The sequence below is a fragment of the Lutra lutra genome, chromosome 4 (assembly GCF_902655055.1).
Source record: "Lutra lutra chromosome 4, mLutLut1.2, whole genome shotgun sequence".
Lineage (NCBI taxonomy): Eukaryota > Metazoa > Chordata > Mammalia > Carnivora > Mustelidae > Lutra > Lutra lutra.
This window is the reverse complement of record NC_062281.1, coordinates 84,212,001-84,356,179: the sequence shown is the minus strand read 5'-3', so window position 1 is coordinate 84,356,179 and position 144,179 is coordinate 84,212,001. Positions and strand designations below refer to the sequence as shown.

The window sequence follows — 144,179 nt, the reverse complement described above, 5'->3', positions numbered from 1 at the left end:
GAAAACCTGAAAATCTATAGATCTGAGTAAACAGGCTGGGGAACCTAAGGTTGAAATTTAAATAAGAGTCTTCAGGAAAAAAAAATCTTTGATGACTTCTCTGAAAGCTCTTTATACCTTATTGAGAAATTCATTTCTTTAAGTCACTAAGGTAAACTTGTTCAAAGCTCTTCATAACTTTTCCAGGCAAGAAAATTGCTTTAATAGATATGGAGGGAAGCTCACATAAAGGGCTCTGATTTGGAGAGCATCAGAAAAGGATTACACAGCATGGATCTAGGGCTTTGGTTAAATGGCAGAATCCACAGGGAATCCTGATTTATCCCATGTGCTCACTTTGGTCTATGTACCTATCATCCATCTGTGTGTGTGCACTATTTTGTTTGCTTGATATTATTTTTCATTACTCCACATGGCTATGGCAAGTGCTGAGAAGGACTTAACAACCATTACTGTATGTAATTGTTCAGAGGATCCTAACAAGCTGGCTGCTTATATATATTACATTAAATATCACTTCTTGAATCTTGTAGGACTGGACTTTTGGCTGAAGCCACAACCTAATGAAGTCAATGACAATGACTAGAAGTGGAGGTGCATCTCAGCACCCAAAGAAGAAATAGAACTCCCAATAACTGTTCAGGTTTACCCCTGTTTCCCACCCACAGAGCCACTGAACACAGGCGGAGAAAGTGTCATCAGATGTTTACTTTATCCCCAATAGGTTTCCTTCTCATTGTGGATTTAATTTAGGGGAATTATATGTACAAGTTTCATGAGATAGTTAATTATATAATATGTCATATAAATAGTAACTTCTCTTTTGTTGAAGTTCTTGTATCTCTTATCTAGACTTTCATTGAAAATCTTATGCTATATAACAATTACTTTTTAAGAATCTACAGATAATGTATCTATGAGTATATAGTTATATATGTTTATATGTGCATATGTCATTAACAGAGGGGAAAAACTTTCTAATTACATTTGTAAATTGAAGGCAATAAAAGAGAGTCATTTAGCTAAGTTGTTAAAGAGTGCCTGGCTCACAATATAAAGACCACTTAAGAAGTATTTATTGAGAGAATAAATATAATAATTGGTGGGGATGAAACTAAATATAAGCATTTCTGTTCTCAATTAAAATTATTATATATGTTATTTGATAATGTAGGAAGGCTTTTATACTAGAATAAACATTTGAGGAGTATACTTGCAGAGAGAAAAAAAAATTCTGCTTATTAAAGTGATTCTCAAGGATCTGGAATTTCAGAGTATCTCCCAGGATAAAACACACAGAGACTATCTATTTCTCAAGAAATATGGCCAATACTCCTTAAGTTACACATTTGCTGAAGAGTTTCTTTTTTTCTTTTTTTAAAAGATTTTATTTATTTATTTGACAGAGAGAGAGAGAGAGAGAGATCACAAGTAGGCAAGGAGGCAGGCAGAGAGAGAGGGGAAAGCAGGCTTCCCCCTGAAAGGAGAGCCTGATATGAGGTTTGATCCCAGGACTCTGAGACCATGACCTGAGCCGAAGCCAGAGGCTTTAACCCACTGAGCCACCCAGGTGCCCCTGAAGAGTTTCTTTTTGATGCTCAAACAAAGCAAAAAACACTTCTAATAAAAGAAGGCTGAAAAGCAAGCAAACAGAACAAACAAACAAACAAAAAACCCCAAACAACAACAAACAAACAAACGAACAAAACCCTGATCTATTACTTAAAGTACTTCTGTGCACTCATTTTAGGGCACTTCCACTTAGGTTAGACTGCATACAACAAAAAAAAACTAGAAGTAGGAGATTTAACCGCCTCCCTGGTGTAACTTTTACAAATGTGCTATTTTTATTGGAATCTAAAGATTTTGCATAAAAAAAGAATCTAAAATGTGAACTAAAAGTTTTGACATTGGATCCATGTCTGGCGAAGTACTTAGTGTCTTCAGGCATGAATTAAGTATTTCCCAGGTGAATGAATGAAGGAATAATCACTGCTCTGCTTTCATTCCATTCATAAAATCCAGGACAAGCTGCTGCCAAATAGCACCTTATTGTGGGTCGTGCTGTTCATTCGTGCATACTTCCAAACCCAGCAGTCATCTTTGACACCTTCTGTGTCCTTAGCTCTTTTCCCACCATGCCACCTCTTAAATTCCTCCAGCATCCTGCTTTCTTCCAATCACCTACCCTGGGTTAGGAGCACCTATTATGCTTGTTTTTCCTTTATATCACAGATCTTATTTGTAATGATATACTGATTTTGAAGTTATTTGAATAAATGCCATTTTCCTAAACTGTAGGTTCCATGAAAGCAGATGTGCTTTGCTCTGTATTGTATCTGAGCACTTAGCATAGTGCTAAGGAATATATACTGTGTTAAATGTGTATTTTCAAATGAATAAATGAATGAGATTATTGTGACATAATGGTTAAATTACAGTGGTCCTTGGGTCTTACCTCCTTAGGCCCCTTACAAAGCAGACTCACCTTTAAGGACTGCCTGGCAGGGCTCCTGCACCCTCCAGTAGGCACAGAAAACCCTGCCCCCATTCCTTCTTTGTGTTGGGTGCCTGACATGTCCCTTCTCCAAGGCTGTAGGAGGGCACCAAAGCCTTTCACTATTTGCAGGCTGCATGGTGAAAAGGCAAGCCTGATGTCAAGTACATTGCTTCCTGATGCCCTTGAAGCTGCAGATACTCACCAAGGGCTCCCTCTCCCCACTCTGTGCAGGATCTGTGCCTGCTTGTGCCCAGAAACCAGCCTCATCACAAACAATTTCTTCCCTGGTTAAATATCAACCCCAAACCACAGTCCTTCTCATTTCCTTCAATCGCCGTTATTAAGACAAAATGATTAGAGTAAAATGCCCTCATCCTACTGTGACAAACCCCAAATCGCATCATTTATGTCACTGCATACAAGCAGACCTCCGAAGAGCTAGCCCTTCCCTCACACCAGTTCTGTATCTCATGCTGAATCTCCAAGTGGACTGTGCTGCAGCACCCTGTTCACACCATCAAGACAGCAGAAATCCCACTGCCATCTTCAGTGTCAACCCAGCTCCTCCCACATCTCCCCACCAAGTACACTCATTCAACTGAATGATGGAGCTGAAACCAAGCATTGGCTGAAGAGGCTCTGTATGGTGCTCCATTTACTACATGGTGAGCACCATTAATATAGCTCCTCTATCTATATTGTGATTTATTTCAAGCCTAATCCTGAGTGCTTCTTGTACAAGCAATGCAGTAAAGGGGAAGCGTGCTAAACTTAGACTTGTTTCTGCTGGAATCCCAACACCGTCACTTTTTAGTATTGACACATTGGAAATGCTACTTAGAACACATTATCCTCCGTTACTTTCTAAGTGGTTAAGTTGATAACCATATGCTCAGTTTATTGTGAGGATAAGTCCTATTGCACATGTCAAGCACATGGCACCTAGTATGCCCCCAATAATCCACGATGATCAGTGATCAGCCTTTTTGTCCTGAATTAATATTTTGGAAAACTTTAGGCAGCTTTTTCCCCAATCCTGTTTGAGTTTTGTGCCTTCCTTTCTGTTTTATTCATATGATCACCTTAAATATCATTCATCATTTCCAAGTCATATTAGGAAACTTAACTTACTGTATGGGAGAAAAGCTATACTCTGGGAGCCTTAAGTTATATGCGTCTATATGTCATGACATTGTACATGTAATAGGTATAGACAGTATTAGATAAGTACTGCATTATATATTCAAAATAGTCTGCTTTTAAAATTCAGGACCTCCTTTCAAGGCCAGTGTAAGTATACTCCTGAGGGTTGAAGTTAGCCCTACCATTGTCTCATCCCATAAACCAGCTCACATTAGGGCAGACCTTAGGAGAAAGCCTAGAGACTCTGGGAAAAGTCATATTTCTGAAGAGTTGTCTCCATCTTGGCCAGCCTCAACCATTCCCTAGCATAAGGATTGTTGAGATGCCAAGATAGAATGGTATCATTTTGGGCAAGAGAGGACACATAGACTTATTTAAAGGGTGGTTTATTCTAGAGGACAAACAAGCATTTAGTGGCTTATGGAGTGACCTGCACTTACTTCACTTTAAAAGATAGTGTGAAAATGAGCACTCAGAGCCTATCTCTTGATAACTTGTTCTTGTGATCTAGAATCATGGGGAAATTTCTTGATTTACCTCATAAAAGGTAATCTGATACCACACTTTTTGAGAGCCTAAGCATTTGGGAGTATGATAATTACCTTCATAGAGAAGTTGTTACAATACTAACACGTTGAATTTTCAAATTATTCAGTTGGAATGATTTTTTGCTAATATTTTCATTACTGCTAATTTTCAGAAACCCTACAAATAGTCTACAATTGGGCATTCTATGTATGTTAATAGGGAAAAGAAAATTATAGAAGTGTCCCTCTGGAGCATAGGTGGAATCATGCTAAACAAAATATTAGAAAGTTGGATCCAGCAATATACAAACAGGATAGTACATTATGACCAAGCAGAGTTTATCCTAGAAATGCAAAGTTGCACTTCATATTTAAATATTAAAATGTTTATTTAAATATTAATAAGCTTAATTAACAGAATAAATGAAAATATTTGTATAGTGATGTCTATAGATATAGAGCAAGCACTTATTAAAATGTACACCCATTCATGATAAAAACTTGCATTACAGAAGGAATAAAGAAGAACTTCCTTATCTGTAAAGAACATGGATTAAAAAAAAATCATACTACAGGGCGCCTGGGTGGCTCAGTGGGTTAAAGCCTATGCCTTCGGCTCAGGTCATGATCTCAGGGTCCGGGATTGAGCCCCGCATTGGGCTCTCTGCTCAGCGGGGAGCCTGCTTCCCTCTCTCTCTCTCTCTGCCTGCCTCTCTACATACTTGTGATCTCTGTCAAATGAATAAATTAAAAAAAAATCTTAAAAAAAATCATACTACAGCTAACACCAAACTTCATGGTGAAATACTAGAACCTTCCCCCAAAACCAACATGAGGATATGCACCCTCATTACTTCTATTCAACATATTACTGGAGGTTCTAGCCTTGCAATAAGGTAATAGACAGATATAAAATGTGTAATAATTAGAAATGATTGGGAATTACTTGTAAATGATGTGATAGCTTACATAGATATGCTAAGGCATCTCCAAAGCAATTGTTAAAACCTATACTGAATTCAGCAAGGTCATGGTTGAGATTCAGACACCAATTATATTTCCATATACTAGTAGCAAAGACTTGAGAGAGCAAAACAAATATGTTCCATCACATACACAAAATAAAATACTGAATAATAAGTTTAAGAAAGTACATGTAAGACTATTGCACTGGAAACTACAAAATACTGCTCAGAGAGACTTCAGAAGCCCTAAATAAATGGAGAATAATAACCATATTCATGGATTGGAGGATATATTATTGTTAACATATTAATTTTCCTAAATGATCTATTGATTCAACACAATCCCAATCAAAATCCCTGTGAGTTTCTCACAGGGATACAGTCCACCAATCATCAGCTGCTAATAGTGCTTAGAGTCCTGAGATAATAAGGAATCTGAGCACCATTTAAACAGTCTTCTGCTGTCCTTTCTTCCCAACCAGAGACTTGTGCATGTGTGGAATGACACCACCACCCACAACTGTAGCTTTGATGAGAGAGTCTGATTCTTCATCTCCATGAAGAGCAAGTTGCAAGTGATGAGGGGTAATAAGCTTTACCTTTACGTCTTTTGATGCATTTCCTGCCAATTAAAGTAAAACAATTCTGCTTTTTTGTAATTCTATTTGAACAAGTTGGAAATTTAATTAGCTTTCCAACCAACAAAATTTCTGCCTTTGAGTTTTAACCATATTTAAATATTACTGTGGCTTCAAAGAAGCTATTAATTTTCAAGTAGTGGGTTTTGATTGAGTTGACTGTTTAAAAAATAACTGTTTGGATTTTAATTGTGATGCAGAAGTTATAGTAACCAACATTTGGTTTTGTACAGACATTTTCACTCCAGTGGATAAGCTTAATAGAGGTCATATCCAACCCCTTGAACCCGCCCCTCTACCAATCCAACCACACCTCCAAAAAAAAAAGAAAAAAAAAAAATCCCCAGTGGACACTGTTTAAAAGAAATAGAGCAGCTAATTCTAAAACATATTTGGGAATGCAAAGCACTAAAGAAAACTAATACCATGCAGAGAAAAAAGGTTGGAAGGATTAAACTACCAGATGTGAATTTATATTTTGACAGTTTAGAGAATACTGGTCACGCATTTTACAGGCTATTCCTACATCAGGATGTGTCTGATGTTTTCTCATGATTATATGGGATTATGTCTTTTGAGGAGGAAGCCCACAGAGGTTCCATTTTTATCACATGGTATCAAAGTTACTTGCTATCAACTCTTCATGTTAACCTTGATTACCTAGCTAAGGTGGAGCTTGTCAGATTTTTCCATTATCAACCTACTCTTTTTCCCCCCCCACCCCCAAACCCTACTCTTTGGGAAGAAGTCACTATGCAAAACCCACGGTTCAGGAGTGGGAAGGTATGCTCCATTTCCTTGAGGGTGGACTAACTACAGTGATGATTCAGAAATCTGTATGGGAGATTTGTCTTTACCCTCCTGCTTCTCTGCCATTTATTTTATTTATTTACAGTTCTTTATTCATATCAATATGGACTCATAGATATTTATATTTTGAGTCTGATATGAATTTTTTTCTATAAATCTACATTAATCATAATAGTGTGCTATTGGTTTAAGAATAGGCAGATCAATAGAAGAGAACACAGACTTTGAAAATAGACCATCCATATACTGTTGATTTATTTTTTGTTTTGCAAATATTTAGAAAATCATTAAAAATTTTTTTCTCACATATGAATTTAAACAATTGGATAAATGGAGATCTAGTAATAATCCCTCTCCTTTTCTTTCAACTCTATTTCTTTCCTTCCTTTTTGTTTTTGAGTCTGGTTTTGTTTTGTTTCCTTTTTTTTTTAATTTTCCAGTTTTACTGACATATAATTGACATACAACACTGTATATGTTTAAAGTATATAGTGTAATGACTTGACTTACATATATTTTAGAACGAGCACCTATTGACTTTAGTTAACATCATCACCTCACAGGTATAGAATAACAAAAACAAACAAAACAATTTTCTCCTTGTGATGAAAACTCTTAGGATTTACCCTCTTGACAACTTCCCTGTATACCACAGAGCAGTGTTAGTTATAGTGAGCATGTTGTAGGTTTTATACCTAGTACTTATTTATCTTATAACTAGAAGTTTGTACCTTTTGACCACCCTTCCTCAATGCCCTGTCCCTCCCTCTCTGCCTCTGGTATCTACAAATCTGATGTCTTTATGAGTTTGTTTTTGTTTTTTAAGATACATATATTTATACGAGATTATACAGTATTTATCTTTCTCTGTCTGTCTGACTTATTTCACTTGGTGTATAATGTCTTCAAGGTCCATCTGTATTATTACAAATGGCTGGACCTTCTTCTTCTTTTTGTTTTTTTTATGGCCAAATATTATTCCATTACATTAGATTCTATATCTTTCTTATCCACTCATCTGTGAATAGACATTTAGGTTGTTGCTATGTCTTGGCTACCATAAAGATGCTGCAGTGAACACGGGGGTGCAGGTATTTCTTGGACATAGTGTTTTCATTTCCTTTGGATATATTCCCAGAAGTAGAATTGCTGGATCGTATATTAGTTCTATTTTTAATTTTTTTCATTTTTTGACAGAGGTATCAAGGCTATTAAATGGGGGGGAAAGAAAGTCTTGTCATTGGAATATGCAAAACATCTGTTCTGCTCTATAAATATGTGGAAAAAATGACTCTCAGCCTTTGTAATTCATAAACACTCCCAAATTAATCTGTGACATATCATAGACTTAATCATAAAAATAAAGAGTTTACAACTTACAAAAGATAGCAAAGGAGAATATCTTTGCAACTTTGAAGTAGGCAAATATTGCTTAGGGAGGACAGAAAAGTTCTAAACATAAAGGAAAAAAGTGGTAAATCAGGCTTCATCAAAATTAAGAACATGCTAACATAAGTCACAGACTGGAAGCGGACTGCAATACATGTTTCTGAAAGAAGACTTCTATCTATCATCCATCTATCTATCTATCTATCTATCTATCATCCAGCTAGCTAGCTAGTCACCTATCATCTGTAAAAATAACAATCCATTCAAATGGGCAAAATGTTTGAACAGAAACATCACTAAAAGCATAGGATGGCCAAGAAGCATGTGAAAAAAAATGCTCAGGATCATAGAGAAATGCAAACTGAAACCACAACGAAATATACTTCTATTTTCATTAGCATACTTGAATTGGAACAACTGGCAGCACTGAATGTCAGCAAGGATATTCAGTAACTGGAACTCTCGTGGATTGGGAATGTAAAATGGTGCGACTACTTTGGAAAACACTTTGGCAACTTCTTACGAAGTTAAACACACACTTGTTTCATGACCCAGCCATTTTATTCCCAGTATTTACCCAAGAGAACTGAAAACATAGGTCTATAAAAAGACTGCAGTAAGAATATTTATAATAGCTTTATCCATTAAAGCAAAAAAAAAAAAAAAAAAAAAAAAAAAAAGGAAACAAACCAAATGTCTACCAAAAGAGAATGGATAAAGGACTTGTGTGACCATACAATGGACTATTACTTAGAATTAAAAAGAAACAGTCTATTGTCAAATGAAACACTGTGGATGAATGTCAAAAACATCATGCTGAGGGAGAGAAGCCAACCCCTAGAGGATATTTATGTTCTGATTCCATTATATGAAGTTGAAGAACAGGCAGAATTAATATATGGTTATATAAGTCAGAAAAGTGGTTACCTCTGCATGGGTAGTGTTCTCTGGAAAGGGGTTTGAGAGAGTTTTCTGGGCTGATAACATCTGTCTCAATTAGACTGGTGGTTTCTCATGTGTATGTATTTATCAAAATGTCAAATTGTATTCTTATAACCTGTGCATTTTTCTGTGTGTACATTTTACCTCAATAAAATAAAAATGTCATATTAAAAGTTTAAACTTATTTAATTGATCTCCAGTGTTCACTTTATTAGAAGTCAGAAAGAGCTAAGAATTCTCTGACAAACCTGAGAAAACCAACACCAGGGGGCAAGTGGTTTGTCATTGGGAAAGGGTGCTCTCCAGGAGGACAGGGCACTATTTTTTCTATTTTCCCCAATACACTCTTCCCTGCCTCTAACGACTCATTCTGCTTGTCTGACCTATTCATGAGGTTCATATCAGAGGTAAATCACCGTTAAAGGAGGCAAATTGAAAAATCAGTCTAATTTCCTTTATTTCTCCTTTCTATTTTGGTGACTAGGGAAAGGTCTGGAAATGTTGATAACCATTTTAACAGGATCAAAAACAGAGGCCAGGCCAGACCAAGATGTTACTACTTTTTTTTTTTTTTTTCAATTTTTTTCTCTCTAAAATTCATAAGATCCTGAAACATCTTGATTTTATATTTTGCCTATCTGGATTGTATGTGTACATCAATGTGCTTTCATGACCCCATTCCTTTTGCTCAGAATTCCTTATCCTGTTTTCCCTTAATTTAAAAAAATTTTTTTTGTTGTTGTTCTAAATGCAACTCAAAATATCATGTTTCTCAAGTCCACTCAATCTGAAAGTAATTATTTGTATGTTTTATTCACTCCTTTGTCCCTGTTACCTAGAACAAAGCTCACCATGGAAGGCAATCTATTCCTCCCTCATTTACTCATTAATTTCATACTCATTCATTCATTCATTAATAAATCTTCACGATATACTCTGTGTGGGATGAGCAATATCCATAACCACCTGGTCCTCATTTCCAAGACAGAGTTTGTTGTTCCTCCCATTATATTCACACAGCATAGTTATTACTGGGTTCCCTGTACATGTGTGCTCTCTCTTTGTTGAGCCTAAGCTTTCTGAGAGTAGTCTGAGATGTGATAGTTTTTTGTTGGAAAAGCACAATGCCTGGCACAGTGCACTCAAATATTCATTGAAGAAAAGAAGAAAAGAAGGAAGTAAACTATATTCATCAGAAGCCAATAACAGTAACTTTTTAGAAAAGTTCTAATGTCTTGTCCTATGTATAAGAAGGTGTGTATGTATGTTTTGGTGGGGGGAGTGGTAGTCCCTCTTTTGCATCCTTCAAAGATAGCACCTTACTCTTGAGAAGATGGGGGTTTACCAGCATACAGCACTTTTACCTAAGAAAATGACACTGGACTCTCTCCCAGGGGAGCAGGTTCACTCTGCTCAGTGCAGGGAACAAGGGGGTTGACAGAGTGGGTGCTCAGCAGGAGGGTGGCCTCCACCTCATACAGTAGGTCTGCTGTGGCTTTGGCCATTCTCCTCATGAGGTGCAGGGCCAGTTCCAGGGTTCCCCTGGGGACAGTGGCAGACTCTGTGGTAACCCTTCAGCCTAGTATGATGTGAATTTTGCCCAGAAGTCAATGCCAGCTGCTTGTGTAGACTTGAAACCAGCTTGGCATCTTGTGGGTGAAGAGCAAGGCAATGCTGACCACCAGGCACCTTCTGGGCAGCACAGGGACCAGCCAGGGAGGACTGCTAGGGAAGTAGGTAAGAAGGTAGCAGGCACATAGTAACAGGTTAACATCTTATGAGATGCCAAGGAAGCCTTTTGGAAAAAGAAACACACACACACACACACACACACACACACACACACACACACACACACATTAACAATATCTGAAGAAACTTTGACTACTCTTTCATTCAGTACATTAAATTGAACTATGTAAAATGAGGGTATTTGCCCATTTTTGACTTACCAAAATAGTAATTCCATATACCTCACTCTAAGCTTTACTGTTCAGCATTAAAACAGCTCAGGAAATACCTGTTCTGTTGTAAGGTTTAAAATGTGTTAAGTGTCTCGACCCTTACAAAGAAAGAAAGAAAATTGTAAAAACAAAAGTGAGGGATTTTCTTTTCTTTCTTCCTTCCTTCCTTCCTTCCTTCCTTCCTTCCTTTCTTTCTTTCCTTTCTTTATTCCCTTCCTTTCTCCATTCCTTCCTTTCTTTCTGTTTTTCTTTCTTTCTTTTGTTTGTATTGCTTGTCTGAATATGATTTGGAGAGAGTTATAAGCATGAAGTAGGGAATAGTGACAGTGGATAACTTAAAACATAGGCTCTAAGATTTCTGAGTGCATGTGGTTCTCCTCCCCTTTTTCTCACTCTCCTTTCTGGCACTTGAGCAGTCCCCTCTTTATATCTAAATTGTTTCTATTCTGTTTCCAAATTGTTTCATTGAGTCTCAATGATCACCATGGCACAGAATCTGGGAGTGGTCAGAAGTGAGAGACCCAGCCAGGAAAAGTCTTAGTCACTGTGTGGTGGATGAAGCCTGGAGTGTGCCCGGCGTGTTCACTTGACTGATTTCCAAGGCAAAGGTAGACAGCTGTCTGACAGACAGGCCTGGTCACAGCAGGTTACAATGAACTGTGTCATCCAGGCACACCAGGCAATTTCCTTTTTGAGTCACTTCTCAGCTCAGAGTGAATCATACTCTACCCTCCTCTTTTTCAGCCTTTATGCTTTCAGGCTCTGTGCCCAAGTAGAAGGGACACCATTTTCTCCCTGGCAGCAGCATTTCAGCAAAGAGCCTCCTGAAAAGGTCCTGTCTGCCTCAGTGGGCAGTGATAGGACTCCAGAAGCAGCAGTGGTCACCTGAGATCCTGCCAGCTCTCAGGGTTTGGAAATGTGATGTGTGGAAAATGAGAGCCCCAGCAAATTCATTTGTTAGTGGAGAAACACACTTTTCTTTCCCATTTCAATTTTTCTCCTGAATAAAAAAATCAGAAGCTGTCCCCTGAGCTTTTGTGAGAGGAGAGATTTTGGGGTCACAGTGACACTTGTAAAGGATTTAGCTTTGAGTTTTGGCTGTTTTTAGCTTTCTTTCTTTTTTTTTTTTTTCATTTTTAACCTATGTACACTGGATAAAAATAAAGTAACTATTTGTACGATGTAATTAAAGACAAGAATGTAAGCAATGGGTCTTGGAACACAGTGTTCTCTGTGGGATCCCTGTTCTTGTGAAGGAAGGGGACGTGAGGTGGCTGCAACAAGTTGAGGCCACTGTCTTTACTCATCCTGCACTGAGCTCCTAGACCTGCAGAGCTCTGGCGTCCACGGAGGCATCCTCAGCTCTGCTCTTGCAGCTGGCCTTCCAGAACTGTGCCTCATCGGGGGCAGAAAAGTTGAACCCTCAAGCTTGAGAAAAGGATATGACTAACCATTGGATTTAAAAACTGGTGTCTGTACTTTAATTTTAGGCCAGTTCAAGAGCTTTGGGTTTTCCCTGAGAAGAGTAAGTACTAAAAAGGAAGTATTTTTGAGCTTTATCCTCCTTTGCTTTCCCCTCAAAGTCACTTTGCATCTCAGCCCAGAGAGAGGCAAGCCTTCTGTGCAGTTTCCCTCTGCTGACTTCTGTAGGGAGCGGGCAGGGCAGCAGGTAACAAGGTCTTGGGTGCTAACACTCATCCTTCTTCTCACTGTGGTGACATGCTTTGGGGTCTTGAAGTATTTTCATTTCTTAAGAATCTTCATTTTAAAGTGTGATTTTTCGAAAGGATTAATACCTTACTTCAGGAAGGGTTATATGGGTTAGGTTGGAAAAGCTAAAGCCATAGAGGGGTAAGGGAGCAAGTGGGGTGACGTGGAGGTGGAGAAGCCCAGTGGCAAAATATCCCAGTTTTCATGACTTCTGTCTGCTTACCTCTCTGCCAACTCTAGCTTCCATGCATCATGCAGAATTAGCTTGAGAATGTCACTTCCTTGTTCAGACTTCTTCAGTGACTTGCAATTGCTGCAAGAACAAAGTCCAAACTCATTAGATTGGTGGCCAAGGTATCCATGGTCTTCCTTCATTCTGCTCTTACAAACTATGGGCAGCCTTACCTCTCACCCCCAGTGTGCCTGGGCTCTAACCTACTCTTTGCTGGGTCCAGGACACAGCCTGTAATTCCTCACCTCTTTTCCTTTGCTGACTTTGTTCTCTTAGCCTATACATTTCTTTCCAGTTACTTCCATTCCTCCTCTCTTTTTATCAATTGTTGAGAACCTAACATTTTTCAAAGATTACCTACTTCACAAAACTGTCCCCAGTTGCTTAAGTCAATCAATGGAAATCTCATATTTATTTATTTTCTGCAGTACCTGGTTTTGCCATGCTTATAGCATCTTACACTTGCCCCCCATTCACAGTTATTTGAGGGCATGCTCTGATGTATTAACCTTTGCATACTCTATTGCACTGAGTATAGTGCCTGAAACATTAAAAGAATTCAGTAAATGAGCATTAAGATGTTGGTTCAGATTCCAACATTCCCAAGGCCTTACCTTAAGGAAAGACCAAATTTTATTGCTTGAATAAGTAGCCCAGAGGCAAAAAGGACCTGAGGGCACTAATAGAGAGGATCCAATGTGGCATGTGGCTGCATAACAACACTTTCCTTCCAGTTACAGGTAAGTGGCTTGGCACCAGGAAAACAAAAGAACTCAGAGGTGGGTCCATATGTGAATGTCCTTCACTGCTTTGCAGAAAATGAAGAAGATGCAACCTTCATTCAGACGGTATTCAGTCCATCAGCATTGGACCAAACCTGCTTAGCGACCTAATGCATGGGCTCAGGGATGCCATTTAGCTAATTCAGCACTTGCTTGGTTTTAGGGCTTTAGAATACCAGAAACTTAGAGTTGGGGCTGTACTGTGGAGATCATCTTGTTGACATTACTAATGAATGTAAGGATATCTTCATCCCATTTGCTCCTCAGGGGTCCATGCTGTGGCCTTTGCAGTCATGTGTATTCTAGGGAGGGGCCCATGTGCCTTGGAGACCACAGGACTGTACCCCTTGCTCATCCCCAGAAGCCATTGCGCACTGGGGCCTTGCAGGAAATGTGAGGGGATTTTTCACAGGTGGACACTTGGGAAAGATATGTGGAGGGTTAGACAACTTGGTAGAAACACCTTGACATCGTGCTGTGCCAATGAGCATAGCTGTCCTATAGCAAGGAGTAAAATGATGGGATCCCACCCTTAAAACTCAAAAACGACTGAAAAAGAAAAGCAATCTTAATGGCAAATTTCTGTAGTCATTCTTAAGGAAAACTTGGATCTTACACAGTAAGTAATTAAGAATTTTCAAAGACAAACGGATCATGTCACAAAGGGAGATACTTTCAATATGCCAGTTTACAGAGCAATGTTAAGTACACATGATTTGGGCATTTAGTATTTTTGTAAATCTGACAAAGATTCACTTCAATGAAAAAAAAAGAAAAAAAAAGAAAAACTTGGATCTTGCAATCTGCTTATAAGGAGCCATGGATTTATCATTTTCAATCAGATGAAAGTTTAGTATGTACTGTTAAGCATACTGTTAAGCGTCGGTAATTGTTTATGCAAATACAAGGACATTTAGAATATAAAGAACTAAGTCATGAGGATTTCATGTCTATGGAGACGTTTTTCACACAGAGGAGGGTCAATAGAGAAATTTTACACTGCTGAATGAAGCCAGTTAAACCTAACTCTATTCGTCTATTGACTTCAAAAAAGTGATCTAACACTCATCTGTAAATAATGATAATAAAAATAGTGACCTTTTAAAAAATTATAGTCATATTCTTTGGAGGTAAATATATATACTGAGTAGGTGTTATGAATGACGATTTCAGAAAATTGATTACTCTTTGATATTTCGGCATTGGATGAGTTTATTGTTAATAAATAAGGGCTATTCTTTGATCTAAACTTAAGGAGATTAATTTATATTTTAATGTTTGGTAATAAATGAATAATTTTGAATTATTGCTACCGTATTATTTAAGTGTCGATTCAGAGAATTTAAATGAGACATTTTTCACATTTTTCCATCTTAGGAGGCCTGAGCACTGTTCATAATTCAGAAGGGAGATTGCTGGGATTAACATTTGGACTATGGAATCCTTGTTCTATCTTTCCTATATCCTAGACCAGACATCAGAGCAGACACTTTCCATCTGTGACTTCTTACAGAGTTCTTCGTTAGAGCCCTTGAGCCTGGCTGTTAACTTCCACTTCAACCAGGTTGCAAAGAATTCTCAGGATAAAGTTCGAGATAAAAAAGGAAACATCAAAGCTACTCACTCCAAACCACAAGGCATAAATACACACAAGCACAAGCACACTCTTGAGTGTGCACAGGACTATGGAGCTTCCTTGATTGATTCTGAAATGTGGCAGGCAGAGGGGCATTTGTATAGGGAGATGCAAATGTTGAGCTGAGCAACACCTGCTGTGATCTGTGATACGCCATTTGTCTTGAAAGGGCCGAGAAAGATAGAGGCCTGAGTCCCTGAACTTTTGGAGGAATCCAAACAACAGAAGCACCCTGGTGGAACAAAGGGCCATCAACATATGTGAGGGCTGCGTTTTGTCAAGTAGGTATCATGTTCTGGCCGCAGCATGACAGACAAATGCCAGGCCAGATGAGGAGATATAATCTGCTTGACCCGATGCATCTGTACCTAGATCGTGTGATGGGGGCAGATGCTGATTCAATATGGATGCAGGTGCAGAAAAAAAGGAGAAAGAACCTAGACACTGAAGCGAAGTGCTACGAAAGTCCAGAGGCTCCAGGGGAGGCTCAGTTTTCCAAGTTATTGATCTGAACTTTTATGTGTGGTATAAGTGGTTGTCTATGTGGTGCTGTGTTGAGGCTTTCTCACAATGGAAGCCCGAGAGGATCTTTGACATCTGGAAACTAAAGTCTTCTTAGGAACACTAGTTTTTCTATTATCATGTCATAGATCTACAGTTTCTCCCTGCCATGTCTACCCTTGGTGATGGATGCTCTTGGTACTGCTAGCTCTATCTGGATGGATCATTAAGATGAGACTGCCTCAGTTACACAGGGTTGATGAGCTTGTTACACCTTGTCCAACTCACTAGCACAGGAAACCCGATTTTGCTTATTAAGGTAAACCATGTTTGTGTCACACAAGAGGCTTAGTGCTCTGCTCTCATCCTTGAGAATGCCCAATATCAAGTACACTGAACAGTTCTTAAGATCAGAGCTCAACATTTCCTGATTGTTTCTCTGGTTGCTTTTATTAAAAATATATATATTTACAATCTTTTATCTGTTAGTCAGTGTGCCATATGCTTAGATGAAATGGCCTGCACTTGCATAAAAAAGAAATATTAATACAATTGTTGAAAATAAAGAAGCTCTCGCTCCCAGGTAAAAATTGGCCTCCATCCTGGAAAATAGAATATGCTGGTAGCTCTCCAAAGGGAGTATTTCCAGTTTCTAAAACATGTTGACATCTGGTTGCTAATGGGAGCACGACTATTTCCCCCTCCACATTTCCTTGTCTATCTCCCCTTTCTCCTTCTTTCTTTTTGTTACTTTTAGTGTTGTTGTTACTTTGCTCCTCCCCTTTTGGATATTTTTTGGTTCACTTAAAGATTGTGTTCAGAAGCATGAAATCACTCAAAGTTTTTTCTTCCTTCCTGTTCCTTGTTTTTTAATGTTAAAAAAAAATTTTTTTTTAAGATTTTAGTTATTTTCGTGAGAGAGAGAGAGTGGGCATGAGTGGAGGAACATTGGGAGAAGAAGAAGCAGACACCTCACTGAGCAAGGAGCCAGATGTGGGGCTCCCAGGACCCTGAGATCATGACCCTTGCGGAAGGCAGATGCTTAACCAAATGTGCTACCCATGTGCCCTGTGCTGCTCAATTTTTTAAATTTAAACTTTTATTGAGATTATTATAGATTACATGTGGCTGTATTCTTTACCCAACTTCTCACAATTGTAACACTTTGCAAACTATAGTTATAAAGGATAATGACATTCATGCAATCCATCCTTATTAAAATTTCTCCAGTTTTACTTGTACTAGCATGTATGTGTGTGTGTGTGTATTTAGTGAAATACAATTTTATCACACACATAAGTTTGTGTATCCATCATCAACATAAAAATACTGAGTGCTTCCTTACTACAAGGATCCTTCTTGCTGCCCCTCTTTTTTTATTTTTTTATTTTTATTTTTTATTTTTTTTAAAAGATTTTATTTATTTATTTGACAGAGAGATCACAAGCAGGCAGAGAGGCAGGCAGAGAGAGGAGGAAGCAGGCTCCCTGCTGAGCAGAGAGCCCGATGCGGGTCTCCATCTCAGGACTCTGAGATCATGACCTGAGCCGAAGGCAGCGGCTTAACCAACTGAGCCACCCAGGTGCCCCATTTTTATTAATAGACTTTAATTTTTAGAAGTGTTTTAGACCTGCAAAGAAATTAAGCGGTTGGTACAGAAAGTTCCCATATACTTCCTTCACTTCCTACATACAACTCTCTATTATTATCATCCCATGTTATTATGGTTTATTAAGTCATTATTAATCAATTCCTATTAACTAAAGTCCGTAGTATATTCAGATTTTCTTAGTTTTTTCCTAATGTTCCTTTTCTGATTCAGGATCTCATCTAGGATGCTACATTATACTTAGTGGTCATGTCTTCTTCAGCTGCTCTCAGCTGTGGCATTTTATGACTTCCCTTGATTTTGATAACTGAAAAGTTTTGAGAAGCATTGATCAAGTATTTTGTAGGATACTTCTTTATTGGCATATGCCTGATATTTTTCTCATAGATTAGACTGAAGTTATGTTTTTGGGGAGGAAGATCATAGAGATGAACTGTCATTTTCATCCCATGATACCATGGCTACATACTATTGACATGATTTATAATTGTCAATGTTGACATTGCTCACTTGGCTGAGGTTGTGTTTATTAGGCACCACTCATTCTTTTTATTTTAAAGATTTTATTTTTAAGTCATCTTTATACTGATCATAGTGCTCAGACATACACCTTTAGATCAAGAATTGCATGCACTGCTCACTCAGCCAGCCAGGCACCTGTATTCTTAACACAGAGCTGGATGTACTAGCTAATGTAATAAGGCAACAAAAGGAAATAAAAGGTATATAGACTGGGAGGGAAGACATAAAACTGCCTTTGTTCACAGATGATATGATTGTTTATGTAAAAAATCATATACAAAAACCCCTCTGGGAACTAATAAACATAATATTATAGCAAGGTTGTGGAATACAAGATTAATGTATAATTCACTTTCTTACATACCAGCAATTAACAATTGGAATTTGAAATTTAAAACACAATATTAAGTCCTAAAACATTAAATACTTAGGTATAAATCTAACAAAATACATAAGATCTATATGAAGAAAACTACAGGGCGCCTGGGTGGCTCAGTGGGTTAAGCCGCTGCCTTCGGCTCAGGTCATGATCTCGGGGTCCTGGGATCGAGTCCCACATCGGGCTCTCTGCTCAGCAAGAAGCCTGCTTCCCTCTCTCTCTCTCTCTGCCTGCCTCTCCGTCTACTTGTGATCTCTCTCTGTCAAATAAATAAATAAAAAAATCTATAAAAAAAAAAAGAAAACTACAAAATTCAGATGAAAGAAATAAAAAGAAAACTAAATAAATGATGAGATTCCATGCTTAACAATATGTTAAGAAAAGACTTGATATGATCAACATGTCAGTTCTTGTCAAGGTGGTAAATAGATTCAAATCAATCCCACTTAAAATAATAGCAAGTTACTTTGTGGATATTGGCAAATGGATTCTGAAGTTTGAATGAAAAGGGAAAAAGATCATAGGGTAGCTCTATTTTCAACTTTTTGAGGAAACTTCATACTGTTTTCCAGAGTGGCTGCAACAGCTTGCATAGAATGTAGTGATCCGAAGGGTCGTATACACCTGAATGTTTACAGCAACATTGTCCAAAATAGCCAAAATACCCAAACTATAGAAAGAACCTAGATGTCCATCAACAGATGAATTGATAAAGAAGATGTGGTATATCTGTATCTATCTATATCTATGTATCTATCTACATCTACATTTATCTATGTGTGTGTGTGTGTGTGTGTAGTATGCCACCATCAAAAAACCCCCAAATATTGCCATTTTCAATGACGTGGATGAAACTAGAGGGCATTATGTGATGCAAAATAAGTCAACCAGAGAAAGACAATTATCATATGATCTCTCTGATGAGGAATTTGAGAGGTGGGGGAGTCGTGGGGGGAAGGGAGGGAAAGAAATGAAACAAGATGGGACCAGGGAGGGAGACAAACCATAAGAGACTCTTAATCTCAGGAAACAAACTCAAGGTTGTTGGAGGGTGGTGGGGGGAGGGATAGGGTGGCTGGGTGATGGACATTTGGGTGTGTATGTGCTATGGTGGTGAGTGCTGTGAATTGTCTAAGACTGATGATTCACAGACCTGTACCCCAAATCATATAATATATTATATGTTAATAAAATAAAAAAAAAAAGAAAAGGGAAAAAGACCCAGAATAGCCAACTAAATAGTGGAGAAGAAAAATGATTTCAGAAGACTGACATAGTGCACTTCAAGAGATACCAGGAATTTAGTGATAAGAACAGTTTGGCTGGGTGAAAGAATAGAAAAATAGGGCAGAACAGAGAGCCAGAAATAGATATATACACTATATAACATAATAGATCTATACAAACATAGCCAACTGGTCTTTGATAAAAGAGCAAAGCCTACAATGGAGGAAAGACAGACTTTTCAACAACTGGTGCTGGAGTGACTGGACATCCACATGAGTAGGCTGGGATCTAGACACAAACCTTATATTCTCCAAGTAATTGAACTGAACATAGATCACAGACCTACATATGAAATGCAAAACTATAAAACCTATCAAGATAACATAGAAGAAAATCTAGGTAACCTTGGATTTGATAATAACTTTTTAGATACAATATGCAATTTATGATCCATGAAAGATGTAATTTTAATAAAAGCAAAAATGCTGCTCTGTGAAAAGACACAGTCAGAATAGGAAGACAAGCTATAGACTAGGAAAAAACATTTGTCAGAACACACAGAATGTATGAAACCCTCACAATCACAGGATGAACCAAAATATAAACTGGAATCTTGGAATGATAAAGATGTGTCAATATAAGTACATCACTTGTAACAAATGTCCCACCTTGGGGCTGGATGTTGGTAAAATGGGAGGCTGTGCATGTGTAGGGGCAGAGAGTGTACAGGAAATCTTCCTCTCGATTTTATTGTGAACCTAAAACTGTTCTAAAAATAAACTCTGATAGAAAAAATCAATTCAGCATATTTGTGCATCTGTGGCATGCCTCTTGGTGGGGGAGGTTGAGTCTCAGACTGTGGGACAAATTGCTTGGCTTGCTGTACCCACTGCCTTCCTGATTACACTGGTCCATTCCATTTCTCCCATAAGAAAGGGAGTCTCAGGCTTGCTGTTGGGTATAGTAGGAAGGAATCCTCTCTCTAGACTGTGTTGGTGCTGCTCTGTGCTGTGGGAAGGACCCCTTCCCTCCGAGCAAGGAATAAGCTTGTCTGTGCTATTCACTGTTGTAGGTTGAGGGTTAAGAAGCCTTGGAACAGGATCACCTTATTCTGCTAGTGGGAGAGGGGCTGTGGCCATCCTGCTGGGAGGCTTCAAGTCCCAGGTTCCCAAACCTTTACATCTTTCCGTGCTACTTCTCAGCATTTTTGTTCAGCAATTCCCAGGATTTTTAGTTGTATTGAGTCAGGGAGAAAACACAGAAATGGATCTATGCCATCCTGTTGGGACCAGAGATTTGTTTCTCTAAGTTTTGAGCAGGTATGTATATGGCAGATACTAAAAGAATTTGCTTTGTTTGGCTGCTGGTGCATCCTTTATGATGTTTTATTTGAACAATGTACAGACTAATTTCCTTTATTATTACAACCCATGTTGAGCTTTACTGGACTTTATTCATCTATGAGATAAAATTCAAAAGATGAGGGGAGTGGAGAAGAAATGTCATGGGTTTAATGAACTGCAGTTGAATTATCTCTCTTGTTCAAAACTGGATCAAATAGAGCACTGATTTATTTGACCAAAGGCTCCTTTGTGGAGAAGGATGCAAGATGTTTTGGAGTGGGATAGAAAAAGGACACAGGACAATTAAGGGGGAGTTCAAGACTTCTCCCATACAGTACTACACAGTCTCCCAGGAATATACCATCCACATGACACTGGGTCACACTTGTATGTGAAATCAGATAGGCATTGTGAGCTGTATGACTGAGGTAACAAAAGAAGACCCCAACTCTGTTAACAAAGACTACTGCAGAGCAGGGCAAGGTTACTTATCATTTGTTTGGCCCTTCATAGTTTCAAGTAATGGTAAAGTCCAATCAAACTTAACAGTTTTCTAAGCTTGAATAAAATCATGCTCATTGCTCCCATCTTCACATATGTTATATATTTCGTATATTTAAATCAGCTTCAAATAACATTTTAAAATATTTATTGTGAAACACAAGACATGTGAGCAAACAGAAGAAACATAAATACATAGCATAATAAATTATTACTCTATTTAACTTATTTTTGAACTTGATATAAATGAAGTCTTGCAATATGCATATTTTGGTCTGACTTATTTCCTTAAACATTATGCTATTTATCCATGTTGCTTTAGTTGATTTAAATTTAGCTTTGATATGGGGCGCCTGGGTGGCTCAGTGGGTTAAGCCGCTGCCTTCGGCTCAGGTCATGATCTCAGGGTCCTGGGATCGAGTCCCGCATCGGGCTCTCTGCTCAGCAAGAAGCCTGCTTCCCTCTCTCTCTCTGCTTGCCTCTCTGTCTACTTGTGATCTCTCTCTGTCAAATAAATATATAAAATCTTTAAATTTAGCTCTGATATAAAAGGGCATACCCACAAATAGAAAGATGAGATATGAACAAGAATAAATATAAAAGAATGACAGGACATATAGTGTTAGTTTCAAAGATGGTGTAAACATAAATGTAACAAAAATAGACAAAGAATGTTAGGGATCTCAAACAAATACATGAATAAAAAATATTTCATGAATTATTACTTTTGGGTTGCCTACCAGAGTCAGGTTGTATTTCTTCTAACTCTATAGTGGCTTTGTGGGTTTGTATCATTATCCCTATATTCAGATCAGAGAATGGAGATTCAGAGAAGCCAGGTTCCTGCTCAAGGTCAGCAGTTTCATAGCCCACATTCACACTTCAGAGGCATGTTCTAACCCACTTATACCATTACAAAACTGTCCCCAAAACATCAAAGGGAACCAAAAAGATCTGCCAGAGGTCAGTGAAGAAATGTTGATGAATAATAAACAGAAAACTAAACTCATTAATTCCTATGTTGATTCAGCACCCTCCCCCCAATGAAACCAAGTCATTTTGGACAAAAAGGGTAAAACAAATATTGTTAAGAGGAAATCTAAGCCAAAGGAAATCGTGAAAAAGTTCTCTTTGATTAGTGTTTCAATCTCTTGGCCAAAATGAATCATAGACCCAAATGGATAAAACTTCTTGTGTTTGTTGAATGAATGAGTGGCTAGTGTCACCCAGCCACTGTTGGTAATTGTTGAAGCCTGTAGAAAACTCGTAAGAGAATAAGAATGTGGGAAGTAAAGTTCTAGTGTCCTTGCTGGAAAAGAATTCTACCAATTATAGGCTCGAAATCCTGTTGCAGATTTAAACAAGAGTTGAGAAATAATTTCTAAATGTTTAGAAAGGAAACATGATCATCAAAGCCACCACGGATTTACTAAGAACAAGTCGTTATGTAGACTAGCCCAATTTCCTTTTTCATTAGTGTTGCCAGCTGGTAAACAGATCTGGATTTCAACAAGGCATCTGACAAGGGTCTCCTGTTATCCTTTTGGAAAGATGGTGAGATATGAGTCAAAGAATGTAAGAGCCACAGAGTGATGAGTGAGATGAAAGTCATTTTGGAAGGCAGCTTCAGTGTGGGCTCAGGGCTGCTCTCCTCTTGGTCCTGGCCCCTTGTCCTTAAGGACTTAGAGGAAGGAGTGGAAAGAAAATTTACCAAATTACTGGATGATTAGAAGCTGGATGGGTAATGAACAGGAAGGATAACTGGACATGAATATTGAAATATCCCAAGTATCTGGAAATATTTAATAACTAAAGCTTATTAGAGATTAATATAATTCTTCACATTTGGTCAAAAGTACTATGAAAGAATGGAAACAATTTTGCATAATAGGGGCACAAAGCCTAGCCTCAGCTTCTGGAGAAAACACCTTGGTGATGGAGTGGACATTAAATATCAGTCAACTTAGCCATGCACCCTCTATATTATCTCTGTAAATCCATGTCACATCAAACTGTCAAGAACTGATTCTAAAGCTCTCTGAGATTATAAAATATTCTGTGTCTTCCTGCTTAGATGATCTTTCTGTCATCTATTTTCTTTTTTCCACTGGATACAAGCTCTAGCTCTGTGCTAGCATGTGCCATTTTCTTCCTAAAATGTTGTGGATTTATAAACACCTTAAGGGATCCAACAACACTCTACTGGCTTGAGGCTTTGACTCCTATTTCAGACATCTCTGTGTTCTCAGCAAAAAGCAGTTGTTCAATAAATAATTCCTCAATGAATGCTATTGTATGAATATAATTAAGGGCTAATGTGATCTTGGGTCAATCAACATATACAGTGTCCAAACATGGGCCACATGGGTGAGTTGGAGAGGTCAATGGCACATGGAAGTGACTCTACATCAGACATCAGTTGGCAGGAGGACTTCAAATAACTTCATAAGAAGAATGGCAGAAAAAAAAAAGAGGATTTGTTTGCTGTTTTTTGTTCCTTTGTTTCATTTTGTTTTATTTGGGCTGGAAAATAAAATAGTTAGGAACAGAGAGGAGTGATACAGAAAATAATCTCTAGGGACTTAATCTGAAGAATGATTTACCTTGCTCTGTTTTTTCTCTAGTGGGAAAAGTAAGTCAAAACCACATACACACAGAATTTAGTTTGACAAGGAACAATCTTCTAAAAATTAAGAATGAAGCGAGGATGGAATAGGATGCTCAATAAGCCATGAGTCACATTTATTGGAGATTTTCACAGAATTGAAATAACATCAATAGACAATATTATTGAGGCTATGAGACTAGCTTATTATAAAACAAGGGCATATGACATTGGAATAATTTGGGTGTATGTGATCCAGTTAATAGGGATAAAAAGTCAAAAAATGAACTTTGGAGTATTCAACCAGTGGTTCTATGCAGATTGACCCTCAGACCAATAAGATTTAGAAAAGTTGTAAATTAAATTAAATCATTTTAAATCATTTACTAGAAAGTGGGATTGAATTTAACAAGTTCATAAATTCATTTATTTGTATTTTTAAGGTGTAATATTTTTATTGCATGATTTATTCTCTCAGAGTGCTCAAAATTGAATCCTTAGATCAGAGAATGGACACTAGAACTTCTGAGCCCTTGGCACTGAGCTCAGGTATGACCTGGCCCCATCTTACAGGTAACAAAGTAACCATAACTTGAGGTAGTAAATGTAAATATTTTCTCCCATTTTGTGGGTTGCCTCTTTGTTTTGTTGACTGTTCCCTTTGTTGTTTAGAAGCTTTTTATCTTGATAAAGTCCCAAAAGTTTATTTTCACGTTTGTTTCCTCTAACGTTGGAGACTTGTTTTGAAAGAAGTTGCTGTGGGCGATGTAGAAGAGGTTACTATGTTCTCTTCTGGGATTTTGATGGATTCCTGATTCACATTGAGGTCTTTCATCTATTTAGAGTTTATTTTGGGGTATGATATAAGAGAATGGTCAAGTTTCATTTTTCTGTATTTAGCTGTCCAATTTCCCTGGCACCATTTATTGAAGAGACTGTCTTTTTCCACTGGATATTTTTTCCTGCTTTGTCAAAGATTAGTTGACCATAGAGTTGAGGGTCCATATCTGAGTTCTCTATTCTCTTCAATTGATCTTTGTGTCTGTTTTTGTTCTAGTATCATGATGTCTTGGTGCTCACAGCTTTGTAATATAGCTTTAAAAATTAGGCAATGTGATGCCTCCAGCTTTGTTTTTGTTTTTTTTTTTTTTTTTCAACATTTCCTTGGTGATTCCTGGTCTTTTCTGGTCCCATGCAAATTTTAGGGTTGTTTGTTCCAACACTTTGAAATCCACGAAATTGGAGAAGATATTTGCAAATAACACTACAGATAAGGGGCTAATATCCGAGATCTATAAAGAACTTTTCAATCTCAAGACCCAAATAACAAGTAATCAAGTAAAAAAAAAAAAAAATGGGCAGAAGATATGAACAGACACTTCTCCAAAATAGACAAATGGCTAACAGATACATGAAAAAATGTTCACCATCATTAGCCATCGGGGAAATTCAAATCAAAACCACTTTGAGATACCACTTTATACCAGTTAGAATGTCAAAAATTGACAAGACAAGACACAACAAATATTGGAGAAGTTGTGGAGAAAGGGGAACCCTCTTATACTGTTGGTGGGAATGCAAATAGGTACAGCCGCTTTGGAAAACAGTGTGGAAGTTCCTAAAAATTAAAAATAGAGTTACCCTATGACCCAGCAATTGCACTACTGGGTGTTTACCCCAAAGATACAGATGTAGTGAAAATAGTCAAACTTTTTTTTGGAAAGAGCTGTAATACCCTTCAACAGATGAATGGATAAGGATGTGATCCATAATGGTTTTCCAGAAAAGCAAGTAAAGTTGGCTTTATAAAAATTACACATTCAATACATGCTTACATCAATGTATAAAAAGCTCAAAAAAAAAAAAAAAGATGTGGTCCATATAGGCAATGGACTATTATTCAATCATCAGAAAGGATGAATACTGAAGTTTAGCATCAACATGGATGGGACTGGAGGAGATTATGCTAAGTGAAATAAGTCAAGCAGAGAAAGTCAATTACAAGATAGTTTCATTTATTTGTGAAACATAAGGAATAGCATGGAGGACATTAGAAGAAGGAAGGGAAAAATGAAGCGGGGGGGAACCAGAGTGGGAGATGAATCATGAAAGACTGTGGACTCTGGGAAACAAACCTAAGATTTTAGAAGGGAGGGGGTGGGGGGATTGGTGAACCTGGTGCTGGGTATTAGGGAGGGCATGTATTGCATGGAGCAGTGGGTGTTATGCACAAATAAGACTCATGGAACACAACATCAAAAGCTAATGATGTACTCTATGTTGACTAACATAAGATATTAAATATATATATATATATATATATATATATATATATATATTTAGAGAGAGAGAGTGCACAAGTGGGACAGGGAGAGAGAATCTCTAGCAGACTTTGCACTGAGCATAGACCCCAACTAGGTGCTTGATTTGAGGACCTTGAGATGATGACCTGAGCCAAAACCAAGGATCACCCAGGAGCCTCAAGATCTCTCAGTTTTTAATGTAAGCATTCATAGCTATAGATCTCTCCCTTGGCACCACTTTCTCTGCAGTCTGTATTTTGGGTAGGTTGTTTTTTGTGATCATTCATCTGAAAGTATTATCTAATTTTGCTTTGAATTTACTCTTTGATCCACTGGTTGTTTAAAAATATGTTGTTAAATTTCCACAATCTTGTGAAGTGTTCAGTTTTTCTTTTGTTAATGATTTCTAATTTCATCCCGTTGTGTTCAAAGAAGATATTTTCTGAGACACCTATCTTCTTAAATCTATAGAGAATTTGTGGCCTAACTCAGGGTCTATCCTGGAACATGTCCCCTGTGCACTTGAGAAAGAGTGTGCACGTGGGTTTTGCAGGGTAGCATGTACTTCAGGTGTCTTTTGGGTCTGGTTGGCTTATTGCGTTAAGTCCTTTATTTTCATACTCATCTTCTGTCTGGTTGCTCTATCCAGTAACGGAGAGCATGGTATTGAAGTCTCCAGCTACTTTTGTGAAGCTGTCTATTTCTTCTTCAGTTCTGTAGAGTTTTGATTCATATTTTTTGATGGAATGTCATTAGGAGCATAAAACTTTTGGGCACCTGGATGGCTCAGTTGGTTAAACATCTTTCCTTCAGCTAAGGTCATGATTTCAGGGTCCTCAGCTCAAGCCCTACATCCAGCTCCTTGCTTAGCGGGGCTCCTTTTCTCCCTCTCCCACTCCCCTCGCCTATGAACACACTCTCTCCCTCTGTCAAATACATAAATAAAATCTTTTAAAAAATAAATAAAAAATAAATGTTTATAATTTTTATACCATTTTGCAAAATTAAACTTTCTTTTTAAAATTTAATTTAATTTTTTCAGTGTTCCAAGATTCATTGTTTATGCACCACACCCAGTGCTCCATGAAATATGTGCCCTCCTTAATACCCACCACCAGGCTCACCTATCACCCTACTCCACTCCCTTCCAAAACCATCAGTTTGTTTCTCAGAGTCCACAGTCTTTCATGTTTTGTCTCCCCCTTAGGTTTCCCCCAATTCACTTTTCCTTTCCTTCTCCTAATGTCCTCCATGTTATTCCTTATGCTCCATAAATAAGTACAACCATATAGTAATTGACTCTGCTTGACTTATTTCACTCAGCATAATTTTCTCCAGTTCCGTCCATGTTGATACAAAAGTTGAATATTCAGCAACTGCAGTGCTGGAGAAGATGTGGAAAACAAGAACCCTCTTACACTCTTCATGGGAATATAAGATGGTGCAGCCACTTTGGAAAACAGTGTGGAGATTCCATAAGAAATTAAAAATAGAGCTACCCTATGACCCTGCAATTGCACTACTGGGTATTTACCCAAAGATACTGATGTAGTGAAAAGAAAGGCCATATGTACCCTAATGCTCATAGCAGCAATGGCCACATTGCCAAACTGTGGAAAAAGCCAAGATGCCCTTCAACAGATGAATAGATAAAGAATTGAACTTCTATTAATATATAATCTTTGTCTCTTTAGCTCTTATAATCTGAAAGTCTATGTCTGATATTAGCATAGCCAGCCTTGTTCTCTTTTGATTACTATTTACATGGAATACCTTTTTCCATCTTTTCTTTGTCTACCTTTTGATTTCTTTGGATTTCAAGGAAGTTTCTTTTACACAGCACTTTTTGGATCACATGTTTTCATCTATTCTGCCTATCTCTTTCTTTTGATTGGAGAGCTTAGTCCAATAACATTTAAAAATAATTATTTATGGGGGCGCCTGGGTGGCTCAGTGGGTTAAAGCCGCTGCCTTCAGCTCAGGTCATGATCTCAGGATTCTGGGATTGAGCCCCACATGGGGCTCTCTGCTCAGTGGGGAGCCTGCTTCCTCCTCTCTCTCTCTCTCTCTCTCTGCCTACCTCTCTGCCTACTTGTGATCTCTGTCAAATAAATAAATAAAATCTTAAAAAAAATAATTATTTATGGGACATAAGATAATGTCTAAACTTGTTGAATCACTATGTTGTACACCTGAAACTAATGTAATATTGTATCTCAACTATACAAAGTAAAGAAAGAGAGAAAGAAAGGAAGAAAGAAAGAAAGAAAGAAAAAAAGAAAGAAAGAAAGAAAGGAAGAAAGAATATAGGAACAGAAAATAAACTGTACTTGCTGAGGGCTGGGGACAGGTGGGAATGGGGAATTACTGTTTAATGGGTACAGAATTTCAGTTTTGCAAGATGAAAAGAGTTCTGGAGTTGTATGGTGGTCATGGTTACATGACAATATGGATGTAGTTGATACCATTAAACTGTATACTTAAAAATGGTTAAGATGGCAAATTTTATGTCATGTGTATTTTACTACAATAAAAACATTTTAAGGTAAAAAAAATTATAATTACTTATAGGTAGAGACTTTTGTCACCATGCTCTTTGTTTTCTATATGCCTTATAGATTTTTGTTTGTTTATTTGTTTCTCATTTCTTGCATTATTTTTTTAAAGATTTTTTATTTATTTGACAGAGACAGCCAGAGAGGGAACACAAGCAGGAGGTGTGGGAGAGGGAGAAGCAGGCTTCCCACCAAGCAGCGAGCCAACCATGGAGCTGGATTCCAGGACCCTAGGATCATAACCCAAGCCAGAAGGCAGATGCTTAATGACTGAGCCACCCACGTGCCCCCATTTCTTGCATTAACTTCTTTTGTGTTTAGTTGATTTGTTCTATTAAAATGTTGAATTTCCATTCTAATTTCCTTTTGTGTATAGTCTATAGCTATTTATTTATTATTATAATGGTGATTACATTTACTATCCTAAAGTTTAATGCTCCAATTTCAATTTATACAGCTTAACTTTAATAAGAATAATTTTATATTTAAATACAAAAACTCTGCTCCTTTACAGCTCTGTCTTTGCCTCTTGCCCATTTTTAATTGGGTTGCTCATTTTCTTATTGTTGAGTTTTAACATTTCTTTGCATATTTTGGATAACTATCCTTTATCAGATGAGTCTTTTGTGACATATTTTTTTTCCCCAGTATGTGGCTTTTCTTCTTATTCTCTTGGCAATATCTTTCACAGAGCACTGTCTTATGTTGTCATAAATTTATGTAGAGTAAATGTGTAATACAATGTATATTGTAAATGTGGGGGGAGCGGTAAATAGATGTAAGGTAAGGTATGATCTTTCCACATTGGTGAACTGGAAAAATAATGATATCAGTAAAGTGTGACCTTGTATAATATAATATCTAGAACAATCACTAACCAATTATCTGGAGAGATATACTTAAAATCATTAAAGTTAAATAAAAATGGATTTCTAAAAAACATTCAGGTAACCCATAGGAAGGCAGGAAAAAAGAAAGAGAAGGCTGTTCTGAAAGACTGAGTATTTGTCCCCACACCCCACAAAGTCATATGTTGTGGTCTAATCCCTAATTTGATAGTATTTGGAAGTGGAACCTTTCGGAGGAAATTAGGTCACGTTGGTAAAGCCCTCGTGATAGTATCCTATTAGTGCTTTAGTAAGAAGAGGTCACAGAGGGGCGCCTGGGTGACTCAGTGGGTTAAAGCCTCTGCCTTCAGCTCAGGTCATGATCTCAGGGTCCCGGGATTGAGCCCCGCATCGGGCTCTCTGCTCAGCAGGGAGCCTACTTCCCTCTCTCTCTCTGCCTGCCTCTCTGCCTACTTGTGATCTCTGTCTGTCAAATAAATAAATAAAATCTTAAAAAACAAAAAAGAAGAGGTCACAGAGCTATCTAACCCTCTCTTTTACTCACAAAGATAAAAAGAGAAGTTGGCAGTCTGAAACCTGGAAGAAGGCCCTTGTTGGAATACAACCATGCTGGGACCTTGAACTTGGACTTCTAGCCTCCAGAACAGTGAGAAATAAATAAATACATAAATAAAGCATAGCAAACAAACAAACAAAGCAAACCAGTTATGGTAGTTTGTTACAGTAGCCTGATGCAGACACAGATGATAAATAACAATAAAAACCCAAAAAGAATGAACAGAAAAGAAAACAAAATCTCAGACTTAAGCCCTAACTATAATTACATTATAGGTAATTTATCTAAATACACAAAATACAGGAATTAAAAACATAGCCAAATTAAATACTGTATACAAGAATCTCAGTTTAGATATAAGATAGGCAGATTCAAAATAAATGATAGTAAAGATGTATCATGCAGAGATGCCTGGGTGGCTCAGTTGATTAAGCATCTGTTGTCTGCCTTCGGCTCAGATCATGATCTGGGGGTCCTGGGATCTAACCCCACGTTCAGCTCCCTGCTTAACAGGGACAATGCTTTCTCTCTTTCTATCAAATAAATAAATAAATAAATAAATAAATCTTTAAAAACATGTATCATGCAAATATTAATCAAAGGAAATGAATAATGTTATACTAGTATCAGATAAATCACACTTCAGAGCAAAGAAAATAACCAGAGGCAAAGAGTCATTATACAATAACAAAAGAGTCATTCCACCAGAAAGACATATCAATTGTAGGTGTACATGCACCAAGCAACATAGATGCCAAAAAATATGAAGCAAAAAATGATAGAACAGAAAGGAGAAATAGACAGATCCACAGTTGTAACTAGAGGTTTTGATAGCTCTTTCTTAATAATTGATAGATCAACTAGGCAATCAGCAATGATACAGAAGAATTAAAAAATACTCTCAACAAGTAGGCTATAATAAACATTTGTGGAACACCCCATCAAACAACAGTGGAATGTCCATATTGTTTTCAAGTTCTGATGGAAAATTTGCCAAGAAAAATCATATCCTTATGAGATGTGAGGAGACCTCAAGAAATATTTAAAAACTGAAATGATACAGAGCATGTTCTGTGACCATAATGGAATAAAAAGAAAATAATAACAGAATGATAATAAGAAAATGTCCAAACACTTGAAAACTAAACAACACACTTCTAAATAATCTATAGGTCTCAAAGGAAACAAAAAATACATTGAGCTGAGAAGAAACAAAAGTTCATGTCAGAATTTTTGAGATATAGCTAGTCTTGAGAGGGAAGTTTATAACACTAAATGCCTCTGTTAGAAAATCTAATATCTAGTAACCTAAAATCACATCTCAGTAAAATAGAAAAAGAAGAGCAAAATAAAGCCAAAAGAAGAAGGAAGGGCATGGACAAATCATCAATAGAAATCAATGAATTTTAAACAGGAAGACAGTATGAAATGAATTAAATAAAAATCTGACTCTTTGAAAAATCAGTAAATTTGACAAATCTCTGGCAAGATTGGCAAAGAAAAAAGGCAACATACAAATTACCAATACTGATAATCACTCTAGGGTTGAGAAAATGAAACAGGGAATGTTAGTATAGAACACACAGTCATCAGGAGAAAAAGAGGACTCTACTACCCACTGTATATACACACATTTGACGACTTAGAGGAAACAGACTGCTTCCTTCAACAGGACAAACTCTTTACTCATGTAAAAGAGACACTCTCAATAGTCTATCAACAAAAGTTAATTTGTAGCTAAATGTCTCAAAACAAACAAACAGTCAAACAAACCAAACCAAACCAAAACAAAACAAAAACCTCTCCAGGCCAAGATAGTTCCACCTGAGAATGCTACCAAAAATTCTACCAAAATTGCACACATTCTCTTCCTGAAAATAGAAGAATGAACACTTTCCAATTCATTTTACAAAGCTAATGTTACCTTGATACCAAAACGAAGACAGTACAAAAAAAGTAAACTACAGACCATACCCTTAAGATAACATTATTCTGTTTACTCTAATGATAAGAAATTTGATTCTCAGAGAATTTGTTAATATTTTGCAGAACAAGGGCTTGAATTCATGACCTCTGAATTGTGATGACTGGCAACTATCCTTCCTCTACTACCGATTGTGAGGATTTTCTTTCTTAGCTTGTCCTTGTTCCCTGTTCTCTAAATATTCTGTCTATTGAATATGAATCCCAGCAACCTTACTTACTAGAGAAGCTTGAGAAACTCATTTACTTTTTAGACCATTTTTTCTTAGCCTGTCATGAAACTGTTGTGAAAATCATCATCATCATCATTATCATCATCATCATCATTACCACTTTTTATTAAATTCTCTAAGTTTGCATTTTTCTAGGTTACTTTTTCATTTAACAATGGATGTATCTACTAAAATCCATTCCTCAATTGGATTGAAAAGTTTGTGACTTGGGTAGATTTTATTTGGTGGTAAAGGGGAAAAGTTTGAGATCATAAATGAAGCTATAGCCTGAAGAATCCATCTAGCACTTAAGGGTTTCCTGAATTAACAAAGCATGTGCGTGCATTTTTGCATTAGTCAAGCTGGAGCAGATTCTTCTATAAGGTATTCCCTTGGAAACTGGCTCTAAATATTTCACTGGCCTGGAGTTTCTGTGGTATTTGGAAAAGAGAAAAAGAATGGGGAAGAAAGAGGAGGAAGAGAAGAAGCCGGAAGGAAAGAAATGGGAGACAAATGTGTATGTAAAACCTCAGAGGGAGTTCATACTTTAGGGATAAAATCCAGATATCAGATGAAGTTGGAGAGACTTAAAATACAAACTGGAGTTTGAATTCAGGCTATACAAGCACAATTCAAGCAGAAGGCATTTGTTGATTGCAGTAAAATGAGCCTGAACTGCTGGATAGAATCAATTTGGCTGTCTCAAGCTTTTTGGTCATTGAATGGAACTGTCTTTGACTTAAACTTCTCTCATTCCTTATTCTTATTTGTTGTATAATCTATTAAATCACGATTCCTAGCAGCAAATTTCTGAAGTTCAATTGAGCCACATCAACTCTTTCATCGTCTTTGATAGTATCAGATGGAGTATTTCCACCTCTCTACTTTAGAGAAGGAGGAAATGGAACTGTTAGGGTTTTTAATTTCAGAGAATGATATATTTCTGTTTTTAGGTATTATGGTGCAGCAGAAAGGGCACTGGATTATGCAGATTGTGGGTCTTCAGGCAGTTTAACTCACATATAAGCCTCAGAGCCTCAGCTCTGAAAGGAGATCGTAACAGCTATCCTGACTACACCACAGGTTTTGAGTTGTTCAGATGTTATCACAAGGGACCATATATGAAAAATGTTCCGCACAATGTTCAGCAATTTACATTATTGTTCGGATCATTTGATATAGACAATAATGATTAGTAGTAAAATATATGTTGATTTTTAAAAATTTCATCACAGTATTGTTATTAATTGAAAACAACTAAAACCAGTGTTTTTTCTTTATATGTTTAGGGATAAGTCTATTTTTGTTTTTTTTTTTACAAAACAATTAGGCATGAACATTAGACTTACTTATCTTTATATATTTACTATATTTAGACATAATTTTGAGCTCAAGTTTTATACCTTTAAAAATACTAGTTTTCAAAACTAGCAATTTTTTTTGTTCCAAGTATTGGTATAAGATACTTCTACTACTTCAGTGATGTTGAAATCACACACATATGTGTATGTGGGTATGGTATGCACACACACACACACACACACACGCACACACAGGCAAACATTAGAGAATTCTGTGAATTACATGGGTTGCTATCAGGATTCAAGGTCCAGACCCTGTGCAGTCTATATTATGTCAGCCAAAGGGAGTCCTGGCTCTGACAATCGAAAGACTGACTTTTAAGGACATGAAGATTTCAAAAGCTATGCGCTTCCCTTTACTCAAAATGTGCTGAATATTGTTATCAGACAAGGATAAATGTAAGTGGATTTTAGGACTGATTTACTTTCAGCCTGTCTAGAAAAGGAGTGATTTAGACCATATTTTAATTGAAGTTAAATCAGCCCCATTCCTAGAAATAACACACCAACACACACACACACACATACACACTTTTAATCTAATAAAGTTTTATACACTATCAGGCTTCTTATCAAACAATTCATCTTTTGGGGCGCCTGGGTGGCTCAGTGGGTTAAAGCCTCTGCCTTCGGCTCGGGTCATGATCCCAGGGTCCTGGGATCGAGCCCCGCATCGGGCTCTCTGCTCAGCAGGGAGCCTGCTTCCTCCTCTCTCTGACTGCCTCTCTGCCTACCTGTAATCTCTGTCTGTCAAATAAATAAATAAAAATCTTAAAAAAAATTCATCTTTCCAGACTCCATAAATAATTATGATTGTTCATACTATGGATTAAACTAGTGAAACAGATTGTCTTTTGATGGAAATGCTGGATCAGGATGACCTGATGAAAAATTGAAACTTGTCTCTACTTGTGTATTTTAATCAAGGAATAGGCATCAAAGAGAGTGTTGACACATGTCATGGCAATTTTAGGTAATCTTCCTCTTAAAATACCAATAATAACTTTATATGTATGACATGCTATATGATGACAATGGCATTCTTACTTTTATTAAAAACAACAAGAGTTTTAGCCATTATGACTGGTGTGAGGTGATATCTCATTGTGGTTTTGATTTGTATTTCCCTGATGCCAAGTGATGTGGAGCACTTTTTCATGTGTCTGTTGGCCATCTGGATGTCTTCTTTGCAGAAATGTCTGTTCATGTCCTCTGCCCATTTCTTGATTGGATTATTTGTTCTTTAGGCGTTGAGTTTGCTAAGTTCTTTATAGATTTTGGACACTAGCCCTTTATCTGATATGTCATTTGCAAATATCTTCTCCCATTCTGTCAGTTGTCTTTTGGTTTTAACTGTTTCCTTTGCTGTGCAAAAGCTTTTGATCTTGATAAAATCCCAATAGTTCATTTTTGCCCTTGCTCCCCTTTCCTTTGGCGATGTTCCTAGGAAGATGTTGCTGCAGCTGAGGTCGAAGAGGTTGCTGCCTGTGTTCTCCTCAAGGATTTTGATTAACAAGTCAGGAAATGACAGATGCTGGCGAGGATGCGGAGAAAGGGGAACCCTCCTACACTGTTGGTGGGAATGCAAGCTGGTGCAACCACTCTGGAAAACAGTATGGAGGTTCTTCAAAATGTTGAAAATAGAACTACCCTATGACCCAGCAATTGCACTGCTGGGTATTTACCCTAAAGATACAAACGTAGTGATCCGAAGGGGCACATGCACCCGAATGTTTATAGCAGCAATGTCTACAATAGCCAAACTATGGAAAGAACCTAGATGTCCATGAACAGACGAATGGATAAAGAAGAAGTGGTATATATACACAATGGAATACTATGCAACCATCAAAAGAAATGAAATCTTGCCATTTGCAATGACATGGATGGAACTAGAGGGTATCATGCTTAGCGAAATAAGTCAATCGGAGAAAGACAACTATCATATGATCTCCCTGACATGAGGGAGAGGAGATGCAACATGGGGGGTTAAGGGGGTAGGAGAAGAGTAAATGAAACAAGATGGGATTGGGAGGGAGACAAACCATAAGTGACTCTTAATCTCACAAAACAAACTGAGGGTTGATGGGGGGAGGGGGATTGGGAGAGGGGGGTGGGATTATGGACATTGGGGAGGGTATGTGCTATGGTGAGTGCTGTGAAGTGTGTAAACCTGATGATTCACAGACCTGTACTCCTGGGGATAAAAATATATGTTTATAAAAAATAAAATTAAAAAAAATAAAAAATAAAAAATAAAAAAATTATAAAAACAACAACAACAAGAGTTTTTTATGGGAAAAATTAGTATATAACATTATATAAGATTCAGGTATACAGTGTTATAATGCAATATTTGTAGACACTACAATATGAGCACCACCATAATTTTAGTTACAAACTGTCAATGAAGATTGAGTCCTTTCACCCATTTCACTATCCCCTTAAGTACCTTCCCCTTTGGGAAAAACCAATCTGTTCTTTATATCTTTGAGTTTGTTGTTGTTTGTTTGGTTTTGTTTGTTCATTTGTTTTGTTTTTTAGATTCTGCTCGTGTGGTCATACCATATTTATCTTTCTCCAATTGACTTATTCCACTTAGCATCATACCCTCAGGTTCCATTCTGTTGCCACAAATGACAATATTTCCTTTTTTTTTTTTTAATGTCCATTACATATACATATCACATCTTTATCCACTGGTCTATGTATCTGTTTTTATGTCAGTACCCTACCGTTTTCATTATAGCTTTGTAATATAGTTTGAAATCAGGAAGTGTCGTACCTCCTACTTTGTTCTTCTTTCTCAAGATCACTTTGGCTATTTGAGGTGTTTTGTTCTACCTCTGTGAAAAAAGCCATTGGAATTTTGATTGGGATTGCACTAAATCTGTAGATTGTTTTGGGTAGTATGGACCATTTAAACAATGTTAATTACAAATCTCGAGCATGAAATATCTTTCCATTTATTTGTGTTGTTGTCTACAATTTTTTTCATCAGTGTTTTGTAGTTTTCAGTGCACAGGTTTTTTTTAACCTCCTTGCCTAAATTTATTCCTAGGTATTATATTCTTTCCAGTGATATTGTAAATGGAATTTTATAAACTTCTTTTTGGCAGTCACTGTTAACATATAGAAATGGAACAGATTCTGTATATCAATTTCGTATCCTTAACTTTACTGAATTCATTTTTTAGTTCCAACAGTTTTTTGGTAGAGTCTTTAGGATTTTCTATATATAATTTCATGTCATCTGAAAATAATGACAGTTTTATTTCTTCCTTTTCAATTTTGATGCCTTTTACTGTTTTTTTGTTTGTTTGCTTGTTTTTTTTTTTTTTTTTTTTCCTAACTGTGGCTAGAACTTCCAATAGTATGATGAATAGAAGTGGGAAGACTGAGCATTCTTGTTTTACTCCTGATCTTAGAAGAAAAGCTGTCAGCTTTTCACCACTGAGTATGATGTTAGCTGTGAGTTTGTCATATATTGCCTTTATTATATTGAGGTATATTCATTCTATATAAACTTTGTTGAGAGTTTTTATCATAAATGAATTTTTAATTTTGTCAAAAGCTCTTTATCCATCTATTAAGATGATTATAGTATTCTTAATCTTCATTTTGTAAATATGGTATATCACATTGATTTGCAGATGATGAACCATCCTTGCATCTCTGGAATAAATCCCACTTTATCATGGTATATAATCCTTTTAATGTATTGTTATTTTTCAGTCTCTTTGATAGTAATTGGTCTATTCAGATTTTCTATTGATTCATGACAGTCTTGGAAGAATATGTTTCTATAATTTATCCATCTCTTCTAGGTCATCCAATTTGTTAGCATATAACTGTTTATAGTAGTCACTTATGATCCTTTGTATTTCTGCATTATCAGTTATAACTTCCTTTTCATTTCTGATTTTATTTATTTGATCCCTCTCTTTTTCTTGGTGAATCTTGCTAAAGTTTTGCCAATTTTGTTTATATTGTCAAAGAAACTGCTCTTTGTTTCATTGATCTTTTTTATTGTCTTTTAGTGTCCAATTTATTTATTCCTACTGATTTTATTATTTCCTTCCTTCTATTAACTTTGGGATTCTTCTGTTCTTCTTTTCCTAATTCTTTTGGCGTTAGGGTTAGGTTGTTTATTTGAGTTTTTCTTGTCTTTTGAGGTAGGCCTATATTACTATAAACTTCCCTCTTAGAATTGTTTTTGTTGTGTCCCATAGAATATGGATTGTTGTTTTCCTATTTTCATTTTTCCCCAGGTGTTTTTAAAAGTTATCCTTTCATTTCTTCTTTCATCCATTGGTTGTTCAATAGTATGTGATTTACCTAGTTTTCTTCCTGTAATTGATTACTAGTTTTGTACTATTGTGGTCAGAAAAGATATTTGACATGATTTCAATCTTCTTAAATTTATTGAGACTTGTGTTCTAACATATGACCTATTATAGAAAATGTTCCATCTGAACTTGAGAAGAATATGTATTCTGCTGCTTTTTGATAGAATGTTCTGTATATAGCTATTAAGTCCATTTTGTCTAATGTGTTATTTAAGGCCAATGTTTCCTTATTGATTTTCTGTCAGGATGATCTATCCATTGATATAAGGGATATTGAGGTCTCCTATTTTTCCCTTCATGTCTTTTAATATTTGCTTTTTATGTTTAGGTGCTCCTATGTTGGGTTCATAAATATTTACAAATGTTATATTCTCTTGTTGGATTTACCCCTTTATCATTATGTAATGCCCTTATTTGTCTTGTATTACAGTCTTTGTTTTAGATTGTATTTTATGTGATATAAGTACAGCTACACCAGATTTCTGTTTGCTCTCATTTGAATGGAATATCTTTTTCTATCCTGTGGTTTTCAGTGGGTATGTCCTTATGTCTGAAGTGAGTGCATTACAGGTAGCATTTAGATGGGTCTAGTTTTTTTTTTTTTTTTAATCCATTCAGCAACTCTATGTCTCTTGATGGCAGAATTTAGTTGTTTACATTTAAAGTAATTATTGATAATATGTACTTACTGCTATTTGTTCATTGTTTTCTGGCAGTTTTTGTAGCTCTTCTCTGTTTCTTTCTTCTCTTTCTCTACTCCCTTGTAATTTGGTGATTTTGTTAGGTATTATATTTGGATTCCCTTCTAACTGTCTTTTGTGCACCCACTAAAGATTTTGCTTTGTGGTTATTATGAGGTTCGCATATAACATCCTATGTGTATATAACATTCTATTTTAAGTTAATAGCATCTTAAGTTTGAATATATTCTAGAAACTACATTTTACACCCCCGTGTGTTCTTTTTTTTTTTTAAGATTTTATTTATTTATTTGACAGACAGAGATCACAAGTAGGCAGAGAGGCAGGCAGAGAGGCTGGCAGAGAGAGAGAGGAAGGGAAGCAGGCTCCCTGCTGAGCAGAGAGCCCGATGTGGGGCTCGATCCCAGGACCCTGGGATCATGACCTGAGCCGCAGGCAGCGGCTTTAACCCACTGAGCCACCCAGGCACCCCCATGTGTTCTTTTTTTGACAAAACCTTACATTTTTTAATTTTGTGTAAATCTTAGCTAATTATTATAGTTATAGTTAATTGAACTACTTTTGTATTTAAACCTCCATATTAGCTTTATAAGTGTCTAATCCATTACCTTTACTATATATTTGCATTTTCCAGTGAGATTTTTACTTTCACATATTTTTGTTGTTGTTGTTGTTACTAGTTAATGCTATTTTCATGGTGATAACTCTTTTAGTTTTTGGTTGTCTGGAAAACTCTTTATAAACTTGGTTGGTAAATTATCCTTTGTTGGATGTGTTTCCTTTCCCCACTTTGAATATTTGTGCCCTTTTCTTCTGGCCTTCATTCAAAGTTTCTGCTGAAAAATTAATGGATAGTCTTATGGGGTCTCCTTTGTCTCTACTACTTGCTTTTCTCTTGCTGCTTTTAATATTATCTCTTTTACTATTGACATTTTAATTATAATGTGTCCTGGTGTGAACTTCTTTGGTTTGTCTTATATGAAACTCTCTGTATGTCTTATGTGAAACTTTCTGTATTTTCCTTCATCAGGTTAGGGAAGCTCTCAGCTATTTATTCTTCAAATAAGCATTCTACCCTTTTTTCTCCTTCTGGGACCTCTATAATGTGGATGTTATTGCACTTGATGTTGTCCCACAGGTCTGTTAAGGTATCTTTACAATTTTAAAGTTCTTTTTTCTTTTGGTTGCTCTGTCTAATGAATTCCATTGTTTAATCTTCCAGGTCACTAATCCATTATTCTAATTTGTCTAGCCTACTATTAATTTCCTCTGGTGTATGTTTCAGTTCAGTTCTTGCTGTCTTCAGCTCTGTGACTTTTGTTTGATATTTTCTTATGTTTTCTTTTTGTTGAATTTCTCACTGTGTGCATTCATTCTTCTCTTAAGTTTGATGAGCATATTTATGACTATTATGTTAACCTTGTTATTAGGTAGATTACTTTATTTCCATATCATTAAGGTCTTTTTTTTTTCTGAGATTTTTGTCTTATTTTGTCATTTGGAGTATATTCTTCTGTCTCCTCATTTTGCTCTGTCTTTGCTTCTATATATTATGCAAAAGAGCTACCTCTCTCAGTCTTGAAGGAGTGGTCTTCTGTAGGAGATGAACTTTATCATTTAACATTGCCCTACCTTTTTGTTGTTTATTAGACCATTGTGATTATCTAAGTAGCCAGTTTTGTTCTTGATAGGTCCCAGTTGCTGAGGGTGCACTAAGACTTGCCAGTGTTCCCAAGGAAGGGATTTCATATAATGCCTAGTTCGGGCTATTTGTAAGTCATATCCTCAGGCAGCAGCTTTTAGTAGGTAAATATACACAGTCTTTTGAGTCCAGAATAATAAAACCTGCTAACTTCCAGATTAGGAGATCTGGAGTTGTCTCTTCGGTGACAGTTGCAAAAATCTTGGTTTTAGATGCGTGTATATGGTTCTTTCTAGAAGGTATCATCAAGCAGTCCTGAGGACAAGGGAAAGTGATAATATGGTGTCTCCCGGCCCCAATCCCTCAGAGACACTTCTGTAGCCTTTGACTAAATTGACTAAATAGCAAACCTGAATTCTGCCTCTAAGGTTGAAACTCCTGGGTAAGAATATAGGGCTTTCCCACATGAAAACAAGGTCTGTGTTTCAGTCTATTTGTGCAATGCCCTGGGGTGGTAAGCTCCAAGGTTTGTCTCTCCAACTTTGTCAGATCTATGGTGCCCAGGTATTTAAGGGGTGTCCCTGTGTGGGCTAAACATGCATGCCAACTATGGTGGGATGGCCAAAGTTATGTGAGGATGGTTGGTGAAGTCCCACCTCAGCAAGAATGTTGGAGGGGTTGTAAAATTGGCACCTGCCAGGGCTGGCACCAACAGGTCAGAAGGGGAATGCAAAAATGGTGCCTGTCAGCACCTTTGTCTCTGGAGAAAGTCCCATGCTTCCTGCCTCTCTGGCAGATGCTTTAAGATTAACAAATGAGTCTCTTTTGCATATGGTCCAGGTGTCTTTCAAACTGTTTGCTTTTGCACTGGGTCCCAGAATGATTGTGTCTGTGCACAAGTCCTCTATGAGTGGATTTTCTATTCCTTATAGCTCTCTATTTCTCTTGAAGCCCCAATGGTTCTAAAGAGCAACAACAACAAAAAAATCTTGTTTTATTGTTTCCCATAATGATACTGACCTTGATGTTTCAGCATTTTTACCTAATTCCTGGGTGGTTTTACCTGGTTTTATTCCAGCTTTCAGTAGGTTTATAATTTTCATTTTAAGCACTGCCTGCATATTCTTGACCTTTTCAGCTTAACCAGGCATTTAGTTGCTATCTTATTGAAAACAGAAAAATCAGCTAGGGAATGGTAAAGTGCATTGGTCAAACAGTTTAGAGACTGACTTTCTACTGCATTACTCTGGTATAATTTCATATTTTCTCAAGACACATAATAGTTCCATTTTATAGACTATTAAAGAGAAAAAATGTGTTTCCCACTAGCTGGTTTCATTTATTCTCTTGTGCAGGCTTATGGTTTATTGCCTTATAGAGCTGTCCATCATTTTTTCTGTGAATGTTCACAGGTGGAAATTGAGATTTGTTGGCATTTGGGGGAAATTCATCAAGCCCATCAGAATGCGAGGAGCAGGTGGGAAATATGAGGATCTGATATCCTATATTTTTATAATAGAATATAATTTCTCATGGTGCATAATAGTACACATCCATCCTGGAATAAATTTAAATTTTGCTATTTGTGAAAAAGAGGAAAAATAATTGTGGTAAGTCCAAAATGTTTTCCTGTTCAGCATACAAAAATGAGATTGCTGGCTTTGGCAAGAATGTGCTTTATTTTTCCCTTTAACTCTATTTTAAGAGAATAATAAAGAATGTAGTGTGTTCTTCATTCATACTCTATCATTTAAGACTGTAAGAGGAATTTTCTTGGTTCTTGGCTATAATTTTTATAAAGATGGTGCAAGGAGAAATTCTAACCAGTCAGCTGCCAGTTTGAAAGCACTGAGTTAGTTGAACTGTTTATGGAGAGTTGTACACCTCCCTTAAGCAGTTCCTGAATGAATGTATCAACAATAAGCCTTGTACATCTGGAACCATATGTGGTGCCTATTGACAGCTAATGTATATTTGTTTCATAGAAGAATATATACTTAATGAGGTCTAAGTACTGAATGTGCAGCTAAATGCTGGGTGGGCAAAGATGAAGGGGATTTGGTCTCTTTTTTTTGTGTGTCCTTAAGGAATACAAACTGATCAGAGTGGAATTAGGATCTAGGGGTCAATGGTGTGCTACTCTGGTCCAAAAGTGTACACACTTATTAGAAGTGTGGTACTATTATGATAGCTTTGAAAATACAATTACTGAACATTGGCTTGGGATTTTCAAATTTTGCAACCCCAAATCCTTAGCAAGGCCAAATGAGCTGTGGCAGATGTTGATATGCTTACTCAACCCCACACACTCATCCTTCTGATTAGATACTTCTGAATAAAGGTTCCAAGGAAACATGGTTTACTGAGGAAAAGAGGGCAGTGTTGGCTGGAGAGCTTGCAATCCTTTCTTCATCTCAGTTAAACTTTATTTTCATGGAATGATGAATTGGCACCTGGAGGTGTAGGTTGTGATACCACAGAAAGTGGTACTGTGATACCACAGATCTGTGGTACTGTGATACTGCGGATACTGTGAAAGTGGATCTGTGATACTGATGGCAAAGAGGAGGAAACAGGGAGTAATAGCATTGTTGAACCACCCTTGACAGGCTATCTCCACCTGTTTTTATGTGACAAATAGGTTCATATTTGTGTAGGTCACTTTTCCTTGATAATTTCTTCCTTGCAGCGAAACACATTCCTATGGGAAACAAAGGTCCTATATAATCTGGCCCATGCTTTACTGTTTATTCCACTCTTACTGCACTCCATTCTGCAGCATGTGGCTGTGCAGGCATCATTCCAGGACAGACACTGTGGGTTATGCATTCTCATTCCACCCTTATTGCACTCCATTCTGCAGCTTGAGACTGAGAGCACCATTCTCAGGGTAGAGAATGCAGACTGTGCCAAACCTCAGCCCAGGGGTGCCCATGCTAACTTTTGTTCTGCGCCTGTTTCCAGACCCATCTCTGGGTCTTTACAGTGCTCTTCAGTTCACTTAGAATGCTTTTTCCATCCTACCTCACCCCAGCGCCAGCCACTGCTTCCTGCCTTGGCCAACTCCTTATCCTCTGAGTCCAATCTCAGTTTAAATGTCACTGTCCAAGGAACCCTTCCACAGACTTCCATATGCTAAGTGAGGACCCTTTGGTTTGTACTCTTCTAATACCACTTTTCTTCAAAACACTTAACCATAGTTGTATACAAATAATTGTTTGGATCATTAAAAAGTGACTTACTTCTCCTGCTTGATTGCAAGTGACCAGACCCATGTATTTTTTTATAACATTTATTTATTTATGAGAGGGAGACAGAGGGCAGAATGGTGGGACAGAGGGGGAGGGAGAAAGGAAAAAGAATCTCCAGCAGACTCCACACTGAGAGTAGAGCCAAATGGGAGCTTGATCTCACAATCCTGAGTTCATGACCTGAGTTGAAATGAAGAGTTGGACACTTAACAAACTGAGCTACCCAGGAGCCCCCAGGCCCATGTATTCTCGTATATTATGTATATGCAGAAGCCAGCAAAGTGCATGCTACATAATAGGAACTCAATAAATGTTTTCTGAATGACCACACAAAAGAAGGAATGGATTAACTCATTTTTAATGAACTCAGTTATGTATTTCTTAAATGCCATTAGGTAGGCTGAAGAGCAGGAAGCCACAGGGATTCATTAAGGCTGCAAAATTCCCAGTCTGCCTGCCAACAATGGGCAGCTGACCTCACCAGAGGCCAGCAGTCTGGGTGTGTCCAGACAATGGAACTCGGGCCAGGACAGGATGAGCACTGGGCAGAGGAGGTTTGTCAGTGCAATCGAGGAAGTGGGAGGCTCCCTGCAGCCACGCCACAGACTTGCCCACTCTGAGATAGCCATGTGCTAGTTTTCATGTGCTGCCACTGCTTCCCAGTCCTGACCCCCTCCTTCCTTCCCGCTTCCTTTCTGAAGATGAGTGACAGACAACCCCTTCAAGATCTAGGGACAGCTTGTCTACTCCAAAAGCCATCACAGGAGAGCTCCAGGGCTGCTCAAGGCTGACAAACATGATTTACCACAAAAGCACCATTTGTTTTAATCTTTGGGGGGAAATGGGATATGATGAGACATAAAGAAACATTATTTCCCGAAGGTAGATTCCATTTCTTTAAACATTTATAAGTCTCAAAAAATAAATTATGACTATTTGGGGATTGATATTATATTTCAATGACTTTTCCAGCTGTTGCTATGTTGCATACATTCTGGAGCATTTTTTTATCCAGTTGAAAGCCTGTTGCTCACACACAGCAGTGGCGATGGTACCAGTAGTTGTTTCTGTGTGCAGCCTAGACACAGTGATACATCCACACTCTGGGCAAGTGTCAGGGCTCCTTGCATGGGAGTGAGGAAAACAAGCCATGATTTTTTGTTCTTGTGATTGATTAATTCTGGCTTTTGTGAGCCTATAAAAAGCTAGGCAGTGGGCTGACTCTGGGCTTAGTGTTAATATGCACAAATATTGGCAGGTGCTCTCACTTCTGAGGAACATTGTGCTCATTTAACATACAGGGGACAACTCTCTGATTTCCTCAAAGACGTGTCCAGGTTATGATTATCCTGCCCTGGGCCAGAGTTACTGGGAGTGTCCAAGCATGCCCTGGGGGAACCGTGGCATGTCTTCTACTTCTTCATGTGTGTGAGCCATGGGGAAAGCATGGAATTAAGATGAGATTACATTTTTACTCTCTATTAATAGATACCAAAAGGTATAGTTACTGATTGTATGACGGTTTTGTTTTGTTTTGTTTTGTTTTACTACAGTATAGAAGTAACATTTAGCATCATTATATCAGTAATTCAAAGTTTTCTTTTTTCTTTTTGTTCTAAATTGTACTGGAAATGGGAAAGTTCCTGTATTCCTGTATTTATCTCACATTAAAGTGATCATATCCCCCGATTTAATCCCTTTTACTTAACTATATCTCTTCCCTTGTTCTTATATATCCACGTGTCATAACTTTTTTCCCTCCTCCCTGCCCATTTCCTTTCTCTAAAGAGCCTCAAACAAGGTCCACTTCCTCCATCAACCACACAGACTGGGGCTTCTCTTGGGCACCTTCTGAGTGAACATAAGAAGACCCAGGCCCTACTTTAAAAACAGAGGTTTGTGACATACACAGGCAGGCACTCTAAAAGTTCTGCATTGTATCTTGTTTTCACAGAACATAAAATGTCACATGATTTTGAATTTGGGCCTGACCTACAGCCTTGACATTAGGGATTATGCACTGTGACAAAGGGAAGAAAATTCCTTTGTGAACAGACTCAGGGTTACTAAGCAGATGGAGCAAACAGCTGACTGGGAAGTTCAAGCCTGAAGCAGGTGGCAGGATCCTCCAAACAGCCCCAAATCCCCATGTCAGGAGGCATAGTGAGAGCAGCAGCATGAGTGGGGGGACTGCAGCCACATGTGCCAGGACGGCCAGAGTCCATGGATGGAAGTCACTTCCCAGTGGAGCCCTGCCAGACAGCGAGGCAGATGAGTCAGCCTTGAAAACGATCCCGGTCGTGACCTGGTGGGATTGGAGAGAACAGAAGGGACAGTCAGGGACCAACAGGTGGGCTGGCCCACAGGAAGGGGTCACAGACTCACAGCAGGTGGCAGAGCAGATGGAAGAGAAATATGGACACGGGCAGGTGGGCAGGGCGCCGACCGGGGCAGGGGCTGTGGGACATACAAGCTCCAGCCCTTTGATCCCATCTGACTGCAGGTGCTGCTCCCAGCTCGCTAAGGCCAGAGGTGCCAAAGAGCAACTTGTTCTTTCAGGCTATTGACCTGTTTTTAAAGGAAATGGCTTGGGAAGTCTGCAACAACAGTCACTTTTAAATTAACAGTTTGGGACTTCTTTCTCTTTGTGAAAATTTCAAAGTGCCAAAGGGAACTAAGGAAGACCTAATTTTTCCAAAGAATCTGTTTATAGAACAGTACTGTAAAGGATAAAGTGAATGGATGGAGTATTTCAGTGAGCATTTAATGAGATGGCGGTGGCACAGAGACACTGGCTGCCCAATGTGCTTGTGAACACTGATTGGAGACCGGAGACCTGAAGGTGATCCAGCTCTGCACTGCATATGGCTGGAGCACGTCACACATGGTCCCCAGTGTAGTTCCCAAATCTGTGCCTGCAGACAAGCTTGGCTACACATGGAAAGAGTAAATCAGGCAAAGTGGGGGCACCACCTGAAATAAGTGGGGTGCTATCCTTAATAAGCTATAGTTAGTCTTTGGAGGTCAGACTTTGGAACCACATGTACTTGAGCTGTGCTGTGTTTCCACAACCATGCTCATATCTCAATAGTAGGGGGAAGAGGCCAACTAAAAGCTAATTCCAGTATTTGTACAGTGCTTATAACCTGCAAACGTGCTTCCTCTTTTGTGTTCTTATTCCTTCTTCTTCCTCCTCCTCCTCCTCTTCTTCTTCTTCTTCTTCCAATTTTACTAATATGGAAGTTGAGAACTATCATATAGTTTGGAGTGGAGCTGGGATTCCAACTTTAGGTGTCACTGTTGAAAGATACTCCAGGCCAAGGTGGAAGGAGGTCAGTTTTCAAAGGAAGAAGTAGACTGATATAACTAGCAGGGTCTGGAGTCAGAGATGTCAGAAATAGCAGCAACCAACAAGAGACTTCAAGAAGAGCTCCAGACATAGCCTGGATGAGCAGGTGCTGGTGAATGAAGTGCAGTGACCATAGTTCAAGGCCAGCTGACAAGGTCTGAGGACACTCAGGGCCCTGGCAGGGAGGAGAGCTGGCCTCTTAGCAAAGGTCTCTGGAATAGAGCCTCCCTGAGGACCCTTGGCAGATTGTCTGTGTCTTAGAACATTGTTTCAAATTCAAGTTGGCATTTTAAATGAAAGCAGAGGTAATCTCCTCCAAAATTTATTCTTAAAGGGGATTGTTCTCTTCTTGGAATATCATTTTCATATCTGACATATTCAGGAAGTATTTGAGCCCATGCAGTTTTGCAAGACTTTTTCCTAGTAATCATAATTAGTTTTTAAGAATACTGAAGAAAGAAGGAGAAAGACAGAGAGAGTTAAACTTTTGAAAATCCATGTCCTCAAGACATATGTGAAATTTTCAGGTGTATTTTGCTGTTTGATTCAAATCTCAAGATGTGGCTTGTGTCAATGAACACCCAAGGTGTTCTAAAAATCACTCTTTCCCCCTCTGCTCCTGGCCAGTCTTCTCTCTGTGTATAGTGTGTTCTGCCATCATCATTAGGTTTTGAAAAGCCAACTTCCAACTTCTGACTCTTTGTCAGTAATCCGTGGACAGCTTTGGATGGAAATCATCTTAGCTTGTATTTTGAAGGTTTCCACCATTTTCTGTCTCTGTTCCTGCCATAGGTCTCCTTTTCCTAAATGCTCTTTCTCATCTTCCTGCCTTCTGCATCCTCTAAACCTTTGGCCTTTCAACAATTCACCTTTGTTTTCCAGGTCATACAAAATGTGATCAGGGAATGTTCAAAAGAGAATTCAAAGAGAAAGATTTTGGTAAAAAAGAGGTGGACATTCAAAGGCATACCTGAACACCTGCTCTGAGAGAGGCAGGGAAATGGCAGTACGGTAGAGAAGAAAACACCTTAAGGAAATGGACACCTTTTGTGGAAATCTTGTCTGATTCCTGCTAGGTCATCGTTCAACTTGCACAAAACTGGGAGGAGGGCGACTTGGACTTGGTTCGTGCTCTCCTTTGTATCACCTCCATATCCATTCTTAATTATAAGAAAAAAATTGCTTTAATTTGAAAAAGTGTGTTAAGTAATGATCCTTTTGGGGAAAAGTCTACTTTTTATTTTTCTATACATTTTACTGAAGTTTAATTATGAGGAGTATTAGCTCTTTAGGGAAAAAAAAAAAAAAAAAACCTTAGAAATTTGTTTAAATAAGATGAGTTTTGTTCCAAAAGCCTAGACGGTGGAGGCATCCAGTGCCCACCTATAGCACTGAAGTCAGCTCATCCCCAATGACCTCACCTACCTGAGGTGCTTGTACACAAATACCATAGTCTTAGTGCATGTCTGGGAGCATCCCAAGGAGTGGAGAAGCATTGGCAGACGAAGTTCAAAAACCTGGGTGCACTTTATTGATCAATGAATTTAAACCCTGTAGATCAAGATTTCCTTTTCATCTGCATTAAGGGTTTGAAATAGTGTTTTGGGTACCAGATGTGGTCTATGGTGATTTCTATGAGTGCATCAGCAGGGTGATGCCAGGATGCCAGCTGCCTGTGTTTTTATTCTGCAGAGATTCCATCTGAGTCACTCTGAGGAGAAGCTCAAAGAAGTTGGTACAGCCTCATTTTCAGAAGCAAAACAAAGCAACAAGGTGTAGTATAGCCAACATCCCACAAGCATGGTGTGACAATACTTAAGAGTAAAGACTGCTTTATACCTGCACATTGTCCTTAATTTTGAATTTCAGTTTGGAGCTAGAAGTGAGGCCTTCTCAGCCTATTCCTAAAGCTAGACAAGTTTCATTTTCCATACTCCTGGTCACATGGACCCAGTGATACACAGCAAAAAGCTGCACCTCTTCCCACAGTTTGGACATGGTGGTGAAATCCAGATAAAGGATAGGTGTCCTGAGAGAAGACATTTTGTCATCACTGATCACAGAGAAATTGGGTTGGAAACTGGTTTCCTATAGGCTCCTCAGCAATTATAACAAAGTGATTTCCTAGGTCAATCTTGACTTCATAAATGTTAAAAATAAATGTCTGGAAGTGCCAGAATTTGATGATAAAAATTGAAAACAAGTGAAGAGCAGTGAAAACAGATTTTGATGTTTCCTAGACTTTTTTCCATTGGCTATCCACATTTACTCTATTTATTTATTTATTTATTTGAGAAAGAGAGAAAGAGAGAGTGAGAGAAAAAGTGCACACAGTTGGGGGAGGAGAAGAGGGAGAGAGACAAGCAGACTGCACTGAGTTCAGAGCCAAACGTAGGGTTTGATTCCATGACACTGAGATCATGACCTGAGCCAAAATCAAGAGTTGTTTACCCAACTGACTGCACCACCCACGTTCCCCCTACATTTACTTTAAAGTGAACAATCTTATATAGCTAATGCTGTTCAATACTTTTATGCTGAAGTGTTAAATATATTTATTTCCTATAGGAATGCACTTGAAAGATATTGAGAAAAGGGAAAGCAAACCCAGTGAAGGATTTTTGAGAAAAGAAAAAGAAATGTTAATCTGACATCTATGATAATGAAAATAATAATATTATCTTGCTTGAGGTATTGTGGCTGCTACTATCACGCCTAGATGGAGCAGCGCTAGACTGTCAGGCTGTATCCCATCACCTACCATGAGGGAGACCGGTTGGAAAGTTATCCTCCACTAGCCAGATGTGCACAGACTCCTCATATAGGATAAGAAAGGCCGCTCAGCCCAAGTGTGGCTCACTGACCCAGGGGAACCTGCCTGGGAGTGGTGAGCCATCCTGAGAGGTGCTTACCTGGGCAGACTCCCAGGAAAATAACGCATTACCTGCCTGAGCCTGCTGGCTGAGGTAGGAGCTTTTGGTTTATGTGTGGATACAAAAATGTCAATAGCATCTTGCTTTGAAGAATACTTCTCAGTTTAAAGTGTTCTCAAGTCTATAAGACCCTGGTGGCCATTCAAGGTCATGAGGAAAACAGTGCTGCAGGCTTTCCCCCAGTCGGGCAGAAACTTGCATTTATTCCAAGTTGGTGAGGGACTATGGAAGGGAAAGTGAGAAGGTGGAAACTATGGGTCAAAAGGGGAGCATGGAAACATGAAGGGGAATTCTGATTTTGCATCTTTCATATTCAAGGTGAATGACACAGGTAGGATGGGAGAGTGGCTCTATATCTGGGAAAATAATATCATTCTGCTTCCTTTTCATAACCGCAGAGGTACTGGCTGGTCCTTAGAGCAGGGCTGCAGCAATTACCCAGCCATGCGTGGTATGGCAGAATTGTCATTTGCAATCTAGCATTCATTTTCACTGGGTCCTACTGACCTTTTCCATCCATGATTGGGCTTTAAAATTTATATTTATACAATGATTCTGTTACTATCTTCCCAAAGTTAGGCAACACTGAAGATTGCCCTGGGCTACACAACCTATAGCATGAAATTTTAAAAAATGCAAATTTATTTGTCTCTATTAATAACTTGCTAGTTTTAGGTGTCTGGGTGGCTCAGTGGGTTAAGCCTTGAACTCCTGGTTTCAGCTCAGGTCATGATCTCATGGTGGTGAGATCAGCCCCACGTTGGGCTCAGGCTCAGTGGGGGGTCTGCTTGAAGATTCTCTCCCTCTCTGCCAAATAAATAAATAAATCTTAAAAAAAAAGTTTCCTGTTCTCATTCACTCATAACAAGAATGTGAATTTCACTGTATTTTAAGAGTAAATCTAGGAATAATCTAAACAGAGGCTTACCACAAAGGAAGCCTTTTGTTATTGTTGTTGTTCTGATTATAATTTCACCACTTTGATAAGACTTTTTTATCATTAATAGCTGGGAATGTAAATCTAGGAATATTACATGTGAAAAATATGACTAGAAGAGGTGAGACTGTATGATGTGTTAAAGAATTCTGACAACCATGACTTAGGAATAAGCGGAGGAAGATATTTAATAAGTTATTTCCTTGTGTGGTGTGATAAACACTCATTTACTTTAATTTGTGGAATATTTTGGTTTATTGAAAATTACCTATCATGATTTATCAGGATTACTAAATTTTGAAGGAAAAAATTAGCTAGAGGGCAAGTGTTTAAAGTTTAGTGATAATTTAAAAGTAATTTATTATTTTCTATAATTTCAAAGACAATTTGGGATCTTGCTTTGCTTCAATGGCAGTATTATAAATTATAACTAGCTTTGACTTTTTAATAAAAGAAGAAATAACACCCAGTTTTAGTAAATACTCATTATTTTACATATATTACATCATTTATTTGTTCTTTAAAGTTTTATTTATTTATTTATTTATTTACTTAAGAGGGAGAGAGCACAAGCAAGGGGAGCAGCAGAAGGAGAAGCAGGCTCTCTATTGAGCAAAGGGTCCAGCATGGGCCTTGAACCCAGGATTCTGGTACCTGAACTGAAAGGAGATGTTTGGCTGAGCCACCCAGGCACCCCATATTATATCATTTAATACATAAAAGGCATATGTAAAGTAGGCATTTTTCTTTCTGTTTTACACATGAGAAAACTGGGTCTCATTTAAAAATTCAAGGAGACAAAACTAGGTAAATTCTGAAGCTAAGGTGACAGAACTGGGATTCTACACAAAGGTGTGTGTGTGTGTGTGTGTGTGTCTTCAAAGTCTGTTGCTTTAACCATTACACTGTAGTAGAAGTATGGTTATTAGAACTTGCCAGATGTTGAAAGAGAAGTTCTTTTTTTTTTAAGATTTTATTTATTTATTTGACAGGAATCACAAGTAGGCAGAGAGGCAGGCAGAGAGAGAGAGAGGAGGAAGCAGGCTTCCTGCTAAGCAGAGAGCCCGGGATCACGACCTGAGCTGAAGGCAGAGGCCTTAACCCACTGAACCACCCAGGTGCCCTGAAAGAGAAGTTCTAAAGACATTCAGGTTAGATGTGGGATAATGTAAAAACCCACTAGAGCAATATGATGTTAGAAGGTCTTAGAATACAGAATATTGCCAGATTAGTGAGGCTATTAAGGCATGGCCAACAAGAGATTCAGGTGCTGGTGAATATTTACTTAGGGGATTTGAAGAAGAACATAGACTGAGAGGACAAGTCACATTTCTGATCCTGATTAATGTTCTGTTGTCAAAGAATTATGAAAGTAAGTACTTATGAGGCAATCCAGTAATTGTGAAGGTGTTTCCAACCCATAGCCACTGTAAGAAAGTTATTTTCAATTCCAAAGCTGAATACTTGCAGTGGAAACATTATCAGAGTGATAAAATGATAAGTGATAAAGTGAAAAGTGATAAATATTATTTTATTTTATTTTTGCCTTTAAAATTTTTTGATGTGGTTTCTCATGAGGACTGCAAAGAACAGTATGGTCGTGTTTCCTCGGTGAGAAAGTGTGTAGCCTCCAGCACACGTGTCAGCTACAGAAACCTGATCCCAACTCCAAAATGGACACCATCACATATCCTGTCACCTTTTTGCACACTTATGGGAACACAGTAATTCAGTTACAGCTGGGTGATGTTGCCAAGCCTGAGGATGATACTGGCACCGTAAAACCAGCAGATACACTCGGCCAGCTTCTGGATATGAGCCTTGGGGTCATCCCCATAGTTGAGATTGTGGAGGTTCTCTTCATTGAGGAAGAAGGGTGTTCTGAAGAGTTCCCCAAAGCTGCCCTGGCCTGGCCTGGCAGGAAAGGCAGTGGAGTGTACACATGCAGGCAGCCGGCCCAGTATTCCTCTCCACCCAGAGAGTTGCCTTCGCTCTGTGGCCCAACGCTGTGCGTCCTGAACACAAGCACATTGGTCGGTCCTCTGAGGTAAAACCTGTCCACAATACTTGATGGTTTATCATCAGTGGGCGCCAACATCCCACCCCAGAGAGACGCTGAGAAAACTGAATCAAATACAAGTTGTTGTTTCAACTGAAGCTCGAAATCTTCTTTTATGAAGCTCACATTCCCTCTGGTGTAGCCAGCCAGCTCCTGGTTAACTTTCAACAGGGCCCCTCTTCTGGGCAAGATGGAGTGCCACACCAAGGAGTGATTGCTGTATCATTATAGTTAGAGTGTGTTTAGGTTTTAAGAAACTACCAAACAGTCTTCCATAGTAGCTATATAATTTTGCATTCCCGTCAGCAATGAAAGTGAGTCCCTCGTGCTTCACATCCCCTCCAGGATTTATTGTTGCCAGTGTTTTGGATTTTGACCATTCTGATAGATCTCTAGTTTTATCTCATTATTGGTTTTAATTTACACTTCCCTAATGACATATGATGTTGAACACCATTTCATATGCTCATTTGCCATATGTACAGCTTGTTTGGTGAGGTGTCTGTTAAGAAATTTGGCTCAGTTTTTAATGAAGTTGTTTCTTTTGTTATTGTTGAGTTTTAAGTGTTCTTTGGATAACAGTCTTTTATCAGATATGTCTTTTGCAAATGTCCCCCAGTCTGTGACTTTTATTTTCATTCTCTTAACATTATCTTTTGCAGAGCAGAAGTTTTCAATTTTAGTGAATTTATGGTCTGTGTCTAGAGCCATTTTTTTTTTTTTTTTGGTATGTAGATGTCTGCTTGTACATGTACATGTGCAGCAATGCACCATTTGTTGAAGAGGCCATTTTTGCTATGTTGTATTGCCTTTGCTCCTTTGTCAAAGATCAGCTGATTATATTTATGTGGGTCTACTTCTGGGATTTCTATTCTATTCCATTGATCTACTTGCTTTTTTATTTGTTTTTCTAAAAGCATACTGTCTTGATTACTATAGATTTGCAGTAACTCTTAAAGTTGGGTAATGTCAGACCTCCAACTTTGTTCTTCTTCAATATTGTGTTGGCTATTTTAGGTCACTGCCTCTCCATATAAACTTTAGAATCAGCTTATCAATATCCACAAAATAAGTTGTTGGGATTTTTATTGCAATTACCTTGAATCTATAGATCAAGTTGGCAAATATTGATATCTAGAGAATACTGTCTTTCTGTCTATAAACATAGAATATCTCGCCATTTGCTTAGTTCTTCTTTGATTTATTTTATCAGTTTTATAGTTTTTTCATACAGAGCTTGTACACATTTTAAGAATTATACATAATTATTTAATTTTTAGAACCTAATGTAAATGGTACTGTGTTTTAAATTTCAAATTCCACTTGTTCTTTGCTCATGTATAAGGATGTGTTTGGATTTTGTATATTAACCTTGTATCTTGCAACATTACTATAATCACTTGTTAGTTCCAGGAAGGTTTTTGTTTTGTTTTATTTATTTTTTTCTTTCAGACTTTCTACATACATGATCATGTCATCTGTAACTAGAATAGCTTTATTTCTTCATCCATGTTCTGTATTTTGTTTCCCCACCCACCCCTTAGATGGGACAGGATGACTCAAGAGGGCTGAATTTGATATTTCCCTTTCTCCAGGTCAATTAGATTCTGATGATAACCCAGCAGGTTAGGCTTCGGTTAACTAGTTCTTCCCAAAGTCAAGCCTTGCTAAAAAGAGTGATCTGGAGTATTTCAAAATAATTACTTTCCCCTCCCACTACTGGATGCACAAGGGAATATTTCTCTGATATTTACTGTGAGAACATTGGCTGTGCTCCTGGAGGTAAATCCCACAATATTGTGCTCTCCCTACCTCACATATGACTGAGACCCCCTGGATTCTTTAACTCTCAGACTTGTCTTCACCCAATCTCTAGAAATTTGTCAAATACAGTTCAGGTTTTCCTACTCAGGCACTGGTTTCCACAGTGATTTCTGCTCCTGAGACTGTTCTGGTAAACTGTGACTCTATATTTGTCTGTCTGTCCAATCTTGGGAGTAGTGGTCTAGCCCATGTCCTTGCCTCCCTATGGATCCAAGAATAGTTGCTGGTTGTTTAGTCTGTCTAGTTTTTTACTTATTGTTAGAACAGAGTGGTAACTTCCAACCTCCATGGGAAACCAAAAACTGAAGTTTCATTAGAGATATTTACATTAATTCCTGCATGTAGTTTATTTCTTGGACTACAGTTAGATGATGTTCCCCTTTCCTAGAATTTCTAGATTTATGTTTTGTGTAGCACTGGTACTTTAACGACAGGATTGTAATAATAAGTTTAGTTAACAAAATATTACACAGGAATATTCATTCATTCATTCATTCATTCATCAAATAAGGCTTCTAAGTGCCAGGCACCATTCTAGATTCTGAAATAATAGTGAGCAAGACAAACAAAACTGTTTGTTTCCTAGAGTTGACGTTCTAGTTGTCAACACAGGCAATGATTATAATAAATAAGAAAACATTTAGTATATTAATTAATGGTACATGCTATGAAGGAAAATGGAACATAGGGAGCTTAGTATTGGAGGTGGATTGCTGCTATTTTACACTGGGCAGAAGACTGAGAAGGTGACATTGAAGTGAAGACCTATAGAAACTGTGACATTTGGGATGTCCAGTACAAAGGCACTGAGACAGGAACATGACTGGAGTGTTGATAAGGTGACTGTTGTGTCTAGAACAACATGTGTATAGGGTGTGTATAGGGTGGTTAGTGAAAGATGAAGTCGGAAAAAGGACCCAAAGGCCACATGATGGGAGGCATTGGGGATGGTTGTAAGGTTTTGGTTTTTTAATCTGCATAAAATGAGGTAAATGCATACCTGCATATCTGTATAAAATGGGAGAATTCTGTACAGAGAAATATCATTATGTAACACTTTTTAATTTATTAAATATTTCAAAAATTTTTAAAACTTTTATCTTGGGTTAATTTTAGATTTCGAAGAATTAGCAAGAAAGTATAGAGTTCCCATAAGCTTTACATCCAACTTCCCCTAATGTTAACATATTACTTAAGCATGGTGCATTTTTCAAAATTAAATTAGTATTGATACAATATGATCAACTAAACTATAGCTTTTATCCAAATCTCACCAGTTATTCCAATAATGTCTCTTTTCCATTTTGGCATCCGTCTGGAAATACTGCACTTAGTGACCCATGTTTTTAATGGGATCCCTCAAGCTGCTCTGTTGAGAATGGGGTAAATATCAGAGGTATAAAAGGTAGAGAGGAGTCAAGGATGGCCCATGGGTTTTGGTCTGAGACCCTAGGAGAAAGGAGTTGCCAGTTTCTGAGTTGAGGAAGACTCTGAGAAAAGGAGGTTTACAAAGACTAGCAAGCATTCATTTTGGGATAGGTTAGGGATGAGCTGCCTCTTAAACATTTGGTCTAGTGTAGGTTTTATATAGATATAGAACCCTGGGTGAATACAGCCTTTAAATAGCCATTCAGTTTAAATCACGTCTTTTCCTTGGATTTGCAAATAGTATTATTTAAGATGACTTTATCAGCAAGTGACAAGGTTAACATTTCCCAAACTGGCTTAGACATAAGAAATGCTGTCCCCTCCCATAGCTGTAACTACAGGACCAAACATTTTCCTCAAGCTCAGGGTCTTTTTGTTTTATGTGCTCTGCTTTCCTCAGTGTCTGCTGCAAAGCTGGTCGTTTTGTTTGGAGTGGCAGAATAGCTACTGGTGGCACTTTGGGCTTCACCCTGTTCCTTCGTTTTGGAGTAAGGATAGGGAGAGAGTGATCAGTCCCCAGATCTTTGTGGTAAGGCCAACTTAAGTCTGGTGCCCATGGGGCAGTGACTTCAGAAAAGTGCCCTGTGCTTATTGGCTTGCATCAGGGTTTCTCAACTAGAGTGATTCTGCCCCTCTTTCCCCCGGGCACATATGGCAATGTCTGGAGGCATTTTGAGTTGTTATAACTGGTGGGGGTGGTGCTACTGGCAACTAGCATATAGAGGCTGAGGATGATGTTAACCATCCTGCATTACAAAGCATCACACTGCCCAAACTTCAGTAGTGTAAAAGGTAGGAAAATCAGAATTGAACTGAGTTGAGGTCACCTCCTGTTGAACCTCTTGGAGAAAATGTAGATACCTGAACAAACCATAGTTTTTTTTTTTTTTTCCAGGAGGAACAGGGAGGCAAACCTTGAGGTGTACCCCACTTTTCTCTTCAGGCTTTTCTGCTGCTACTAAACATGTTGAGATCAGTTATCTGCAGACTCACTGGGATGATCTTTGCTGGTCTTCCTCCTTTTTCCTACCCTGTGAGTGACCTCTGTACATGTCCCACATCCATTTATAAGACAGTAGGAAGACAGAAATTTGCATATCTTTTCTTTGAAGCTTCATGGTTTTTTAAAAACTTCTTCTCTAGAAAATGCTAGAGAAAGAGTGTGACTTTTAACATTCAGAATATTTATGGAAGTCCCAACTTTTTCTTTCCTAGTTACCAATCCAGTGGACCTAATAATAATTCTTGAGGGTTACTTGTTTTAATGTAATTTTAATTTAATTTAATTTAATTTTATTTTTTCAGCATTCATGCTTTGTCTCCCCTCCAATTTATCCCAATTCACTTTTCCTTTCCTTCTCTTAATGTCCTCCATGTTATTCCTTATTCTCCACAAGTAAGCGAAACCATATGACAATTGACTTTCTCTGCTTGACGTGTTTCACTCAACATAATCTCTTCCAGTCCCATCCATGTTGTTACAAAAGTTGGATATTCATCCTTTCTGATGGCTGTGTAATATTCCATGGTATATATGAACCATATCTTCTTTATCCATTCATCTGCTGAAGGGCATTTTGGCTCTTTCCACAGTTTGGTGATTATGGCCATTGTTGCTTCTTTTCACTACATGGGTACCTTTGGAGTAAATAACCAGTAGTGCAATTGCAGGGTCATAGGGTAGCTCTATTTTTAATTTTTTGAGGAATCCGCACACTGTTTTCCAAAGTGGCTGCACCAACTTGCATTCCCACCAACAGTTAAGAGGATTCTCCTTTCTTCACATCCTCTCCAACACTTGTTGTTTCCTGTCCTGTTAATTTTGGCCATTCTAGCTGGTGTAAGGTGGTATCTTAATGTGCTTTTGATTTGAATTTCCCTGATGGCTAATGATGATGATGATAATGATGATAACAGACACATTTTTTCATGTGTTTGTTAGCCATTTGTATGTCTTCTTTGTATGTCTTCTTTGGAGAAGTATCTGGTCATGTCTTCTGCCCATTTTTTGACATGATTATCTGTTTTTTGGGTGTTGAGTTTCAGAGGTTCTTTATATATCTTGGATATCAGCCCTGTATCATTTAAAACATATAGATAGCAAGACTTTTTTTTACATTTCACCTGTGGTATTTCTTTTTTAGAGTGATAATCCAAAGTCTAGCACACTGATCCACACATAGGAGGGGATCTCTGAGTGACTATTGCCAACTCTGATGGAAACACATATCTGGCCCCAACAGCTACTTTTGGCTCATCACACTCTTCTGCCAATATTAATACATATTTAGGGCCATTTACACTTGCTGGCTTTATTTGTTTTTATTTTTACTTTCTCTTTCTTAACTTTATTTTCTGTTTTACTGCAGGCATAGTAGTCCTACCAATCAAAAACGAAAGAAAACTATTTAATACAGATTTTGCTCTCATCCCTTCTGAAGAAATTTAGACCTCTATGCTATTACCTCATGTTCAGCTGAAGTCATTTTCTATCCACTTTATCTTCCTGTTAAGCTTAAAAGAGAAACCCAGTACTCCATACCCTTCTGGGATCTAGACCCTTCATTTCTGTCCGTGTCCAAAAATATTGGCTAATTCCTCTCCAAGATAAAAAACAAAAACAAAAACAAAATAAAGAAAGTAAACAAAGTGATGGACACAACTCTATTTTGGAGAATATGTTTATATAAATGGCACAAGGAAAAATAATTCAACTTGAAAATTTAATTTTTTGTCAAGATTTTATAGTCCTTTCCCCTTTCCTGTCTTAAGAATTCTTCCTACACTGTTCATTATCATACATTCATATTAATCTTTCTCCTAGAAATAAGGTTATATATTCAGTTATATTCAGTTCAGTTAAAACTCCCAGATCAGTTGTAAATGCAGATACAGTCCAAACTGTAATAGATTAAAGAAGAGAATCAGAGTACAAAGGTAAATATCTCAAAGACAGAAAAGAATAATTTGGAAGGACACAGGGGGCAAGAAGAAAAGACTTTCAGAGATTTTATGCAGAGCTCTGTGTTTTATTAGCAGATGCTGAATTTCTAAGACATGGAGAACTATTTTTCAAAGATTTATGCATCTCTCTCTCTCTCTCTCCCTCTCTGTTTTTCTCCCTTTTTTTTTTATTCTTTGTTTTAACAACAAATTATTTTAAAGGACTTGAAATGACATTTGCTTGAAATACTTTTATTTGTTAGCTTAGATTTGAAAAAAAAAAGTGCTAACTAAACCAAAATTGGACAGCATCTTGTAACAGGTGGCAGAGACTATAAAAGAGGGAATGTGCAAAGCAATTTGATAGTGAGCAGCAGTGTGGTGCCCCTTAGGGAAAGAAACAAGGAGAGATTGTTTAAAATCCCAAGAAAGAAAATATACATGCACATCCTAGGGTAATCAGTACAGTATTTTCATGAGCTTTTTAATACAGAAATACTTTCCACTGGATTTCATTTCCAACATTTTATTTTTTGCTCAAATTGAAAAAGCCCTAATGTGTTTAAATGTAGAGAAATGGAGCAGAGTTGTAACACGCTGGATCTGGAGACACTGAAATGTCTTTATTTCTTTGCTTTCACTGTTAAGAAGAACACTGACACATTAATAGGACTTAGAAGTCAAACTCTCATTCTTTGCAGATGATATGATACTTTATGTGGAAGACCCAAAAGACTCCACTCCAAAACTGCTAGAACTCATACAGGAATTCAGCAAAGTGTCAGGATATAAAATCAATGCACAGAAATTGGTTACATTTCTATACACAACAGCAAGAGAGAAGAAAGAGAAATTAAGGAGTTGATACCATTTACAACTGCATCCAAACCCATGAGATACCTAGGAATAAATCTAGCCAAAGATGCAAAGGATCTGTACTCAGAAAACTATAAAGTACTCATGAGAGAAACTGAGGAAAACACAGTGGAATGGAAAAACATTCCATGCTCAAGGATTGGAAGAACAAATGTTGTGAAAATATCTATGCTACCTAAAGCAATCTACATTTAATGCAATACATATCAAAATACCATCAACTTTTTTTCAAGGAAATGGGACAAATAATCCTAAAACTTGTATGGGACCAAAAGGACCCTGGATAGCCAGAGGAATGTTGAAAAAGTAAGCCAAAGTTGGTAGCATCACAATTCCAGACTTCAAGCTATACTACAAAGCTGTAATCATCAAGACAGTATGGTACTGGCAAAAAAACAGACACATAGATCAATGGAACAGAATAGAGAGCCCAGAAATGGACCCTAACTCTCTGGTCAACTAATTTTTAACAAAGCAGGAAAGAATGTCCAATGGAACAAAAAACAGTCTCTTCAACAAATGGTGTTGGGAAAATAGGACAACCACATGCAGAGGAATGAAACTGGACCATTTCCTTACACCACACACAAAAATAGACTCAAAGTGGATGGAATACCTCAATGTGAGACAGAAATCCATCAAAATCCTTGAGGACAACACAGGCAGCAACCTCTTTGACTTCAGCCTCAGCAACTTCTTCCTAGAAACATCACCAAAGGCAAGGGAAGCAAGGGCAAAAATGAACTATTGGGACTCCATCAAGATCAAAATCTTTTGCACAGCAAAGGAAACAGTCAACAAAACCAAATGACAACCCACAGAATGGGAGAAGATATTTGCAAATGATATATCAGATAAAGGACTAGTACCTAAAATCTATAAAGAACTTATCAAACTCAATACCCAAAGAACAAAGAATCCAATAAAAAAATGGGCAGAGACATGAACAGACATTTCTGCAAAGACATCCAAATCGCCAACAGACATATGAGAAAATGATCAACATCACACAGCATCAGGGAAATACAAATCAAAACCACAATGAGATACCACTTCACACTAGTCAGAATGGCTAAAATTAACATGTCAGGAAATGACAAATGTTGATGAGGATGGAGAGAAAGGGGAACCCTCCCACACTATTGATGGGAATGGAAGCTTTTGCAGACACTCTGGAAAACAGTATGGAGGTTCCTCAAAAAGTTGAAAATAGAGCTCCCCTATGACCCAGCAATTGCACTACTAGGTATTTACCCTAAAGATACAAATGTAGGGGGTGCCCGGGTGACTCAGTGGATTAAAGCTTCTGCCTTCAGCTCAGGTCATGATCCCAGGGTCCTGGAATCAGGCCCCACATCAGGCTTTCTGCTCAGCAGGGAGCCTGCTTCCCTCTCTTTCTCTCTCTGCCTGCCTCTCTGCCTACTTGTGATCTCTGCCAAATAAATAAATAAAATCTTAAAAAAAAAAAGATACAAATGTAGTGTTTTGAAGGGGCACATGCACCTGAATGTGTATAGCAGCAATGTCCACAATAATCAAACTATGGAAAGAGCCCCTAAATGTCCATCAACAGATGAATGGATAAAGAAGATGTGGTGTATATATACAATGGAATACTATACAGCCATTAAAAAACACGAAATCTTGCCATTTGTAACAATGTGGATGGAATTAGAGGGTATTATTCTAAGCAAAATAAGTCAATCAGAGAAAGACAACTATCATAAGATCTCTCTGATATGAGGAATTTGAGAGGCAGGTTGGGGGTCATTGGGGGAAGGGAGGGAAAAAATGAAACAAGATGGGACCAGAGAGGGAGAAAAACCATGAGACTTAATCTCAGGAAACAAACTGAGAATTGCTGGAGGAGAGAGGGGTAGGAGGGATGGGGTGGCTGGGTTATGGACATTGGGGAGGGTATGTGCAATGGTGGGTGCTGTGAAATGTGTAAGCCTGATGATTCACAGACCTATACCCCTGATACAAATAATACATACATGTTAAATTAAAAAATTCACAAACCAATTTAAAAAAAAGATTTAATAGGTTCCCATGAGCTTGATGGGGCATAAGATCAATGAAGAAGGAATCCTTGAGGGGCGCCTGGGTGGCTCAGTGGGTTAAGCCGCTGCCTTCGGCTCAGGTCATGATCTCAGGGTCCTGGAATCGAGTCCCGCATCGGGCTCTCTGCTCAGCAGGGAGTCTGCATCCCTCTCTCTCTCTCTCTCTCTCTGCCTGCCTCTCCGTCTACTTGTGATCTCTCTCTGTCAAATAAATAAAATAAAATCTTTAAAAAAAAAAAGAAGGAATCCTTGACATTCAGACTATTAGATCCACATGATTACTGGATCATGGCTTTAATTGATTCTTTTATTTAAAAACTGTAAGTATAAGGGCACCTGGGTGGCTCTTTTGGTTAAATGTCTGCCTTCGGCTCAGGTGATGATCACAGGGTCCTGGGATCAAGCCCCACATTGGGCTCTTCATTTTGTGGGGAGTCTGCTTCTCCCTCTCACTCTTTGTTCTCTCTCTCTTTCTCAAATAAATAAATAACCTACTTATTTAAAAAAAAAAGAACTATAATTACAATTTAAAACACAATAACACTGGAATATTTTTTCTAAGTTATTTAAATAAATTATGCTAAATTAATTGCATAAAAATTTAAGATGCTGAGTGTGGACTTTTATGTAAAATTCCAGTACCAGATATTTTGGGGGTAATGGTAGATAATATATATAAATTTCTCCCATTGTAGGAAGTTGGGTTCCAACCAAAGAAGAAAAGCATAAATACAGGTGGTGATCAAACACAAGGAGGACAAGCGAGTACTGAATGTAGTTGACAAGAAATGTAGGCAGGCTCACGATTAAAGATGAGACCACAGGTAAAAGTCCTTTCTTCCCAGTTCAATCATCTCAAAGATTATCCTGTACCTGGAGACAGGGTGTTGTGAGTAAAGTCTACTTTTAAATTTAGCTCCTGACTTAGGGTGGTATGATTCCAGTTCTGAACACAGTAGTTGGGGTTACTTCTAATTCCCTTCTTATTGTCCATTTCAGGCCAGGAAAATAAAACAATCGGATTTGTGTAAATGAACACTTTGTCATTGAATTGAATAAGAAATCTGTTTAAATATTGTTATTTTCATTAATAATAAAGATACCAAGTTATAATAAATATCTTTCCATTGCAACATCAGTGGGAAATGTATTAATAGAAATTGGTATGAAAAATAAATTGAGGAGGAAAGACTGAGCAGAAAATTTAACAAACGGGTTCAAACTAACAAATATTTCCACTAGATTATTACACTCTTCTGTGAAAATATTGTGGGCTTTTGCATTTTAATTGATAAAAATGGAGAATGAGATGCTTTCAATTTTTTTGTAAGCCAATTACATCATAAAATAAAGTTTTGGGGAGTTCTGAAATTATACTTGTGAGCTACGACTAAAAATAGGAAAAGGAAAATTGTAGTTGAAAAGAAACACCCTCATTTACCTGGTGATTGTTTGTTGTTGTTTGCCTTGAAATATTTGCTTAATATTATATATAAGATGTCAGAAAATATCTATGTCCAATTTTATTTAGGTATATTCACATATTCTTTTGTAGTTTTCATGATAGCCTGTTTATATTTAAAAAAAAGAATGTTAAAAAAAGCAAGGATATGAAACATGAGTTATCTATCTCCATGTCATCTATTCTCCAACCTGCTTTTGTTAACTATAAGATTAAGGGTGTGAAGAAGCCAAACACTACGCAGAGTTTTTTATTTATTTTTTTAGTTTAATTTAATTTTTTCAGTGTTCCAAGATTCATTGTTTATGCACCACACCCAGTGCTCCATGCAATACGTGCTCTCCTTAATACCCACCACCAGGCTCACCTATTCCTCCACTCCTCTCCCCTCCAAAACCCTCAGTTTGTTTCTCAGGCAGAGTTTTAAATAAGTGAGTCAAAAATTCCCAAAGGGATCTTCTACTTGAGGTTCTTTCTTTCTTGACTAAAGACATTGCTACCTCTCTCCTAACCAGTGTCTTCACCTGGTCTTTAGAACTCATGTTGTCCACATTAGGACTTTTGAAAAAGTTCCAAAAGCCTGAGAACTCTTGATCCTGGATGTTTCTCTAAAAAGCAATACAGTACCCCCCCCTTCTATAGACCCTTAATAACTTGGGAAATAACTTAAGTATTAAGACCTCTCTACGTCTTGACCAGGCTAGACACTGCTTGGGAGCCTTAGCCAATTCTGATCCAAAAAAAGACAGATAATTGAGGTTTGTCCCTGGCAGGGAGGCATTTAATCACTATTATCCAGGGTCATCCACCCAAAGGCAACTACTTCTTTCAGAACACTCCACATTTCCCCACCCTTGACTCCTCCCACTCTGCAAAAAACCCTTAACAAGATTTTTCACATATCATCTATAAATTCCATTTCATTACTTGTAGTAATTAATCTGTTTTTATTTTAATTGAAGCTTCTAGAGATAATAATTTATGGAGTCAAATCCAGTTGTGAGAAATAGTACAGAGATCCTTTGCAGATTTTATTCATTTTCCCCCAATGTTAACATTTCAGAAAAGTCTAGTATTTTATTACTTGATTGATTGATTGATTCATTCATTCATTCATTATTGGACACTTTATTACTCGTTTCCCCTAAAAATTAACATTTCAAAAAGGTATGGTGTTTTATCACTTTGCTTATTTATTATGGGTGCATTATGCAAGCTTGTCATGTGTGTGGTTTCTTATATCTACCATTGCAGTCAAACTGGAGAATTCTAACATGTCCCTTTCTACTGCTCTTGTTCAACCTGGGAGAAAACCTATCTTCCTCCTGCATGCCTTCCCTAGATCTTCTGAACCAGTTATGTGCCCTCCATTTCTAAAATTTTTAAATGTTATAAAAGTAGGATATATTAGTGGTTCGTTTAACCATTCACTTCCTGGAGGGCAGCTGGACTATTTCCAGGTTTCGACCATAGAAAATAAAGCTGCTAAGAACATTTGTGAACAAGTTTTGCATAAACATGAGTTTTCGTTTCTTTGGGATAAATGCCCAAGAGCATAGTTGCTAGGTTGTATGACAATTGAATGCTTGGCTTTATAAGAAAGTATCAAACTTTTCCATAGTGGCTGTACTATTTCACATTCCACTATCTGTGAGTGATCCCATTTCTTTGCATCTTCATGAGGATTTGGTGTTGTCACTTTTTTTTTTTAAATTTTAGCCATTCTGATAGGTGATACCTCATTATGGTTTCAATTTGCATTTCCTTGAGGACTAATAATGTGATCAGTTACTGTATATCTTCTTCAGTAAAATGTCTGTTCAGATCTTTTACCCATTGTTTAATTGGATTGTTTGTATTTATCATTGACTTTTGAGAGTTCTTTATACATTCTAGATGCCCGTCTTTTGTTGGATATGTGTAAATATTTTCTCCTAGTCTTTAGCTTATCATTTTATTCTCTTTACAGGGGGTTCCATAAAACAAAAGCTTTTAAATTGGATGTGGTCCAATTTATATGTATTTTCCTTTATGGATCATGCTTGTGTCAACATAACCCCTTTGGACTAGCCTAGATCTCAAAGCTTTTTTTCCCCTTTTTTCCTAAAAGATTTATGCTTTTACATTTAACATTTACCCCCATTATCTCTTTTGAGCTAATTTTTGTGTAAGGCATGAGCTTTAGATTAAGGCTCACATTTTTTTAACATGGATGTTCATTTGTTCCAGTCCCATTTGTTGAAAAAACTGTCTGCCATTTAATTGCTTTTGTACTTTTGTCAAAAATAAATTCAGCATACTTGTATGGGTCTACTTTTTGATTTTCCATTCAGTTCCATTGGTCTGTGTCTCTACCCTTTGACAATATCACAGTGTCCTGATTACTGTTACTATATAATAAGCTTCCTATCATTTTATTCTTTAGTGTCAAGATTGTTTTACCTATACTGTAGCCTGTGCCCTCTACATACGTTTGAGAATAGGCTTGTCTGAATCAACAAAAATCCTTTCTGGCATTTTGATAGAAATTACATGGAATTATATTAGATGTATTCATAGATGATAGATGTGTGTATGTTTGTGTATTTATATTTATGTAATATTTATATGATATATTAAGATGTAAATAATAAAAATATATAAAGAGTATTCTATATATTCATTCATATATATGTATATTCATATATATGTGTATTTATATGTATATGTCTATATATGTATATGTATATAAAACTTCGAGGATAATTGGTATCTTTACTACAATGAGTCTTTCAATCCAGTAACCTCCTTATGTTATTGAATGGGAAAAGAGTTTTTTCTAACTAATATATAAATGGAGCTTGTGTTTTTAACCACTCTGATAATAACTGCCTTTTAATTGATGCATTAGATTATTTACATTTAAGGTATTTATTGATATGGTAGCATATAAATTTGTCACAATTTTTTGTTTTCTCATTGTTTCCATTGGGTCATCTTTGTCTGTTTACTTTTTCTCACTTTCCTATGGATTACCTAGTTTTTTATTTTTGAGGGGATTCCATATTGCTTTGTTTATTGTGTTTTGGATTGTATCTCTTTGTATAGCTTTAATTTTCATTGGTCTGGTTATTACTATACACAAATGTGAATTATAACATTTACTGGTATTAACATTATATGACTTCAAATGTGGCAAAAAATGATTTATAAAGCTTATAAGTAAAAGGATAGTTTATTGTATGTACCTGTATTTTTCATTTTTTATTGTTCTTTCTTTCTCTCTGATATTCCAAGATTTGTCTATTGTCATTTCCTTTATGTTTGAAGAAATTCCTTTAGCAATTCCTTAAGGGTAAGTCTAGTAGCAACAAATTCTTTTTTCTTTACCTGAGAAAGTTTTTATTTCCTGTTCATGCCTGAAGAATAGTTATCATATAGAGAATAAGCATTTGACAGTTCTATTCTCTGAGCACTTTAAAAATATTTTACCACTCCCTTCTGACCTCCTTAGTTTCAAAGATAAATGAGAAATTCACTCTCATTCTGATTGGTGTTCCTCTACAGGAAATATGTCATTTTCTTCTAGCTTATTTGTTTTTAGCTTTTAAAAGGTAATTATGATATTTTTTGGTGTGTATTGGAGGGGGTATTAAACTGTTTAGAAATTATTCAGGTTCTTGAATATGTAGGCTTGTGTCTTTCATTAATTTGAGACATTTCCAACTATTTTTTAGACCTTTTATTTTTGGTTTGTTTGTTTAGATTGGGTGTGTTCTATTTCTTCAAGTTCACTTCAAGTTACATATTCTGTCATTTTTACTGTTATACTGAGCCCATTTAGCACATTTTAAATTTATTTTATTTTACTTTATTTTTCACTTTATAATTTTCACTTAATTCTTTTTATAGCTTCTATTTCTTTATTGTAATTTTCTACATTTTATATGTTTTAAGAGGACAAGTGGATGATTATTTAAGTGTTTTTATGATTGCTGCTTTAAAATTCTTGTAAGTTAATTTCAGCATCATATTACTAGCACTGTTAATTTTAGCTTATTGTCTTTTTTTCATTCAAACTGTGATTTCTCCAGTTATTAGTATTATAGATAAATTTCAGTTATGTCCTGGACATTTTGTCTATGATTTCAGTAGTTAGTGAACCCTATTTAGATTTCATATGTTAGAAGACAATCACCCTTCTTAGATTTAGCATGTGTGTCTTGTAATATTTTTGTGGACCGTGGTTCTAGTGGTAGTTTAATTTTCAGAACCTTTGCAACGTTGTTTTGGTCTGCTTGGTTTTTCTAGTTGTCTAGGGCTTCCACTGGTCCCCACCTGTGTGGCCTGAGGAGTGGAGGGAGCTTCTCTAGGTCAGCTGATAAGTGTCTCTCAGTGGGAATGTAGTGTGGTGGGATCCCTGCACTTGTGTCCCATGTTGTGCCCGGGCAGACTGAGAGTCCTAGGCCATTTTGTGACAGTGTTTCCAACGAGCCTTCCCTGTGACAGGTCCCATCTCTGGTTCTACTCCTGCCCAGATGTGTCTCAGCAGGAAAGGTGTCACCCTAGGCCCAGAAAGCAAAAGAGTCCTCTGCCCACTGATTTCTGATAAGACTCCAATGGAAACCACCTGGTGGCTCACCTGCAGGTTGTTGAAGGGATCTTGTTCTATCTGGAAGGTTAGCCTATCTGGGTGAAGGTCATGAAGTGCCATGTCTGGTGTGTCCTTCCACTACCAGATAGGGACTGAGGCCAGGCACTATGCTACCTCTCCAGCCTTGGGTCCCAGGCCCACCTACCTTGCTCTTAACTCCTTCCAGAGTCCTCCTGGGGCTGCCTCATATACCATGGTGTTCAGTATAAAAAGGCACTTAGTGGGAAAGGGGGTACAGGGAGAATAGGCATACCTACTTATTGGGACTGGAAGTCCACAGGGATGCTTTAATCCCTCGATGTTTATATGCAGAAAATAACCTTGCAAAAAGTTTACATCTTCTGTTAGGTATCCAATCTGTCTCTTCTTTTTCACCTGGAGTCCACTGCCTAGTACAAAACCTGTCAACTCCTCCTGGGACTATAATAATAGCTACAAAACTGAGCTCCCTCAGCTCAGATTCTGGCTCCTTGGTCTGACCTTCTCACTGATCATCACAGATTAGGACCTTGTCACACTTTCTCCTAAGACCATCACAGGCCCCCAAGCTTACTATCTTGGTGTTGCCTTTCTTCTCTTCCTCACTCATACACCTAGCTTCCAGAAGTGTCCACATGCCACTTTGTTTCACTCTGTTGCCTTATTTATTCTGTCCTCCCTTACCTAATTCATTCATTCTCTACCATTTTTAGCTCTGGCTAACTGTAACTCCCCTTAAAAACTAAGTTAACATGTGACCTCTCCACAAAACCTTCCCTAATCCTTCCAGGTTGGTGGTGCCATTTTTCCCAATGAAAATAGTTTTCCTGATACAGTACCCATTTTTTGTTTGTTTGTTTGTTTGTTTGTTTTGTTTGTTGTTGTTGTTGTTGTTTCTGAGCTCTGTTTTTATGCCTGCACAGGGCTGGTGCCATAGTAGTGACCCCTATCATTGTAATTGTTACACTATCCTATAATTGTGTTTGCTTTCTTATTTTCTTAATTAGATTGCAAGCTTTCTGAAGGTTGAAATTATTGTGTATTTTTCCATCTCCAGAACACTTTAAGTTTAGAAATTTAATCTTTGTTGAATGGCTAACTGGATTAAAATAATCTCTCATTCATTTTACCCTTTTTTTTTCTGCTTGCTAATGTCTTTTTCTGGTTTTTGTCATTTTTCTTTTTGAATTAGAAAGTAATCACTTTTATAACCTTGTTATTGATAAGGAATTCAGGACAAGAGTGAAATATAAAGTATTTTGTAAACCATTTTTCCTATAGAAATTATTTCAGGGACTATATTCCCTAAACATCTAATTCCATGGTCACATAATGAGCAGTGTTTACACAGGTCAAACAGGAAAGTGGGATTCCGCAGAAGTTTCTCAATCAGAGTTGGCCATTGGGCATGACTTAAGTTCATTTACCCAGCAATAACTCCTGAGCACCCTCACACAATGGAGTTCAGAAATAAAAGAGACATTTCTTTGTCTAATGACATTTTTAATGAGTAAGTTGACTTTAAGCAAGTTTTACAGTCATTTTCCTTAAATATACCTAAAGTCAGGTTAATTTATTACCATTTCACAAAAATTATGCCCAGTGGTCTAATAGGCTAGTTCTTACTAAAAGTAGAGCAAAGAAAAACGATAAAAGAAAGTAAGTTGCTCTTACTCAGTAATAAGTTTAAATGATGAACTTGAGCTGTCTTTCTTCTTCTTCAGGTGAGTCAGGGAGTTCTGACTTGGATTTTCTCTGTCATATCACTTAAATATTCCCTGTATCTATGAAAATATTCTTGAAACCCACTACAAAAAGTCATTTAGGACATGTATATAGGCTTTGTGTTGATATAATCATGAACTTTGGATTGAATATTGATTTTAAAAAATTGAAACAAAATCCATCTCTTTCAGAAGTTCATTATTGTGAGCTTTTATGACCCTCTATCTTCGTGCTGACACCCTGACATTTTGCCACATGTAGGAGTTGCAATATGAGCAGGTTGGGGAGGTCTATAGCCACCCATAGTTCAAAGGACTTGGGCTCAGGACCTTTGCAGACTGGGACACAGAACTGATGTGACTGAGGGTGACTTTGGGCCATTGGTGACCTCTCCCAGCTAGGTCCTCCTATCTGCAAGTTGAGGGTAAGAAAACTTGACTCTTAGGCATGTCCGGCACATTGACTAGGGGAGCTTATACCAAGTTTCTGTCACAGATTTGGGTTCAGAACCTGTTGGTTCTTCTCCTGCCTGTATTTTGCCCCAGGATTTGAATACTCTGAGGAGCCATCTCTTAGAATGAAGCACTAGTCTCTCCAGCATGTCATCGTCAGCTTCCTGGGGTTAGGTCAAAATGGAACTCTTCCCTTACAAATTTTCCAGCTATGAGGGCAAATTGGTGTTACCGTAGATCTAAGGATGGATGGAGCAGACCCCATACCATCCTGTGAGCATCCCACACAAGGGTCTCTTTGAATGCACCTGGCTCTGCCTTTAATGGGAGCTCTCAGGGTTTAGACATGTAAATATAGTAGAAACAGGGCTTTGGAACACAGCCTCCCTACTAGGGCACAGGAACCAAGTGTACCAATTCTTGACTCAAGTTCTTGACTCAACAAGAAGTGATATTTAAAATATTCACCTGTTACTTTGATATCAGTCACACACATACACACACACAAACTCAAACACTGTATTTTGTAGAACCAGGTTTGCTCCTTCTGCATACCATAATCTGAAGTGCATATGGAGAAACCTGTCACTTCTAGGAGGGATGGGGAGCTGGGGGCAGTTGGACTAGCAGGAAGGAGCTAGAGAGCACAGGATTTTGAGCAGATGTGAAATGAGTAAAAGGCACACCCTAGACACATATTATAAGGGTGTGAAGGAAGAGTGAAGGTACAAGGGGAGAACCAGGATCTCCACGGTTCCTCAGGTATTAGGCAAATAGCATGCCTCAAGGTGCCTTGACACTTGATCGAATAGAATTTCCATGCATCTTCATGCCCTACCTTGCTGCACAAACACTTCTGTGCCTACGGAGGAGCTTTGTCTGAATGCCATGCTGCACTGAGAAGGACATATATACTGATAGAAGTGCAGAGTGGTCAGGACAGAAAGAGCTCTACCCAGGTGTCCCTGGGTTGTCCTGGGGTCTGCAGGCTTCAGAGGCCTTGTCCCATGACCAGGCCAACACCCCATCCCCAGACAAAAGTGAGATGCACATGAGGATCCGGGTTGTACTGTTCTCATGTAAACATGAAGCTGTGTTGATGTGTCTCTCTTGAGACTGTTTCTACTGGAACTTTCTCCCTTGCATGAGACACAATATGACTCCAAACTCGGTGCATGGGTTCACTGTGCTTTTTTTCAAAGCCAGGAATGTGCCAAATGAAGGAAGCTGTTTTTCAAATAAGCATTAGAGACCCTTATATTTTTTTTGTATCTGGTTGCTGAGTCAAAGGTTAGATAGTCATCAGTGGTTTTGACCCAGGCTTCAGCACCCCATAGATTCAGATGTAGTTGTCAACCTGATATAATGCAGTCTTGAAAGGATGGTGAAGTATAGGTCAGAGGTTCTCAGTTCTCCCAAGGAAGGCAATGATCACTTATCACACACTGTGCCTTTGGTTAACTGGTGTGATTACCCCCAAAGAAAGAAGGTTTCATGGGGAGGAAGGAGGGAGTAAAGAACATAGGTGCTGGTTCCAGGTCTTCTCCTAATTCGTTTTGTGTCTTTATGTGGTCCATTCATTGAAGTTTTCTGGGCCTTGGTTTCCTTCTTAGCACATGTGGGTGTGTGAAAGGACATGCCCCCTACTGTCCCTCACATATCAATGCTCCAAGTTTCCACAGCTTGATTCTGGTCCTACATGGGGTGACCCACTTCTCTGAACACTGTCCTGCTGACCACTCTTGTGCTGATCGCAAATAAACAGATTCTAGAAGTTACTTATAGTTGCATATACAGACACAAAAAGAACAGGTGATGCTTCTTGCTGAGCCTCACAAATGCCTTCCCTCAACATGAGTGGGATTTGCAGAAATAGACTCTCTGGTTGAGGAAAGCCTTAGCTTTCAATAAGTTTGATTATAATTCAATGCTAGTTCTTTAAAAAAAAAAAAAGTGACTTTACCTGCATTATATTTGAGGAAATTGTTTATCTTTTTTTTACTAGATTTCTCCCCCTTTGATTTTCTATTAGATGTAAATGATTAACAATAAGTAGACCCCCCAAATTATATATATATATTTTTTTAAGTGTGCTGGACGGCTATTTTTTCCTAGTCCCTTGAGCATGAGTTTTGTCATGAAACATCTGACATTATCTTGCCACCAAACAAGAAACAAACAATAGCATTCAAGCCACTATAATTATGAAACTTTGAAACATTTAAGATTCAGAATGGGGAGAGAGTAGTTACAGAATAGTTATAATTTCTTCTGAGGGTTCCACAAGCTAATGATTTTTACATTGAGGGTGAAATCTGTGTAATATGGTATTTGCTGTAGACATGAAGTGGAAACAGGCTAGAAGGGGTCTTGATCAAATCAATGGAGATTCATTGAGTATCTGTTGTATGTTTAAAGTGGCAGTTGGCTATGAGTGCACCACAGACAGTGTTTTGTTTTGTTTTGTTTTGTTTTCCAAGGATCATTTGTTTATCCTTGAGGGTCATACCTCAGGTGACAACAGATGATTTTGCATAATCAGACCCTGAAAATTAAACTTGTCCATTTGTTCGATACTTATTAAGCAACGACTATGTGTTAGGCACATATAATTCCATATTGTTATGTTGTATGTATTTTAATAGGAAGGCTTTGATTCTTTGGTAAATCTGAGAGTGCTAATTGGATTATATGAAAAGCAGAAGTTGTAAGTAACACCTTAAGTGTCTTGCTGGCAATAGGTTATAGTGTCTACCTTCTAAAATCCTGCTGTTGTGCCTGGTGCTACAGGGCTGTAGCCAGGTAGGCTTGCCCACCTTACCCCAAGAGAATGTCTGGCCATACCCTTCTAGCAACCTTGCATCACTGTGCCATACATCCCTCCCATTTCTTTGAACCATTTGGAGAGGAAGCATGATGCTGAATTATTGTGAAAAGGGGCAAAATGGAGACTGCACTGAGAAGGCTGGATGTTTAGAGGAAATGGTGCTAACGTTGAGAGATGCATTTCCTAGTCAAGTAATTGATGAGAGGGAAGTTTTTCCCTCTCATGTCAAGCAGAGACATAGAGAAGAGAGAGTAGAAGTCTGGAAGTGAGCAGGCAAGTGGCTGAGAATCTAAAAGGTGTGAGGGATGTGTGTGTTTGCACCTATCCCTGTAATGAACATAGCCATTGCTTCCATAGTGCAGGAAGACCAGCCAGTGGAACAGTATCTACCTTATCTAATCTAATAGCATCTTCTTCCAAACTTGTAGTACCTCAGTTTACAGTAGGCTCTGAAGAAGTGAGGATCAAGATATTCTAAATTATGCTCCGATAACAAACCAGATGAAAATTGCAAAGGTACAAAATAACAGCTTATTTGTTGCAAAGAGGGGTTATCTAGTGCAGATAACAAGGAAGTATGGCCATTCCTGTCACATGGAAGCTTCACATGGAAGCATACACACTTATTAAGGGACACTAATGTGAAGTGAGGGGTAGAAGGAAGGCCTTCTGGCTCCCACTTGCATTTTCATTCTGAGATAGAAAACTGCAGATTGTGGCTTTAACTTCAGTTATTCCAGAAATCTTACTTTTTTGTAAATGAAATATCCCATTTCAAAAATTATACTCAATGTTACAGTGAAGATGACATAGTGGTGAATACATTATTGTCAACTTCCACTGAATTCTATATGGGCTTGGAGGGGGGAAACAATTATTTTGTAACCATTTGTGATCATTTATATTAAGACTGCATATTAGACATTTTGGTCCTTTTATATGAATTATTGAAGCATTCTACATTAAACATATCCACTGGGTATTCTATAGCTGCGTGGAGACTACAAACAAAATACACTTTTGAGGGACTACTGTGCACTTGAAGTATTTTGGAAATGAAATTTAAAACTCTAAGAAAGGGGTGATTTTTTTTTCCCAGCATTCCTAAAATTATGCTGCGCCAGGAAATGTAGGATTCCACTAATTACAGAGGGATTCTGGCATCAATTGTGATGTTTTTCATATTTTTGGACTAAAAATTTGCAAACTATTGATTATTTTCATACTGCTGTTAAGGAAATCAATCTTATAATAACACTGTTTCTGGCTGATGGCATGGAGGAGACCAAATTTAAGTGAGTGCAGTAGAGATCACCCATGCAGTGATCCTAATCTTCCCTTGCCCTGTGTTCATGGTTCCACACTGTCCTCTGGAAACCTTTTTGCTGAGGAACACTGCCCTGGAACATATGATCCAGCCAACCTGGCATTTCCTCCTTGCACTACACTCTTCAAGATAATTAACCTTGTAAGCCACAACAAGAAAAAGCCTGAACCAAACCGTCAGGCATGTTTGCAGGTCATGGCAACAGTCCTAATACACGCTTTTAAATGATGCCCCGCCACAGGGTTCTCAGAATGGAATGCAGCCAAATAATTCTTAATTCATATAATTTAAATAACAGCATGAATGACTGACTGCAAAGGGCAAGGTACGGCAGAGGTATTAAGAAAATAATCCAAGCTGAGTTGCAAAATCAAATGAGATTACACTTCCTGTGCGACTGAGGTGATCAGCCTTCAAAAGGATGAACCTTCTGTTACCTCCGTCTTAGTAAACTTTTGGAGGGCTCTGGGACCACACAGATAAGTATATGCAGTGTCCAGAGGAAGGAGAGTGTCCCCAAACTTTCTGGGGCCTCGAGCACTAGATGCAAATTAGCATCTCCTCCTACGGAATTATCAGCTTCCCATGATGACCTGATTAACTTGTTTTTCTACTCAATGGTACTGAAATATTTTAGAATCTTTTGAAAAAGCATTGTTGTGGAACTTAAGTGTAAGTCATTATTGCATTTTTAAAAGACAATAAGCAATTAGAAGGAGATACAAAGAAAGGGGTACTCATTCATTCAGTCAATGATGTGTGCTGGGTGACAATGCTCTGTATAATACTGGGTTGTTGCTACTGGCAAAGAGAAGAAAGAGGCCTGCAGAGGCCTAGAGCTTGGGCAGTATTCAGAGAAGTAGCTAGAAGGTTGTATAATATGTATGTTTCCTGTGCTTTGCTTGTTCATGTTGGCACCTCCTACTGGAGGATTTTATTTTCCTGAAATAGGCTTCCTTACCCCAAATTCCATGGGTTTCCAGGGATTCTTGGTGTGTCCCATGTGCTGATGCATGCCCTCATTTCTCTTGCTCCCAGCCGCCCTCACCAACCATACCACAGCAGGGCTGCTCCACCAGGCTCTGAGGTGCTAGGAACATCCAGGCCCTCAAAGTATTCAGGTAGGCGGTGTTTCTTTCCAAACAGTGGGGCAAGTTCTGACCTCTGCACCCGTAACCAACCCTCAGGTCTTACCTCCAGGAGCTGTCTGCTAGTAAACCAGTTCTGAACACTTGTGGGGCTGGGCAGTCAGGATATGGGCTGAAGTGGAGAGGCAGTGAGGAGGCTAAGGAAGAAGACAGTTGATATTTCCTGAATTTTTCCTGACTGTCCTGGGTTCGTGCTCCCAGCCCTCCCACCAGCCCAGCAGCAGACAGGCAGTCAGGGAAGCTCTGGTAACTCAGGAAGGTAGGTACACAAGAGTGGGATGCACAGGGCTTGTGCCAGGGCCTGAGCCAGCAGAGCTGGTAGACCTTGTCCTAGACACCAACATCGGGGGAATATACCCAACCCTCACTGTGGATCTCCTCTGTCCTGTCCACCATCCTGCTGAGCTCCCTACTGACCACTCCCTGAAGGCAGTGGGCACAAATCTGGCTGAAAGCAGGGTGAGGGTGGGGACCCAGAAGGGGTTTCAAAGGCCAACTAGAAGCTATCAGGCACAAACCCTTTAAATGTAGGTGCTTTCCTAATCCCATTTCCCCCACTTCAGGAGAAGAGTGAAGCTTTCTGGGGAAGAGATGGAGCAAGAAAAGAAGCATCCCACTTTTAGGGCCAAAGTATTCAGCTACCGGCCTGGAACTCAAATCACACAGGGTGTGCTGAGCACCCACCTGTCCTCAAGCCCTGAGCCAGGTTAGCAGTGAAGATTTTTGCTTCACCCTTTCCTCTCTTAGGATGCAGTATGCCCTGAAGCCTCCTGAATCTCATGGAAGAAGATGTTTGGTGGACCCACAGTGCTCAGCTTTGACATGGGCCCCTCATCTGGAGACACCAAACTTCATGGGAACCACGGGGCAGAGGCACAGACAAAATGGACCCCAAATATGTCTACCATAAAAACTGAGCTAAAGTGTTAAGGATGAGTAAAAAAAAAAAAAAAAGATGAGTAAAATTCCTTCCTCTTCTGCCCATTATCCACCCTACGCCCTGCTCAATGTCACACTAGTCTTGGCCCTCTCTGTTCCTTAGTCAAAACTCCACTATGGTTCTTCAGACCTCCAGCACAGCAGATGCTGCACACAGAACCCAGACTGCCTATCTCCTCAGCGCTTCTCCCGGCAGCCTCCCATGGTAGCCTGCTACCCAGCCTTGCTGAATTTAGTTTCCAGAAAATGCCATATTCCTCTGTGCATCTGCACTTATGTGTGTGTATTGTCATCTGCCTGGTACATGAATCCTCACTGCAGTCAAAGACCATACATTCATCTTTTAGAACTCAGGTCTTGGGCAGATCTTCCCTGTTCCTCTTCAGGCACTTGAAGATTCCCCCCAACTATGTTCCCCAAAGGACTTGCACATGCCACCATGATACTCAGTAGCATAGAACCTCAGGGTGCTTACTTTTTACCTGTGGTCTCCCACCCAGCCCAGGGGAGCAGGGACTCTATTTTTGTATATTAAATAATCTGCAAAGTGTTCAAACATTGAAAAAAAAAAGAGAAAAAAACCTACATTTCATTCTTAAATATTTATACTTACTAGTTAAGTAAGCCTAGATTTCATAGTTTTTAAAATTGCAAACTATAGAGGACCTGAATAGACAGAATGTCCAAAGAAGATATACAGATGGCCAACAAACACATGAAAAGATGTTCAATATCACTAACCATCAGGGAAATGGAAATCAAACCACAATGAGGTACAACCTTGCACCTGTCAGAATGGTTGGTATCAAAAAGTCAAAAAAACAAAAACAAAAACAAAGAAAGCAAAAGAATGAGTGATAATAAGTATTGGCAGGGATGTGGAGAAAAGGGAACCCTCATACAGTCTTGGTGGGAATGTAAATTATTGTAGCTACTATGGAAAACAGTATGCAGGCTCCTCAAAAAAGATAAAATAAAATAAAAATAGAGCTACTGTATAATCCAGCAGTTCCATTCCTGGGTATTTACCCAGAGAAATGAAATCACTCTCTCAAAGAGAAATCTCTAACTGCATGTTCACTGCAGCATTATTTACAATAACCAAGACATGGAAACAACCTAAATAAATATTTGCTAAAGTAAAATGATTTTTTAAAAGTAACTTTTACACAGAAGTTCTTTTATAAAGTAAGTGCACCACAGGACCACCTACCTATAAAACTGAGCATTAAATTTGAAGTCAACTCTTTTTTATGTAGTGTTTTCATAAGAGCCCAAACACGTTTTGAGAATGAAGTTAAAATGGAATCAATGATACAGTGATCATTCAGTTGTTTTAATAAATCTAAAAAATCTTCTTCTTTTTATCTATTAAAAGAAGAGTAAAAGCTTTCACAAAGGCTTTTTACAACAAACTGGTGGTTGCCAGAGGGGAGGGGGTGTGAAAAGGCTAGATAGATCCAAAGTTTGTTTTGGCCTGGGAGGATGAGAATTGCCTCAACTGAGAAGTGGGAGACTGGAAAGGAACAGACATTGGGGTGGGGAGCAGTCAGAAAGAGGAGTTTGGTTTTGAACATGTTAAGTTTGAGTTATCTATGGACATATGCTAAGGGCTGAATTATGCCCTCCAGAAATTAAAATGTTGAAGACCTCATCCCCAGTATCCGAAAATGTGGCCTTATTTGGAAATAGAGTCATTGCAGGTATAATTAGTTGAGATGAGATCATACTGGAGTGTGGTGGGTCCCTAATCCAGTATGACTGGAGTGCTCATAAAAGGCAGGGGGATTTGGACATAGACATGCACACAGAGAACACCACCTGAAGATGAATGAAGAAAGCGGTGGTTCTGCTTCACACCAAGAGATACCAAAGATGGCTAACAAACAAACAGGAACTAGAGGAGAGGCATGGAACAATGTATCTCTCGGAATGCTTAGGAGGACCAAGCCTGCTAACATCTTGCTCCAGGCACTTCTGGCCCCAAAACTTGAGACAGTAAATTTCTGTTAAGTCACCTGGTTTGCAGTCCTTTGTCATGGAAGTCCTAATAGCAAAAATTAGTGGATTAATACAGCATTCCTTTTGGAATCTGGGATTTGAGAAAGTAAACTTGGACTGGAGATTAAAAATATGGGTATTGCTAATACAGAGGTGACATTTAAAGCCAAGAGACCAGATACGTTCACAAGAAGCAAGTACCTGTGCAGCGGTGCAAAACACAAGGCTCGGCAACCCAGGAAAGGAAGATCTGTGGAGGCAGTGAGGAAATGGGCTGTCCCACCTAGGACATAAAGGAAGAGGCTTGTCTTTTGCTAGATGATCCTGGAAACTAGTGCAATTCCTGGTACATGGAAATCTTCAGTAAAAAGTTGCCAAATTAATAAATGGCTTTGCTATCATATGAACCATGCTATTGAAATGGTAACTATGTCATTATTTCATTGTTAGCTCTAATTTTATATAGTAGCAGAAACTTAAAATAATTGATTTTAAAGCAAGTGTTTAGGATTTGTAATAAATATCTGACTGTTCACATATTCCTGAAAACCAATACATTAATGAGCACTGATTTGTTGAATAAACACTTACTCACAGTTTTGGAAATCCAAGCAGTACAAACACGGTACAAGAAAACTCTCCCCTCACTGCCAGGCAGCCACTCAGCTGGGATGGATCCAGCAAAGGTAACCCATACTGTTGACCTCTAATGTGCATCTCCAAAAACACTTTGTGTATAGAAGATACACACACACGTGCGCACACACACAGCATGCATGCCCAGTATTCCATCTTCCCTTCTTAAACACAGATGAAAACATCCTATACACAACATTGTGCCTTTTTTTCCTTCTTTTTCTATTTTCCCATCTTCTTACACACAGCATTATCTCTCCTTGCCCCCCCCCCATGGCTGCAAAGTGTTCCACCTTGTGGATATAACACAATGTATTTAAATGTGACCTGCTGATGGACATTTAGGTTATTAACAACCTTTGGTTACTACAACTGATATCTCTGAGAGTAACCTTAATCTATTCCATTTCTTATGTGAACAATGTAGCTGTAAAGTAAATTTCTAAAAGTAGAATCTTGGATATGGATCGTTGTGATTAGGACTGATACTGCAAATTGTCTTCCAGACAACTGGGCGAGTTCACATTCTCAGGAACAAGAGTTTGATCCTGACACTCTTGCCAAAATTGTGTACTTTTCAAACATTTCCATCTTATGTTTCAATTTAAAAAGTTGAATTTCCATGTAGCATCCATTTAAATTTATCTCATTTTGAAACTGAACACTTTTTTATATGTTTAAGAACTATTTGAACTTCATCTTCCATCAACTGTTTATATCCTTTTCTCATTTTCCATTAGTTTATAAGATCTCTCTTGATATCTGTTAGGAAAATAGGTATTTTTATGGTATGAATTACAAATATATATTTTCTGGTTGTCCTTTACCTTTTGTTCTCACTTTTGATGGTTTTTGACATTGGCATTTTATTTTATTTTTTTAAAAGATTTTATTTATTTATTTGACAGAGATCACAAGTAGGCAGAGAGGCAGACAGATAGAGAGAGAGGTGAAAGTAGGCTCCCTGCAGAGCACAGAGCCCGACGTGGGGCTCAATCCCAGGACATTGGGACCATGACCTGAGCCGAAGGCAGAGGCTTTAACACACTGAGCCACCCAGGTGCCCCTGGCATTTTATTTTTATGTAACAATTTTTTTCAATCCTCTTTCATGGCTTCTGAATCTATTTCATCGCTCTAAGAACCTTTGCTTCTCTGGTCTGGTAAAGTAATTGCCTTAATGTTTCATATAGTCCTTTAAAATTTCCACTTTTTGGTTTACATGATTGATTTATTTTATATTGTTGGTGTAAATTCAGCATTCTGTCTTGTGGATGGCTAGTCACTTGCTCCAGTGTCAGTCACTGAATAATCTTTTTCTCCCCCTATATGAAATAGTTTCTTTATTATTATATACAGTATTCACAACTACAGTTGAGTCTACACTGGAGTTTTTTTTTTTTTTTTTTTTCATCCACTACACTGTTTGTTAACATTGCATCCGACCCATATTAATTCAGTTGTTGTGGGTTCATACAGGGCTTATTTTCTGGAAGTATTATTACCCTCTTTTTCCTTTTTCTTTCCCAGAATTTTTCTTGATATTCTTGTTTCTTTGGTTTTTGAATAAATTCACTTAATTTCAAAAATATCTCATCTTGTTTTTAATGAGGGTATTTTAGATTTACTTAGAATAGAGAGCTTCATAGAAACTTAATTTTATGTAAATACATATTGCAAACATTTCCTATAGATTTGTTTTAGTCTTAAAGAAGAAATTATGATGTTTGTTTTAAAAATGCTCTGTAGTTTCCTAAAATATAAATACAAAATTTCATTTTGTGTGTGTTCCATGCCTTCTCATGCATTTCTACATGTAGGCACACCAGATATATTATGAAGTGTTTTTATAATCATTATTGGTATAAGAATCTCCATGATGTGATTGAGATTTATATCCAGGATACCGGTACAGATAAGTAACACCTAATCAAATGCTACTGCATATACATAAGGTTCATCCTTCAGGAAAACTCATTAAGATGTCAGTGAACAAGAATTACATATCCTAGGGCATACTGAATTTCCCACAACTATCTCAAAAAAATATATGTGTTTATAAATAAAATTTATTATTTTACTATAATGGGACAATGGGACAAGAGCAAAACTTTCATGAAGAATCTAAAATATTTTTTTCCTTTGGCAAAAATCCCGTTTTAGAGTTTTTGATCATTGATAATAAAATACAGGAGTCTGTATTTGGAGAACATCAACCTGTGTAGTTCCTCTAGAAAAGATGTTATAAAATTTCTTCTAATTAATCTAAGGAGATATTTGATGTCATTTCATCCATTTGAATGTGCATCTGAGGGAGTTATTAGAAAACTGTCATTAATTCAGCATGTTAATGCCTTTCTACTGTTAAAAATACCTTCATCCTATATTTTAAGACAGAAAAAATATTTAACAATATACAAAGCTGACTAATTATTGAGAAATGTGTTTCCTATAAGGCAGTGAGTAAAAGAGGCACAACTGGGCTTTTTAAAAAGGTTATATTTATTTATTTGAGAGAGAGAGAGAAAGAGAGAGAGAAAGGGCATGAGCAGGGCAGAGGGAGAGGGACAAGCAGACTCCCAGCTGAGCAAGGAGCCTGATGCAGGGCTTGATCCCAAGACTGGGTTTGCGACCTGAGCTGAAGCCAGATGCTCAACAGACTGAACCATCCAGGTGCTTCTGGGAATTTTTTTTAAAGATTTATTTATTTATTTTAGAGAAAGAGAGAGAGATTGAGAACACACAAGCAGGGGGAGAGGCAGGGGGAGAGAGATTGAATTTCAAGCAGGCTCTGACTCACTTTGAGTGCCAAGTCCAAGGCGGGGCTTGATCTCAATACCCTGAGATCATAATGTGAGATGAAATCAAGTTGGCCACTTAACCATCTGAGCCACCCAGGTGTCCCTGGACTTTTGTTTTACCATTACCAACACTTAGATCTTGACAAGCCTCTTAACCCAGTTGGTCTTCATTTCCATTTGTAAAGAATGAAGAGGTAGGAAACATGGACATATGGTTCACCTGATTGGTGGGACAGGTTGGGGCATAGTTGGGCATGGCCAAGAAAAAGAAGAGGTACCTGAGAGCTTTGTCAAAGACAAAGCATATGTAACAAAGATTCAAATTCATGAACACAGAATTTGAATAATTAAGGATGGCATGTGATGTGATGAATACTAGGTGGTACAAGCAACTGATGAACTATTGAACACTACATCTGAAACTAATGATGTACTATATGTTGACTAACTGAATTTAATTAAATAAAGAAAAGAAAGAAAAAAAAACAATTTGAGTAAACATTCAAAAAAATGTGATGTGGGCATGAGAAACAAAATTTTGGGGGCACCTGAGTAGGTCAGATAGTTAAGCATCTGCCTTTGGCTCAGGTCACCACCTCAGGGTCCTGAGATCAAGCCCCATGTCAGACTCCCTGCCCAGCAGGGAATCTGCCTCTCCCTCTGTCTCTGCTGCTCCCCTTGCTCCTGCTCTCTCTAACTCTCCCTCACAAATGAATAAACAAAAAATTAAAAAAAAAATTCTTTACTTGTCACAGATGGTCCTATCTGTAATGAAAGGAAACCAAATAATTTCAAGAGGTTACTCAATTTAAAAGTGAAGGTTGGTGGGGCACCTGGGTCGCTCAGTGGGTTAAAGCCTCTGCCTTCAGCTCAGGTCATGATCCCAGGGTCCTGGGATCAAGCCCCATATCGGGCTCTCGGCTCAGCGGGGAGCCTGCTTCTCCCTCTCTCTCCCTCTCTCTCCCTGCCTTTCTGCCTACTTGTGATCTCTCTCTCTGTCAAATAAATAAATAAAATCTTAAAAAAAAAAAGTGAAGGTTGGTGTGCCTGGATTCAAGTGCATTATTCATCAGTAAGAGTCCTCATCTTTTTGGGTTCAGCTTTAGTTCTTGAGCTGATGGAGGATATGGTCAAGATCAAAGATATATTTCAAATAGTGCCCTTAATCAGTGGTATATGATGGGATATTTGGAAGAGGTTGAAAGAGAGGGAATGGAGGTTGTGATATTTTAAATGCCTCAAACAACTACATGTAGAAAACTCACAGATGGGTTTTAATAGTCTGCTTTCTTTGACCAGCAAAGCAATTTACCTCCCAGTAGCTTATTAATGTAACAGGAAATCTAAATTCACAATCCCAGAGGAAAAAACATTATTTTTTTTAAAAAGAAACCTTTATGTAACACTGGATTTTGGCTAAATATTGTTTAAAATCTTTGCATCTGTCTGTGGGAGAGATTAGTTTATACATTTCCCTTGTTATGACATTATTGGTGGGTTTTTGTTTGAAAATTGTGCTGGTCTTATAAAATGAGTTGATTGCTATTATATTGCTTTATTTTCCTGGGGAAATTTTGTATAAAACTTGATGTTATTTTCCCTCAAATATTTGGAAGAAATTACTGGTGAATAGAATAACAATACAACATCCACATTACTTTATTTATTTATTTTTTTTTTTTTTTAGATTTTTTTTTTTTTTTTTAAATTTGACAGAGAGATCACAAGCAGGCAGAGAGGCAGGCAGAGAGAGAGGAGGAAGCAGGCTCCCCGAGAGAGCAGAGAGCCCGATGCGGGGCTCGATCCCAGGACTCCGAGATCATGACCTGAGCCGAAGGCAGCGGCCCAACCCACTGAGCCACCCAGGCGCCCCACATTACTTTATTTTTTAATTGAAGTAATTTGTTTAATTTCTCTGAGCTCCTGTCTCTTTATCTGTAAAGTAGATTTTATACCTGCTCAATTAATCTTTCAGACTCACTTTGGGGATAGCAAAGTCCTCTTGCTTTGTCTTACACATGTAAGCATGTAAAGTGCCATGGAAATATATCATCTTTATAAGTTCTCACATTTTATGTAAGAATACAATTTAGCAAAGAAAAGTAGACAATAAGGACCAGAAAGTCAAATCAAAATGTAAGGAAGTAAACTTATCCTTAGAAGGAGATAAAGAGGAGTCATAGAAGACATTTGCACCATCACTGTGAGAAATTCTAACAACCTCTTGTACATAGAAGTGAACCAGCTTTTTCCTGCCAGTCTGCCAAATGTGAAGCCAGGGTCACCATCCTTTCCCTGTCTTCCGTGTCTATCAGAAAACACCTATGAGGGTGCCTGGGTGGTTCAGTCAGTTATGCATCTAACTCTGTATTTTTGGCTTAGGTCATGTTCTCAGGGTTCTTAGATCAAGCCTGGCATTGGGCTCTATCCTCAGTGTGGAGTTTGGCTGGGATTCTCTCTTTCCCTCTCCATCCGCCCCTCCTCCCATTAGTATGCCTGTGCATGTGCATGTGTGTGTGTGTGGGGGGAAGGGCACATGCTCTTTCTTTCTCAAATAAATAAAATCTTTTAAAAAAAATTTTTTTAATATCTATGACCTATAGGAAGATAACCAAGATAAGACATTGCCAGTTCAAGTCTCAAGATGTATATGAGGATATTTAGAGCAAGACTGGTTTGTTTGTTTGTTTGAGAGAAAGAAGACTTTAGGTTACAAAAATTAAGGACTGGGTGAAGAGGAAGTTTACTCAGCCAAGCTCAGAAAATCACATGAGATTTTTATTCATGAGGGAAAGTCTCATAACTACCATGATCTCAGCAGTCCTTGTCCTTGCATTATGTGGAGCAGAAGCTGTGGGTGCCCTGATAGGGTCAACTCAGCCTACCCTAGGCTCACATGGAGAGCTAGCAGATGCCTCATTGGGCTAGAGGATGGTAACATCCAGGAGGATATTCAACAAACTAGAAAAAGGAGCCAGTGAATAAATCCCCCAGCTTCTTTGCCCCTCAGACATGCAGTTCTGAGTTGTCTCTTCTGGGTCTGCACTGAGTGGAGCCTGATATGAGCAACCATTCATTTATTCTTTTGTTGACCTTATTCTCTTTCCTGTCTTGATTTCCTACTTCCTCTGAGTGTATTTTGGAATCACATCCTACGTAAACTACAAGCATTTAAGTCCTTGTCTTGGGGTCGGCTTCTAGGAGACCCCAAATCAAGAGAGTGCATTTGATATATTGTCAACTTTTAGCTGCTGGCAGGGCAGTGCCATATTTTATACCAGGGACAATGGAGAGTTCTGTTTTAACTTGTCTGCTCAGTATTTCATATTTTCTCTCTGCTCCATGGCAACTTAAAAAAAAAAAAGTTGATTGACTTGGGTGAAGCACTGGTACTCTATTAAAGGATGTTTATATTGAGTTTAAATTTAATTTTAGTTTGAGTGCTCCATCTTTAAACAAAATAGCAGCTGAAAATTTTCCAAATGGATTGTTTTCAATAATTTGTAAACTTCATTTTACAAATGTAGTTTGCAAAGGAATTCACTACATAGACAGAAGTTTCTTTGGTTGCCTTGGATGAAGCCTGTAGTTCACTAAGCCACAATATAATATAAGATCCATAAAATTGAAGCCCACACAAGTTTCCATGCAAATAGCTGCCATTTTTACCCACTGGCTGGGATTTAGTCTGACAGTGATTCTTCCAAGAAGCATGTGCTGGAGGAAAGAGACTAAAAGGAGGATGTCAAAGCCTTGATTCATTCATCCAGTTTTCCATTTATTCACAGGATATTTATTGAATGTCCAGTATATTAAAGGAATTTGTTTTACTCATATTTGGGGGAATATCATGTGAATAATTTTAAGGACTCTGCTGGTTTGTTTTAGGGCTTGATTTATGTTCTGTGTTCTGTTACGTTTTGTATTACTGCATTTGTATTTTGTACTATTTTCTGATCCACTAGTAAAGTAATGGTGGAGGAGCAGTAACTCCAGCATTAATGTCAGGACTAGAGAGGGGAAGAAGGACTGGTTAGCCCACAAGTTAGTGTGAGTGTGTGAAAAGTGAACTGAGCGGGTCTGAGTAAAACTCTTCTGTTGGGGTGTGTGTGTGTGTGTGTGTGTGTGTGTTTATGTTTTAGGATGAAGAAAAAAAAGATAAAAAATTTTTTGTTGAGTTTCAGACTGGAGGTGAGGGAGTGAATTTCAGAGTCCAAAATAGGAAAGTGAAAGAGTGAAAGCTAAAAGTGGGGGCTTTGTTCTGGAAGGTGCAGAGACTCTCCAGGATTGGAGTACCCACTGTCATCTTTATTTCTCCAGGAGGGCTGTTGTCTTTCATTATGAAGTATTAAAGTATAGACCGGGAGGTCATCTAAATGCCATTCCAGATTTTTCTTCTTCCTTCAAGTTTCCTTTCTCTCCCTCTCTCTCTCTCTCTCTCTCTCTCTCTCTCTGTGTGTGTGTGTGTGTGTGTGTGGAGAGGGGTGGACATGTTAAGTGCCCAAGCAGGGAAATCTTCTTGTGCATGTGGGATGGGATCTGAAGCCAGATTGACCTAAGACTAGGCATTCCCCCACTCCCTGGGCATTTGATTCCATGATGTGAAGGGAGTTTTCACACAGTTTTGGGGTACCTCCAGGTGGAGGGAAGCAGGGAAATTTTCCCTGCAATACTGGATGCTGAAAATTGCAGAGGCTACCATCTGTTCCACCTCTAACAAGAATACAGACTGTATGGCATTGGCTTTGTGAGCCTATTCTATTCATTTCTCCTATTTTTCTTTCATTCCACCATTTCTTCTCCACTGCTGATTTTTAAAATATTGTATTATATAATACTGTAAATCATTTTGTAGTTTTTTTGAGAATTGAATAGAATTAATATATTCAGATGGCAGTTAGGTGGCTTTAAGTTCCATAAAACCCAGAATACTAAATGATTTTATATTTTAGCAGAGAAGAGCCAGTTAGACATTAAGAAACATTTATCAGCTATCAAGACTGTTGAATACCTTGTTAAAAAGTGTTATGACATTTCTTTTTCTGGATTTTTTTGGTAGCCTACTCTTTGAAGCAGTTTACTTGGAGTCCTATTGGTAGAGAGAAGGATATGCTCTATTTTTCCCAGATGAAGGAAGTAGAATCTCAAATCACTGAGATTTTTTCTTTTGTGACTTAAAAGGTCAGCAGCTGCCAACACTCTGAGGTCAAGGGGAGAAATTAAAAACAAAAACAAAAAACTCTTACCTAGTGCTTGTAGATAAATTATCACAAAGATGGAAAAATCCTCTGGATAACTGGCAGCTGCACCTGTAAAAGCAGCAAGGTGCTTAAAATAAGGTCACCCATCTTCCAGTGACCGCAGTCTTTCTTCACCAGGTGGCCTGGAGCTCACACTGGATGGGTTGATATGTCCGAGAAACACACATACATGCAGAACTGGCACGAGGTTAGACCAGGAGAGACAGCCCAAGTGTCTCACAGAGTAACAAGGTGCAGGTTGGATAAGTTATGCTATGCCTGCTGCAGTTCAGCAGGGGCTTGTGCTTATTGTTGTGGCTCAGAAACCAGGCCAATGGAACTATGATCCTGAAAGTCAGTAGCTGTGGGTCACAGGGTGAGAGAACTCTTGGAAGTCTTGCATTAGAAATTTCTTTTTTGGTTGGGAAATGACATACATCAATTCCACTCATGACTCTAGAGTAGAACAATTATATGGTCTCATCTACCCAATAGAGAATTGGAAGCATGATCCTGCAAGGAGAAAGAAATAAAACTAATTAAGGGCAGCACCAATGATTACTGCCTCTGTCTCTCTCCGTCTATCTTATAGTCCCTTTCATGGGATGCAAAACTGGTTAAAATGGCTGGGTACCTGTTAGTATGAGTATGGACATTGCAAAATATGTTTTCTTCACTGGCCTCAAGAAAGATAGTAAATATGTTGATAATGTAGAGTGCAGAGAGCTTCCAGATAAGTTATTTGAGGAACAAGCTACGACTTATAATGGGCAATGAACAGTATTTGGAAAATTGTTAAAATTTTTGCTCTTCTACAATTCTTCAAAGATCAATTAAAAAGGCTTAAAGTTCTTTTGGCTCTCACTGATTTAATAAAGTTATTTGATGCCTTTTTTAGTGCTATGCTAGACAACATGCCAAGAAGTGATAATTAACTGAACCATGAGATACAAAGGGAAAGAATAGACATTTGTTTTAATCAGGTGTTACGCAAATCTAAACTGTATGATGTCCACCAGGCAGGCATGATGTGTCTTGTTGAGTTTGGTATAAGGAACATGTTGTAGGCTAACTGGAGAATGTTGTAGCATCCATATTCTGAAAACCTGCATGTATTTTAAAGATTCAGCTCTTTGGCTGTGTTTGTAGCAGCAGTATTGTTAAGCTTGGAGTAGAAAATAAACCTTAATCACATAAGTATGAGTTATTAAGTTCAAGATATATTGCCATGTGTTTATTTGGTGTTTACATTTAAATTATTTGGGGTGTGTGTGTGTGTGTCTATCTGTCTTTTAGTCTGTGTGTGTGTACATTCTGTGTGTTATTCTCTACAATGTTCCATTTTCACTGGGAGAGACTATCTTTCCTTGGAAATGGTCTAAGAAGATGAGACTCATGTTACTATCATTCTGAAAAGGAGGTGATAAGTTTCCTCCTAGTTTCTTTACTTGTGAATATGTGAGTAGTTTAATTTTGTCAACTTCCTCAGAGAACTGCTGCCAGAAAAATAGAACTGGCAGGTCCAGTATCAGTATATTTTCCCATCACTAGTTCAGATTCATGGAGGGATTATTATTTCTATTGAATTCAGTGAAATAAGCATTTTTTGAGACAACAGCTATAGGCCCTGTATTCACTGTTAAGGACTGTAAAAATTACAATTCTTGTCCATAAAAAGCTTAACATCTTGAGACAGGATGAAATTTACATGTCCCTATTTAAGAAAACTTAGAGAATATTTAACTTAAAATAGTTAGGCATTCTGACTCTTCACAAATAAAGGGTAAGATCTGGAAGAAATTGGATTGATCATGATAATACAAGATAGGATAATACAGCAGGACAAAGATGTGTAGGAGAGTCTTTTGAGCATTTGTAATTCACTTCCAATCTATGTGGTAGACAATTGAGTTGCAAAGCACAATTATAAAACTAATCTTAAAATGTATTGCTTTACTTACCTTGGTCTCAGGATTCATGCTTGAATGACAACTTGAGACTATTTAGATCATTTATATTTTTTTCAGTTTTCATTTTCAGCATATTCCATGGACTGCTTGTTCTATGCTATTATGTACTTTCTCAAAGTAATGACTTTATATCAATTGCATTAACCCAAATTCTGCCCTAACTAAGCCAAGTTTCTGAAAACTTATAGGTAGATCCTAAAATACTTTCAGTAAACAAATTTTGTATGGTTAAGTCTAGGTTTCCTTTTCAGGAATTTTTTCAAATGTGCAGACTTGGTTTTCAAGTGTTTCACAGGATTAACGTTCCTGAAGGCATTTGGAAGGAGGGCAGTTTTTAGGAAGTGGCCATCTTGATTTTGGCACTGTAGCCTGCACTTGGCTCTGGATGAGTCAATGTTATCTTGACAGAATGTCTTAAGCAGATCCCTACTTTTTTTTTTTTTTTTCTTTTTTGCCATTGCCGATTGTAAAGTATTTGTCTCAGGAAATAGTGCCTTGCTACCAACAATCCCTTTCCAAAATATCTTTTAGTGTTTGGCATGCAGTTAGTAATGACTCAGAGACCTAATAAGAAAGTTGTAACTGACCCGGGTTGAGCCCTATTTGAACTGGTGCTCATGTCAGCACCGCCCTCCGCCCTTGCATAAGAAGCCGGAAGACCAAACACCATGCATGTAGCTCCAAGCTTAAAAGCTGAAGCCTGGTGGCTCCCTTCCAAAAGGCTCTCAGCAAGTCAGAAGAACAGCTGGAATCACAAACCTGAAGTAAGAACAACTCCTGGTCTCAATCTGTGCTTAGACGATTAACGTAGCTTTTCTCTGTGTTGATTACATTTCAAGTCCCTCTTGCATTATTTAGCACTTTGGTCACAAAACATAACAAGTAGATTTCACCCTTTATTCACTCTAGAACTTCAGACAAATTCTTAGCCCCATCCAGGCCTCTGTGTCCTTATCTGCAAAATGAGTAAGATCTCTACCTGATAGGTATTATGGTATAATACTCAATGTGGGATAGTTATTAATATCGCTTATATTATGATTCTAGCAAGAAATGCCATGTGTTAACTGATACTGCATTACAAGCACATTCAGTATAGTCATAGTAGTACAATTAACTATAGTCTCTTCTAGAAGCTCACTCTGCACTGTAAATCTTTAAATCCTGTAATAGACAATATTGAAGTTCAAACTTGCATATATATGCATATATACGTATCTTTCTTTTTAAATTTTTATTTATTTTTTAAACTTCTTTTCAGTGTTCCAGAATTCACTGTTTATGCACCACACCCAGTGCTCCACGCAATATGTGCCCTCCGTAATACCCACTACCAGCCTCACTCAACCTCCCACACGCCCCCCTCCAAAAACCTCAGTTTGTTTTTCAGAGTCCACAGTCTCTCATGGTTTGTCTCCCTCTCCAGTTTCCCCCAACTTACTTCTCCTCTCCATCTCCTCATGTCCTCCGTGTTATTCCTTATGCTCCACAAATAAGTGAAACCATATGGTAATTCACTCTCTCTGCTTGACTTATTTCACTCAACACAATCTCTTCCAGTTCTGTCCATGTTGATACAAAAATTGGGTATTCAACCTTTCTGATGAAGGCATAATACTCCAATGTATATATGGACCATATCTTCTTTATCCATTCATCTGTTGAAGGGCATCTTGGCTCTTTCCACAGTTTGGTGACTGTGGCCATTGTGGCTATGAACATTGGGGTGCAGATGGCCCTTGTTTTTGCTACATCTGCATCTTTGGGGTAAATACCCAGCACTCTCACCACTCTTGTTCAACAGAAGTCCTAGCAACAGCAATCAGACAACAAAGAGAAATAAAAGGTATTCAAATTGGCAATGAAGAAGTCAAACTCTCTCTCTTTGCAAATGAAATGATACTTTATGGAATCAAACTATATGGAAAACCCAAAAGACTCCACACCCAAACTACTAGAACTCATACAGCAATTCAGTAATGTGGCAGGATATAAAATCAATGTGCAGAAATCAGTTGCTTTCTTATACACTAACAATGAAAATATAGAAAGGGAAATTAGAGAATCAATTCCATTTACTATAGCACCAAGAACCATAAGATACCTGGGAATAAACCTAACCAAAGAGGTAAAGGATCTGTACTCAAGGAACTACAGAACACTCATGAAAGAAGTTGAAGAAGACACAAAAAGATGGAGGACCATCTCATGCTCATGGATCCAAAGAATAAACTTTGTTAAAATGTCTACACCACTTAGAGCAATCTATACTTTCAAAGCCATTCCGATCAAAATTCCACCAGCATTTTTCAAAGAGCTGGAGCGAACAATCCTAAAATTTGTATGGAACCCGAAGAGAACCCAAATTGCTAAGGAAATTTTGCAAAAGAAAAAAAAAACTGGGGGCATTATGTTGTCTGATTTCAAGCTTTACTACAAAGCTATGATCACCAAGACAGCATGGTACTGGCACAAAAACAGACACAGACTAGCGGAACAGAGTAGAGAGTCTGGACCCTCAACTTTATGGTCAAATAATCTTTGACAAAGCAGGAAAAATAGCCAGTGGAAAAAAGCCAATCTCTTCAATAAATGGTGCTGGGAAAATTGGACAGCTATGTGTAGAAGAATGAAACTCGACCATTCTCTTACATCATACACGAAGATAAACTCGAAATGGATAAAAGACCTCAATGTGATGCAGGAATCCATCAGAATCTTAGAGGAGAATGTAAGCAGTAACCTCTTCGACATTGGCCACAGCAACTTCTTTCAAGACACATCTCCAAAGGCAAAGGAAACAAAAGCAAACATGAACTTTCAGGACTTCGTCAAGATCAAAAGATTTTGCACAGCAAAGGGAACAATCAACAAAACAAAGAGGCACCCCACGGAATGGGAGAAGATAGTCGCAAGTGACAATACAGACAAAGGGCTGATATCCAGGATCTATGAAGAACTTCTCAAACGCAAACACACAAAACAGATAATCACATCAAAAAATGGGCAGAAGACATGAACAGACACTTCTCCAATGAAGACATACAAATACAAAAATGTTCATTATCATTAGCCATCAGGGAGATTCAAATCAAAACCACATTGAGATACCAGATGCCACCTTACACCAGTTAGAATGGCCAAAATTAGTAAAAGAATAAACAACAAGTCTTGGAGAGGATGTGGAGAAAGGGGAACCCTCTTACACTGTTGGTGGGAATGCAAGTTGGTGCAACCACTTTGGAAAACAGTATGGAGATTCCTTAAGGAATTAAAAATAGAGCTTCCCTATGATTCTGCAATTGCCCTACTGTGTATTTACCCCAAAGATACAGATTTAGTGAAAAGAAGGGCCATCTGTACACCAATGTTCATAGTAGCAATGGCCACAGTCACCAAACTGTGGAAAGAACCAAGATGCCCTTCAATGGATGAATGGATAAGGAAGATTTTGTATCAACATGGATGGGACTGGAAGAGATTATGCTGAGTGAAATAAGTCAAGCAGAGAGAGTCAATTATCATGTGGTTTTGCTTATTTGTGGAGCATAATGAATAACATGGAGGATATGGGGAGATGGAGAGGAGAAGGGAGTTGGGGGAAATTGGAGGGGGAGACAAACCATGAAAGACTGTGGACTCTGAAAAACAATCTGAGGGCTTTGGAGGGGCAGAGGGTGGGAGGTTGGGTGAGGCTGGTGGTGGGTATTATGGAGGGCATGTATTGCATGGAGCACTGGGTGTGGTGCATAAACAATGAATTCTGGAACACTGAGAAGAAATTTTAAAAATAAATAAAAATTTAAAAAAAAGAATTTAAAGTTAGAGCTACTCTATGACCTTGCAATTGCATTTATTTTTTTTTAAAGTTTTTATTTATTTATTTATTTGACAGAGAGAGATCACAAGTAGACAGAGAGGCAGGCAGAGAGAGAGAGAGAGGGAAGCAGGCTCCCTGCTGAGCAGAGAGCCTGATGCGGGACTCGATCCCAGGACCCTGAGATCATGACCTGAGCCGAAGGCAGCGGCTTAACCCACTGAGCCACCCAGGTGCCCTGCATTTATATTTTTTAAAATACCTTATATTGATGGGAAAGAAGAAAATAGCTTTCATATTATTAGATTTTGTTGCTTAATTTAATAATCAGATTTCCAAACTATGCATACATTGTATTTATATTAACATATAAAATAGTGTGTGTGTGTGTGCATGTGTATACACACACACACATTCTCCCATTCTGAAATATTAATGCCTAATCAGAGGGTATTCAGAGATGTTTGCACACAAAACAATCACAGATTTAGTTAATGAAAAGATAAAATACACAAATTGGAATTAAGATTAACTGTGCATGTGTGGTTAGCACTCCACTAATGTTGACTGTGTTCGTATGAAATTTAATTGGATAACTAAAAGAGAAGGTAAAAGTTAACGTGAATATTTTGTCAATGGAAATTTTTTCCCCTTTCTCCTCTGGAATTATGAGAGAGTTAGATCTAGATTGATTTCTTTATATATACGTAAACTTAATTGCTTGAGGTAGTAGAAATTATAAACCCAAAGTTAGAATCTAAAGGCAAGGGGATATGGCTTAAAATGTCAGGCTAGGCACATGTTTTTACTTCCAATTCTTCCTGAGACTCCACCATACTGGCAGCAGAGGAGGGAAAAGGAGTAAGATAGTAATAGATAAGGTCCTGGTGAAGGGCAGGGCCAGAGCTTGGGCATAGAAGCTCACCTGCAAACAAGAGGTCTCAGTAACATTCCCAGGATAAGAATGGGTGGGTTTGGTGAAGCAGAACATACTCACAATATCCTCTTGACAGAGATGCGGAGACCTGAGGCTTCAAGTCAGCAGGAATATGAACAATGAGGACATAGGTGGTCAGAGAGTAAACCAAAGGTCTACATACAAGATTCCTGCACTGACTGATGTTGCATGGTTTTTGTCATAGAAAACATTGCTTTCAAGATTACTGTCATTGCCATTGACAATGGCAAGTGTTTTCTGTTGGTCTATAGATCTTTAACTCTCATGGATACGTCTAGTAGGGTTTTTTGAGTGGTCACTATGAAATGACACAATAAGGCACATATAAGGATGTGAATTGAAAAGAATTAAAAATTATAGGCTTGTTTCTGATGGGATCAAGGCTGGGGGCCAAGACTGAATGTAAATAGGAAATAACAAAAGCAAATGTTATTACTCTTTGCCTGAACTATAACAAAAAATGGCAATGTGGAGACTTCTCAAAGCAGGACTCTGACAGGGAACAATTAAGGATACTCATACCTTTGCAGCAGAACATGTGTCAGCTGATGGGGCTTTGTAGCCCAGATGGTATAATATTGCTGCTCCCCTGCCCAGATTCTGGGGTGATCTAGAGCCTAAGGGTGGTCTATGTGGTACAGAACTGTCCACGTAGTCTATATAGAACTCTTTCCTCTGTCAACCTCTCCACCTTTTGCTTGGAAAACTGAGTATGGGATGATTTTCATGAAATTTCTCTCAAGCACTTTTCCTCTTTCAATCCCTGAATAGCTAGCTGTCTGATACCAAGATAATTGCTCCAGAGCCACACATGCCCTGGGCTTTTTCCCTGGGCGTTTCCAGCTTGACACCTTTACATGGCTCACCCCCAGGGCCAGGATTCTTTTTTAATGGTTTGGTGTTATATAAATACTGATTAATATTTTAGCTGTTATTAGTATAATAGCTGCTCCAAAAGGAGGAGATTGGTGTCACCAGCAAGAATATGATATATTAGCAAAGCGACTGATGTAACAATGTAAGGAATTTGGAAACGATTTCAATAAGAATTTTCTTTAAGATTTTATTTATTTATTTGACAGATTAAGAGAGTGAGAGAGAGCACAAAAGCAGGGTGAGGGGTTGAGGGAGAAGAAGATTCTCTGCTGAGCAGGGAGCCCAATGAGGGACTCGATTCCAGGACCCTGAGAGCAGGACCTGAGCCTAAGGCAGAAGTTTAACCAACTGAGCTACCTAGGCACCCAAGAATTTTCTTTCTCTGTAAACATCATTTCGATAGTCTACAAGAAAACATACTATCTTAAGATAACCCATTGTGTTTTTTATATCATGGATTCATTTTGGTAAGATACAATGTGTGTTCAGATTTTCGAATAACTTAGGAAGTGGGAGGTACAACACAGCTGTAAAAAGCCCTGGCCACAGAACCAGGACACGTCTGAGTTGGGCTCCTGGATCAGCTGCTGACATTTTGTGCGAACATGGGCAAGTTGCTTAACCTCCTTGTGCCTCAGCTTCTTCATTCTAAAATGAGATGATATCTTGCTGGGTTTACAATACCTATAAATTGTTAAGCAAAGATACTGTGGCGTCATAAGCCTCAGTAAATAGGAGGTAGTTATAATAAGACATTTTGTTTTCCTACCACATCAATAATAACTATAATCGATAATCCATGGCAATGCTTAATAACGAGTCTTCCATTTCTTCATCTCTAGAGCAAGTTAACATCATACTATTCATCTTTCCCTTTAATGTTTTCCCATGTCAAACTCTAGCACAGAAACCTGGGCTATTTTCCATTGATTTCTGATAGTCTAGGGTAAAAGAGAAAAAAGTGAATTGTGCATTTGTGAAAAGGGCAGGTCCATCTGGATTCAAGGTCAGGCCACACAAATGACCCACCTCTATCACAAGTAAGCTATATGACCCCATCAACTAAAACTCTGAACTTTAATTTCTTCATCTGCAAAAACTAGAGGATAAGACCTATCTTTACAAATAAATGAAATAATGTGCATGAGAGCAGTCAAAATTATAGTTAAAGGAAATTAGGTTTTTATTAAAAATTGCTTCCGTCCATCTATCCTTTCATGTGTCTTCCGTGAATTTGTCTGTGCTGTCATTGCTTGGCTTCTACAATATTTAAGAAAGATCAGGAAATGGAGAGGAGAACTGTATCTTACCATTAACCCCTTGAAGCCTTTGTACCATCCTTGCCACAAATCAGAGACTGAAGCAAGCTGGGAAGACCTGTCAAAGAACAAGCAAATAAAAGAGAGAGGTTTTGGCTATCCTCGTGGGCAGAATAATGGCCATCATAGACATCCACAACCTGATCCTCAGAACCTGTGAATATGTTGTCTTACATGGCAAAGGGAACTTTTAAGATGTCTTATTCAAAAATTGTGCCCCAGTTTTTCCAAGCACACAGTGGGTAAGTACTATTTGTGTGTTTAAGGGGAATTTAGATAGGGAGTGATCTGACAATGTGAGCTTCAGATAAAGCTCAGAAATCTGTTCTCATTTACACAATTCTGTATGTATCTGTTCACAATAACTCTCTCATACAATTTAGGGCACAGAATTTTGTATTTCATTCATTTCTATATTTTCAGTACCTAGGAAAACTTTCCCACATAATTGATTAACAATAGATGATAACAAAAGAAGGAAAGGACAATTCTGTTATTGACTCATAATTTTAAGGTAAGCTTTCTGTTTGAATTATATTTATAAATTAATTTGCAAAAAATAAAAGTCTTTAAAGTGTAAAAAAAAATGTGGTTACAACTCAATCTCTTGAAAAAGAGATATTTTTCTGGATTATCCTGATGAGCCCAATCTAATCACATCCTTAAAAAGAGAGAGCTTTTCCCAGTTAAAGAGAATGATGGGAAACCAGAAAAGGGAGGCGGTAGGAATTTAAAGCATGAGGGGGCTCAACTTACTACTGCTGACTTTGAAGATGGGGGGAGGGGTTAGGAGCTCAGGAATGAGTGCCGTGCTCTCTGGGAACCAGGAATGACAGGAGATGGATTCTCCTCCAGAACCTCCAGAAGCAGCAGCCCTGCCAACACCTGGATTTTAGTCCACAGCTTTCTCCAGAATTGTGAGATAAAAAGTGTGTATTGTTTCAACCCCTAGTTTGTGGTACTTTGTTCTGGCAGCCACAGAACATGAATACAGTAATTGAAAGGGTGTAGGTTCAGATACGGAATGGAGCTTCACAGTTTGGAGTGCAGGGTGGGCGTTGGGACCAGATGGTGCTCATGGGCATGGTAGGAAAATTCAGGCTGAATGCACCATCATTGACCAACCAAACTGGCTCTCTTCAGAATTATGGGTGCAGTTTGCAAATGGGCACAGAGAAAGTGTGTACTGATAGAAGGCTGTGAGATTTGGCCAGCACACAAGTGTGTGAGGACAGGCTGAGAGGAGCTGTTGCAGAGAAGTGGGGAAGGAAAGGGGGAGCAAATGGAATTGGCAGAACACAACATGTGTGATAACTGGGAGGGGTCCTCAATACCACTGCACTGCCATCAAAGTGAACACCTGAACATTTGGATTGACGGAACACACGGGCTGGATTTTACCATGTACTGCCGTGAAGAGGTCTTTAATTACATGCAACCATTGTATAACTACATTTTTAAAAGTCCTATTGATAGTAACAACTTTTAAGTCATGCTAGAGCCAGAATTATTTGGTGTGGTCTAAGGCAGCAAATAACTTGGTAATCTTTGAAATTGATATGGGTTGTTTAAATCTTTTACATACACACACACAGACACACACACACATATGTGCGTGTGTGTGTGTGTGTGTGTGTATCTCCAGTGGGATAGGAAGAAATGAAATTTTTTTACTAATAAATAAAAAAATGCATTAACTGGAAATATTTATTGAGCATCTAGTTATACTATATTCTGTGAACTAGAGGCACTAGGGGATCAAATAGAGTCCATAGAAACAGATCCACCTGCCAACACAGTCATTACTATAAAGACACAATATATTTATTATACCTGTGTCTACATATATGGCAAGGTCACATGGTCCCTACCTTAAAGCCCCTCCTTGCTTTCCAGTGTTCTACTTCCCCTAATTCATTGTAGGGTCCTCTGGGAATTTCTGGCTCTTATCTCTGTCACATGGTAACTAAAAGGGTAAAACTAACCACTCATAGCCATCCTTCCTCTTACTTTATTATGCCTTACTTCATTTTGAATGTGATTTTGTTTTTTTGTGGATGGGATGGTGGGTGGCCTGATAGGCGGTCTCCTTCTGGAGCCCTGAACATTAGGCAGAAAAGCATCTTTGCCCTCTGAATTCCCCCTTGGTTATCTGAAAGTTGCTCCAAGCTGACCCTTCTGCCAGGGCAAAGCCTAGATAAGGGACATGGAAACCCCCAGCCTCCATGAGAGGCCCAGCTTCTTCCTCCTACTTTGGCCTGGCAGCTGAGAATCATAACCGGGATATTTATCACCTTTACTCAATAAAATGAGCACTATGATTTGAGTCTCTCTGACTTTGTTCTCCTCTTTTCTTTGCTTTCTTTCCTTTTTTTTTCTTTCTTTTTTATTGTCTTTTCGTTTTTTTATGTAATGCAGGGCTTGAATTCATGATCCTGAAATCAAGACCTGAGCTGAAATTGAGAGTAGGATGCTCAACCAACTGAGCCAATCAGGTGCCTCTGTTCTCATTTTCTTTTTAAACCAGTGCATGGATTATTAGCTCTTCCACTTGAAGGTTCAGGCATGGTGAGTTCCCTGATCTGTGATGCCAGGGAGGCCCTGGTTTGGAGTTCTTGAGAGGTTCTAGCGGTATGTGACATGTTCACTGACTTTCAAGACCCTTGTCCTCCTGTGAAGTGCTGTTGTACTTGCCAGAAGTTGAGTATGAGCTACATTCAGCTTTCTTTCACTGCATTACTGCTGAACCATCTTAAGCCTCCTCCCCTTGCCCACTGGAACCCTATCCTCTTGAGAGATAGGTAACTTGAATAAATTGACAACAACAACAACAGCAAAAAGGTTATGAACACCAAAATGCAAAAGAGAAAAGCATGATAATTCTTTACCCCAGTTTCTTATTCTGTAAAATATAGAGCTGTTGTGGGGAAGAGAGAAGGGCGATGACCTAGCCAGCTTGGTGTGGTGCACACAAGCTCTATAAGAGACTGCTGATGGGTAATGCATGTGCATGTAACTGTGTAGGTGAGAGGTGTTAGGGGAGAAACTTCCGCCAAAGGTGGGCAAGATTTTATTACCAAGTGGTACTGATACCACTTGGTGTGTATCTTCACCTGTGCATCTTCAGACCCCACATGCAAAATCCCTGGATTATTTTTAGTCTAATTGGACAATCTGATTAATCAGAAGATAGAGGATAAAATACCTTTGATGAGAATTTGCTGTCTTTAAAAATTCCACCCTGTTAGACTGTGAATAACAACTGGCTGAAGGTAGACTCTTTTAACAGTTTGATAACATTCTTATGGAAAATCCCATGCAATGTGCTCTCAGGAGTTTAAACAATCTAAGAACGTGAGAGAGGAGTAGGCCTCTGCTTTAGGTGGTGACCTGGGTTTTGGTAAAATGGAGATAGAATCCACTAGCTCTCAGCAGGGTCTGGGATTTATCCCAATGACACGCTGCTGGGTGATAGCAATGGTGCTGGCCCATGGAGCTTGTCTGAGTAAAGGGAAAATTGCTGGTAGAGTGTTGAAATGAGGGTATACCAGCAATGTCTGGCTGCAGGTCCACAGGTCCTGTACCCTGTGATGGGGCTGGAGGATTTTATACTGGAGGGCATTCCAGGTGATTCCTGGCTGCTGTTCCTAATATCCTTTTGATAGGTGGGGTGCCAGGCATGTTGTTTAGAGACCCATGTGATGTTTCTACTAGTTGGGCTTAGAGAGAATTGTGTAGGGTGTCCCAGCAGGTGCCAGTATGCTGGTCCTCAAGCCAGCAGTGAGCAGGGAGGATGAGATCACAGCATTGGGTCCCCAGGGGTGACAGTGCTGCTGTACTGTGGAGCACATGACCAGTGTGTATGCAATATAGGTTTCCACTGAGAAGTCCATTCTGTGCCCACCAACCACACTGAGATTTGGAAGAGCAGAGCCCACCTCTTTCTTTGACATCTGTGTTGCCTATGTGGCATATCTGTGGTCATGCTGGGGTTTTATAACATAGGGCTTGGTGTCTTCAATGTTGCCTATGTCCTTGCAAAGTGACTACACTAAGGATCTCGGGATGGTACAAAGTGCTGGTGTGTCCCTAGTGAGAGTCATAACACCTGACCTACTGTGGGTATGGATAGAGAGCACAGTGCTGGAAGCATTTCAAAAGACTTGGCTATTCCACAGAGCCTATAGTAAGGATAGGGTCTTAGGACACTGTAATGGTCAATTTTATACACCTATTTGGAAAACTCATAGTATGGAGATATTTGGTCAAATACCAGATGAGATTTTGCTGTGAAGGTATTTGAAAAATGTGATTAGTGTTTAACATCAGTAGACAGCAGATTACCTTCCATAATGTGGGTGGGCCTCATCCAATCAGTTGAAGATCCTTAGAGAAAAAAGCCTGTGGTCCCCCAACTAAAAGGGAATTCTGCTCCAGACAGCTTTCAGACTTGTGCTGCAATATCAGTTCTTCTCTAGGTCTCTGTACTGCTGACCTGCTCTATAGAATTGGTATTGGCTAGCTCTGACACTGTGAACCAATCTCTTGAAATAAATCTGTTCCTCTCTACATATAAATATCTGTTGGTTCTATTTCTCTGGAGAACCCTGAAAGGGAATATGGTGTTGGGTATCCTTGGAGAGTCTCATGTAGCTGTCTCACAGGCACCTTGTGAGGGTGGGCCAGGGAGCATGGAGATGTGTGTTCCAGGTGATCATCCTCCCTCTCCCTGGATCATAGAGTGGCAGAATTTGAAGCCAGGGCTGGCCATCATGCTATTCTCCAGACTCTGCTGTCAGTGGTGGGTGTGAAAAGAATAAAGGGTAGAACCCGGAGCATGCCCTTGTTGATCTGTCATGGAACCATGTGACTCAAGTATGGGTGCAGTGTGGGGGGGGTCCCTAGGATGCGGGTCCTGCTGTACGTCATCATAAAGGGGGTCATCTACAAACTGCTCTGTGAGGAACTGGGATAGAGGTCACAGGGTCAGGAACCCCAGAGATGCATGTGGTCATAGTATGAGTCCTGGCTACAGCACAATGTTGTGTTAGCATGAGATACAGTCACTCTGTTCTATGGATCACTCTATGTTACTATGGGTCATAGCCCAGTGTCTGGCATCCAGATGGTGTTGATGGTGCTTATCTATGAAATACATTGTGAGTTTGAGGGTATAGAGGACAGTGTGTGCGGGATGTCCCACGTGAAACTGTGCTGAACTCAGGGACCACATGGTAAGGATATGAGAGCCTGTGGTGGATGTCCCAGGTGACAAGATGCTGCCTTCCAAGGTGCTCACTGTACTTGTTGGCTGTCTAGATTGTGTACCATGGGAGGCACCCACAGACCATTATGGGAATACTAGGTTTTCAGCAGGGTATTACATATCCCAGGTGATACCTCCTTGCTCTTCCATGGACCATCCTGTGATTAGTAGGGCATAGAGTACAGGATTGGGTGCCCCAGCTGGTGCTTGTGTTCTTTTGTTCCAGTAAGCACATCAGGAATGACAGCAAGCCACATCTCAGTGTTGAGTATCCAGATGCTGTTTGCACTACTGCTCTGGGCACCACACTGCAGTTCACACAGTATCTTGCATGTCCTTAAAGGCATTTCTGCATTGTTGCTCTCACAGCCGTGTACGAAATGGTTTGCCTTACCCCTGCTGTGATTGTGTCTCAGTACAACAAAGCCTAAGTAGCTGCCATCTCTTCCTTGTGTGAGATGAGCCTGAGAAAAATGTTCATGATTTTTGACCACTGTAATTTGCCCTTTTTGAAAAACATAGAATTTACCAACTGCTTTGGAATTATCACCCTGCCACACCAGTGTCTTGGGTGAAGAAACAGCAAAAGGGGAAAGGGAGGGAACTCTGAAGTCCCAAACAAAGTCCCAGACAAAGATGTTTGTAGTCTTCCTTCATGTGTTCTGAAGAGCTACAGAGGTTGGCTTGTAGCATGTTACACAGGTTCTTGACAGACTAACAAAGCCCTGTTCTAAAAGAAAGGGTCTCACAGGTCTATTCTGCTTCCAAATGAGTGTTTGTAGCTCCATGCAAGAGACAAAGAAAAGGAGTTCTGCCACAAGAGCAGATGCCATGAAAGATAAACCTGTCTCCAGCAGAATGTTTCCTTCATGAGTACACATCTCATGGCATTTTCTTGTCAGCCTAGCACTTGTGTTTGTGAATCTTTGAGAAGGGTATTTCAGCACTTTGCAGGAGTTAATGGGTCCCTGTGAAGTCTGTGTCTTCATGTGATTGTTCTTCTCCATGCCTCCCACGCAGGTGACCACAGTTAGGTCAGGTCTGATGCCTCACCTCTCATTAACATCTTGTAAAATGGGTGTAAACACTTGCCATCTGCGTAATCTGCTGTGAGTGGTGATGGAGGAGTGGGATTGGGAGGGCCTCCAGTCTTCTGGGCTGCCAGAGCTGAGGGGAGGAGAGAAGTGTCTACCAGGAGGAAGTCTCATCTCTAGGCTGCTGTGACTTCATCCTCTTCTGAACACATTCAGAAGAATGGCAGGACCAGCCTTCTCTTTACAGGGCAGAGGGTGTGTATTGCCAATAGTGAAACAGCTATTCAGAAAAGTTTGTAAGAATATTTCCAAGGCTGACTTTGTACTTGAACTTGTTACAGGCAGTAAGAGAGCTTTTCCCTGAACTTCTGAGGGGTGCACAGGAAGTGCAAATTCCCTTGATGAACACTTGTGCAGAAGGAAAGAGGGCCAAGGAGTTTTACAATGCCTTGAGGCATGGGCAACAAAACATGTGGCGAGCAAGGCACGTGGGGCTACATGAGCCTGGACAATGCCCTTATTTCTTCCCTAAACACACAACCCCCCAGAAATATCCTACATGGCTCAGGGCAACAAATCAATGCCCGTGGTTTGCAGTGCCACTCAGATCAGAGCTGGGCATCACCACCATTCAAGCACTTTCAGATCTGCTTGCAGTTTGGGCTTCTAGAGATTTGAGATCTTAAAGTCCAAAGGGTGGGGCAAAATCCTTAGGGTGCCTGGAGGGTTAGTGGTTCCTTGGGGGAGTCATGCTGCAATGAGGGAAGGAAGCAGGTACTGGGCATTGCTGTTTCAAGTGACAGAAATGTCCCTGTGTGGCTGACAGGGCACCTTGGACAGCTAGGACTGCACTTAGAATCCCTGCCTGTGACGTCTGGGTTAACGTCCCAATTATCCCTTGCAAAGTTTAAAAAGAGTGGTAGGAATGTGCTTTCTTTCCCCCCAGGCTCTGTATCCGCCAAGGAAAACAGCATTTGACATTTTACCAGCATAATGATTTGTTCAAGAAATAGCTGAGAAAAAAATGACAACTGAGGGCAATGCCAAAGTTCACGCAAAGGTTACATTGATAGCAGGTGTTGGGGGGCCCTGGGGTCTACATGTAGCCTGGGGGGGCAGCATGTTCCAGGGGGCTCTACTTGCCAGAGGGCATGGAAAACGGGTGGCAGTGCCAAGTCCCCAACACTACCCAGAACCACCCGTCCCCAAGTAGCCTCCATTCCACATGCCCGACCCTGCAGTGTGGGGCAGAAAGGGGTGCCCTCCTTCTCACTCCTGCTCCACCTGCTTTTAACAGGGTGTCTCCATCCAGCGGTTCACAGGCTTTCCTTCTTTCCTCCACCACACAAGTAATGGCACCTTTGGGAGTTTTAAGTGGGGTTGTACAAGGTGACAGGTGTGTAGGTACAGTATGTGTGAGTGTGTATGTGTATGTATATATGTATTGTGTATAGATTTATTATTTTTGTCCATGTACTGTTTATATAGGAAAGCTCGGCAGCCAAAGAGATCATGGAGAGAGACGCCATGGAATAACTAAAGGCACATCCCCTTTTTTGCTTTAGCAATTTCCATCATTGTCTGTTTTTCCTGAGGAGAAAAGATGGAGCCATAAGGCTCAGATTCCTTGGGAGTAACAGAGCAGGGCTCTAAACAGCAAAGTGACATCCATGTGCAAGCAAACAGCAGGATCGTCCTCGGGGCACATTCAATCGCGGTGAGAAAGGAGGGTCACAGAGGAGGAGAGAGCCCTTTGTCAGAGGAGCTAGCCTTAATGGGGAGGAGCGGGCTGCATTCCATCCTGCAGGTGCCGGCTTCCTTCCCTCTGCTCCACAGGCCAAAGCCAAACTCACAGTCATGCCCACACACACCCTTTCCACCTGGGTGGATCAGGCTGGACAGGTGACTGTTATTCCCCGTTCCTGCTCTTACAGGTGTCTGCATTCCTGAGTGCATGGTCACCGTGGCTGTGCTTGCTGCAGGCTGTACCTTGGCCTGTGCTCTGGGTGGGGGTGGATGGCCTGCCTTCCAGACAAATGTCTTCTAGGTCTGAGTACAGCTCAAAATAGCCCTGTTGGCTGCCTCACCCTGAGGGAAGGACTGGGAGCTGAGCATGTGGGCTGAGCCTCACATTACACTTCTGTGGGAGATAGTAGGGGTATGAAAACATGGGGATTCAGGGGATTTCTACTGAGAAGGACTAAAATGTGTTCCCCCATGGGTTTTGATGATTTTATTTTTTCATTTCCGATTATATCAGAATTAAAAAAAAATGGCCTTTCTTGGACATCTATTTGAGGTTTAGCAAACTCTATGTGCACACACACACCTATCTCATTAGAAGTCAGAAGCCCTGAGAGGGCCTGAATGGTACTGGCTTTGATGGATCCTTGTGAAACTCTTCCTGGGTATGTGAGTGCAAGTGAGCTAATACCAACACTCTAGGTTATATTGCACTTTTCCTAGAAGGGAGCAGTAGTAGAGCCTATACCCTATACCCTTTGCTGAAGCTGACAGTGGGATCTATCCAATTAATCTGAATTCTAGTTCCAGCTTTGGTACTAATGAGCTCTGTATCCTTGGGCAAGCGGCTGTTTGTTTTTTTTTTCAGCAGAGGAGGATATCTTCCTGATGATTGTATTGTTGTGTCCTCTTGTCAATGTCAGGCTAACATCTACCACACAGCTGCATGAATGTGGACCCTTTTTTCCTTCACCCAGATGCTTCCGTCTATAAGAAGACACTGTCCCCATTGCCTGGCTTTAGCAATGCAACTTTAGTTATCATTGCATCCAAGACAGATTTTAAAAAGGAACATCAGTTTATATACATGGAGAAAATAGTAACAAAAGGAATGTGCAAGACAAGGAGAACTACAGGGGCTAAAAACTGAGAGGTCTTAAAAGGATTGCACAGACTTTAAAAATTGAGAATGGTTTCTTTTATCAAAGGGTATCATGACATAAGTTAATTTGCTAAATAAGAGATAACAAAGCTGTTCTTCAGATACCCAGGCTGTTTCTATTACCATGAAAAACATAATGCCACTTCTGATAAATCCATCAGTAGCCATTATATTAGATACATAGTTCTCAAAATACTGAACTTGATGCCTTTCATATGGCTGCAAGAGAAATGCCCAACTCCTTAGCGTGGTATTCCAGGCCCTGCACTGCCTGGACCACCTGTCCTTCCCACCTTCCAGCCCACCAGTTGTTGGCCTAACTCCTTTGACCCCTCCTCTCTACACTTGGGCTCACTCTGCTTTGTTCTACTGTGTGGAATCTCCTCCCACCACATCTGAAGAGTTGATCACCTCCTTCACCCTTCTGAATTTTTTTCACAGACTTTATTTTTTAGAGTATTCTTAGGTTCATATCAAAGTTGAGAGGAAGATGCAGGGATTTCCCATGTACCTCCTGCACACCCTCTGAACACAGTTTCTTCCATGATCAATATCCCACAGAACATACATTTGTTATAATCCATGAAGCTACACTAATGCATCATAGTTACCCCAAGTTCATAGTTTATACTAGGGTTCAGTTTTAGTGTTGTACATTCTGTAGGTTTTGGACAAATGTATGATGACGTGTATCTACCACATGGGATTTTTTTTAACCCCAAGTGTTCCTTATTTTCTTCCCACACTCTTATTCTGTTTGGCAAATTGTAAGGCATTACCTTGTTTGTGATCTACTTTCCATTGCCTTTGGTCTACTAATTAAGCCATGCGGGTTAAAACACCATCACATGTGTTGTGTTTCAGGGCAGGCTCTATTACAAGACACCTTCAATTATCATATGGCTTAAGTATCAAGAAGTATTTGTTAACTTGATTTTAATCTGTCCTTACCCTCATTTCTACTCATACCTCCTGTTTCTTGTTTCTTCTGTATATAGTTTCATCACACGTGAGCCATACAGATTATTGATCTCTTTTGTTGCCCCATTATACTACATAGATGGACTCTTCAATATGGTGACTGCTAACCATAGTTGGCTGTTTAGTTTTAAATAAATTAAAATGTAATTAAATTAAAATTTATTTCCTCAGTGAGACTAGATTCAATTTATGTGTTCAGTGGCCATGTGTGGCTAATGGCTACCATACTGGTCAGCCCTGACTAGAGAACATCCCCATCACTGCAAGAAGTTCAGTTGGACAATTGGACAGCTTTGTCATATATTTAAAGGTCAGTGTATATCATGATCTTTTAAAGGTGTAAAACAGATCAAAATTTCCACATCTAGCACCCTAAATATATATTTTACGATATTCATTTTCATTTTTAATGTCACACAATTGGTAGATTGCCTTATAGAAAATTTTTCTGGCTAAAGACTGAGCCACTCAATTTTGGAAGCATTTTTATTTTTTTCCCCCTTCTTGTTTATCAAACCAAATGAAGCGTGTTAAAACCTCAACGATGTTTATGCCTTAAGTTCATACTTTGGAGCAGATGAAAGTTCTCTCCTAAAAAAATGGAAGACCAAATAAGAGCAAAGGTCATGGACAGTATCTCTTGGTTTTTAGGTTGGAGAAGGAGTTCTAGACATGTTTATTATCAATTTGTAATTATTTGACTTCTGCTTTAACAAAGGAGCAGAAAGTTGCCCCCTTTTAAAGGAAGACGTAATTCACTTCAAGTTCAAAACTATACCAAACAGAAACAGCTGTGTCCATATGTTGCTTAAAAATTATTTTCTAAATAGTAACACTAAAATTAAACTTTATGTTAGAAAGAAACTCACAGATGACTCAGAACACCATGGGTTTCCTTCCTGCAGTAACACATGACTATGATTCCATAGGAGCCCACTGAGATGGGGAATGGGATTTTGGTCAAAATGTCACTGGACTTTTAAATGAGTGGTAGATTGTAGCTGTTGGTATAGAGCAATGCATCAGCAGACTGGGTACACTCTTCACATTAGTGTCAGCTTGACACAATTTCCCTTAATATGGTGGGGGGTTGGAAACAACCACCAGTAAATTTCTAAACACTAGCTTGCATTCTCTTCACATTTGAGGAGATTGGGGTCATATATTTTCTTGAATAAAATTATTTTCCTTAGATTTTGCAGTAGATTTATGCTTGTAAGAATCAGTTGGCTTTAGGAAACACCGATAAAATTTGTCCAAATGGAATGGATTCTTAATCAGTTCAATTCAAATTTCCAAAATGCTTCCCCCTACCGTTGCATGTGAATAAGTTGGTTTTAGTTTAGTAGAAAAATGTGCACATGGCACAAGGTCATTTTACCCATTTATAATGGGTAAAATGACCCATTACTTTTCCCATCAGTGGCTCCTGCAGCCATTTTTCTTTTGTGTAGTTAGGCAGAAACTTTGTGAGGTCCAATAGATCTTGGGATGATGTCATATGTGGTTACTTAATGGATGTTAATTTGTAGAATTTACAGAGCAGGATCTTCAGATGAATATTCAAGTCCAGCTCTTTTTGTCGTTGGTGTTGTTATTTAATTACCAATAAGGGGAATTTATATTTCCAGACATATTTAAGCTTACCTTCACTATTCTTGTTCAGTAAACATACAGAAAAATATGCTTAACCTGTTCAGTAGTTAAACTGGATCCTCAGAGGGTTTTCAAATCAGCACCAACCAATTGATTTGCTTTTTCAGTCCAAAAGAAAGAAGGAAAACAGAGTCATGGAGATCCCATTCTACACAAAAACAGCTAACATAAGAATTAGCAAGGAAAATATGCCCATAATATCTTGCTCCTTTAGGGCAGGACCTTTTTTTCAACAAGTAATTTAAAAAGCAGTCAACTTTGCTGAGATAAGATATTTATTCAGTTTTAATCACAGGGATTTTACAGTTTACAAACACATTGTGATCTCAAAGTTAATTGATGAGTTGGTTGTTTCAAAGTCAGAATTTATTTTCTCATAGAAATGATACTGTTGATTATTGTTGTATTGTCAGAGTAGCCCATACAATCCTGTTTAACCCACAGTATAACAAGTCTGTATTCCCAACTATAGTCCAGTGACTCAGATTCTTGTGAGCCCATAACTCTCCAAGCTCCAAAACCAGCAGTGATTAGGAGAGTGAGAAAGGAGGTAGGGAACCAGATAGAAGTTCTGGAAGCCAGGCAACTATCCAACCATTAATAGAACTAGATTTTGGAAGCAGTCAAGTAGGAAGTTGGGGAGGGGTAGAGTCCTACAATGGGGCTCTTCTGGTGGCAGTGACTTTTGGGGTGAGAGAACCAGGGGCAGAAGGTATCTACTGTTGTGAACAGGAGGGAAGAGTGATGCAGGGGTGGCCCTGTATATACAGAAAGCAATGTGAGGGCTCTGGTTATAGGATTGGGTTGGGGGATTGGAAGAAGGGATGCAGGTAGTACTTTAGTGATGTTTGAGTGTTCCATATCATTTCTAAGTCAAATATCCTGCAACACAGCCTTTTCATACCAATGTTGATTTTTTCCACCAAACCATGGTGGCCAGTGTCAATAATCTCTATGTTGTATTAGGATTCCGAGATGCCCTAATCATGAGGATGTTTTATCCGTACCCTCACTAGGCATATGTGAAGTATTTTTGGACACAGAAGTGTAATCTCTTTAAGCCTCAGTTTCTGGAGAGAATACTTGTTCTTTGCTGCATACCTCAAAAGGAATCCTATGAGGATCAAAAAAAAATTTTTTTAAGGTATTTAAAATAATATCTATATCTCCTACTAAACCAACTTGTTTATGGAGATATTATATATAGAATTTAGGTAATAAATTTGGGAAGGGACCTGGTTAACTAACTGCTCTGATGTTTATATCTGCTAATTAGTTTTCATGATTTCCAAAGTACCAAAAATGGGACAAATATGATTCGGGTGGTCTACATATCTTAGCAGAGAATTTTGCTTTAACTGTCTATTCTAAATTGTGTGAGTATCCGATGTGTCTAAAAGTCTACACAGCTGATACAGAAGCAAAAAGGCAAGAGCAAGTTGCTGAAGTAAATTTCAGTATGCAAAGAACTCCTAGAAGGGTTCTGATCTGCACTTGCTTGTTAATGAAGGAGAATAGAAATGCATGCTCTGAACCCCTTCCAAGGATTCTACCAGAGCTAAATAAATCCTGAGCAAAAACGTGATCATCTAGAGGAACAAAGTGCTCTGTCCTCCTTGTGCCCACCCTCCTCTGGCCCCCAGGTTGCCAGCCTTAAGGCGGGGGCACGGAGGACTGGGCTGGTCTCTCCTGGTGTGAGCCATGTGACATGCGCCTTTGCGCGCGGTTCACTTGAAGGTCTCAGCACAGTCCGGGCTTGTCAGCTGAGGAACGTCAGGCAGTGCAGGGACTTGTAATTAGGCGGCCTGGGGCGGCGGTCCTCTCTGAGCAGGCTTTGTTTCCTCTGCTCGCCCAGTGGGCATCCTGCCTCCGCAGACCGTCTCTCAGAGGCCTGGCGTGCGGGCGGGGCGGGGGGCACACAAGTATGTGGAGAGAGGAAAACAGGTATGAGGCTTCAAGTCCAGGCAGGACGCCCCGTTAGTCATGTTATCGTAAAGTGGGCAGCGCCCCGCCTCTCAGTTAGTCAGAGCAACAGGTAAATAAAGAGCTTAGTGTCTAAAGGGCTTTTGGCCAGTGGTGAGCTCTGTCATTCTGTTTTCAAAACAAATGCTCTCGTGGGTCTTGCTTTAACGATTTCCTTGTGTGAAGTGAACACTTGAGGGAAGGTGTTTAGACAGGTCAGCTGTGGTATTGATTGCCACACAACAGCAGGTACAGGCTCTGGAAAGAACCCCTTTCTCTCTATTCCCTTCCCCTCCCCACCTGCCTCCATTCTCTATGAAGAACATCCCTGGAAACAGGGGTACTACAGTGTGGTGGGTGCTGGTTATCCACATACCTTTCTCCTCCCCAGCCCCCTACCTCCACCCCAGATTTGGAAATGGTTAGAGAGAAAAGAGGAAAATGAATTTACTTGTTAGAAAATTAAAGCAAAAATCCTTGTCAAACATAAATGATCAAACATATTTTAACATGCTGCTAAAAGTGTTCTACAATAACAATTATTTCTTGTCACACTCTAATTTATTGGATACCTATATGATACCCAGAGGGCAGTGATTGGGCATGTGTGGAAATGACATGGTATTTCATTGTATATAGCCTTCTGTACAGTGAATACTTTGGGTTGTAAGTTATAGTGGAAAACATCCCATGTTTGGAAATTTCCACACAGCTCTTGAAGTTCTGGGACACTGAAAGGGAGCTCCAGAAATGTGTTTGCAGCTATTGTATGCCTGATACTTTTGTCAAACTTCCCGTAACAGATAAGGACTGGGTGGAATCATGAACCACAAGCTTGTTAGAGATGGAAATCCCAAGGTTCAGACTGTAACAATCAAGCATGAATCTGTGTTAGAAACCAGACTATGGTTGTACTCCATAAATGTTTTTAGTTTCTCATGGGGGCACATGATAAGGCAGTGTCTGCAAAAGTCAGCTGACATCATGCCCTATCTTTTAGTCTGTTTAGGGCATATACTGAGTGTAAGCTGCTGGACCGATGAGTACCATATGCATTTAGAAATGTGTGTACTTTTTATTGCTTCCTTTGTAACTGTTGCTTTCTGGATAAACACCTTTCCCACTCAGCAAGATAGAGAAGGAATTACTAAACTCAGAAAGAGATACATAGGGTTGACTTTGGTTTAAATTTGCTTCATTGGGTAGGTCAAGATTTTCTTCTGTTTTCCTGTAGTATATTGTCCTGGTCTAATCAGAGATCCTCATGGAGATGGGAAGCAGCCTCTCTCTTCCTTGATATGTATTTGATAAAGGCAGTATAGGTGGGCATGTAAGAAAAATATGTCCACTTCCTTTATGCTCCACATGATCTTTGTAAATTTTTTTAATTATATGAACTATTACACATTCATTGTGTATAATACATATGCTTAAAATAATGGTAATGTATACTATTAGTTGCTCACTGTTGTGTCATCTTTCTGGGACTCTGTGTTCCATCTTTTCCTTAGTGACTAAGATCTTTGAGGGAAACATGACTTCAGTACCACCTCTATGCAGATAGTTTCCAATTTTTCATTTTTGGTTTCACAGACACTCACTACTATAATGCCTTATCTTCTTAGCAGCAATTTTGACATCTCCCATAGCATGGCTATATTCAATTTTAATTTCTAAATGTTTAAAACTGAATTCCAGGTCTTCTGGTCTACACAAGAGAGTATTGGCTCATCCCTGCTCATGTCCACAAGTTCAACTATAAACTCTAGAAGCAACACAAATGCAGTCACAGGAGAACTTTAGAATAGAAAGAGAGAAACAGATTAGTTTGGGACACAGGGCTCCAGAGTAGCCCAGTGCAGGGGGTTTAGGACCCCACCCAACAGAAAGAGACCCATGTGTGCTACTTCCTTCCTGGATGATACATCAGCCCATGGTAACTACAAGTGTGTCTTTGAAGAACCATACTGACACCGAGAGAACAGGAGACAGGCTCTCCTTCCCAATGGTCCTGAGACCTTCTCCTTGCCCCAGTGGAAGGCACCAACAGATAAGATGTCAATAAACACTCTATCCTCACAGGATGAAGACACCCTCACCCAAACTTGGAAACCCTCTCTCCTTTGCTAGAGGCACTGTGGGCCCAGGCAGAACCACTAAAACAGATGCCCAGACCCAGAAGCTCTCTTCAAGCCCAAGGGCAGGACTTCCTTCCACCACTGCGCACACTAGGCAACTAGACAGCCAACAAACGGTTGATTCAACCATGATAAGCAGGCACTCACTGAGGGTAATACTCTCTGCCAGGCTAAACTTGAGACTTCTCTTTCCTCCTTAGGAATAAGGGAGAAGCAGTGGAGCTATTTTGTCATAATAAGCACTAGCCTGGGAAGTGTTCTTTGTCCCAGAGGCCTGAGACCCCATCCCCTTCTAGAGATCCCATGCTTCTTAGTCCAGGGGGCTTATTCTGCACACTCAGCAAGCACCAAAAGGGATCTGTGATGGAGCACCAGTGATCCCAGACAAGCCAACCAGACCAAAATAACACCACAAGGACTCTGAACTTAAATTGTCACTGGAGCCACAGCCCACAAAATTATTGAGGACCTGCTAGTTAGCCTAGAGGGGTGACCTCTTGTCAAAATGGAGGATTTGAATAGGACCCAGAAACCCCCAATAACTAGATAAAAAATCAGGATACGATAAAAAATCACCTGTTAGACAAAGAATCACGAAAAATAACAAATAGAATGAAAAAAGGTAGTCAACAGAAAGAACATGGAACTGAATTAAACCTTGGGATTAGCTGAAAAAAGCTCTAAAATAGCCATCATAAAAATGCTTTAACTTGCAATTTAAAATGCTTTTAAGGGTGCCTGGGTGGCTCAGTGGGTTAAGCCACTGCCTTCGGCTCAGGTCGTGATCTCAGGGTCCTGGGATCGAGTCCCACATCGGGCTCTCTGCTCAGCAGGGAGCCTGCTTCCCTTCCTCTCTCTCTGCCTGCCTCTCTGCCTACTTGTGATCTCTCTCTCTCAAATAAATAAATAAAATCTTTAATAAATAAATAAATAAATAAATAAATAAAACGCTTTTAAAATAAATGAGAAATAGAAGTAGAAATTATAGAAGCAAAAGAAGAACAGTTTTAGAAAGAACCAAATGGAAATTATAAAGCTGAAAAATACAACAGCAAAAATAAAAACACATAGGTTGGGCCCAATATCAGTCTGGAGATGGAAGAAGATAGAATTACTGTACTTAATGATAGATCAGTAGTATTTGCCCAATCTGAACAAAGGAGAGAAAAATAGGGGGTAAAAAGGGAAAGATCTCAGGGTGAGGCAGAAAATAGTGAAGTTCCAACATCTGTGTTATCGGAGTCCCAGAGGGAGAGGAGTAAGAGAGTGGGCTGAAAGAGTTTCAGAGAAATAATGGATGCAGACTTCCTAAATATGAAAGGTGAAAGACATAAACTACATTTTTAAAAGCTGAGCCAAACTTCAAAAGGATGAACCCATGGAAATCAATACACCTCATAATCAAATGTCTGAAAATGAAAGGCAAAGAAAAAAAAAATCTTAAAAACCAGCCAGAGGAAACACCACTTTGACTGACAGCAGATTTCTTGTCTGAAAACATGGAGGCCAGAAAGAAGTGGTACAACCTTTATAACTACTGAAGGAAAAGTAGTTATAGTTGTATAGTTGTAAGAGTTGTAGAGTTGTAAAAGTATAGTTGTAAGCTATAAATTCTATACCTGGCAAAAACATCATTCAAGAAAGAAAGAGGGAAAGAAGAAAATTAAGAGCATTTGTTGCTAGCAAACCAGCCCTTAGAGAATGAGTACTAGAAGTTCTCTAAGCAGAGAGAAAGTACTGTTAAGCAGTTCTCAGAACTTCAGAAAGAAGAATCATACACTATAGTAGACTCTTCTTATGATTTACCTAAATCATATTTGATAAGTGAGGCAAAATTTATAAAACCATCTGAATGATGTTCACTATATGTTGAAGAAATACCTAAGGGAATTGTATTGAAAAAGTGAGTGAGTTGAGAGACCTAGGTGGACATATGGTTTCTAAAGTTCACTAGAGTTGGTAAAATATCAATACCAGTAGACTGTGATAACTTCTGCATGTATACATACTATAATACTTGCAGCAATGACTAAGAAAAACATATCAAGCAACATCCTAAAACTCACTATAAAAAATCAAGATGGAATTGATAAATTAGACTTCATAAAAATTAAGAACTTTTCCTCTGTAAAAGACCCTATAAAAATCATGGGAAAAAAACAAACAAACAAAAAACATAAAAGAGGCTACCAACTTGGAGAAAATATTTGCAACAAAGGATTAGATTCCAAAAAAGCATGAGTATCCAGTATATATCCAGCAAAGGATTCATATCTAAAATATATAAAGAACTCTCAAAGCACAACAATAAAATAGACAATCCATTAGACAATTGCTAAGACACGAACAGACCATTTTGATAAAGAGGATATGCAGATGGAAGATAAGCACACGATAGGATGTTCAACATCACTCACTTTTATGGTAACAGAACACATTCACACGTACTAGGCATTAAAACTAGATTATATCTTTGGGGGGGCATCATAATTCAACCCACAATAAGCAGTATGTCATACCCTTCTTTGCCTTTAGAACGAAAAATGGTAACAACATCAAATGCTTGTGATGACGGAGAGAAATTGGATCACTCATGCTTTGCTGGTGGGAATGTAAAATGATATGACCACTCTGCAAAACAGGTTGGCAGTTTCTTATAAAATTGAACATACAACTACCACACATAAGAAGCTCTGCCATTTACTTGCTGTGTGACTTGGAACAATTTAGTCAAACACTTAAAATCTTGATATTTTCATATCAACTGGGCATAATGACATTACTATTTCCTTGGATTGTTGTAAGGATTAGATGAGATAATGAACATAAGTACTGAAAACTGAACTGACATATGGTAAGCTCTCAATAGTTCTTTTATAAACTTTCTTAATAATATTAATATTACTGATTATATTTAACAGCACATTCTGATCAAAGGCAGTCTAATTTAAGAGATTTCTGAACCTATTACACTTAGTAAGTAAAAGAAAATAAATCTGAATCACATCAAGTATGTTACTGAAGAATAGTATTACACTTAAAAATTATTAATGCAATCCATTCTCATTTTCATTCATATATTCATCAAGTATTAATGTGAGCATTCATGTCAGCTACTATTCTATACTCTGTAGATACAGCAATACTTCTTGAAACTTATAATTTAGGTAAGGACCTCAAAAAATTAAAGATTTAAAATTTAAATTCAAATATATTCTTTGTGGGGGCTATTAGTTTCAGACAACATGCTTGAATGTGGACTTTAAAATAACCTATTTAGCAGCTAGGTTAGCCAAAGAATATTTTAATCCACAGAAATATTTTAATTATTTATTTGGAATATCCTATGTGCCCAGATAAACATATGGAATTATTATTTGGTGTGCTTCTATCAAACAATAGAGACTTGAATTTGGATTTTCAAAAGGGAATTATACTATTCACAAATAAAATCAGTTTTATGACTGAAAAATATGGATGTTGGGAGCAGCCCACATTTACCACTGCAATGTTGAGAAGTGACTAGGTCAGATCCAAATGACAAGATAGATCCAGCTGATGAATGGTGGGTGCAAGAGAAAGTTACATACTGTATGAATCAATGCTTATAACATTCTTGAAATGAACAAAATTATGTAGACGGAGGACTCTGTGGGTTTTTGCCTCATGAATTTGAGTCTCCGTTGTTTGGTGCATATATATTTTGGATCCATGTATTGGACATTTTACCAGTATATCAGTTTCCTAGGGCTGCATAACAAACTCCCACAAACTAGTGGCTTAAAAGAACAGAGATTTATTTTTCAAAGTCCTGAGGGTTAGGAGTCCAAAACCAAATGGTTGGCATGCCGTGCTCCCTTTGAAGGCTGTCAGAAAGAATCTTTCCCTGCTTTCCTTCTGTCTCTCAAGTGTTTGCCAGTTCCTTGAGTTGTGCATTCATCACTTTGCTGTCTGCCTCTGTTGTCACTTGGTATTCTCCATGTGTGTCTGTCTGTGTCTAAATCTCCCTGTTCTTATAGGGATACCAGTCACATTGGATTAGATCCTTCTTAATTCAGAAACACCATCTCTTTCTCTCTCTCTCTCTCTCTCTCTTAGATTTATTTATTTATTTAAGAGAGTGAAAGTGAGAGTGTGGATGGGGGGTGCAGAGGAAGAGGGAGAAGCAGACTTCCTGCTGAACAGGAAGACTGACACAGGGCTTAATCCCAGAACCTTGGGATCATGACCTGAGCCAAAGGCAACCAAGCACTCCAGAAACACCATCTCCTAAGTCGATTATACCTGCAAATATCTTATTTCCAAATAAGGTCACATTCACAGGTACCAAACATGAGGACTTGATTCTATCTTTTTGAAGGGGGTCATAATTCAATCCATAACAAGCCATATGTCATACCCTTCTTTGCCTCTAATAATTTTCTTTTTCCCTGACATACATTGTATTATATGTTAATATGGCCACTCCTACCTTTTTCTTTTGTTCTTAGTGTTGCATGGCAAATCCTTAACCACCTTTTAACTTTCAACTCCCTTTGTCATTGTATTGAAGTGTAATTCGATTCTATTCTACTCTATTTTATTCTCCTTCCTCCCTCCCTCCCTCCCTCCCTTCCTTCCTTCCTTCCTTCCTTTTTCTTCTTTGGCTTCTAACAATAAAGGTGTGGACATTCATAGGACCTTTTGGCTATGGGCTGGCTATGGCATTGCCCCATGCATCTTCTTCAATTTGGGTTCCAGACTGCTAATAAAGACATATTGTTATTAGGAATAAAGGCACAGAACTGGAAGCAGCAATGGCTCTCGAATCCTCTGCTAGGAATAGCACACACAACTTCTAGTCATGTTCCATTGGCCAATGCAAGTCATGTGTCCAAGCAGCAACAAGTGTTTATTTCTTGTGGCTCTGCTCCTCATATCTTCATTCTAGAAACCACGTACTAAAGGAGCAACTTCTATCTGAGACCTGCAGCACATCACTACTCAGCTCTTTGGTTGTTTCTCTCAAGCTAAAATCTTGTGGAAATGAGTGCTTCACACTTCATGCCCTTTGACATTTCCGTTCAGATTCTTGGGATAATTCCAAACTTCCCAAGAAAATGAAGAGTTTCCCCATGTAGTTTTCATATGTACCACCTGAATAGCAGTGTTATAAGCTCCTTTGAACTCTCTAGGTCCTTCCAGTGTTTTAAGAAGAACTTTTCTTTAATGGACAGCTTTGATGGGTTCTCTGGAACGTCCTTCTGTAGTGTTCTTCACCTTCTGTTCCTTGATGTGAACAGACACATGTCTGTCTTGGTGAGTGTCTTAATCTCTCTGCAGCACCACAGAAATCTGGTGGTCCATCTCTAGGTCTTTCCTGCTAAGGTCCCCAGCAACCCCACAGAAATGAGGAAGACCCAGAGAAGCTACCTCACTTGCAGATCCTTCGCACACTCAGGGGAAACACTTAACAGCTCTTGCCCTGACAAATTCTGGGAGCAGGAGACAAATTTCTTGAAGAGAGCATATTATATATTTTTATGTCCTTTCTTGCTAATTTCTCTCTTTTGATTAGGTATATTTAAGACACTTGAAGGTTACTACTGGAATGTTAGGTTTCAAGTAGGCCATTTCATTACTTGTTTTCTGTTTGTTTCCCTTTCTCATTCCTTGGTTTCTATTTTCTTGACTTTTTGTGGGTGTTGCAAAAACTTTAAGGATTCCACTTTTATTTATTGATCATGTTTTTGAGTATGTCACATCTTACATTTTAATTAGTGGTTGCTTTAGGTATTACAATACACATAATATATCTACTGGTATTGGTCTTTTACCCCAAATGAAGTGTAGCAACCATATTTCCATTTAGGTCCCATTCATTACCCTTTACAGTTTTTTTTAAATATTTTATTTATTAATTAGAGAAAGAGAAAAAGAGAGCAAGCACAGGCAGGGGAAACCACAGAGGAAGAGGGAGAGGGAGAAGCAGGTTCCCCACCCAGCAGGAAGCCTGATCCAGGGCTCCACCTCAGGTCCCTGGAATCATGACCCAAGCTGAAGGCATATGCTTAACCAACTGAGCCACCCAGGGGCTCCTACACTTTATACTCTTAAAAAGCAAGAAACTTAAGTATTTTTCCATATATGCACTTAGGGCCACATCAGATGGTATTACATATTTTGACTTAAACATCAAATATGATTTAAGAAATTCTTTTATATTTCCCCTATTTTTACTCATTCCATTAGTTTTCTTTCCTTTCTGAAGATATGAGCAGTCTCATATTCCTTTACTGTGTTAGAGAACTTCCTTTCTTTATTCTTCAAGGGCAAGTTTGCTAGCAGCAGGCCATCTTTGTTTTACTTTGTGAGAGAGTGCTTCTTTCCCCTTCATTGCTGAAGGATATTTTCACTGGATATTGAATTAATGGTTAACATTTCTTTTCTTTTTTCCCAATACTTAAATAAATATTGTATCCATTCCTTTTAATCTCCATGGTTTGGAATAAGAAATCTGATGTCATTCAAGTTGGGGTTCTTCTACAGAGATAAGTCATTTATTTGGTTGCTCTCAATTTCTTCTTTGCCTTTAGTTTTCAGACATTTAATTATGAGGTGAATTGGCATGGGTTTCCATGGGCTCGTCCTGTTGGAGGTTGGCTCAGCTTTTTGAAAATATAGTTCCTATCTTTCACCTCCCACACTAGGGAAGTCTGCATTTATTATTTCTTTGAAACTCTTCTAGCCTCACTTCCTTACTCTTCTCCTTCTCAAATTCTGACAACACAGACGTTGGACCTTTGCTGTGTTCTGCCTTGTTCCTGAGACTAATTCCCTGGTGTTTCTCTCTCTAGTTAGTCCTGCTGACACTGCCCCAGCAGGGGAATTTGAGCACCACAAAGCAGGAGGGGATATGGAATTTCAAACCCTCTTTTGTCCTACTGAAAACATGGAAATAGAGGGAGAGAAAAAGGGCATGGCTCTTTACTGGTGTATACCTGCAGTAGAGGACATATTATCAAAAAAGTTTTCTATTGGGCCACCCTCTTCCTGGCTCTTTCGCCAGGAAAACAAGCTTTCCTGGAAGTCTTTTTCTGTTTCCAGTGGTTTTGGATTGGAAGCTTCTATAACACCCTAAAATATATGGGAGGCAATCAGGAAACCAAGTGGACTCTTTGCTGTGTTTTTCTTCAAGTGCTGAGCTTCTTAGAGTGTCTTCCTTCTTTTCATCTTTCAGAGTCTACATATGCTTGTTTTTTTGTGTTAAGACTAAGTTCTGTTTTTGTTTTTGTTTTTTTGTTTTGTTTTGTTTTTAGTTGTAAAGGGGAGGGCCTGGTAGAATAGAGCTACTCTAGCTTGAAATAACTGGAGGTCACCCTTGGACCTATTTTGTGAGTCCCGTTTTAATTTTGATTAACTGACTATTCTAATATACTATTGTGATGTCATTCAATCAGGTAGAACATACAATGTACTAAATTCTGGAAAGTTTTGCAATCCTTTCAGCTCTATAGTTGAATGGCGGAGTGGAATGGGGAAGCCATTTGTCCACCTGTCGTTATGTGGGTAAAGAACATGCTTCCTCTTTGCAAAGTGCCAGTTGAAGGTGAGACTTCAGAAGCCAAGATAAACAAAGCTCCAACCACAGGATGAAAAGCTCATGCAAACCAATATTATAATAGTTTTACGGACAAGTTAAAGCTGGCAAATGTTAGTTAGGATAAATATAAATAGGAAATGTGGACCTACGCTTGGCCATTCCCTAATGATTGGAGATGACCATGTTTTGTTGAGTTAAGGTGAAGGGAAAATTCACATTCTGCCCTTTAGTATTGTCTGTCTCACTAAACAGAGCAGCTCCCAGACATTTAGGAGTTAACAAAAGCAAGAGAGACATTTACATATACTCCATCTCGTAATTACACATTTTGGTGTTTATACACATGAAAAAATATATAACTGAGCTCACAGAACTAGTATCATTAATCTAGGTATTACCTCTCTCTGGTAGTCAATAGTCTTCTTTAAGTTGAGTGTTGTTAATCTCACAGGAATTCCTCTTAGTGTGAGGCCCAGCCAGTAGCAGCACACATATTTTTATGCTCAAGAGGAAAACTAAAGGAAAAAGAGGACACTGATGTGGTAACAGAATGATGCATGCCAGGTTTGTTGAGGGGGTTCTTACCCTGCTTCCACTTTTCAGCAACTTTTTCTATTAAAGCCTTTAGTGATGTTCTTTCTTTTCTTTTCTTTTTTTTTATTTCTTTTTTACTACCCCCGAGGGGGTGCACCGTTCCTGGAAGTACTGCAATACCAGGTCAATGCATGGAGTGGACAGAGCAAGCTCCTATTCCATCTCCCTGCTCCAAAAATCCATTTAATATATTGTCCTCAGATAGAGGACGTGTCAGATATTAAACTGATAAGAACAGATACTACACTTGATCTTAGCCAAAAGGCCGAGAAGCGATTTTTAGTGATGTTCTTAATTGCCTTAAGTAAGATTTAGCAGTCTCAGAATATAAAAAAAAGTTCTAATACAGTCTGCTGCTCTGAGAGAGAGAATGGTGTTAGGCATGAATAAACTGGACATGGACTCAAGCTTTCATGATGGAACTTTAGGTACAACATCACCTCTGCTTAAAGTTTGATTTTTTTTTTTAATTTTTTTTTAAAGATTTTATTTATTTATTTGACAGAGATCACAGGTAGGCAGAGAGGCAGGCAGAGAGAGGAAGGGAAGCAGGCTCCCTGCTGAGCAGAGAGCCCGATGTGGGGCTCGATCCCAGGACCCTGGGATCATGACCTGAGCCGAAGGCAGAGGCTTTAACCCGCTGAGCCACCCAGGCGCCCCTAAAGTTTGATTTTTTATATTAGTTTTTATAAATGTAAAATGATATGTAAAACTAAGGTTGTTCACTTTAGTGTCATTTAAAAGTCTATTATTCTTTAAAACACAGTATAGGGGCACCTGGATGCCTCAGTCATTAAGTGTCTGCTTTCGGCTCAGGTCATGATCCCAGGATCCTGAGATTGAGCCCTGCATTGGGCTCCCTGCTCAGCGGGAAGCCTGCTTCTCCCTCTCTTACTTCCCCTGCTTGTATTCCCTCTTTTGTTATCTCTCTCTGTGTCAAATAAACAAATGAAATCTTTATTTATTTTTTAATATGATTTTATTTTTTCAGTATTCCAAGATTCATTCTTTAGGTACCACACCCAGTGCTCCATGCAATACATGCCCTCCTTAATACCCACCACCAGGTTCACCCAACCCCACCTCCGCCCCTCTAAAACCCTCAGTTTGTTTCTCAGGTCCACAGTCTATCATGGTTCATCTCCCCCTCTGATTAAAAAAAATAACAAAATAAAACACAGTATAAGTAGGTAACCAACATTATATACATTGTAACATTATATACATTATATTATCAATACAGTTTTAATCTATTTAGCATCTACTGTATTTCAGCAATTGTAATTCATTTATTGTAAAAGTGTCACCTGCTTGAAAATTCTTTCCCTGAACCCACTCCACTTCAAGTGCTGTTCTCCATTACAGTTTCTTATTTAATTTCTTCCTAGCACTAATCATCACAATCTAAATTTATATTATGCTTACTTTTGTCTTTACATTTGTAGAGTGTGGTTTCCACAACTAGGATGTAAGTTCCATGAGTATAGCACTATCTTAACTTTTACTGCCCTGTCTCTGTGCCTCAAATAGTGCCTAACATCCATGAAAACTTCAGTGATAACTGTTAATCAAGCAATCAATCAGTCAATCAATCAGTTCACCTGTGCATTCTATAAGGGTAAGCATTATGACCCTGTTCAATAGATTGACCTATTAAGACTTTCAGAGGTGTAAAGTGGCCATTCTGATGGCTTTGATCATTGTTACCTCAAGGAGGTTATCACACCTAAGAAAAGGGAGGGTAGAGGACACTAAAGACAAATTTGTTTTCCATGACTTACATTGCATATTATAAACACATTTGCATATTTGTATCAAATGTTAAATGTTTCCCCTTGTTCCTCATTGCCACTTTCAGATTACTGTCACTCTTACCACTCTTATAGTGGTAAAGCGTAGGCTTTGGACATTGTCATCAAGCTATTTTATTTCCTCTCTAATCCTCATTTCAGCAAGCTACAGTCTCTCTAGTCATGCACCTATGCTGGTCCTTGAAGATGTTAACACCTAGTTTATAGTCAATCCTGACACCACAACAGTCATCATTACTTTGGGTTTCAGAATCCACATGGATGATGACTCAAACATTCTGGCTCCTCAGATCCTCCAGTGATACTGTTTTCACTCCTCATCTGCCTCTGATGCCCATATCTAGGTCTGCTCAACACCTCCCATTATTTAAAGTTCAAGAGTCCTACTTTCCCTCTACCTATTTAATCTTTCTAACATATGCGGCCAAAGAATTTCCATTCTGGTCACTTCGGCCCTACTAGGGTTTAAAATCCCCTGACTCTATTATCTTTCCCTCTGACTCACCATCTGAATGTCCTCTCCTTTCATAACCAGTTTAAATTCTGTAATCCACTATTATAATTATTCTTATTTTTATCCTCTATTAGTCTCCTTGCTCTTTCTCATCTTCATATTGCTCTGGCTAACCCCTAAGCCTGGTTGTATCCAGTTCTACCTAGTCCATGTCTTTACCAGGGCACCTCAGTAAGGAAGGAGGAAAACAACCAACAATTTTAGATGACTCTCTACTAACTAGAAATTGTATTACATTTCCCTAGATGAGTGTGTTACATCTTTTCCTCTTTTTTCAAATTGCTAATACCTCATTGTCATTTGATGACTTTTTACTGAGAAAAGAAAACATCCACCTGCCTCCACCACTATATCTACCAGTCTGACTACACATGTGTCCATGTTATTTTCCTGCCCTCTTGTAGCTATGGGTAAATGTTCATATAAAACAATAGCCCTTCCACTTGTGCCTTAGATATTGTCTTTTCTCACATACTCAATAAAAATTTCAAAGATTATCTTAGTCCCGTATCAACAAATCTTCCCTTAATACTGTATTAAGCCCTTCAGAAGTATCTTGTAATATCTCCCATCTCAAAAAAAAAAAAAAATCAAAATCAAACTTTCATTTGATCTATTACCTTTAGCTATTATTTATCCCTTCTTTTTCTGTCCTTTGAAGGAAAGTCCTAATAGAGTTGTTTCTGTTCACTGTCTCCAGTTTCATTCCTTCCGTGCCCTCTTTTGACTACTCCACTCTAAGCAGCTCTTGTCTGGGTCACCAATAAATCCCACTTGGCAAAATGTTAATAGTTAAGTCTCAGTTCTTATCTAGCAGGTTAACAGTAACACTTGACATAGGTGATCATTAACTCCTATTTGAGACACATCTTTCTTTAACTGTCTTGAAAATACTTGTGGCAGACTATATTTTCCAGATGATGCCCACAACAATATTTCCTATCTGACCTATATTGTTATAATGTGATCTTGACACACTTCTTATTGAATGGTAGGGTCTATATTCCCTCCTTGTGGATCCCAGTAAGCTTGAGATTGTTCTGACCCGGCATGTGATTGAAGTGGCACTACATGACTTTTAAAAGGATCATAAGGGGCCATGTGGATATATCTTAGGCATTGGAAGAACGGAGGAAACAATGTGAACCTATGGGCATTGTGCAGAGAGTACCTCCTTATAGATTGCTTCTGCACACTCATCTCCCTAAGACTATTGTTATTACTAATTCTAGAAATTGCCACACCATTTTCTCTTCACATGAAAGATAGACTGTACTTTATTTTATTTTTTAAGGATTTATTTATTTATTTTAGATAAAGCACAAGAGCATGAGAAAGAGAGTGTGGGGAGGTACAGAGGGAGGGAAACTTCGAGCAGATTTGCCACTGAGTGCAGAACCCAAGGTGGGGCTCCATCTCTCCACCCATGAGATCATGACCTGAGCCAAAACCAAGAATCATGTGCTTAACCAACTGAGCCACCCAGGCACCCCTAGACTACACCTTTAACATGTACCAAGAATCAAATGTTGTGTGGCTATACTACTTTTTTATTGAGACCATGGAAATTTGCTCTAGATGAGGAACAAAGCAAAACTATTTTCCAAGAATATACTGAAGGCAAGTGGTTACAAATAAAGGTCATTGGGGATGTTTGGTGAGTGGCAAAGCTTTGACTTGACTGATATATATGTTCCCAGTTGAGGTGAAAGAGGCAACCTTGACTTCATAATCCCACGCTTGGAATGCCAACTAGTGTCTTCTTCGTGGTCTTCCTAGTTCCACTTTTTAATTTTTTTTTGCATTTTTGTGTTTTTTTTGTTGGAGATTTTCATGTGTAAAATGGCCCCAAAACATAGTGCCAATGTGCTGTGGAGTGCCTCAAGGGTAGAACAGCTATGATGTGCCCTACAAGAATATACCTGTGTTAGAAAACTTCATTCAGGCACAATTTATAGGGCTGTTGGCTTTGAGTACAAAATTAATGAATCAATAATATATATTAAATAAGTGTCTAAACAGAAACACACATAAATCAGGTATGTATTGACACGTTGATAAAATATTGTGACCAGAGACTCACTGGACCCTAACTTTATATCTTCCTTAGAAGCAGTGGTTCAATATTCACTATTTTAGTATTCATGGTGTCTTTATAGAACACAACTACTGTGAATAATAAGACATGAATCTCAGTCTCTCTCTTTCATTCTCTGTCTCTGTCTCTCTTTCGCTCATAGTATATAGATATAGAGACATAGAGATAGACATAGATATAGAGATAGATAGGGTTTTAAGTCAAGTTTATAAGAAATTTTTTGACATGCAGTGTGTGCTGGGCACTCATGGACTAATCATGGACACCATGAGGTAGGTCACTTTCAGAACTTATATTTCTTTTAAGGTTTTATTTATTTATTTGGGAGAGAGAGAGAGAGAACGAACACAAGCAGGGGGAGCAGCAGGCACAGGGAAAATCAGGCTCCCTGCCAAGCAAGCAGAGAGCCCGGTGTGGGGCTTGATCCCAGAATACTGGAATCATGACCTGAGCCCAAGGCAGACGCTTAATGAACTGAGCCACCCAGACACCCCTCAGAACTTAGTTTGAAGATTAATATCTTATTTGGCCATGGAAATGGTAGTGCTGAACTTCAAACTAAGTTCTGTCCTACTACAAAAAATGAGCACTTTCTTCATCCTTTTTAGGTTTCTTTATTGACTTATACCTTGGAACTAATTAGTGCTTTAGTTAGGCCAGCTTGTAACATCCATAAACAAAGCACAGATAATAGGTAGAACCTGGATGTCTAATTTTTAGTCTTTTAGACAGAAATGAACTTCACTATAAGAGAATACATAAGAGGTGGTCTTACCCAATCACCTATGGGTCAAATATTTTCCAAGATGTCCTTGGAACTTTCTTGGGTAGCCTGTGTTCACCTTTTGCCTCCTGACTCTTTGATCAGACAGTTTTGACCTCCCCTGTCATTGTCTTCTCAAAAGTTTCCTTTGAGTTTGCTCTCCCCTTGGGGATTTACTCTAAATTAACATTCCTTGTGACCACTCCTCACTGTAGATGCCCCTGGTGCTGCTGCATGCAGAGCTCTATGCAGGGGATCCATGGGCATCCAGACACCACCTTCAGTTCCTTCTTGACCTGCCAGTCTTACCTTTTCTTTCTTCTTTATTTCTTTTTTTCTTCTCTGCTTTTTCATTTTCCTCCAGCTTCTCTAATTCACCCTGAAATGGACTTGTTCACCAATTCACAAGCAATTCAGAAAGTCATGTTCATTTGGGTGTTAAATTAAAAAAGAGAGAGAGAGACTTTATGAACTCCTCATTAAAAAAGTAGTAGATACTTCTCTTTTTCATGTAAATCTCATGTTATTGGTACAAAGTTGTCAATTTGAAAGTCCTCAGAAAATATATATATATATTTTTGGTTTATCCCAGACACATTTACGTTATAAAATAATTGTCCTATGCATTCTAAAACATTGCTAAATTGAATCCATGGCCAATGCTTAAAAATCACTCTCAGAATTCGTGCAGTTATTTTAATGATTAACCTTGTAACATTTGTGATGGATGTTTGCATTAATCCTTTCATTTCAAAGCTGCCACAGTGAGGACTCAACATTGCATCTGTTCTTCGCATACCCTTTTCCACCAGAGATGTCATATACACCTACATGGATGAATAAAATTTATCAAGGCTTTTCCTGTAAGCACTTGTCTCTCGCAGGTGGAAGTGCGAACAATAAATCAAGTTTTTGGAAAGAGCTGGACCTGTGTTTACATCAAATGTATAATTACTAGTATAGAAGCACTTCAAGTGCATTCCTTACTTAAGAGTATTTTACTCCCAATTGTTTGCTGCCAAATAGAAATTTCAGTTGCTTAAGGAGTGATGCTAAGGAGCTTGTGGATTCTGATAACATGACAAAATGAATCATGAGTAGTCACGTGTTTTATGAGCTAGAGGTTTCCTAGAAAAATAAGCTTTGTCTTCATTTTATAGGAAGGTAGGAACAACACAGCAGTGTTCTAAGATAATACATGCTCAGCTCTGCACTGTGTGCAGCTCCTTCCAGGGCCCTGGGCTTGCCTGGGGCCTCAAGGAGGAGAGACAAGTGACCGTTCCCTCATCACATGCAGTATCATGTGCCAGGTTCACTGAGTGCAGGATCTGTTTGGGTCTGACCTTTTAATTATGAGCATTCGAGTTGAGAACTGCAACATGACACAGTGAATGGTGCAGTCTTCTAGTGTCTTGAGTAATATAGAGCAATTTCCACAAGTTCTCAATGTCCAGCTCCTGGCAGCATGTACTTAAGCAATTGAAATATTTTGTGAAGTTACAAAAGCATTAGGCATATGGTGCATTATTGGCACAGAAGAGATTGCCCTGCTCTTCCTGAAGGTGAGCTGAATTGATTTTACATCATCTAGGATGTAGATCACAGAGGGATAAAATGTCACTATGCAACATAAATGGCATTACAAATAGTAATAGTAATGACAATAGTTTTTATTGTGTGCAAGTCACTTTACAAAATCTCTGATTCTTAGAATAATTCTGCAGAAATAGTCAGTCATCTTGATACTTATTATACACATTTGGAAATGAAGCTTCAGGGAGATTTAGTTATTTGCTTCATAGCTAATGAGTATTTGAAACGGGAATTCAAACCCAGGCATTTCTGGCTCAACTTTCTACTACTGAACCTCTAACTTAGCTCTTCCTTCCCTTCTTTTTTCTTGCTTGCCTTCCTTCCTTTCTATCAAATCAGTCAACAATTTTTTTATTGAATTGCTAAAGTGATCCAAGCACCCAGGCAGACTCTTGAAATTTTGGATACAATGTCACTTTATTTCTCAACAAATTCCCACTCTAATAGAGGACACAGACATGAAAAATAATAATTTTGTTAAAATAGGCAAGTTAACAAAGAGAGAAGTATAAAGTCCCAAGGATAGGGGCCCAAAGAGGATCAAAGATGAACAAAAGCTGACCCTGAGGTGGATGCCAGTGGGAGAGGCCTGTCAGGACAAGCGCGAGCATGGGCAGGAGAGGAAGCCAGGGATGAAGTGTTAAGAAGATTAGGGTGCAGCATGACTGCAGAGTATGAGTGAGGAGTATTGGGGACAGGCAAGGGCAGTGGCTGCAAGCCCAGTCCCAGAGTCACATGGGCTGGGTGTGCTGTCCTTGTGGTGTGACTTGAGCGATGGCATTTTCCTCCTCATACTTCAATTTCCTCATCTGTAAAGACAGGGTATAAATAATGGTGCCCACACCTGGGTGGCTCAGTGGGTTAAAACCTTTGCCTTTGGCTCAGGTCATGATCTCAGGGTCCTGGGATTGAGCTCCACATGGGCTCTCTGCTCAGCAGGGAGCCTGCTTCCTCCTCTCTCTGCTTGCCTCTCTGCCTACTTGTGATCTCTGCCTGTCAAATAAATAAATAAAATCTTAAAAAAAATAATGGTGCCCATTTCATAGGTTGACATGAGGAGTAAGTGAGTTAATACTTGTCACTCACTTCAAAGAGTGCCAGGCACGTGGCATTTTATGCAGTGAGCTTGAACAAAAACCACCCTGGCTATGCATGCTGAAGGCAAGTTATTGAGGTTTTATGGGCCAGGCAAATGTCCTCAGACTTGGATCTGATTAAAAGGGAAGAGACTGAAAGTCTTATCCAATGGAGGAAAGGGACTGGCTTTGCTTTCCAGAGGGTTGCTGTGGTAGCAGCATGGAGGGAGATGGGGCTGCAGGAAGGTGGGTCAGGCCAGCCCTGCCCACTCTGCACCTGGGGACTTTGCATGCATCACTATTTAATTGAGGCTTTCCTCTTTTTATAAATGCCTAGCTTTCCCAAATGGCCAATTTAAAGGAACAGCAGTGATTTGGATGTGTAAACTTAAATATAGTCTCATTACCAGGTCATATCTCACACTAATGTGGTTTTATGTATTTTTCTGAATGTTTAGAAAAGAAAGCTTGCTGTAAAACATCATTTGCCATATTAGAAACCTCCTGCGGAATTCAGGGTTTAACAGATAATTCAATTGCACCCACACTGAGAAACTAGAAAATTCAGTTATAAAAACTTTTCTTTTATAGTGATAAATTTCAATGGGAAAAATATATTCATAGAATAAAATTTTGTTTCTTAAGTAAATTACTCTCAGATTCATTTGTTAAGTACATTGTTCTTAAATTAGTTTCCTGGCACTTGTGGGTAGGCAAGAAATGAGTTGTTCCACATTTTTTTTTCTTTCAATAGGAGCCACTTGGGAAAAAACATTACCTACAAAAACTCAGAAATTTCTCTCCTTGATGTATATAGCCATGGAAATGTATACATGTGGAACACAGAGATTTGTTCAAGAATATTCACAGCAACATTATTTATGCTAGCTCGTATTTGGAAACTACTCAGATGTCTGTTACAGCAAAATAGATATGTGTTTTGTGGTACATGTGTGTGATGAGTTCTAAAGAACACTGAAATAGAGTGAACAATAGATACATTCAGCAGCAGGGTGAGTCACAAACTTAAAGTTGAAATAAGAAGCCAGATACAAGAGAATATATATACTATGATTCTATTTATGTAAGGTTAAAAAAACAAACTAGGTTAGAAGTCTGCATTGTGGTTACTTTTGGTGAGAAGGGGGTTCATAATGATTGAACAAATCACAGCTGGAATTTCTGGGCTCCTAGCCCCTTTCTTTATGTGGTAGTGGTCACAGAGGTTTTCATTTCCCCACTCTCTCTCTCTCCCTCTTCTCCACTCTCCCTCCTTCTCCTTCCCTTCTTCCCTCACCTCTGTGTTCTCCCTCCTCCCTCTCTCCCATCTCCCTATCCTTATCTCTGTCTGTATCTCAATTTATATCTATTTGTCTTTTTTCATGCCTCTGTGCCTTATTTCAACATGCTTTTTTAATAAATAATATTCTAGTGTTTTACGCATATTTTTCTTGTGATATAAAACCTGTCTATACAATGTTAGACTTAAAAGATTAGGAAAAAAGTCATAATTATTGAGCTAAGAGAATATTTCAACTTTAGAATGCAATATAAATCATCAGCTCTAGAATGATGGTCATGATGTACTGTAATTGAATGAAAACTTTGGAACTGTAATAACACAACATTACACTCCCATCTCCTTTATTTTTTAGGCAACATTCTTTTTTTTTCTTCACTTTATTTTATTTTATTTCTTTTCAGTGTTCCAAAAGGCAACATTCTTAATTAGTAAATACAGTAAACTGCTGGTGACCCTATTACTTTTGAAGTATATGGAATAAAAAACTTTCACTGCTCAGCACTGAGTTATACTGAACTCTTTCAATGTTTGAAAATCCTAAAGGGCATGTTAATATAGACATCTGTGATATATACAGTGTGATAACAAGGTCAAGGTTCTGTGCTATGTCACTGATGCATGCTTATCAGCAAGTCTTTGCCTAGCTTCATGTAGTTTTTGGCTTGAGCCAAATTCATCATGTCTAGAAAGGGTAGGAGGGTATGCTTTTTGAGTAGCCAGTTTTACCCACACACACAGACACACACATGAATATTATCTCCAAGTAAATGCACACATGATTCAAACATGAACATTTGTCAAGGCACACAAAGATTCAGGCTTGGAAGAGATAATAAACTGATAAAGTTTTTATTTGGTCTATGTTTGAAAACTATAGGCTTCACTATAAAGAGTTTTTGTCTCCTAAACAGATATGATTTTTAAGAGCTTTAAGACACAATTGGTATTATCAATCTTTTTTATAGCCATTCTGATGGGTGGATAATAGTATCCCACTGAGTGGTTAATTTTGGTTGGTTTTGTAGTTTTTAAAAAAAATGTTTATTATGGAAATTTTTAAACACATATGAAAAGTAAAGAGAATAGTAAAATAAACCTGATTTACCTAACATGTAGCATCAATAATTCTCATTACATTGCCCATTTTATTTCTCTATGTCCCTGCTTACTTGCCTGTCCTTCCTCCCCCACCAGGGTCACTAGGAAGTATACCCGAGAAAGCAGGAGTGTGATCCTTTAACCATGATGTACTATATCCTATGAATGTGCTGGAGGCTGTGTTTTTGTTATTTTTTTAAATAATCTAATATATAGTCTTTAAAAATTCTCCAATATGAATAATTTCAGACCTATATCCATTTATAGGAATATATGAATCACAGGACTTTAGAAAACCTCCAAAAATGTCCATATCTTAAATTTTTTCACATCAATGAAAAATGTTTTTAGATTTTTACTGGTAATTTGATTGCTAAATTCAGAATATCATTTTTAATGGTGTCCACATATTATTGATATATTTTTAATGTTTACTTTTTTCCCTCAGATAAAAATAAATCATGGATATTTTATAGCATGAAAATAACAAATTACTCCTGTCTCCTTTTGGAAATATCCAGTGTTAGCTATTTATTATGTTCCTTTTCAGATTTTTCCTGTGAATACATTTTACATAGTTAAGGTCATACTTAGTGTTCCAATATTTTTCAAAGCTTGGATAATATCCAGGATTTTCCTTTTAAAGGAAAAATGTGAATAACCCGTGGTTTGAAGATCTCTTAGGGGCCGGGATCCTAATTATTTTAAAAACTAATTTGAGAGTAATTTACTTAAGAAACTAAACTTTTATCCTATGAGTATATCTTTCAAGTCAAAATTTCACTGTGACAGAGAAGTTTTTATAACTGATAAAGTATATTTTTGATTATAATTAAGAGTGAAATACATTAATAGTGTTCTAGAACTTACATTTTCTAGGGACAACAAAGCCCATTTTGGAAAACACTGGACTACTAGATTGATAATTCATAATTACATGTAATTAAACTTTATTTCAGCTTTGAATTGGACCTTCTTGTCAAGTACACCCTTACCCAGAAGGATAACACATAGCAATAGGAAGGAATGAAATGGATCTGACTGGGCCTGGAGGCCAAGGGGGGAGAGTAAAGAGTGATTTCCAGGTGGTGCTGTCTCAACTGAATTGTGGAGGTAAATCGGGGCTTATGTGGTAGGGAAAGGTCAGGTAGGAGATGGTATGACCTAAGCATGGAGGCAAGTCTTATGTACGTGTTGGTCGTCAACTCAGTAAGATAGGAGAGAAGTACTAGATGAGCACCTAGCATCTGTGTTGCAAGGGAAGGTGTCCTACATTTTCCCCAAGCAATCTGGAGCTGTTGAGGAGTTTCAGAAGTGTTTGGTGGCAGGATTAAAGTCAGGATTGGCTTCTGTGTAATGGTCATTAGGAAGCTTTCACCAGAACAGAAGGATCTTTCCTAGCAGCCTCTGATGGTTACCCCTCTTCCTATATGGTCCTGGTCTAGAGACTCAGACAAGACTTAGGGTGCAAGTTCCACTGTTCTCTGTTCAGGCAGCACTACAGGTGCACAACTCACAGGAGGTCTGAATGTGGGAGCATATAGCAAAGCTGCTCACCTGGCCTTCTATCAGATGGCTCGTTTTCCCCAGAAGTCTTAGAGTGGCATGTCCCAGGTCTTCCTCTGGGCATGCATTCCCTTTTGGTAGAGTAAGTCCTCACACCCAGCCAGATGCTGCCCTGCTCTCTTTTGCTAGTCATGGAACACCAAAAGCTTTATTCTTGGTATTTCATTTAAGAGAAACAAATATTTTAGTATGTACCTACAAAATTATAATATTCCTTATGTTTTTCCAAAAACATATGGCCTGGGTTACAGTCTAACCCTGAGGAAAGGAGGTCAAAGGGAGACTCTTGGTTAGGACGTGTCCTCTCTCCTTGGGGCTTACAACAGCAGGTGGGGAGGAAGGTTTGGCCTGATTTCCATGCTGTTTCTCTCAAGCCAGCCACATGGGGAGACAGCCTGATGTCATGCAGGGAGTGGGGCTCTGGCTCTGCTACTTCTGGCTTGTCCCAGCTCCATGGCCTGGCAAGTGACTTAGTGTTCAGTTTTCTCCTCTGTATAAAGGAAATAGTAACAACTCCACTTCCAAGGATTTTCATGAGAATAAAGCAAGTTATTTTATTAAGGTTCTTTGAACCATGTTTGAAAATTAGCACGTTACTTCTTTATTGTGATGTAGGCAGTTGCCCGTATTTGTTGAATAAGTGTTTGCTGAATAGATGAGTAAGTGAGAAAGTGAATGGAAAACATGGTGCCATTTTGCTTATGACTTATTTTATAGTCTGTAATTGCATAGGCTGACATACCTTATCAATATACGGCTTATAAACACACTCTCACACTCATACATACAGCACACACATGTCCTGCTAGAAACAATTCAATCACTTATTTTAGTGGATCAGTGAGCACTTTGATTCATTCTGACTACTATCATTTGCTCTCCTGTGCCTTTGTTCTTAAGTGAGTCCATGAGGGTGAAGCACTGGACACTATTTGTTCACCATGAAAAGTGCCTGGGAATGAGACCATGTACAGTGTTCATGCAAACTCAGTTTGAAGAGTTATAAGGGTTTGTAGAGATTGCTTTCAGTCACATAAATTTAGAGCGTGTGCATCTGGAGTGGGGTGGGGTGAGATTTGATTATTAGACTTACAATTTGTGGTTGTATATATTGGCATCCACTTGTGTTGAATGTCCTGATGGTGCTGGGTTGTTGATGTCACCTGCTTCCCAGCTACAGCCCCCGAAGTTAAGATGCTGTGAGTCAGTGTGTGGTAAGCACTCAAGAACATGGGCGGTTAGCTTGTAAGCTCAGAAACAGGAAAGCTTCCACTGATTCTAAAGGGAATGACCATCACTGTATGGGGCTGGAGGGAGGGAGCAGGAAGTTGGTCAGAGATCTTTTCCCTTTGAGGCAGGTTAATACATCACTTCTAAATTAAGCATATGGCTATATTTGGTAATGCAAGATGTAGGGCTGAAGAATAAGCAACTTACTTTATGCAAACAGATTAGCATATCATGTATACAAGTTAGGTCTTTGCTGTTTCCAGGCTTTGGGCCCAGCTTGGGAGCTCACCGATCACTGTCTGACATAGTGCTGAAGCCAGGTTCTGTCATCTTTCATGGGGACAAAAAAACCTAGTTTGAACACACATTCCTAATCATTTTCAAGGTTGTTTGCTTCTGGAGACTTTAAAAAGGCTTTCTGTTAGAACACTGGGGTAATTTAATGTAAAATGGTGTCAGTAGAATCAGTAGCAGCACTCATTTTTTCTATGGGTAGCCCTCCTAGTGGGAGTGAAAGAGTGCCTGGCAAACAACACATTCATTGTAAGTGGGGCCTCCTTCAGGGCCCTCAGGGGCTGCACAGTGGGAGATGATGGCCCCTGGCCACAGGATGGGTAATTTCATTGGTTCCACTCACTGGTCACAGTGGCACATGCTGGTCAGTCATACCCCAGTCGGCAGGCCTTGGAAGTTAAGAATGTCCATGACAGCATGTGTTATCTCTTGTCTTCTCAATGATGGCCATTCTAACAGTAGGAATGTAAACTGATACAACTATGGAAAACAGTTTGGAGAACCTCAAAAAATTAAAATAAATCCCCATATGATCCAGCAATTTAATTTGGGGAATATATCTGAAGGAAATAAACAAATAAAAAAATTCCAAAGATATCAGCACCCCCATGTTCACTGCAGCATTTACAATACTTGAGACACAGAAACAAGTGCCCATTGATAGAGGAGTGGGTAAAGAAATTGTGGAAATCTTATTCAGCCATAAAAAATGTGGAAATGTCATCATTTGTGACAACATGGATGGACCTTATTGGCACTATGCTAAATGAAATACGTTCAGAGAAAGAGAAATACTGTATGATCACATATATAGGTGGAACCTAAAAGCAAAAACAAACTCCAAGAAAGAGATCAGTCTTGTGGTTACCAGAGGTCAGGGGATGGGGAGAGGGGGGTTGGAAGAAAGATGGTCAAAGGAGCAAACTTAGAGTTAGAAGGCAAGTAAGTACTAGGGATGTAAAGTACGGCATGATGACTACAACTAACACTGCTCTATGGCATACAGAAAAGTTGTTAAAAGAGTAAATCCTAAGGAGAGTATTTTCTTTCTTTTTCATCACAAAGACTTTTTTTCTTTTTTTCTTTCATCACAAAGACTTTTTTTTCTTTTTTTCTTTTTATTGTATCTACATGAGAAGATGGATGTTAGTTGAACCTATTACAATAATCATTTCACCATGTGTAAATTAAACCCTCACCTCAAGCTATATGCATTATACATATGAGGTGATGCATGTCAAAAATTTCTCAATAAAACTGGGGGGAAAGAAAGAGCTCCTGTATCTTTGTTTGTTTGTTTGTTTTGATTTTTGCTGTTGTTGTTGTTGTTTAGCTTCTACCTCAATGCTTTGCTGAGACCAGTGTTGGTACATATGAGGTCCATGAGTTGAGCTCCATTTCCTAGAAACCATCCACAAGGTTTTCCTTGTAGACATCATCAAGTGTAGACAATCTGGGTCCTCTTGTCCTGGTGGCAACCTTTAGGGCTGTTCTGGGCAGCAAGAAGCTCCAGACAGATTTGGCTGTGGCAGGATCCAGCATGGATGGGCTGTTTGCAGGTAATACTGACTTTGAGCTATATCAATTCTACCTGCATCCCATTGAGCTCAGCAAACGCCTGATCTGATGATGCCATCTTTTCATAGGTGACTAAGGCACAGTTTCTGGGTGTGTCCATGGAGAGGTCAATGATGTTTCCAAAGGGAGAGAAGGCCCCACAGAAGACAGTGGGCATCAGAGAGTATTCCCCTTCTGAGGAGCCCTACATTCAGGGAACGAGTCCGACCTGTGGAAAGGGCCTTCTGGTTTTTGATAGAGTTCCCTGTCTTTGTTCCCATTCTGCTCATAACTGTGGTTGAGGAGGGGAGGCTGAGGAGCGGACACTAACCCATTTTTCAGAGGGCCAGTCAAAGCTCTGAGCAAGAAACTCACCAGCCCCTAGGCCCTCTGCCTCTTCTCCAACTGGCCTCAAGTCCTGAAGACTGTCACTGGAAGACCCAAAACTCTCAGAGATTTTCCTGGGGCAGATATGCTCTTTTGGAACAGCTGGAAAGTGGGGACTGGACCCTTCTCAGGGTCCATTAACTTCCCCACTAAGGTTCAAGAATAGGAAGTGACAAATGAAGCCTGAGTTCTTGGTCTTAGCCTTGAAGGCACTGATGGCTCCTGACTTCACCAGCTGGTTGCTTTGACTGGCTCTGCTGCTACTAGTTTATTTCTTCAGAGCCAGCACTGCCTTTTTCTTTTCCTTGAGCTTGTTGAATTTCTTCTGCAGAGTCTCTTCCTCCTCACTCAGTCCAGGAGTAATCACCAATATGGTGCCTCCAAAGAGGGTGGTAACCAGCATTCAGTGGTCTCCAGTGCAGCCTTCACAGACCAAGAGCTCCTGTAGATTGGCAGATGACATGTGGTGGCAAAGGTCCTAGTAATCTTGGAGATGCCAAAGGTGCCACTGTTCCTCGATTTCCACAGCACCCAATCTGAAGTAATATGAAAAAGGAAGCTCGCTTTTCTGATGGTTTTGAGTCATCATTGTAGAGAAGAAAACAAGGCCAACATAATGCATAGTACTGATCCAAACTAGATTGCAGAATTAAGGCCAGGGAAATCTCTGGAGACTTGGATATTATTACCAGGGAAATTCTTTTGCAAAGAGGTATTATATGAAGAGTCACTTAATGTTTGCAAATGTATTGACCTTTTATAATCTCAAAACCTTGTTCTTGTTTTGTCCACAGAGGAGTTTTAAGCTACTTGTTCATTAAGATATATAATTCAAAAATTAAGTAAAAATAGAAGTCATAAGGGCAAGAAAACTATTTTTTGATATCTGTATAGAAAATAAGATCTTTACTAAATATTAATGTTTAGAGTATTTATATGGAAAGAGTACACATTATAAGGAATAAAAGTAGGTATGGATGGATTTTCCCCATTAGATAAATAGTATGTTAAATTTAGGATAAAAATGTCAGGATGGACATGGTGGTCTGTTTTTATAGAAAATGGTGGTATAGCACAACTTCCTTTTTAATGATTTGCAGAGATAGAAATTCAATTGTTATATTATATTGAGCTTTGACAGTATTATTGCCTTGGGGGGTTATGATTTAATCCATGTCACATGTGACTCTATGTAGAGCATGACATGTGAAAACAGGACTGCTGAAACACTTGGATATGGCTCTGTGCAGTTGCTTATTACCAGCACTTCATAGAGTGCTCATGTTGAAGGTGACAAATGAAATGGAGGACAACCTCCAAACTTCTAGTGCCTGCTAGAAATTTGTCAGGAAATATCAGGAAATTACTGAAAATTTTTTCACAGGATTAGAATGTAGGTAAGAGGAAGGAATATGCTGATGATGCTAGATTTATACTCCTTTATTATTGCTTCTCCTAATATAAAAATGGTCATTGACACTGGCTATCTCAGGCAGATCAGTGTGGTTTCTACATTAATTAGTTAACAACAGAGGCCCCTTTTAAGGTGAAGGGTTCCAAACAGAGATTACCTTCCCTGCCCCCTGTTCTGTTAACATAGGTGCTGGCAGGATAGTCAGTTCTATTTCATAACTAACAATTTCCCAAAAGAAAAGGACCATATTAGTATGCAAGAACAATAGTCCTAAAAAAAAACTGAATGAGAATCTTCAGAAAACAAATTTTATTTCTTCCAAAGTAATAACTCAGAGTGATTGCGTGTGTATCATTCATTTCTGAGCACTTTTCTCAATGCAAATTTTAGATTGAGAGTCGTATCTCCCAGATGGGGTGAGTATCCAACAGGTGCTGTATAACACTCCATTACACTGAAGTTTGAAACTATGATGGTAAAACCTCCCATGAAGGACATCTTTTTATTTGCTTTCACAATTAGGATTTCAATATGTTTATCTCTGGCTCAGATCTGTTTTGAGAGGGTAAGAAAATATTTTTCAAGTGAATCCAAATATTCACAATCTAATGGGAAATAGTAAAGGTTAATTAAACCTTCTCCATTTACATCTGAGGCAAAGCTTTGGTTCATAATTCTTTTTTTCCTTTAAACGTTTCCCAGATATAATTTTCTCATCCTCCAGCATCCTCCTCCAGTCTGTGTGGGAGGGCAGCGTGACCTTCAGGCTTGTCACCACACCCCCAACCCACCCACACCCCCTTCGTTTGTGCTACGCAGGGCAGGAGCCTGGAGACCACAGGCAGGTGTCAGGTTCACTCCCTGCCTTTGGTGGTGTCCCAAACTCCACAGGGTACAGAGGTCCAGGAAAAAAAAATGCGAAATCAGCCACCCAAGTCGAATGGAAAATTTCAGGATGTTAGAAAATATGGGGACAGCTGATGGCTGAGGTCATGGTTCAGAATGATTTTTTGGTTTACCTGTTTACCAAAAGCATTTCATTCATTCCTTTACAAAAAAAGGAAAAGAAAAAGGAAATGAAAACTTACAAGAAGAAAAAAAAAACAGTTGTTAATCTATTTTGACAAGCAGGATAAGGAGCATCAATTTGTAAAATTTATATTCATAGATTTAGCACGATCTGTGTGAGCCATGTGACAAATCTTTCTAGTTTTTTGTTTTGTGTTTTTCACTGCTTGTTCTTTGTGTCATTCCTCAGAAATCACCTAGTGTACATATTTGTAAGGAAATTGAAGCCATTAAAGAACTAGAAATAGAATAATAAGCAAATATTTAAATTCATTTGAGGATTTTTTTTTCAGAGAGGCAGAGACACCCATCATTTGATTGATATGCTTTGCTGCCATGCCTTGCGGTTTTCAAAGAGGTTGGTGAGGGATTTGGGAGGAAATGGAAGAATGTCAGGAGAGGGTTCTCCATTGGAATTTTGGTCTACATGGAGAGAAACAGAGAGAGGATATGACGTTTACTCCAATTGACATAAACGCTGTGTTTATACCCCTTGTTTACATTCTCTACTCTGCTCCTCTGGGCCCCACAGAGTTACTTGTGCCTCTCCACCATCCCAACCACTACTCAGAGCTGTCTCCCTGCAGAAAGTAGTCCAGTAAGTCAGGTGGAAGTTCTCCCCCAAAGGGCTGCCCCCATGAGTGTGTTTTAAGAGAACCAGAGGAAACACCATGGGCTGGCAGTCTAGAATATAAAGCAGTGTCCATGACCTGAAGATTCCATGGGGTGTTAAATCCTTTTGTGTGAGAACTCCCTGAAGTCTTCCTGTATTCAAGAAAACTTTGAGACTGCAAGAGGAGAATATGGTAGACAGTGACAGAATTCTGACCAGAGAGGTCTTTGGGAAACATCTGAAAAGATTCATATTTTTTGGAGCACAGATTGGAAACCAGAGCCAGGCACTGATTTTCAAACTTACTTGTTGAGTGCCTTGGAGGAATTTTGAAAAGAAGCAAAGAGAAAGGATTCAGGCCTATTTCAAGAAAGAGGGAGGATTCAGGCCTGTTTCAAGAAGAGTCTTTCTTACTCATTTCTTTTATATATCTGGCTTTTCAGTGACTAAGCTTTTCTTTGAAGAAAGGTCTCCTTGACCGCCCCCTCTAAAAAAAAAGGATTCTAGAAATATTTGTGGATGTTCAAGACTGAATCTCAATGTCAGCTATTTTTTCCCCCTGGCTTTGCTACTCCTCAGACTTTCTTATGGTATTTTTGGAATGAAACCACATATTCAAACTTGAGTATGAAATCCAAAAGCCAAAAATGTCTGATATTTTTTTCCCCACAAGTGCGTTAGAACCATGAGCAAATGAAAGGACTCCCTCTTAGTGGGAGATCACTGTGGGAGCTCAAGAGAAGGAAAGAAAGATGAAGGCAGTTCTGTTGATTTATGTATAAATTCCCAATGTAGTTCATTAGCTGGACACTCAGCTGAGCATGAGTCTGTCCTGGGCAGAGGCTGTAACGTCCCTGAATTCACCACAATGGCCGCCTGCAACATAGGGAAGCTGCATTTCAGGGCTAGCTCCAGTTGGATGGACTTTTACAAAACTCATCACTTTCTCTGGATAAGACACATTAAAAATTGTGATTTTTAATCACAAGCCCAAGAAGACAAACTCTCAAGTATGAAATAGAAAACATGATTCCTGAGCATCAACCTAGGACCTTATATTTATACTGCATTTTCCTACATTTTCAGACTAAATACATGCATTATTAAGCACAAGTCTAGGTTATTATTTAAATTTAGGGGCTCTTGTGTGCTTAGTTGATTGAGTGTATGACTTCGGTTCAGGTCACAATCTCTGGGTCCTGGGATCCAGCCCCATATCCTGCTATCAGCTCGGCAGGGAGTGTGCTTATCCCTCTTTTCCTCCCCTTGCCTGTGCATGCTCTCTCCCTCCCCTGCACTCTCCCCTCTCAATGAATAAATAGAATATTTTAAAAATATTATTATTTAAACTTAGTAGGTGGAAAAACAATAGAGGCTGATAAATGGGCCTGGGGAGTGTCCCATGTCTGTATTGGATCCTACTGCCTACAGCACAGTATCTCCCAGGAGCCCACTCACTGGGATGGACCAAGGATATTTGGAGGCATAGTTAAGGAAACCTCTGGTAGAATGCTATAAAATCAGTTTCCTAACCTCTGTGGGTTTTTTTCCCTTTCTTTTTTCTTTTACTAACTTTTTTTTCTTTTTTAGTTACATACTCTGTAACTTGCTCTGGGCAAAATTCTCTCATCAGGCTGTGGGATAAATTCAAAATGAGTAGCAGAAATGACAACTTATCTTTATTTCAACATGGAAATGTGGTTTCTCCAGATGTTTCTAATGTTCCAAATAGGGATTTTCAAAGACTGAACATTGCATCAAGCCTTCCAGCATAAAAGACTGTACACAATCATGGTGCTTCTGTGTGTGTGTGTGTGTGTGTGTGTGTGTGTGTGTGCGTGTGCGCGCTCATGCGTCTATCTGTATCTCTCACACACACACACACAGACACACACATACCATAAATGTAGACAGTGACATAAATCTATGCATTAGCAAAGGTCATCTGAGATGAATCACAATTTTTCTTCTTTGACTTGACTGATCAGTTAGACATAGATAATAGGCAACTGCCTTATATATAGAACTGTTCAGGATATGAAAGAGTCTTAAACAACCCAGAGCATTGAGTGGTAGGTGAGTCACTCTGAAGGGTGGTTTCTGAGACCACAAGAAATCAGGAAGGCAACCTATAAGAAACATCAAAAGCACACACCACACCATAGGAAAATCCCATCTATGTCCTCCTCCTTAATATATAGGGGAGAGAGAGAGAGAGAAAGAGAAAGAGACAGAAATAGAGACAAAGAAGTCTCACAAAGTTGGAAATATGGTTTTTGTTAGAATCATTGTTATTGTTGTTTTAATCATGCCCTTTAACTTCTCTCTGGGGAGATGTGGAAATGGTGGCTAGAGCATAGGGTTTGAAAAATGCATTAATGTAGTGACACTTTGCTTAACTGCTTTATGGGGAAGGGCTATTTGATTATGTATAGATGTACATCTGTGCTTTGCATTGTTTCAACCTTGAGGTGTTCTATACTACCTTTAAATATTTACAGTGAAAAGTTAAATTATTCCCACAATTGACTAAATCATGTCTACTTTGGGTCATTCACTCAATAGAAATGTTCTGTTCTTCTGTTAGGTCCTGGGATTATGCAAGGCATTGTGGGGTAAAAGTATGATCCCTGACTCTACCCTTAAGTTTAGAATTCACAGTCTAGTGAGGAGTTAGGCACATAGGCAAATGACTGCTAACATAATTTATGCATGATGTTCAGTGGGATATGGATAAGAAATTGTATAGGCCTGGGAAAGTTGGGCAGAATTCTTAGGGGAGGCAGCAGTTGAATGAGATTTTAAGAATATATAGGAATTAGCTACATAGATACAGGTAGAATGGGCACTAGAGGCAGTAGGCATGGTATATGTAAGAATTTAGTTGGTTTAGGAAACTATAAATTGTTCCACTATTCCTGAAGTGTGCAAAAAACATAAAGCAAAACAAATTATTTATTCATTGAGGAATCAACAACAAAAGCTTATGGGCTTGAGTAATATTAACATGCACAAAAGTTACCTTTAGTATCATGTGCTAAGAAAATGTGTTGGCTTAAATTACTTTATTTTGCAAGATTTTGCTATGTTTTAAAGATGAAAAGCTAAAACTCTGTTTTGTTTTGTTTTAAAGATTTTATTTATTTATTTGTCAGAGAGAGAGAGAGAGAGGGCACAGGCAGACAGAGTGGCAGGCAGAGGCAGAGGGAGAAGCAGGCTCCCCACAGAACAAGGAGCCCGATGTGGGACTCGATCCCAGGACGCTGGGATCATGACCCGAGCCAAAGGCAGCTGCTCAACCAACTGAGCCATCCAGGCGTCCCTAAAACTCTGTTTTGTGACTGTTCTGTCATCTTTTATCCTGGTTGAAAGAGAAGGGTGGGATATTTCCATGAAAGCAATGCAAAGACATGATTGCTTATCCAACAATATTATGTTTCTCTTGGAGTTCAGCCAGTGGGCCAGAAATCCTTTCATTAATTTTTCCTCATTCATCAAGGACTCAGCCTAGAGCCACAGCCATACCATATATTCTTACTCAGAGAAGTTGAGGTTTGGTCAGAATTATTTGAAAGTCTCTACATGATCCCCAAATAGACACTTTCTGAATTTCTAAGACCCATTGATCCTCCAGTGCAACTTCTCCCACCCTTTCCTTATGTGTTGGGGGATGAACAGCCATTGGGAAACAAATTATTTAATGCAGCTAATGAATTGGCCATGGTGTTTTGTGGTAGAAAAGTCAGTTTCCTGGGTTCTCCTTACATACATTTAGGAAAAAAATATTTGTAATAGGAAATAAATTAAATGGAACACCAGAAACATCTCTTAATCATCTCTTAATTTCTTCTGAGTGTTTACCTATAACCTGACCAAATATAATCTTGTGATTACTAGATATAAAAAGGCCAGTAAGAAAAATGTGGAAGTTTCAATATGATTTACTGAGCTTTTCTTTTTTCTGATGCCCTCCATAGATGAGTTAGCTGAATTAAGTTGCGGTTAAGTGCTCTGTTTAATGGGATCTATGGGATAATGCTGAGCGGGGACTATACTTAAATGTAAAATCCCAGTAATTGTTTTATTTATTTTTTATTTTCATGTTTTTATTTGTTATGGAAAAGAGAGTAAAAAACATGGTACCTTATTAAATATGAATCACATTTTTCTCCCCCTTTTGTAAGTGATAAAAGGATTAGTGCTTTGGTATCTCGTTGGATTAAATGGGCTGACAGGAAAGTGCTGAGGTGGGTACTAAGGAACATCAGAGGTCAGTCTCTAAAGTGGACTTGCTACCAATATTCAGCTTAACATTTTTTGGTTGTTTATAAGTATTTTAAATTTCTTGTTATTTTAAATTGAGTTAATTCAAAGTTATTGAGGAGTCTGGGTTTAGAAAGTAATCTGGTTACCATACAGACTGGCTCTGGAGAGATGTGACATCTGTGTGTTTGAGTCACTCACAGAGGGGGTTAAGAATATTCATAATAAAAACTACATGCTCAGCACCAATGGGACACCAGCTTCCAAACCCAACTTCCACTCAGGCAGAAAACCTAAAAGCTATCTATGTTCTATTTAAATGTTAAGTAGTATTTTCAAGAAAATACCTCAGTTTGGTTTAGACATTCTATTTTTCAATTTCCTAGATTGGGAATTTTAGATTTCACAAAATGAAACCAGAGAGGGAGACTGCTGGAGACTGCTGAGACGTGGGAGGGATAGGGTGGCTGAGTGATGGACTTTGGGGAGGGTATGTATTATGATGAGTGCTGTGAATTGTGGTAAGACTGATGAATCACAGGCCTGTACCCCTGAAACAAATAATACATTATATGTTAATAAATAAATAAAGTAAGTAAGTAAAAAAAAATTAAAAAAATAATTTTGGATTTCAGGTGATTTAGAATTTTAAGTGTTGTAATTCACATGGGGGTGAAAATATGTTTCTGAAGAGCAAAAGGCTATCACTGCATTTTAAGAGGTCTTAAATGTGATCTTTTGACCTCACATGACTTTCAATGTGACACTTTTGAAGGGTATTCTTGACTGGGGAGAAAGACAGTGGTCCATAAGTGGCATATAATCCATTTTCTGGAAGCCAAGTATCTCAGAGCAGCAGGCTAAGGCCAGCCCCACTACACATGTCTCCTCTTGGCTTGGCTTTTCTGGCACCTAAATGAGTAAGGACATTATCATTCTTGTGGAGGACCCCTGGAGATAATCAGTGCACCTGGCAGCCAAGCATTTGTTTACTATCCACCAAAGGGTTAATATGTTCTAGTAACGTATTGGCTTTGTGTTGTGTCCAGTCACAGCGGAGAGTTTTGGCAGGAAGAATTCATGGTTGTCAGCGAGAAATGTATTTACACACACACACACACACACACACACAGAAGTGAAAATCCTATTTCTATCTTCCTTTTCAACTCAGTTTCAAAGTATTTTTCTTCTCTGGGTGCCTGGGTG

General features: G+C 38.7%; 1 non-coding gene and 2 pseudogenes across 1 annotated transcript; all 3 read right to left on the bottom strand.

The window, feature by feature from the left end:
- Positions 1-52,551: 52,551 nt before the first annotated feature.
- On the bottom strand, positions 52,552-133,707 carry LOC125097302 (sorting and assembly machinery component 50 homolog; annotated as a pseudogene).
- On the bottom strand, positions 120,412-120,602 carry LOC125099353 (U2 spliceosomal RNA). The gene has a single exon (XR_007127129.1). It is a non-coding gene; the product is annotated as a U2 spliceosomal RNA (small nuclear RNA).
- A 1,365-nt stretch (positions 133,708-135,072) lies between the features above and the next one.
- LOC125097301 (negative elongation factor E-like) lies at positions 135,073-136,018 on the bottom strand (annotated as a pseudogene).
- Positions 136,019-144,179: the final 8,161 nt, after the last annotated feature.